This window comes from Coregonus lavaretus (assembly GCF_964263955.1).
Source record: "Coregonus lavaretus genome assembly, chromosome: 14".
NCBI classification, from domain to species: Eukaryota; Metazoa; Chordata; class Actinopteri; order Salmoniformes; family Salmonidae; genus Coregonus; species Coregonus lavaretus.
Window position 1 is genome coordinate 18077925 of NC_140001.1, and position 104329 is coordinate 18182253.

Sequence of the window (104329 nt, forward strand, 5' to 3'; positions counted from 1 at the left end):
AACATTGTGCCACCTTATATTTTAATTAAAATGTGCAATAAAACATCACTTGTGGTGGTTCTAATGGTGGCAGCAAAGAAAAGTCTATAATAAACGAGTTGTTCAGTTACACGTTAATTCAAAACACAACCCCGGGAAACATTTTATATTTCATGAGGTTTGGCCATTATATCTCTGTATTCCTCAGAATTTATCAGAATTAATTCCTTATCAGAATTCATATGATAGTTGAGATGGTGGTCGCTGTTCCAATCGAAATACATTACAACTCCCCATCCCAAACCTGGCCCTCATTTTAAAGTTTTTGGAAGTTTCACTTCATTTCACAATAAGGTACAGAAATGAAGTGAAACTTCCAGAAGCTTTAAAATGAGGGCTAGGTTGTCAGGATGGGTAGTGTACTGTATAAGTACACATTAATTATAAGTAAGTACCCATCAAGATACACTTAATTATAACTAGCTAAATCCCATGTAACACCTACTAATTACATTGTACTTAGGCAAACATTATACGTACTATGCTTGAAATAGTGTGTTTTTCCTCATAATGGAATGACCAAGGTAACCCAGATGGTACACTTTATTTTGGTGGCAAGTGCTGGCAATAACGTTGAGTGGAGATATATTTTCAACAGTGCACATTCATGGGTAAGTAATTAGAGCCTATTAAGCATAATCTCTCGGACACCCAGCGCATCCACGAGGGGTCACAACCTTTGTGACAGTTGTTACTGAATCTGATGCAGCTGAGAAGAAACAAAACACTAAGTTTGTGAATTTAGTGGAAACCTGCCCATTTGTAACAAGCATGGTAAAAAGCATGAATATTTACACCTTTGTAATTACAGAACACAATTACTACCGTTACATGTTGTTATTACACTGTAACTATTGGTTGTTACTGTTAACTACAATACGTGCTACAGTGTAATTACACATGTAATTACATTGTAATAAGAACCCCTTAAAATGAAGTGTTACCTAAAGTACATAAAGTACTCTCCCATGGACGAGCATTCATGTGAGCTCAGTATAAAACAAACACTCACGTTTCTAGTCATGTGAGCGCAATAGAACACACACTACATGTTCCCATTCTAGAACAGTCATGTGAGCCAGATAAAGCACAACTACTCTCCAATCAGATACAGATAGATATCAAAAATCACATGCACATAATGCAGTTACCTACAAGCTTGTGTCAGATAACCAAGAAGAGCCCTTTTGTGGCAGGCCCGGCAGTCATTGTAAATAAGAATTTGTTATTAATGGACCTGCCTGGTAAAATAAAAATAAAAGCAATACCACTACTGATATTTTATACTCTCTTGAGAAGAGTTGGGAGAGGACAGAGACTTGTATTGCACAGACCCCCACTGCACAAACAGACAGACAGACAGACCTCTTTCCAAATATTCCAAATAAATTCCCACTCTTTTCTGACATGGCCTTTTCCCTGCGTAAAGCTGATCTTTTGGAATCTGATCTTTTGAGTTCATGTTTATACCACATCCATATGTGGATCTCAATCCTGATACAATTCTGATGCTCCATATGCAATCTCAGTCTGGACCCTCAGATGAGATTATTTTGCTCTGAAGTGCCGTTACCAAGACGACTACCCTAAAATGTTAAGGAACACTGACAGGAAATTAGCATTGCATCTGTGTGCTACTTCAGAGAGAATGCGCAAATCTGATGTGGACAGTCAGAAAAAAATATTGGATATGGAGAAAAAAATCTGAATTGGGTTCTTAGTGTGGCTGTGTAAATACAGTAATAAAGACCCATACAAAAATGTATCTGGTTTCTTGAACTACTAAGGTCGGTCCCGGAAAGGTGACGTTTCTGAAAACTAGATCGCCTAAAGGAAATACTGTATAATATGCTATTTACACACCATCATAAATGGTTATGATGTTCAGGAAATTGTGTAGGCTATAGCCGGAAAAAGTAATTTCTGTAGCATCATTCTAAAATTTGTGTTGATTATCTCACCAACCACTCATGGTGTCTGAAATATCATCATGCATAACATCTTTCAGAAAGATAATCTTTAAAAAAAATCTATGATTATCCTATATTAGCCTGGGATATCAACAGTCATAACTCCACAGTATTCTTGTAACAGATATCCAAAAACATACATTCTTTAAATGTAACAGATGTTGTGTACAAGCTTTGCATACACACTATAGTAAAAATATGCGTTCACGCTGACCTTGTGGTTCTTGAATATTCCTAGAATGGAATGCAATATTTCCTGGGGATGAGAATACAGAGTGCTGCACTGCAGACCCGTCTTCAAATGCTCCTTACTTAATTGCCACGGTAGGTTGACCCTAGCTTGCTCTACTGTGCATGTGAGGGAGTGATTGTCGACACCTGGGTACCCATGGGTTCGTCATAGAAGAAGTCTCCCGCACATACAAAACAATCACCTTTGCACCTTTTATTGTATTGATGTTTCAATTAAGTTTATACTGTTCAAAGTCTTGCTCCTCCTATCCTACATATGAGATCTAACTTAGTTCACATAGAAACCTATAAGCAATTCACAAGTCTACTTTCCATAAAAGCCTTCAAGACCCACAGGAGTTCCACATAAACCTACTTTGCATGAAACTGTTAGAAACACATTGTCTCCATGACCCCTCTGCCTTCTAGAAGGACAGTCTGGCCCTCTGCTTCATGTGCTACTCCTGCACTCAGTTCATCTGTACAGCTATCAGGAGCCAGAGGCCACAGAGGGAGAGAATAATCTTTGTATTTTGTTGTGCATCTGGATCGGTAGCATGCCTAACATGATGCAATTCCAATCTATAAGAAATTATTGACTATGTTATTGCTGTCAGACTATAATGTGGAGCAAGTCATGCATTTGCAGTCTCAAGACAAGTCTAGGCATCAGCAATTAAGGGTGAACAAACAACTGACGTTCGACCTGAGGAGGGAACATGGACAGAGAATACAATTCTCAAATAAATCAACCTGTCTCCTTACTGAGAATGCAGAATGAAGACATAGGTTCATGATAAACAGGAATGCCGGTGGGCATGGAGGCGGCCATCTTGCCAAAATCGGCTATTTCATACATCAACATTCCCTCCTAGAAGAATCCTTTTGATAAAATACACATGAGCTTCTGAACAAAAAAATGTATTTTCTCGGAAACGTACTGTTACTGGTAACTGGTATCCTTTCTGTATGTAATACTGTAATGTAGTGCACAGCCTCATTATCAGATAATTTGACGTTCAAATAATTGCAGTTTTCAATAACTGCTACAAAATGGAAACTGTCTGTTGCAGTTTCTAAGAGGAAAAATACAGTATTTTAAGTACTTTTATGTTTCTAAATACTTGTTTTGATTCACTATTGTCTACCCTGAAAGAACAAAGACAATGTAACAGTTTTGCATCAATGTTGAAATATCTTTTTGCACAAGTCGTGTTGTGCTGATATTGTCTTTTTTTTTTTGCATTTGGAAGATATTTGGTAGGCTAAAGATTCACAGGCGCCAAACATGGCACCAAAACTATAAGACTGGAGTTGCTTCTTTTTTCCTCAAATCCATTCTGATGTCCATCTATACTACCGCACACCTTCTCCTCCACGCACGTTGTGATCCACACAGCAACAGAAACAGACAGCCCCGCTTGGGAGAACACTCCAGAAAAAGACTGGAGAAAACCCCACCCACTACCGTCTGCAAACCACCCCTCTGAAAGGAAGGGCACAGACATGGGCACCTCTCTGGCCTGGCCCAAGGGGTCTCCATGTACTACTACTGTAGCAAGACACCTTGTGACAGGCAATGTAGTAATACACTGCGCTCATCAGGAGCTAAAGCCAAGGCCTTAGCTTACTGTAGCTAACCAACCAGACAGTGTCTGTAAGAGACTGTTACACCTAGCAGGCCTGGGCTGGGCGCTGGCTGGGTGGAGCCGGACCCTTCTTCCCCTCGGTGCAGCAGCCCAGTTCCAGACAGGGGGTGAAGAGCGACTTGAACAGGCGGCCCAGGCCCTTCCGGAACATGCTGTTGGAGAGACTATAGATGAGGCAGTTGCAGAAGCTGTTGCTGATGGCTAGCCATGTGGTGAGGAAGGAGGCCACCAGGTGGCGATAGAGGCCGGCGCTCTCCAGCAGGAAGTAGACGATGTAGGGCATCCAGAGCACGTAGAACACGCTGGTGATGCGGAACAGCACCATGGCATAGCGTTTATCCAGGCACCCTTCACCATGCTCGCCCCTCTCGTTCTCCTGGGGGCCGAAGCGTGCGAGGCGTTGGGTGATCTTGCGGGTGTGCTGACGGCAGATGCGGAAGATACTCCCATAGGTGAAACACACAGTGAGGGCGGCTGGCGCATACAGCAGAGCCACAATGAATGAGCTGAAGCCCGGATCGGTCTGCCACGAGGTCGCACACCAGCGGAATATATCTCCGTGGTAGCCGGGCTTCCCCCAGCCAAAGAAGGAGGGCAGGAAGATGAGGGCGGAGTAGAGCCAGATGAGGCCGATACAGACACGCAGGCGGCATGTTGTGACCAGCGTAGCGTAGGAGAACGGCCGTGTGATGGCGATGTAGCGGTCAACACTAATACACGCCAGAGACGCCATGGACACACTCTTCAGCACAGACACCAGGTAGCCAAACACCTTACAGGTGAGCTCCTCGTCCAGCCCCTTGAGGTAGTGGAGCAGGGACAGGGAGGGCACCAGGCAGCTCATCCCCACCAGGAGGTCTGCATAGGCCATGGTCTGGATGAAGTGGCTGGTGGTGTGGTGGTGGAGCAGTGGAGCACAGTGGAACACAATGATCACCACCAGGTTGCCGCTGATGATGAGGATGGTGAGGAAGAGAATGACGGACACCTCCAGCATGCAGGTGTTGAGGTTGTAGGAGTAGCCCAGGCCCAACAGGCAGAAAGGAGAGCTGCTTTGGTTCATATCAGAGGAGGAAGAGTTCATGTTGGAGCTGTAGGAAACAGACCGGTCAGTTCAGTTCTGCTCTCATCTCTCATTACGGTCAGTTTCTCTCTCTTTAACCAGACGGTCAGTTTCTCTCTCTTTAACCAGATGGTCAGTTTCTCTCTCTTTAATCAGATGGTCAGTTTCTCTCTCTTTAACCAGATGGTCAGTTTCTCTCCTCTTTAACAAGACGGTCAGTTTCTCTCTCTTTAACCAGATGGTCAGTTTCTCTCTCTTTAACCAGATGGTCAGTTTCTCTCTCTTTATATTATATATTAACCAGATGGTCAGTTTCTCTCTCTTTAATCAGACGGTCAATTTCTCTCTCTTTAAACAGACAGTCAGTTTCTCTCTCTTTAACCAGACGATCAGTTTCTCTCTCTTTAACCAGATGGTCAGTTTTTCTCTCTTTAACCAGATGGTCAGTTTCTCTCTCTTTATATTATATATTAACCAGATGGTCAGTTTCTCTCTCTTTAATCAGACGGTCAATTTCTCTCTCTTTAAACAGACAGTCAGTTTCTCTCTCTTTAACCAGACGATCAGTTTCTCTCTCTTTAACCAGACAGTCAGTTCATCAATCCGTGCTCCTCTCCCTCGCACTTTAGTTTCCCCCTGGAGGTAAGCTGCTACTCGATGGTTGTTTCTTCCTCTGCTTCTTGTCTCTTCTTTCACTTTTCTGCGTGCAATGCAGTCTTACAGTAGCAAACGTTGTCCTCTGTTGCGCCCTGAGAACAGCAGAGAATGTTGCTGTGTATGAGTGTGTGTCTCTGGGTGTGTGTGTGTACGTGCTTGAGTCGTGTGCCAGTACCAGCCAGCCTTCTGGTGGGCTAACCTAGCATGCTAACCTAGCACATGCAGGCTCTGGTGTGTACAATACAGAGGGGCTGCAGTAGAGTCTGTCCACCCACTAGTATCGGTTCCACCTCTATTCCTCTCTCCTTACCACTGAGCTGCAGAGGTGAGCGAAGCTGAGCCTGCATACAAACACAATCTCTGGATGTCAACTTCTGTGCATGCCCTGTGCAGTACCAGCAGGTGGAGTTCAAGGAGTCCCGGAGGCCATCTAAAAGTCTAGATCTATAACTCCTCGGCGAAAATACAACCAGTGTAAAGAGAGATTTAATGGACAAAAACAGTCGTCAGCAGCCAGAAACACATTCCAACCAAAACAGTGTCGTAAACGTCTACAAGTAGCAGCAGAAAAGCCTAGCAGGAGAGACGCAAATAAATAGATATCCAGAATACCACAGCATCCACAGAGAGTAGGAGGATAGGAGGAGGATAGTAGAGCATCCAGCGGTGCTAGGAGCTCTAGTCTCTGATTCCAAACCTCTTTTGAGCCAGTGAGTGTTTAGAGTGAAAGAATAGGGAGGAAACGATAGTCCTTTACTGCTCCACTCTGCTGTGGCACTGATGCAGCGATGGTACTGCCCTCTCCTCCCCCTTACTCTCTCTCTCTTTCTCTCTCGCTCTCTCTCCCTGTTTCCTTTGCTATGCCTGCAGCAGCAACAGCCTGAGAGGAAGGGCTCCTCCCTCTCTGCAAGCTCAGCCAGTGAGTATAGCTGGGTAGAGCTCTCTCTCCACACAGACGGAGCACACTCACCTACGTATTCACACTTACAAATTGATACACAATTATGCATTCATGTACACACATGCATGGACACACACACACACACACACACACACACACACACACACACACACACACACAAACTCACACACAAACCCACACTCACACACACACACACACATACACACATCACACACACACACAGGTTCAAGAAAGAGGAGCCATGGAACCATCCTTTTTGATCATGCATAACAGAACTCACCGTGGGAATTCATCAAGATACTTGGTGAAGAGGAAGGTTTTCAGATGGATTTCTGCGGGGGTGGGACGGCCAAGAGTCCTGAGGGTTGAGGTGTAGGGTTTGAGCCTGAAGGTAGGGAGGGGCAGTTCCCCTTGCATCTTCATAGGCAAGGTGCAAGGAGCTTTGACTGGGAGCCAGTGGAGAGCGCAGAGGAGCGGGGTGACATGGGAGAACTTGGGAAGGTTGAACACAGGGCGGGCTGCAGCGTTCTGGATGAGTTGCAGGGGTTTGATGGCACAAGCAGGGAGCCCAGCCAGCAGAGAGTTGAAGTAGTCTACGTGGGAGATGACAAGTGCCTGGATTAGAACCTGTGATGCTTCCTGAGTGAGGAAGGGTCGTACTCTACGGATGTTTGCAGAGAACGACAGGGTGTTGTCCAGGGTCACGCCGAGATTCTTTGCACTCTGGGAGGGGGACACCGTAGAGTTGTGAACTGTGATGGAGAGGTCTTGGAGTAGGCAGGCCTTCCCTGGGAGGAAGAGCAGCTCCTTTTTGTCGAGGTTGAGCTTGAGGTGGTGGGCCGTCATCCAAGCTGAGATGTCTGCCAGGCACGCAGAGATGCGTGTCACCACCTGGGTGTCAGAAGGGGTGAAGGGGAAAAATAGTTGAAAGTAGTTGTCATCCGCATAGCAATGATAGGAGAGACCATGTGAGGATATGACAAAGCCAAGTGACTTGGTGTATAGAGAGAATAGGAGAGGGCCAAGAACCGAGCCCTGGGGGACACCAGTAGTGAGAACACGTGATGCAGACACATATCCTCTCCACATCACCTGGTAGGAGCGACCTGCCAGGTAGAATGCATTCCAAGAGACGCCCAGCCCAGTCTGCAGTGTGTGAGAGTTTGTGGAGAAGAACAGAGCAGGCATTGAGAGGTGGTTTGTTATTCTTCACCATATGGAGGGGGTGTCAGTCATTGATTGTGTTTACCTCTGGGTCAAGGGTCAATTCATACACATCTGCCGCCATTATGGGGCCAAAGTCGGCCCGGACCCGCTGAACAAGCGCTGAGTTGTTCCGTAGAGTAGGTAAACATCAACCCACATGTCTCGCCCCAATATTACCACAGGAACCAGTAAACCAGTAAACAGTAAACACTGTTCTCTGGGAGAGGGTGGTGATTGAGGGTGGGGTGGGGCTGTGACTCATTTCCTGTCGTTTCTTCAGTTATTATCTGCTTCACAGAAAGGTCAAGCTGCAGTGTGTGTGTGATGGTTATACAGCTATATTGAGAGAGTAAATAGTACCAGTAGTATAAGTAATTGCTTATACAGTGGTACTGGAAATATGATATAGCCAGTATTGCTGTAAGAAGATTTATAGATAGAGACAGTGACGGAGATATATCAGAGTACAGAACATATAGCCATACCTTCACTCAAAACCACACACACACGCGTACACACACACGCTGTGCATCACTGCAGTGTATCCATTTCCCTGTTATAACTAACTCCTACTCGTAAAGACAGTCTTGAGTTAGACACAGGCACTTGCTCGATTACTAAAGGCCTGACTGGTGCCACAGACAGGATGAGTCCACTGTCTGGTTTGGCATCATCCTCAAGGGACTGACCACCAACAACCTGATGGACAGTGGAGAATGAGCCTATCTTGATTGTGTTGTCATCTGCCTCTGTGATCTTGTTGTTGTCAGTTGATCTTGTTGTTGTTTGCACATGTTGATTGTCTTTTAACTGAAGAGCTGAAGATGCAAGACAAATTCCTGAATAAGGCCAATAAAGTGAACTGAGTCTGTCGATCATTATTTCATGACTCAATAAATCAGGCGTGATGACATTCACCCCTCACAACAACACGACAGCAGAAAACTGTGATAAAAAACTGCAATTTTATCTCATGAACATTATCCATACCAGCATGAGCCGGTGGGGATGCATCATCACCTAAAGGTCATAGGTCAGATGTACTACCTAAGTGCTGAGTCTAGAGAGAGATTGTGGCATTTTACTGTTCCTCTCCATGGCAACCAACCAGTCCTGACCAACCATGTTGTTCCTTGAAAATGGCCATGATCAACACAGTTAAGCCAGTCAGTTATAGGTGCTGAAGTGTACGTTACTCTCTATGGCCCACTCTTCTATAAACTGTACACGTCTGTGTACTGTACTCTACCTTGCCCAGGTATACTGCGTGGTGTAGTAGTCTACATTGTAAAATAGGCTTCACCATCAGACACACATCCAGGTCTCTTTATAGGCTACGAGTACACTGTATTGTAATACTTTCCTGTAGCTAGATTCAGACCTGATACATCTGCCAGACCTGCCTATCTGTTGTCAGTCAGTCTGAGTCCATACACTGTTTATCTAGTGACACTTAAGAGCACGTAACTGTGACTACACATTCATTAATGGACGATGGGCTTAGTCAGTCCAACAAACTCGCTAAAGCGCAAATAAAGCATTTATAATTGTATTCTATTATATCATTTATTTATGTAAGTCTTAAAAATACATACTGTATAGCCAAGGAGTGACGGGATACATTTGTACACTGACATACAGCAGAAAGGGACTTTCATACTGCAGTTGTAACATTGTAACTAAACAATCACTTCTATTGAGATCACTTCTTTGACTTGTTCTACTGCGCTGATGGGCACATCAAACAGAGGCAGGATGCAAACATACACTATATATACAAATGTTTGTGGATACCACTTCAAATTAGCGGATTCGGCTATTTCAGCCACACCCGTTGCTGACAGGTGTATAAAATCGAGCACACAGCCATGCAATCTCCATAGACAAACATTGGCAGTAGAATGGCTTTACTGAAAAGCTCAGTGACTTTCAACGTGGCACTGTCATAGGATGCCACCTTTCCAACAAGTCAGTTCGTCCAATTTCTGCCCTGCTAGAGCTGCACTGGTCAAATGTAAGTGCTGTTATTGTGAAGTGGAAACGTCTAGGAGCAACAACGGCTCAGCCATGAAGTGGTAGGTCACACAAGCTCACAGAACCGGACCACCGAGTGCTGAAGCGTTTATCACGTAAAGATCGTCTGTCCTCAGTTGCAACACTCACTACCGAGTTCCAAACTGCCTCTGGAAGCAACGTCAGCACAATAACTGTTCGTCGGGAGCTTCATGAAATGTGTTCCCATGGCTGAGCAGCCACACACAAGCCTAAGATCATTATGCGCAATGCCAAGCGGCGGCTGGAGTGGTGTAAAGCTCGACGCCATTGGACTCTGGAGCAGTGGAAACGCATTCCCTGGAGTGATGAATCACACTTCACCATCTGGCAGTCCGACGGACAAATCTGGGTTTGGCGGATGCTAGGGGAACGCTACCTGCCCGAATGCATAGTGCCAACTGTAAAGTTTGGTGGAGGAGGAATAATGGTCTGGCGCTGTTTTTCACAGTTCGGGCTAGGCCCCTTCTTTCCATTGAAGGGAAATCTTAACGCTACAGCATACAATGACATTCTAGACGATTCTGTGCTTCCAACTTTGTGGCAACAGTTTGGGGAAGGCCCTTTATTGTTTCAGAATGACAATGCCCCGTGCACAAAGCGAAGTCCATACAGAAATGGTTTGTAGAGATCGGTGTAGAAGAACTTGATTGGCCTGCACAGAGCCCTGACCTCAACCCTATCGAAAACCTTTGGGATGAATTGGATCGCCGACTGTGAGCCAGGCCTAATTGCCCAACATCAGTGCCCAACCTCACTAATGCTCTTCAAATCAAAACAAAACAAATGTTATTTGTCACATGCGCCGAATACAACAGGTGTAGACCTTACCGTGAAATGCTTACTTACAAGCCCTTAACAAACAATGCAGTTTTAAGAAAAATAACAGTTAAGAAAAATACTAAAGTAAAAAATGAAAGAGCAACAATAAAATAACAATAATGAGTCTATATACAGGGGGTACCGGTACTGAGTCAATGTGTGGGGATACAGGTTAGTTGAGGTAATTGAGGTAATATGTACATGTAGGCAGTGGTAAAGTGACTATGCATAGATAATAGATAATAAACAGCGAGTAGCAGCAGTGTAAAAAAAGGGGGGGTCAATGAAAATAAGTCCAGGTAGCCATTTGATTAGCTGTTCAGCAGTCTTATGGCTTGGGGGTAGAAGCTGTTAAGAAGCCTTTTGGACCTAGACTTGGCGCTCCGGTACCGCTTGCCGTGCGGTAGCAGAGAGAACAGTCTATGACTAGGGGGGCTGGAGTCTTTGGCAATTTGTAGGGCCTTCCACCTGGTATAGGGGTCCTGGATGGCAGGAAGCTTGGCCCCAGTGATGTACTGGGCCGTATGTACTACCCTGTGTAGCGCCTTGCGGTCGGAGGCCGAGCAGTTGCCATACCAGGCAGTGATGCAACCAGTCAGGATGCTCTCAATGGTGCAGCTGTAGAACCTTTTGAGGATTTGAGGACCCATGTCAAATCTTTTCAGTCTCCTGAGGGAGAATAGGCGAGGCAGTGCCCTCTTCACGACTGTCTTGGTGTGTTTGGACCATGATAGTATGTTGGTGATGCAGACACCAAGGAACTTGAAGCTCTCAACCAGCTCCACTACAGCCCCGTCAATGAGAATGGGGGCGTGCTCGGCCCTCCTTTTCCTGTAGTCCACGATCATCTCCTTTGTCTTGATCACGTTGAGGGAGAGGTTGTTGACCTGGCACCACACTTCCAGGTCTCTGACCTCCCCCCTATAGGCTGTCTCATCGTTGTCGGTGATCAGGCCTACCACTGTTGTGTCGTCTGCAAACTTAATGATGGTGTTGGAGTCGTGCTTGGCCACGCAGTCATGGGTGAACTGGGAGTACAGGAGGGGACTAAGCACGCACCCATGAGGGGCCCCCGTGTTGAGGATCAGCGTGGCAGATGTGGTGTTTCCCACCCTTACCACCTGGGGGCGGCCCGTCAGGAAGTCCAGGATCCAGTTGCAGAGGGAGGTGTTTAGTCCCAGGGATCTTAGCTTAGTGATGAGCTTTGAGGGCACTATGGTGTTGAACGCTGAGCTGTAGTCAATGAACAGCATTCTCACGTAGGTGTTCCTTTTGTCCAGGTGGGAAAGGGCAGTGTTGAGTGCAATAGAGATTGCGTCATCTGTGGATCTGTTGGGGCGGTATGCAAATTGGAGTGGGTCTAGGGTTTCTGGGATGATGATGTTGATGATGTTGATGTGAGCCATGACCAGCCTTTCAAAGCACTTCATGGCTACAGACGTGAGTGCTACAGGTCGGTAGTCATTTAGGCAGGTTACCTTGGTGTTCTTGGGCACAGGGACTATGGTGGTCTGCTTGAAACAAGTAGGTATTACAGACTCGGCCAGGGACAGGTTGAAAATGTCAGTGATGACACTTGCCAGTTGCTCAGCGCATGCTCGGAGTACATGTCCTGGTAATCTGAATGTTGACCTGTTTAAAGGTCTTACTCACATCGGCTACGGCGAGCGTGATTACATAGTCGTCCGGAACAGCTGGTGCTCTCATGCATGCTTCAGTGTTGCTTGCCTCGAAGCGCGCATAGAAGTAATTTATCTCGTCTGGTAGGCTCGTGTCACTGGGCAGCTCGCGGCTGGGCTTCCCTTTGTAGTCTGTAATAGTTTGTAAGCCGACGAGCGTCGTAGCCGGTGTAGTAGGATTCAATCTTAGTCCTGTATTTACGCTTTGCCTGTTTGATGGTTCGTCTGAGGGCATAGCGGGATTTCTTATAAGCGTCCGGGTTAGAGTTCCACTCCTTGAAAGCGGCAGCTCTACCATTTAGATCAGTGCGGCTGTTGCCTGTAATCCATGGCTTCTGGTTGGGTTATGTACGTACAGTACTGTGGGGACAACGTCATCGATGCTCTTATTGATGAATCCGGTGACTGATGTGGTATACTCCTCAATGCCATCGGATGAGTCCCGGAACATATTCTAGTCTGTGCTAGCAAAACAGTCCTGTAGGTTAGCATCTGCATCATCTGACCATTTCCGTATTGAGTGAGTCACTGGTACTTCCTGCTTTAGTTTTTGCTTGTAAGCAGGAATCAGGAGGATAGAATTATGGTCAGATTGGCCAAATGGAGGGCGAGGGAGAGCTTTGTATGCGTCTCTGTGTGTGGAGTAAAGGTGGTCTAGAGTTTTTTCCCCCTCTTGTTGCACATGTAACATGCTGGTAGAATTGAGGTAAAACGGATTTCAGTTTCCCTGCATTAAAGTCCCCGGCCACTAGGAGCACCACCTGTGAATGAGCATTTTCTTGTTTGTTTATAGCTTTATACAGCTCGTTGAGTGCGGTCTTAGTGCCAGCATCAGTTTGTGGTGGTAAATAGACAGCTACGAAAAATATAGATGAAAACTCTCTTGGTAAATAATGTGGTCTACAGCTTATCATGAGATACTCTACCTCAGGTGAGCAAAACCTTGAGACTTCCTTATCATTTGATTTCCCGCACCAGCTGTTATTGACAAATAGACACAGACCGCCACCCCTTGTCTTACCGGAGGCAGCTGTTCTGTCTTGCCGATGCATGGAAAAACCAGCCAACTGTATATTATCCATGTCGTCGTTAAGCCACAACTCAGTGAAACATAAGATATTACAGTTTTTAATGTCCCGTTGGTATGATAGTCTTGAACGGAGTTCATCCAGTTTATTCTTCAATGATTGCACATTGGCCAATAGGACGGATAGTAAAGGTTACCCACTCGCTGACAAATTATCACAAGGCACCCCGACCTGGGTCCCCTGTATCGGCGTCTTCTCTTCATGCGAATGATGTGTGTGTGTGTGGCTGAATGGAAGCAAGTCCCCGCAGCGATGTTCAAACATCTAGTGGAAAGCCTTCCCAAAAGAGTGGAGGCTGTTATAGTAGCAAAGGGGGAACCAACTCCATATTAATGCCCATGATTTTGGAATGAGATGTTCGACGAGCAGGTGTCCACATACATTTGGTAATGTAGTGTATGTGCACATACATACTGTACACACATGCACGCACACACACACACACACACACAGACACACACACACACACACACACACACACACACAGTGGCTGGAAACCCCTGGCAGTAAGCTGCACTAATTGCCACAGCTGGCAGACATGGGTTATTTTTAGAATCCTTTTAATTAAATTCTAGAGCATTTTTTATTATTCTCAAGGTTCTGATTAAGAACAATGAGTGAGAGTAATAAGACTGGGAAATGGAAGTGGGATTTTAGCAGCGCTGGGTGTGTGGATTTACCTATCCCTCCCAGCCTCTGTACCCTCGGCTTTGCCTGAGGACAGATAAGAGATTAGTAGAAATATCTAATTTCCCCATTAATGGATTTTAATTAGCAGAATGTATGTGTGTGAACAGGAGAAAGACAAAGAAAGATGGAACAAATGAAAATAAATAGAGCGAGAAAGAGACAGTGAGGGATTGTGTGTGTATAGAAGAATATATCCCAAGGCTGGTAGGCTACTGTGAAGTTCAAATACAGTAACAGCAAGCTAAGTAAGGATAATTGCACAAATTCAACATCCTTTTAAAGATGGGAACTGCATTTGGGGAAACAGCGCCACAGTTTGTCCCAGCGCTGTTCTTATTGTCTTTGTTTTGTTGATGAAACCGAGGAGAGGAGCGATCTAGTTAGTTGCATAGTAAAAAAAATTGCTGTACATATTCTGCTGTTCTATCGCGCTTGCAATGATGTCCGGGGGAAATAAAAGAGTGTTTGTTGTTTGCAGTAACTTCCTTGTTGTTGTAATATCCTAAACGGATATGGTATTTTCACCAATTAAGGATTCTAGTTTTAAAGTGAAGAGCATTGGACTTATCACAGGATTTTGAGAGTCAACATGACTGACAGTGTCACGGTTTCGGCCGAGGCTGCCTCTTGTAGTGTCGGTCATTCGTAGGTGTTACCGTCAATCAAGGAGTCTGCTTAAGCTGTATCGTGTTCAAAGGCCTTTTATTAATACCACGAGTTACAGCATAAGTACGGACCCGCGGAGATCCGGAGAAACAGTCCCCAAATAAATCTTCCTGTGTTCTAACTCTCCGTCGTTGCTCCCCCCTTTATATAGCCTTCCAAGAGTTGAATGGCTCCCTCTACTGTTCAATCCCCGTATTTTACAACCCACTTCCTGTCTGTCATATGTGACGTCACGCTAAAACCTTCCCTCTTGATAGCAACAATCAACCTTCTTTCAGTTCCATTTAAACAACATTTAACACCATCATATTGTCAATACACTACACTCTCTTCCTTGCTCGGGCAGGCTTCGGCGTTCGTCGTCTCCGGAATACTAGCTGCCACCGTTGTATGTTTCTATGTTCGTTTGTTCTGGTCTGGTATTGTACACCTGTTATCGTTTAGTGTCATTAGTGTCCTATAAGTTCTCGTTGTGTTTGTCAGGTGTTGTGTGTGATTGTTTTCCTGTCTGTTGATGTTCGACTGTTTGGGACAGACGCTAGTTTACCGTCGCACTGTTGTTCGTGCGTAGTCGGGTTTTTGTATTTTACGCACTGTTGCGTATTGTGTACCTCCGGGTTAGTTTACCCGTGTATTTTTGTGCTTTGCCAGTAAAGTCAAGTTTGACTGAGCTCCTGTGTCCTGCACTTGATTCCACCACACCGTCGCATCAGAACCCTTGACAGAATCACACACCATTTCGAATGGAATCAGCAGGAGCCGCAGCAGCACAGGAGATGTTGGAAGACAGGGTCCGGGAGCAGAATGACCAGATCCTGCGGATGGGGTCCGCCCTGCAGGAGGTGATCACCACCCTCCAACGCTGGGAGACCCGAGGGACACCCCCAACGCCATCTTCCCTGCCCTCACCATTGGCAAGTCAGCCCATTCCCGCTCCGGAACCCCGAGGAGTTCGACTCTCGCTCCCGAGAGCCTACGATGGGACCGCTGCCGGGTGTCAGGGCTTCCTTCTCCAGGTGGAGCTTTACCTGGCCATCGTACACCCGGCGCCCTCGGGACTCGAGAGCGTGTCCGCCCTGATCTCCTGCCTTTCCGGCAAGGCGTTAGAATGGGCCAACGCCGAGTGGAGGAGAATAGACGCTACCACCATCACATATGCTGAGTTCTCCCGCCGCTTCAGGGCGGTGTTTGACCATCCCCCGGAGGGGAAAGCGGCGGGGGAGCGTCTGTTCTGCCTCCGGCAGGGGAAGAGGAGTGCCCAGGAGTTCGCTTTGGAATTCCGTACTCTAGCGGCGGATGCAGGGTGGAATGAGCGGGCCCTCATCGATCACTACCGCTGTAGTCTACGTGAGGACGTCCGTAGGGAGCTGGCCTGTCGGGACACCAGCCTCTCGTTCGACCAGTTAGTCGACATGTCCATCAGGCTGGATACCCTGCTAGCTACCCGCGGACATCTCGAGGGGGGTCCGTCCATTTCACCCTCCAGCGCCTCCGAGCCGTGCCCCATGGAGCTCGGGGGCGCTGGCGCTAGAGAGAGGAGGGGTCGGAGTACGAGGGGGTCCATCTCCTGCACCAACTGTGGTCGGGGAGGACACACCGCGGCTAGGTGCTGGGGATGGCCTCCTAGGGGAGAAGACGACAGGCCCCGCACTGGGGAGTCCTTCCAGGTGAGTAGGCGCCCCACTCACCCAGAGCTCTCTGTTGCACACTTCTGTATACCTGTGCGTTTTCCACAGGTAGCACCTCATTCCCAGCATAAGGCGCTGGTAGATTCAGGCGCGGCTGGGAATTTTGTTGATAATAAGTTTTGTTTAGCCTTAGGGATTCCCCTTCTCCCTGTTGACGTCCCCTTCCCCGTTCATGCCCTAGATAGCCGTCCGTTGGGTGCGGGCTTGATCAGGGAGGTCACGGCGCCACTTAGGATGTGTGCGCAGGGGGGTCATCAGGAGATGATCCAGCTATTTCTGATCGACTCGCCTGCGTATCCGGTGGTGCTGGGCATGCCCTGGTTGAGTACCCATAACCCGTCTATTTCGTGGCAGGAGAGGGCTCTGATGGAGTGGTCTGCCCAGTGTGTGGGTCGATGTTTAGGCGTTTCCGTAGGGGCTACCTCGGTGGAGAGTCCAAACCAGGTGCCCGCATTGCACGTTCCCCCTGAGTATGGGGATTTGGCTATTGTGTTCAGTAAGTCGTGGGCGACGCAGTTGCCTCCCCATAGGCAGGGAGATTGTGCGATAGACCTCCAGGCAGGAGCTGCGCTCCCACGGAGCCATGTGTATCCTCTGTCTCAGGAGGAGAAGAGAGCTATGGAGACTTACATAGACGAATCTCTGAGACAAGGATACATACGGCCCTCCACTTCCCCTGCGTCCTCGAGTTTCTTTTTTGTGAAGAAAAAGGATGGTGGATTACGCCCGTGCATTGATTACCGTGGTCTCAATCAGATCACGGTGAAGTACAGTTATCCACTCCCGCTGATTGCGACCATGACGGAGTCATTGCACGGGGCGCGTTTCTTCACTAAATTAGATCTCAGGAGCGCGTACAACTTGGTGCGCATTAGGGGGGGCGATGAATGGAAGACAGCCTTTAGTACCACCTCGGGCCATTACGAGTATCTTGTCATGCCATACGGGTTGATGAACGCTCCTTCAGTTTTCCAATCATTCGTGGATGAGATCTTCAGGGACATGCAGGGGCAGGGGGTGGTCGTGTACATAGATGACATTCTCGTGTACTCGTCTACCCGAGTCGAGCATGTGGACCTGGTGCGCCGAGTGTTGCGGAGGCTGTTGGAGCACGACCTGTATGTCAAGGCAGAGAAGTGTCTGTTTTTCCAGGAGTCGGTCTCCTTTTTGGGTTATCAGTTGTCTGCGTCAGGGGTGAAGATGGAGGTAGACCGGGTGTCAGCCGTGCGTAATTGGCAAACGCCAACCACTGTGAAGGAGGTGCAGCAGTTTTTGGGGTTTGCGAATTACTACCGGAGGTTTATCCGGGGTTTTGGACAGGTGGCAGCTCCCATAACGTCTCTTTTGAAGGGGGGTCCGGTGCGTCTGCAGTGGTCAGCCGAGGCGGACAGGGCGTTTGGGAGGCTGAAGGACCTGTTTACCTCGGCTCCGGTGCTGGCGCATCCGGATCCCTCTTTACCATTTCAGGTAGAGGTGGACGCGTCAGAGGCCGGTATAGGAGCCGTGCTTTCGCAACGGTCCGGCACGCCACCTAAACTCCGCCCCTGTGCTTTTTATTCCAAGAAGCTCAGTCCGGCGGAGCGAAATTATGACGTAGGGGACAGGGAGCTGTTAGCCGTGGTACAGGCCCTAAAGGTGTGGAGGCACTGGCTTGAGGGGGCTCAACACCCTTTCCTCATTTTGACGGACCACCGTAACCTGGAGTACATCCGGGCAGCGAGGAGACTGAACCCTCGCCAGGCGCGGTGGAATATGTTTTTGACCCGGTTCACATTTAAAATCACGTACATCCCTGGGTCACAGAACGGTAAGGCAGACGCACTGTCTCGGCGGTATGACACGGAGGAGAGGTCCGTGGAGCCCACTCCCATACTGCCGGAGTCTTGTCTGGTGGCACCGGTAGTGTGGGAGGTCGATGCTGAACTCGAGCGGGCGTTACGCACCGACCCTAGTCCACCTCAATGCCCGGAGGGTCGGAGGTACGTCCTGCTCGAGGTTCGGGATCGATTGATCTATTGGGCTCACACGTCACCCTCCTCTGGACACCCTGGTATCGGCCGGACAGTGCACTGCCTTAGTACTAAGTACTGGTGGCCCACGTTGGCGAGGGATGTGAGGGTTTATGTTTCCTCCTGCTCGGTGTGCGCCCAGTGTAAGGCGCCTAGACATCTGCCTAGGGGTAAGTTACTACACCTGCCCGTTCCACAACGACCATGGTCTCACCTCTCGGTGGATTTCATCACGGACCTTCCTCCTTCACAGGGGAATACCACTATACTGGTCGTTGTGGACCGGTTTTCTAAGGCCTGTCGTTTGCTCCCTATGCCGGGCCTTCCTACTGCCCTGCAGATCGCCGAAGCGCTATTCACCCATGTGTTCCGGCACTACGGGGTACCCGAGGATATTGTGTCTGATCGAGGTCCCCAATTTACCTCCAGAGTCTGGAGAGCTTTTATGGAGCGGTTGGGGGTCTCGGTGAGCCTCACCTCGGGTTACCACCCGGAGAGTAATGGGCAGGTGGAACGTGTGAACCAGGATGTGGGTAGGTTTCTTAGAACATACTGCCAGGACCGGCCGGAGGAGTGGGCAAGGTACGTTCCCTGGGCCGAAATGGCCCAGAATTCCCTACGCCATTCCTCCACTAACCTAACCCCTTTCCAATGTGTGTTAGGTTACCAGCCGGTTCTGGCACCTTGGCAGCAGAGCCAGATCGAAGCTCCTGCGGTGGATGAGTGGGTGCGGCGCTCGGAGGAGACATGGAACGCTGCACACGTCCACCTGCAGCGGGCCCTCCGTCGTCAAAAGGCGAGCGCCGATCTCCACCGCAGTGAGGGACCGGTGTACGCACCTGGTGATCGAGTCTGGCTCTCTACCAGAAACCTGCCCCTCCGCCTGCCCTGTCGGAAACTGGGTCGGCGGTTTGTAGGGCCATTTAAAGTCCTGAGAAGATTGAACGAGGTGTGTTACAGATTACAACTACCTGTTGAGTATAAAAGTATTAACCCCTCGTTCCATGTGTCTCTTCTCAGGCCGGTGGTAGCTGGCCCACTCCAAGAAAATGAGATCAGGGAGACTCCTCCGCCCCCATTGGACATCGAGGGGGAACCGGCGTACTCCGTGCGGTCCATCTTGGATTCGAGACGTCGGATGGGGGGTCTCCAATATCTAGTGGAGTGGGAGGGGTACGGCCCGGAGGAACGGTGCTGGGTGCCCGTCTCTCCTGACGGAATTCCATCGTGGTCACCCGACGCACCCTGCGCCGCGTCCTCCTGGTCGTCCCCGAGGCCGGAGTCGGCGCACGTCTGGAGCCGCGCGTCAAGGGGGGGGTACTGTCACGGTTTCGGCCGAGGCTGCCTCTCTTCCTTGCTCGGGCAGGCTTCGGCGTTCGTCGTCTCCGGAATACTAGCTGCCACCGTTGTATGTTTCTATGTTCGTTTGTTCTGGTCTGGTATTGTACACCTGTTATCGTTTAGTGTCATTAGTGTCCTACAAGTTCTCGTTGTGTTTGTCAGGTGTTGTGTGTGATTGTTTTCCTGTCTGTTGATGTTCGACTGTTTGGGACAGACGCTAGTTTACCGTCGCACTGTTGTTCGTGCGTAGTCTGGTTTTTGTATTTTACGCACTGTTGCGTATTGTGTACCTCCGGGTTAGTTTACCCGTGTATTTTTGTGCTTTGCCAGTAAAGTCAAGTTTGACTGAGCTCCTGTGTCCTGCACTTGATTCCACCACACCGTCGCATCAGAACCCTTGACAGACAGTGCTATTTCAGCTTCTCCCCAGTGCAATCAGTTAGACTTCACTCCACTTCACTGGATTTCAGTACTGTTCAATCACTCAAAGTAAATGTCTACACTGATTTCATAGATGTGTTAATATGATCCCTCTCACACCAGGCCGCTTGATATGTTTAAAACAGTAATCTTGGTCTTAACACCAGAGGAAAGCAGCAGCAATTTGGACAAAGTTGACACACATACATACACTTTAGTCAGAAATCAATGTCACATATCAGCAATTTCTCATGTAGCCTATGATTAATTCATAGTTTGGATGAAGAACGGTAACTCTGTATCTTATTAAATCATTATGTTTTTTAGCCAGAGAGACAGGAACGAGGACATGTCATCTTGTTTTACCTTCTGGTAGCTGTCCTTTGTTGATGTGGACACATCACAGCTGCTCCTCAGGACCTTGATTAGGAAGGTTTGTTACAGTAGCGTTGGAGCAAAAGCCTGCACATCCAGTAGCACTCCAGGACAAGGGAGGACTGGGACAGAAATTCGGCCATGGCATTTTATCCACACCAGCCCACATCACTACACGCGCCACTAACTCACGCCCCACACACACACCCCATCCCCAAACATACACCCTACACCCTGACTCTATTTAGACACAGGCAACAGTGCTGACACATAACATTTACATACATCTTTAGGTACACTAACTAATATCATAGGTTAATTGGTGTTCGCTAACTCTAAATAATAATTCATTTTTGCCATGGAAAAAATATCGCAATAATGGTATCATCCTGGCCCTACTGCTGGTAGCAGTTAATATTCATCCAACAGTAAATGTAATGTCCTAAAAAAAAACGTTGCAGTTGTAGGGTACTACCCATGAGAACTATAGGCCTATACCCTCGCAATGGTCGGTGTGCATTTTGCGCCGCTCCATATCTCAAAGCCATATCAACTATCTTGGTTGTAAAATAGTTGCTATTGAGAGTTGAGAAATAACTATACAGTAACTACAGCAGGCCCCAGTTAAACAAGCACAGGAGCAGGGCACACACTTTCATTACAGGAACCATGAGGATAATGCACTTTACTGTTTGACCAAATCATGGTTTTAGCTGCCCAACATTTTTTACATTTTGAGTGAGGTGACAATGTAGGATGTGCCCTTTCTACGTTTATAGGCACCTTTTCTGTTTTTTACTATCCATGATCTTGGCTGTCTAACTGATTACAGAGTCGGAGCAGGTCTCTTTATTGATGCCACATTTGACTTTGAATGTGAGTTTGCATGACCTCAGCTCAGCCTATCAGAAAATCGGCCCATTTTGGTAGGGGGCCGGCCATTGCCCACTGATTAGCCAAAGGCTCATTATAGATTAGTAATTGCGCAATAATCGGTAAAACAAATCTTAACAGGCTCATGGGCTGCCGGCCATGTCACCTTTTTCATTGATGTTTATAAAAAATAAAAAATGTTGTGTGTGTCAATTTCGACCAGCCCACCCAACAAAACAATGGTTCCCACGGGGGGCCAGTATGAAAAAAATAAAATATGTATGCACTCTGGATAAGAGCGTCTGCTAAATGACTAAAATGTAAAATGTCCAGACCATCTGTCATTTGCCAGAATTGCCAGATGGCCAATCTGCCCCTGCTCTAGGACATATCTACTGAAGTGGATACTACTGTGGATACACACTACCGTTCAAAAGTTTGGGGTCACTTATAAATGTCCTTGTTTTCCATGAAAATATACATGAAATGAGTTTGAATAGGAAATATAGCAACATGCATAGGAAATGTAGTCATTGACAAGGTTAGAAATAATGATTTTTAATATAAATAATAATTGTGTCCTTCAAACTTTGCTTTCGTCAAAGAATCCTCCATTTGCAGCAATTACAGCCTTGCAGACCTTTGGCATTCTAGTTGTCAATTTGTTGAGGTAATCTGAAGAGATTTTACCCCATGCTTCCTGAAGCGCCTCCCACAAATTGGATTGGCTTGATGGGCACTTCTTACGTACCATACGGTCAAGCTGCTCCCACAACAGCTCAATAGGGTTGAGATCCGGTGACTGTGCTGGCCACTCCATTGTAGACAGAATACCAGCTGACTGCTTCTTCCCTAAATAGTTATTGCATAGTTTGGAGCTGTGCTTTGGTTCATTGTCCTGTTGTAGGAGGAAATTGCCTTCCTTCTTCAAGATCCATTTTACCCTGTACAAATCTCCCACTTTACCACCACCAAAGCACCCCCAGACCATCACATTGCCTCCACCATGCTTGACAGATGGCATCAAGCACTGCTCCAGCATCTTTTCATTTGGTCTGCGTCTCACAAATGTTCTTCTTTGTGATCCGAACACCTCAAACTTTGATTCGTCTGTCCATAACACTATTTTGCCCATCTTAATCTTTTCTTTTTATTGGCCAGTCTGAGATATGGCTTTTTCTTTGTAACTCTGCCTAGAAGGTCAGCATCCCGGAGTCGCCTCTTCCCTGTTGACGTTGAGACTGGTGTTTTGCGGGTACTATTTAATGAAGCTGCCAGTTGAGGACCTGTGAGGTGTCTGTTTCTCAAACTAGACACTCTAATGTATTTGTCCTCTTGCTTAGTTGTGCACCGGGGCCTCCCACTCCTCTTTCTATTCTGGTTAGAGCCAGTTTGCGCTGTTCTGTGAAGGGAGTAGTACACAGGGTTGTACGAGATCTTCAGTTTCTTGGCAATTTCTCGCATGGAATAGCCTTAATTTCTCAGAACAAGAATAGACTGACGAGTTTCAGAAGAAAGTTATTTGTTTCTGGCCATTTTGATCCTGTAATCGAACCCACAATTGCTGATGCTCCAGATACTCAACTAGTCTCAAGAAGGCCAGTTTTATTGCTTCTTTAATCAGCACAACCGTTTTCAGCCGTGCTAACATAATTGCAAAATAGTTTTCTAATGATCAATTAGCCTTTTAAAATGATAAACCGGGATTAGCAAACACAACGTGCCATTGGAACACAGGACTGGAACACAGGTTGCTGATAATGGGCCTCTGTACGCCTATGTAGATATTCCATTAAAATGTGGACGTTTCCAGCTACAATAGCCATTTACAACATTAACAATGTCTACACTGTATTTCTGATCAATTTGATGTTATTTTAATGGACCAAAAAGGTGCTTTTCTTACTAAAACAAGGACATTTCTAAGTGACTCCAAACTTTTGAACGGTAGTGTATACTGTACTATAGTATTATGCACTCCACTTTACAATATAATGCCCCCAGTACCTATGATTTACATAATTATGTATACGTTATCTGACAGAAAACACCCGGACCGGAGTCAGACACGGATAGGACCAGTTCTAAAAACATATTTATTTCTCAGTATAATTGAATTAATGTTCTTGACATCCAGCCCCTTAAGACAGACATATTCTGTGAGACAAACAGCCACTTAAAACATCTTAAAATGTCCAGCGGAGAACAAAAGGAGCTCTGACAGTTTCCACTGGGTGACTAATGACAGAAAATATTTGATGTTCTGTGCTAAAACAACACATTTGGAACTATTTTTAGACAAGACTTGTTTAACAAAGGGCTCCATATTTCTACCCAAACTTCCCATTTGTAAAAACAATGACCACGGTCTGGAGACCATGGAAAAGACAAGTCCCAGAGTGGTAATAAATGTCCAATATTCTATCTGAGGTGCACATGGCTACCTAGAAAATATCTTTCACCATCAGTCGTGGCAGACTTGGCTGGTTGATAACGCTCTGTATCACTTGTTTTGTGGATTCAGTTGGATAATAACAGCAAATTAGGGCAAGTGGACATAGACAGTTCTCTGGGCATTGTGTCTGCAGGCTCCAAAACAGATCATCAACAAAACACACTTCTTTGGCATTGTATGTTTTTGTCGTAGAGTGCATTAAATTGACAATTATCACCTTTAGGCTAAGAGCTCCTGCCCACAATTAGCTAAACATTTGAGAAATTCCTTCATGTGAACACAGAGCATTTTTTGCCAAATTAACTTATCAAATTAATTGTGTTTCAGTTTACATAATTAAGCAAAATCGAAGATTAAAGCTATGTTGCTCTTGTAGCTGCTGCTTAATGGATTCACACACAGACACAGAGCTGGTTTAATTGGGGGCCACATATACAAAATAACTGTATGTCAGGCCAAGCAATATCTGTACCAATAGAACATAGACAGTGACAACAGACAGTGACATATACCACAGAACAAATGTAACGTAGACGCAGGGAGTCAGGAAGCAGGTGCAGTTAGTGAGTTTAATGATAACGAACATGGAACAATAAAAAACAAGAGAAGCGTCTGACATGGAAACACAAACAATACTATCTGATGACTGACAAAACAGACTGCTAGATAAATGGTAAGTAATGAAGGTAGTAATGAAGTCCAGGTGTGACTGATGATAGGGTGCAGGTGTGCGTAATGATGGTTACCAGGTGTGCATAAAGATGGGTTGCCAGGACTGGTGGTTAGTAGACTGGTGACGTCGAGAGCCGGAGCAGGAGTAGACGTAACAGTACCCGCCCCGACGCGTGGCTCCAGCCGCAGGACGACACTGGCAAGGGGGACGGTCCTGAGTGCGAGGAGCGGGCCAGTCCGGACGACAAAGGTGGAAATCTCTGATGATGTTGGGATCTAGAATGTTGTCCACCGGAACCCAACACCGCTCCTCTGGACCATACCCCTCCCAGTCCACCAGGTATTGGAGCCGATCCCCACGACGTCGGGAGTCCAGGAGGGATCTCACGGCATAGGTGGGGCTCCCCTCGATGTCCAAGGGAGGCGGAGCGGTGTCGTGGGGGACGGCATCAGCCAGGGGACCAGGAACCACCTGAGGAGGGAAACATGAGGAGTGTCACAATGAATTCTGGGCGTATTCAGCCCAGGGAAGGAATCGGGCCCACACCCCCTGCCGGTCCTGGCAGTGGCTCCTCAGGAATCTCCCCAGCTCCTGGTTCATCCTCTCCACCTGCCCGTTGAGGCCGGTACCTGGAAGTGAGGCTGACCATGACCCCAAGCTTCTCCTTCCATACACCTGATGTGAATTGGGGGCCACGATCGGACATGATATCCTCCGGAAGGCCATAGTGCCGGGAGACCTGCTCGAACAGTGCCTCAGCAACATGGATAGCGGTAGGGAGACCAGAGAGAGGGATGAAACGGCATGATTTAGAGAATCTGTCCACTATCACAAAAATTGTGGTAAAACCATCAGAAGAGGGGAGATCAGTGACTAAATCAATGGACAGATGAGACCAGGAACGCTGAGGCACGAAAGGTGGAGTTTCCCTGCTGGAGCATTCCGGGGGATATGGATTGGGCACATACAGAACAGGAGTTGACATAACGAGTGACGTCCTGCGCCAAGGTGGGCCACCAGTACTTTCCAGAGATGGACTGAATGGTGCGGGTGATACCTGGATATCCAGCAACGACAGCTGTGTGCGTCCAGGTCAACAGCCAATCCCTTAACCCAGTGGGAATGTAGGTGCGCTCAGGAGGACAGGTAGCAGGTTCCCTCTCCAGGGCCTGGCGAATGTCCACATCTATGTCCCAGAGCACGGGGGCTACGAATTCAGAGGGCGGAATTATGGGTGCACTCAAGACAGGAACCTCTCCCGAATCGTCGAGACGGGACAGGGCATCGGCTTTGATGTTTTTTTTTTACCTGGGCGATATGTCAGCATGAAATCGAATCTGGTGAAGAAAAGGGCCCACCTGGCTTGGCGCGGGTTCAGTCGCCTCGCTGTTCATATGTACTCCAGGTTCCGATGGTCAGTGAGGATGAGAAATGGGTCCTGGGCGCCCTCCAGCCAGTGTCTCCAATAATGCCAACTTCACCACCAGGAGCTCCCAATCGCCAACATCATAGTTCCTCTCTGCAGGAGACAGCTTTTTAGAGTAATATGCACATGGGTAAAATTTCAGTGGATTACCTTGACGTTCGGACAGGACAGCTCCCACACCTACTTCTGAAGCGTCCACCTCCACCACGAAGGGCAGCGTAGGATCTGGATGTTTGTGTCACACCCTGATCTGTTTCACCTGTCTTCGTGATTGTCTCCACCCCCCTCCAGGTGTTGCCCATCTTCCCCATTATCCACAGTGTATTTATACTTGTGTTCTCTGTTTGGCTGTTGCCAGTTAGTTTTGTTCATCAAGCCTACCAGCGTTTTTCCCTTTGCTCCTGTCTTTTCTAAAGTTCCTATTTTCTAGTTTTCCCGGTTTTGACCATTCTGCCTGCCCTGACCCTGAGCCTGCCTGCCGTCTTGTACCTTGCCCACCACACTGGATTATTGACCTCTGCCTGCCCTGACCCTGAGACTGCTTGCCGTTCTGTACCTTTTGGACTCTGATCTGGATTACTGACCTCTGCCTGCCCTTGATCTGTCGTTTTGCCTGCCCCCTGTTCTAGTAATAAACTTTCGTTACTTCGACAATGTCTGCATCTGGGTCTTCCCTAAAACGTGATAGTTTGAGCAATGGGGCAGAGGTGAAACGTCCCTTCAGTAGGCCGGAAGGCTTTGTCAGCTGCAGGATTCCACCCCAACTTCCGGGACCAACCTTGAGGAGAGAAGTGAGAGGAGAGGCGATTGAGCTAAAGTTCTTAATGAATCCCCCCAAAAATTGTAACCCCTTTATGGTGGTTGGGACTGGCCATGACCTGACAGCTTACACCTTCTTCTCATCCATCATGACTCCTTGGGGGCCGATCTGGTAACCCAAAAAGGAGACATCCTCCTGATGGAATTGGCACTTCTCCGCTTTGATGTACAGGTGGTTGGCCAGGAGGCGTTCCAGGACTACTCGGACGTGAGCGATGTGATCCTCCAAGGTAGCCGAGTAGACCAGGATGTCATCTATATACACGACCACCTGGCGTCCAAGCATGTCCCGGAACACCTCGTTGATGAATGCCTGGAACACTGACGGAGCATTGGCTAATCCAAAAGGCATCACCAAGTACTTCCATTCATTCCCCTCCCGGATGCGGATCAAACTGATGGCACTCCGCAGGTCCAACTTGGTAAAAAACTGGGCCTTGCGGTGTTGTTCGATCGCAGCCGGCACCAACGGGAGAGGGTAGCGGTACTTCGTGGTGATGGAATTCAGATTTCTGTAATCAATGCATGGGCGCAACGCCTCCATCCTTCTTGGCCACGAAGAAGAAGCCTGCCGACGCAGGGGAGGTGGACGTGTGAATGAAACCTGCTGGAGCGACTCCTGGATGTACTCCTCCATAGCCTTGGGTTCAGCCACCGACAGAGGGTAGATGCGGAGGCGCAGAACCTGCAAGCAGGTCAATGGCACAGTCCCAGGGGCGATGAGGAGGGAGAGAGGTGGTGCGGGTCTTGGAAAAAACCTCCCGAAGATCCTGGTATACCTCTGGGATGTTGAGCTGAAGGGCAACCACAGGACTCTCAATTCACGTGGAACCACAGGGAAAGGAAAAGCAGGTCTTCCGGCATTCGGGTGCTCAGTCGGTGATTTTCATCCTCGGCCATGAGATGGTGGGGTTATGACGTTGAAGCCATGGGAGGTCGAGGATGATCTTGTGTACGGGTGCACTGATGACGAGGAAGGGAAGGCTTTCTTGATGTATGGATTCCACAGTGAGGGTGAGTGGTGCTGTGATGTGTGTGATTGTCCCGGATCCTAGTGGTTGACTATCCAGCGCTTGAACCGGACAAGGAAAGGAGAGTGGGTATGAGGTGATGTTAAGGGAGGGGGCGAGGGCCTGGTCAATAAAATTTCCAACGGCACCGGAGTCCACTAGAGCTGTAAAAACAAAACATGAAGGACAGCAAGTCAGTGAAATCGATCCTAGGAAAGGTTTGGCGGAAAGTGATGATGGAACACTCACGAATAGGGTGCGGAGCACCGGCTCATTCCATCCGCTGGATGCTGCCACTGTCCGAAAGGTGAGCCCGTACTCCGCCACAGTCTGGCCATCCTGTCGTAGTTGGAGTAGGCGCTCACCCCCCTCTCTGCCCTCCGGTGGATGGTCGAACAGAGCCATGAACCCTTCATAGGAACCCAGCTCCCCTCTTTCCCAGATGTCCGTGGCCCACTGCAATGCCCGTCCGGTCAGCAGAGAAATAACAATGGCAACCTTGGAGCACTCGATGGTGGGGGCTCCCATCTGTTGAGCAAAATAGAGGGAGCACTGGAGTAGGAAGCCACGGCATTTCGATGGAGTCCCATCATATTTGTCCGGAAGGGACAATCGGGCATCGCTGACCAAAACGGACTGCTGGATGGGCTGGGGTATTGGCTCGCTGGGTCGACTTGTGATAGAGAATTCTCCGCTCTGTGGAGATGAAGCCCCTTGAGTTATGTCGACTCGTTGAAGAACGCGGAGGACCTCATCCAAAGCTGTTCCCAAATTAGCCAGCTGGTCGTGGTGTTGACGAAGTAGGTGTCCCTGTTCGCCGACCATCTGGGAGATGTCTTGATTAACTGTTGCTTCCATTTGTTGAGGTAGTATTCTGTAACGTAGACGCAGGGAGTCAGGAAGCAGGTGCAGTTAGTGAGTTTAATGATAACGAACATGGAACGATACAAAACAAGAGAAGCGTCTGACATGGAAACACAAACAATCCTACCTGATGACTGACAAAACAGAGTGCTAGATAAATGGTAAGTAATGAAGGTAGTATTGAAGTCCAGGTGTGACTGATGCCATAATATGGACTTAGTCTTTTACCAAATAGGGCTATCTTCTGTATACCACCCCTACCTTGTCACAACACAACTGATTGGCTCAAACGCATTAAGAAGGAAAGAAATACCACAAATTAACTTTTAAGAAGGCACACCTGTTAATTGAAATGCATTCCAGGTGACTACCTCATGAAGCTGGTTGAGAGAATGCCAAGAGTGTGCAAAGCTGTCATCAAGGCAAAGGGTGGCTGCTTTGAAGAATCTCAAATATAAAATATATTATGATTTCTTTACCACTTTTTTGGTTACTACATGATTCCATATGTGTTATTTCATAGTTTTGATGTCTTCATTATTATTCTACAATGTAGAAAATAGTAAAAATAAAGAAAAACGAGTAGGTGTGTCCAAACCTTTGACTGGTACTGTATGTAACTAAAACAATAGATCAGTGTGACAGTGAATACATCTATTCGTAAGGCATGGTATGAAGTACAATAGGATATTGATATCTAAATGGAGCAGATAAAAATAATAGTGTAAACATGATGAGTCCATTAATTTACTACATTATAATAACCCTGATGCTGTGGCATGAGGTACGGTCATCAACGTAAATCATCTTACAATCTTGAAATACAGTACTGTAACATCAGTGATACAACCACAACAATGGCCATCTACATGTAGTGTTCTCAGAGGATACAAAAGACAGCACATCATGTTGTGAGATTACATGGTATACAATGGCTCCATCTGCTGTAGGAAGCATAGTAATGCTTTTGGGGTTACAGGCTGACTACAGTAACTTGATTGGTTCCATTGTGCAGAAAAAAATGTGTACTAGTATTTACATGGTGGTTACATTGACAGGTACAGTGTAATTACAGTGTAGATACACATTGTTGCATAGTACTTACAACTATACATGTTTGGACTTTGTAGGCTATCAATTAGATTTGCAAATACATTTTCAATTGACAGTTGGCCCCAAACTGGCTGTACTAAGTACTAATGTGTACACACACTGTAATTATCCTGTACCTAACAATCTAATAACATTGCAAATATATCAGCTTTTAGTGTCGCTTAAAGTAATGTGGGACTCATTGTTTTCCTGTTGGGTGTCTGCTCCTCTGATATGGCACAGTAGAAACACAACATCCTCATCCTTCTCACCCACATGTCACGTACTCATACAAGATACAACATTTATTGTCTACCCATTTCCAAAACAGGCTTAATCGACAATAATAACATATTATCTTTTACAGACACACTATCATCACTTTGGTCCTACTGTGGGCTACCTTAGCCAAAACAATCCTCCTGAGGACAAATCATTTCAGTAAATATTTTTGGCACTCATTTCACTTAAGAACACTTGTTGTGACTTAACAGAAATGTCAGCATGACACATTTTTAAAGCTGGCTACTTTCATCTGATAAAAAATCTAACAGATTCACATTCTGTTGTCTATTCATAAATAAAATAAGCATTTGCATGTTTACAAAAATGACACCACACACAATCAGGGCAGCTTTTTAAATATCATGTTAACTCATTCACTAAATTAATATTGTTATGAAATATGAACACATGTACTGTATACAGTAACTTTTATTCTAATATTCAGTGTTGTACCTTCAAGTACCGTACGATACGGTTTACAATTAAGCTAACATTACTACGCAGCTATTAATTTATGACTCAGCAGAAATTAAACGTGATACAGCACTAAAGAGAGTCATCCATAACAACAGGCTTATTGTCCATGCTATTGTCCATGCTACAGTCCTGCAGATGCCCATACTCAAAATCCAGAACCCCGTCATGTAGTAGGCTCCGCTCGTTGGCGTTGTCAAAGCTGTTCTTGCCGTGGATTTGTTTGAGATGTTTGCGGAGCACGGGCTTGTGTGCGAACACCATGTCGCAGTAGTTACAGCGATGGGGCTTGTCTCCGCTGTGTAAGTTCTGGTGGTCCAGGAGAGAGCATTTCTGAGTGAAGGTCTTGCCACATATGTTGCATTGAAAGGGCTTGATGCCAGCGTGGACCCGCATGTGCCGGTGCAGGTTACCCTTCTGGGTGAACGTCTTTCCACACAGCAGGCACATGAACAGCTTGTGCATCTTGAGGTGGTTGGCATAGTTCTCTAGCTGGCGGAACACGCGGGCACACTTTGGGCATTGGTGGTACCACTGAAGTGATTTGTCTGAGTTTCGTAGGTGGCCCCCCAGATTAGGTCTCCCAATGGCTGAGGTGGGTAGTGGAGGGGGGCTGAGCGGGTATCCTGGCATTTGTGGTATGGTCATCTCGCCAGCCCGGGTGTCCACGGTGGAGTTGATGAGGGAGTGCTGGGGCTCAGGGGAGTGTAACGACGATGGGGGGCTGGTGTGGAAGCACCCTGCAATGGAGGCAGAGGAGCGTTCAGACATCTCCGACACCCGCTCACAAACGGCCTCCACCTTTACGATGGTGATGGGGCTCTCCTCGCCCTCACCCCTGTCTCGCCTCTGCCTCTGGGGAGGGGTCATCGGCTGAATTATCACATCATCATCTTCATCATCCTCCTCCTCACGATGTATTAACTGAGCTTGGGGCAGCTCCTGTATTTTCTGGGTGGGAGAGGCTCTGAGAGTCCCTCCATCTCCTTCCTCCTCCTGAGGCTGCTGTTTCACTTGGCAGTGTCGTGGCTGGATGAACTTCTTGAGGGCCTGGGTACACTGCTCCACCACGTGGCCCATCTGGAGGAAGCTGGCCACAGTTAGGTAGTTGACCAGCTCCAGCTCAGGCAGCTCCAGGGTGCCCGTGTAGCAGGAGAGCAGCAGCCGCTGGCCCACCTCCGCCTCCTGGGTCATGGAGATCTGGACCTCCCTCGTGGACGAGTCCTGCAGGAAGAACTGGTCCCGGAGGAAGGGAGAACCAGCAGCCAACACCACCTTATGACCGGGGACCTAATAATAATATTTATAAAAAATGTAATAAAATGTATAGCACAATTCATACAGAGACTGCAACTCATGGTGATGTACGTAATAAAATAATAATCAAAATAGATACAAAATATATTAAAACTTGGTAAACAGTAAAAGCAGCAGAGAATGCTTATAATAAGTGTACAAACACAGGTGATTGATAGATGCGTACCTCCAGGTCATTGATGCGCACGGTGACGTCACAGAAGCGGGTCTGGCAGCGAAGCAGGTTCATCTTCTGCAGCATAGAGTCTCCGAAGGTTCCGAAGCGGAACTGGAGGATCACCTGGTTCTGCTGCTGGGCCATGGACATGGCAGCTGCCTGCAGGCCTGGTGGGAGAGAGAAAACACAGTGGCAATTAATTTGATAACAGGTATATGGAATATTATGTGGTTAAAATGCATTTTAAGACTTTTATAAGAATATGATCCCTTTATGAGGTATTATATTATCAGAATGATCCTGATTTAATAACAGCCAGTTTGAGGCAGTTGAAAATGTCCTAGAGAGACATAATATGTCATTATAAAGGCTTATAAGACATTATAAAGGCTCATACAATATGATAAGGGTCAAGCATGATGAGAAGAGAGTGCAACATTAATTTATGTTTCTGAGCAATGACTAGCAGTGTCATGAGAAGAAGTGTACCATACTCATACAGAAGTCCCATACTCATACAGAAGTCAAAATTAGAAAATCATGACATAACATAATATATTCGTTCTTACTATAAAATAAATATTTTAACAATAATAATGCCATTATTATAAGAGATCAATAGGAAAACTCCAACATATCAAAACATATCAAGACGTAAAACAATCCCAAAATCACCCATCTCAATTGGTAATATAGTAGGATTATTATTCTTAGGCCTATTATTACGCTGCTGTGCAGAGGAGACGTGGTTGACAGCAAAAAAACGCGGTGCCTATTCGTCAGATACAAACTGATGTTTGATAAACATTCAGAAAAAAAGACGTCACTCCCTTTGGATCAATCAGAAACATAGCTAGGCGTCATTCATTGTTTTAGTGAAACGATCAAGCAAAAGCATATTATGTCTACTCGGCGTTCTTTCTCTTCATCACGGGAATCTAGATACGACTCTAAAACAGTGGCCATATTTTACCAGTGTCCCGAATGAAAAGACAACAGCATTACTACATTTTCAGCGCTAGAGAAAACATTCACCTATCGTCTATTGTCAATAGGAAAATCCCGCCTCGAAAACTGTCTCGGTAAAATCACTTTACATTAATCTACTTTTTAATCTAGAATAGTCTTGAAAAATACTTCAATTTGCCTTCAGTGCGGAAGTACTAGTAAAGAGGTTCGTCACTGGATACAACAGCCATAAAGTCATAAACCCCGCCTATTTCTACCATTTATTTTCCTAAACTCAGATTTTAAACCTAACCCTAACCTTAACCACACTGCTAACCTTATGCCTAACCCTAACCTTAAATTACGAACAAAAAGCACATTAATTTTTTTCATGAACTCTTAACGATAATAGCCTAATTTTACTTTGTGGCTGTGGTAACTAGTGGAAAGCAGTAAGGAGGGGCACCGCCACAGAGTTTTTAAACCCAGAGACACAACATCGCGAGACTTCCGGGAACGCTTGCGAAGCAGACTCTGCAGAACGGGATTTAAGAAGGCAATGGGCAAATTCGAGCCTTTCAAAGTGTGTTGCATCATGGGGTAAATCATTGTCCGACTTGGGCCTGAACGTCAACTACATGAACTTTACAAAATCACGTGATCAAAGGTCATGAAGTTTTGACTGCTGTCTACTGCAAGTTTCTGCAGTTGATTTACCGACTTCATCCTGCAGCCATCGCCTGTATTGTGGGAGGATCTATTGTCAGCCACTCATTAGGGTGATTTTGTTTGACCCACGCGAATGTGACCTGACTGAAACAGCAACCAATTTTGCCGCAATTCATGTACAATGGAGGAATACAAATGAATGTGATATTTGAGGCTCTCGCTCACGGTTTGATTCTAGAATGTGTTCGCTTTACCACTCAAACGTGCACAATGACAGAAGTGAACAATTCAAACTAAGTTGTTAATTTTCTCGATTTCTAATAGTACAACCTAGATTCAAACCAATTATTTTATGTAGCTGAATATGTCATTATTACAAAGTCGTGAGTGACAAACTGACACGTTTTCATTTTCATGAAAAACAACTTTATATCGAAGGAGCAACCCAGTCTCTCATTAATTATGTACTATATGTACAAATTAGCACAATGTTCTTATGTACAGTCGTGGTCAAAAGTTTTGAGAATGACACAAGTATTGGTCTTCACAAAGTTCGCTGCTTCAGTGTTATGAGATATTTTTGTCAGATGTTACTATGGTACACTGAAGTATAATTACAAGCATTCCATAAGTGTCAAAGGTTTTATTGACAATTACATTCAGTTTATGCAAAGAGTCAATATTTGCAGTGTTGACCCTTCTTTTTCAAGACCTCTAAAATCCGCCCTGGCGTGCTGTCAATTAACTTCTGGGCTACATCCTGACTGATGGCAGCCCATTCTTGCATAATCAATGCTTGGAGTTTGTCAGAATTTGTGGGTTTTTGTTTGTCCACCCGCCTCTTGAGGATCGACCACAAGTTCTCAATGGGATTAAGGTCTGGGGAGTTTCCTGGCCATGGACCCAAAATGTCAATGTTTTGTTCCCCAAGCCACTTAGTTATCACTTTTGCCTTATGGCAAGGTGCTCCATCATGCTGGAAAAGGCATTGGTCGTCACCAAACTGTTCTTGGATGGTTGGAAGAAGTTGCTCTCGGAGGATGTGTTGGTACCATTCTTTATTCATTGCTGTGTTCTTAGGCAAAATTGTGAGTGAGCCCACTCCCTTGGCTGAGAAGCAACCCATTTTACATTTTAGTCATTTAGCAGACACTCTTATCCAGAGCGACTTACAGGAGCAATTAGGGTTAAGTGCCTTGCTCAAGGGCACATCGACAGATTTTTCACCTAGTCGGCTCGGGGATTAGAACCAGCGACCTTTCGGTTACTGGCACAACGCTCTTAACCACTAAGCTACCTGCCGCCCGCACATGAATGGTCTCAGGATGCTTTACTGTTGGCATGACAGAGGACTGATGGTAGCGCTCACCTTGTCTTCTCCGGACAAGGTGTTTTCCGGATGCCCCAAACAATCGGAAAGGGGATTCATCAGAGAAAATGACTTTACCCTAGTCCTCAGCAGTCCAATCCCTGTACCTTTTTCAGAATATCAGTCTGTCCCTGATGTTTTTCCTGGAGAGAAGTGGCTTCTTTGCTGCCATTCTTGACACCAGGCCATCCTCCAAAAGTCTTCGCCTCACTGTGCGTGCAGATGCACTCACACCTGCCTGCTGCCATTCTTGAGCAAGCTCTGCACTGGTGGTGCCCCGATCCCGCAGCTGAATCAACTTTAGGAGACGGTCCTGGCGCTTGCTGGACTTTCTTGGGCACCCTGACACCTTCTTCACAACAATTGAACCTCTCTCCTTGAAGTTCTTGATGATCCGATAAATGGTTGATTTAGGTGCAATCTTACTAGTGTTAGAAATTGCGTAATTCAAATCTGGTATTGGAATAAGAATCAAGAGATCTTCAATCCAAGCTTAATTTATTATATGCAAAATGTATGTATGATAAGTATGAAGGTTCGTATACGGGCTCACTGAAAAACCACGCAGGGCCGACAGAGAACTAGAATTATTGTTTACAGATTCTTTCTCAAATACTCTGACAGAAAGCCTCCACCTCTTCTGTTGGCCAACCAGAGCAAAGGACTGAGTGTGGTCCAGACTCCATTCAGCCAATCCGTTGGCGCAGGGGTTGGTCCCAACTCCTCGGCATTCCATTTGTTGCCAGGCATAGTTGCTATGATAATAACCTGCGGAGTCAGCACCTAAAAGACACCATTCCACTGTACTCCATGTTCAAGGACAGTTTCACAGACTACAAAGAGAGAGTGTTCGCATCTGCAAGAAACACAAGTCTTATCTGTCCTACCCCCAACGTTCCCCACATGAATAACAGCCTGTTATGTGAAACAATCCATATCAGTACAGTGCTCCTCATTAATGCATTCCTTCCAAGCTATTCATCACATACAGATCCAATTATGAGAAAAATAAAACCCAACAATTCCCCCTTTTGACACCCTCTAGGGTGTCACTCATTAAAATACAATACAAACAAAAAATAAACACTTTTATTACTAGACAATTTGATAATAAAAGTCCTTCAGTCCTTCCATCTACACCCAACTTGCAAACGGTTGGCCACAAGTCACCCAGGCACGTCAAACCTTCACATAAGGAAAGACAAACATTCTCAATGGTTAACTTGATTAATAAAGCATAAAACACAGGATTAATAGAACACAAAACATAAGATTATTAAAACATATAACACCAACAGGGAAGTACATTTTGGCCCCCTTTAGACACCCTCTAGAGTGTCACTCCACCAAGCCTGGTAGGTCATATCCTTCATTCCTTAGGTCGGAGTCCGGGATTGGGCCGTATCTCACCATCTGTTTGGAAACCACCTTCTCCATCTCCTTTTCTCACCAACCCTCAGACACAGGAAATAAGACAACATCCACAAAGAACAAGTATACCCATAGAAGCTATAACTTCACCCAGAATAGTCACAACAATAGTTTTCCATTTTACCAAATATGTTATCAAACCAACCGTTTATGGAGCTATCAATACCAGAGTTCTCAACCAGTTCGTTCGCCAGCGTGGTGATGGTCACTCAAGCGCTTTGGTCACGGACCCGTCCGGTGCTGTGTTGTTGGAGATGAAAGTACAGCACATATATCCAAACAGAACACAAACCCTGTCCCGCTCAGCCAAAAGCATATCTAAAGCTATTCTATTCTGCCATGTCATTAAGCTAGTTGCCGCTGTCTGCTCAGCTAATCCCTTTATTGCATCACGAGTGTGGTTTATAAATCTTTTGCTGGTTATATTAAATATAATTTATCCAATCTACATTTTTATTAATTGTTGACCACCAGAAAATACTTGATTCAAACCCAGCTACAATCTGATTGTGGATCCCATCAATATATATCCTTTCATCAAAGGATCCCGGGAGGAGGTCCTACTTTCTACGTGACAACTCACCAGTCTCTGACACGTTTGATTGTTTGCGTATGTAGGTGAGTTCACAATCAGTTATCACCACACAACCATCAGATGTCAGCACGGGCCTGGTTTTGGGTCCTAAAATCCTCTGGCTGCAACAAAGAGGAGAGATTAGTCATGGTCTCTTTTAGTTGTGACATTCTCTGTGTGGGAGCAGGAGCTAAGATGCCCTACCCTGTATCCTATCTTATTAGTCCTAGAAAAACAATAAGAATCCCCTGTGACTTCAAACTGAGGCAACCCAGGTCGGGATGACTTTGTTATCGGGGGAAACAGATAGTGCAAGTTACCATAAGACTCTTTCACCACATTCCCAGGTGGCTTGCATGGAGGATAAACCTGACAGAGAGTCAAAGCCTGTCAAGGGGAACGGAGTAGTTGTTAACCTTGGTTTGGCTGTCCTACAGGCATAACAGTCCTCTTTAGACCGTATACTGAATCCATTCCAACCACAGGTTAAAATCTATTTACTCCATCTCCATCTGTACTACTTCCTTCAGGTCTATAGTTTGCACTGTCTCACTACCTCCCTCAGAGAGGTTTACTCTATAGGGTGCCCCAGTTGAAGAAGATATCTCACTTGTCAGGTCTGTAATCTGTTTTAGCATAATTCAGACTTTCAGACAGTACCTACCCTCATATGGGTCGCACTGCCATTTCTGATAATTCCCTACTTTCACAATACTCCACCTGTCCCTAAACGGTGTATGGAGATTGGTGATGTCCTTCCCTAAAGTCCCTAGTATTTCCCTTTTCCTACGTCTAGCTGTCTCCTATGCCTTTTCAACTTGTGTTAGGTTAACTACCACTTCTGGCTGAAACAGGAGGGTCCGTGTGTGTTAGGAATATGGCCCCCACAATCAGACAGCTACCTACCGTCGGGAGACCTGTGAATCCCCACCCTCGCCCTGAGAACATGTCAGACGCCAGAGGCCAACCCATTGCTTCACCTTCTATCGAACTCACACAGGGATGATCAGACAGGGTAAGGGAATCTTCGTTAAGGAGCCAACCCCCGAACCCTAGTGGTGATCGGATCTTTCTCCTAACTCTGTGTTTGTTCGTCAGGTGTAGCTGGGTTTACCTTTTTGCAGTGAGTGACATGCACCCAGATGGATCTCTCAGCTATTCTGCTGGCAAAGGCAGTACTTGGTAGGGCCCTTCCCGCCAGGCCTGCTTCAGTCTCCTGGTTAGATAGAGTGGGTCACCTTCTCCTTTAGTTCACCTGTGGGGCACAAAACCTCTGACATACAGGTGTGGTTAATAAACTATCATACATGTTTTTTTTTTTTTTAAGTATTTTGTCCTCTCCTTCGTATATATTTAATATATATTTTTTTTAAAGTATTTTGTCCTCTCCTTCGTATATATTTAATATTTTAATCCAACCACCCCCCTTTTTGACACATGATTTGGCCATGTGTCAATATTACCACCTATCTAAACAATCACTTTAGTTAATATTGGTAATTCATTATCCAATTGCCATTCCTCCACTCTCTCTTCTGTTATTTTATGGTCCAAATCAAATATACTATTACCAAACTATAATCTTCTTCACAATTTGCACAGTATTACAAATTACCCTCAACTTAGTAAAATAAACTATCTTAAAGTCCTCCTCTCATGCCTTTAGAATTTACTAGTGTGGATGATTAAAATAACACCAGAAGGTTAAAACAGAGTTCAGAGGCAACTGAAATCATTTAACGAACTGTTTAATCCCATAGTATACTAAACATTACCATTATTCTAAATATTTCATAAATGTTAGTTATCCCAAGTGTTCATTAAGTCCTCATGACATTCATTCTCATAAGAAATCATATATACCCCAAACAGCCAAAAAACTCCATAAAATTCACTGTGTGCTCCTCTAAGACCTATCACCCTTGACCTGCTGAAACCCCCCCAAAATTGAAACAACAAGGCTTTATAAACATCATACTAGGTGTGTTGTTTTTTGTTTGAAAAACCCAATTTGAAAAACTACCACAAATAGCCAGGCCTTAATTTGGTAGCTCACTTTTATGACCTAAATACTGCCTAACTCCACTACTGCTCCCCTAGCCCTTGGCAACATTCCAACGAGATGAGCTAATCTCTTTCTCCTGGTTATCCCCAGTCTTAACCCATCAATAATTGTTTGTATCAATCTAATTCCTCATTTCCCGCTAAACCATTTCAGTTCGCTATTCAATTTATTTAACTGTTCTCTCTGATTATGCCCTAATTAACAAAACAACTACTTGCTATCGTTGATTAGCATACATTTAATGATGTTTCTACCATCTGAACTGTACTGTCTCTCACCCTCCCCTTGCTCCTTCGGGGAGAGCGCATGGTAACCTTATAACATATTTTCATAGACTTTTCTAGAATACTTCTATTTAAGCTATCTAATTCAACCTTTCACATTTCTCAATCCACATAGTAATCTAGGTATATAGCCCCACTGCGAAAGCTTTGTCTACTGTCCCTACCTGTGTTCGAACCAGGGACATCGCCAGTCACTCCACACCATCTACGATTCTCTCAAAGTAAATACTTTCACGTTGCACATCCAGCCACGTCATCACCCCCGTCTAGCCAGCCCTTCCGTCTCAAACACCCTAGTAGCCAAAATAAAACACACTCTCTAACAGCGTTCTGCATTTACCTCTATCATCGGGTTTAAGAACTAACGTAACAACATTAACTATTCTCTATTGCTGTAGTAACGTCTTGTTTGGTTCAGTTTATTTATTACGGAGTGTCCATAATACTATAATAATACATAATCGAATTCCCCTCATGCATACAGATTTCACCTTATGCCATTGAAATGCCAAATAAACCATAATAGTTCAATGGAGCCCCCTATTGGCTCTCCCCTACCTATACATTACTTCTATAACCACCAGTTATGGTCCGATTACAAATTAAACCTTATCACATGATCAAACAACGCCACAACCTTAAACTCATATGGGGCGGCAGGCAGCTTAGTGATCAATAGCGCCGCGCCAACAACCAAGAGGTCGCTGGTTCCAATCCCCGAGCCGACCAGGCGAAAAATCTGCCGATGTGCCCTCGAGCAAGGCACTCAACCCCAATCGCTCCTGCAAGTCGCTCTGGACAAGAGCGTCTGCCAAATCACCAAAAATGCAAATGTAAATATTCTCTACTTTCTCACCCATCTCATCCCTCGTCAGAAACCCACAGGCACCTCTCAAATAATCACCCCGTGGTGTTCCCAGCCAACTCCCAGTCTTTCCTCGCTCCAAAAGCCACAGTTTCGCTCTCTCCAGCCCCTCCCCTCGCAACTTTCTCTCCCTCTCCTCTGGGAGCAGGCTCTTTCGAGGAGCTGTGTTAGTGTTTCCAATATTCTGTGGTTATTTAAAGTATTTTAGTCTATTTATTTAAATCAAATAATTCCCACATAATTAGTTAAAGTTGGTGCATGTTTATATTGAAACGATAAACCAAATTATTTCAGTCTAATTGTTTAACCAGTATTTTGCAGGGTCAAACATCAAACGTTAAATCAAATAATAAACCAAAAAGCCTCAACCCAAGCACCTAAAACCAGTATTATGCTATGTCAAACATCAAACATTAAATCAAATAATAAACCGAATTGCTTCAACACAACTATTCAAAACCAGTATTATGCTATGTCAAACATCAATAACAGGTTATACGGTTTTAAGCAACCACAAACCCAACAGTTATCCCCAAATTTATACAGTTTGGACAGGCACAGACGTCTTTGATTCCCAATTAGTTTTCTATCAAGGTATACAGGTTTATCATTCACACTCTCATGCATACGTCACCCCTGTCTTAAAGAATTTTAAGTGTCTCCTTTGAACCTAGTCATATCTAGTCTGAACTGATATGTGCCATAGCGTCGCACTGCCTATTTATTTAAAGTACCTCCTATGGGTGTCTTTTGTTAACGTTTGCACAATTTAAACTTTATTTCCTAATTGTAATTCTCATTATTTACTGTTTTAAAATATTGTTTGTATTCTCAGCCAAAATGGTACACAGTTATTACACAGTTAAACGTAGTATACAGTTATCACACTCACTCACAACACACAGTCATAATCCTATCACAGTCATAAATGACACACTTACACTCGACACACAATCGTAATTCTTTGTCACACAACTAAAGTTTCTTAGGACACACAGATAACAAAGGTATACAATGGGGCACACAGCTTCCTCTACTATGGGGCACACAGCCACCTCTACTATGGGGCACACAGCCACCTCTACTATGGGGCACACAGCCTCCTCTACTATGGGGCACACAGCCACCTCTACTATGGGGCACACAGCCTCCTCTACTATGGGGCACACAGCCACCTCTACTATGGGGCACACAGCCACCTCTACTATGGGGCACACAGCCACCTCTACTATGGGGCACACAGCCACCTCTACTATGGGGCACACAGCCACCTCTACTATGGGGCACACAGCCACCTCTACTATGGGGCACACAGCCACCTCTACTATGGGGCACACAGCCACCTCTACTATTCCATGGGTTTAACCATCACAATTATCAAACATTTGCATAGTACATTATGAAATCGAAGTAGTATACTGTAATTGTTATTTATAGTAGAATAGGGTTCACTTACATCAAACAGGTGTTTCACAAAATTAATTTGGATAAAGCCAATGTGCAAAACTTCAGTTATATTACAATTGTCACACCCTGGCTCTGGGACTCATTATGTTGAGCCAGGGTGTGTTCATTCTATGTGTGTATTTCTATGTTGGTAATTCTGTTGTGTTTATTTCTATGTTTGCCTGAGTGACTCCCAATCAGAGGCAACGAGTGTCAGCTGTTGGCTGGTTGTCTCTGATTGGGAGCCATATTTAAACTGTCTGTTTTCCCTTTGTGTTTGTGGGTTTTTGTTCCGTGTTCGGTCATTGATACCGTTGGACGTCACGAGTCGTTTCTTGTTTTGTATTGTGTTTAAACTTTAACTAATTAAAGTATGTTTGTTCATCACGCTGCGCCTTGGTCTGTTCCATATGACGATCGTGACAGAAAAACCCACCATGCAACGACCAAGCAGCGTGTCCAGGGGCAGCTCTTGGGCTGGACATGGGAGGAAGCGCCGGGAGAAGAGACGGTGGAGGCGCGCCGTAGAGAGGAGCAACGGCGTGATCAGGGTCGTCGTCGGGCGGTCGAGAGGCAACCCCAGAAATTTTTTAGGGGGGGGCACACGGCATGGACGACGGGGCTGACGGAGGCAAAAAAGGGGCGGATTCTGGAGGCCACCAGGTTACGGATACACCGCCCTGTACGTCCTGTGCGGATGCCTCACACAGAGTGTGTGAGGGTAGGCATTCAGCCAGGACGGGTTGTGGCCGCTCTTCACTCCAGGGCTCCTATCCGTCTCCACAGCCCGGTTCGGCCTGTCCCTGCTCCGCGCACCAAGCCTACGGTGTGCGTCGCCAGCCCAGTCCGGCCAGTCCCTGCTCCACGCACCAAGCCTACGGTGTGCGTCGCCAGCCCGGTCCGGCCTGTCCCTGCTCCACGCACCAAGCCTACGGTGTGCGTCGCCAGCCCAGTCCGGCCAGTCCCTGCTCCACGCACCAAGCCTACGGTGTGCGTCGCCAGCCCAGTCCGGCCTGTCCCTGCTCCATGCACCAAGTCTACGGTGCGCGTCGCCAGCCCGGCCCGGCCTGTTCCTGCCACTCGCACCAAGTATACGGTGCGCGTCGCCAGCCCGGCCCGGCCTGTTCCTGCCACTCGCACCAAGTCTACGGTGCGCGTCGCCAGCCCGGCCCGGCCTGTTCCTGCCACTCGCACCAAGTATACGGTGCGCGTCGCCAGCCCGGCCCGGCCTGTTCCTGCCACTCGCACCAAGTATACGGTGCGCGTCGCCAGCCCGGCCCGGCCTGTTCCTGCCACTCGCACCAAGTCTACGGTGCGCGTCGCCAGCCCGGCCCGGCCTGTTCCTGCCACTCGCACCAAGCCAGGGGTGCGAGTCGTCAGCCTGGTAAGGCCCGTCCCTCCTCCACGCACCAAGCCAGGGGTGCGAGTCGTCAGCCTGGTAAGGCCCGTCCCTCCTCCACGCACCAAGCCAGGGGTGCGCGTCGTCAGCCTGGTAATGCCCGTTCCTCCTCCACGCACCAAGCCAGGGGTGCGCATCGTCAGTCCAGCACAACCCGTGCCTGGGTCACCGGTGCCTGGTAAGGTACCGGTCAACTGCTCCACTATGGAGCTGAAGCTAACCGCTCCTGCTAAGTCCAGTTCGGCTCCAGCCGGCGGGGCCAGACTGGACCAGGGGCGCTATGGGGGGTGTATTGGAGGGTGGTGGTCAAGGCCGGAGCCAGAACCGCCGCCGAGGAGGTATGCCCGCCCAGCCCTCCCCTGTTTTGTTTAGTTGAGGCGCGGTCGCAGTCCGCGCCTTTAGGGGGGGGTACTGTCACACCCTGGCTCTGGGACGCATTATGTTGAGCCAGGGTGTGTTCATTCTATGTGTGTATTTCTATGTTGGTAATTCTGTTGTGTTTATTTCTATGTTTGCCTGAGTGACTCCCAATCAGAGGCAACGAGTGTCAGCTGTTGGCTGGTTGTCTCTGATTGGGAGCCATATTTAAACTGTCTGTTTTCCCTTTGTGTTTGTGGGTTTTTGTTCCGTGTTCGGTCATTGATACCGTTGGACGTCACGAGTCGTTTCTTGTTTTGTATTGTGTTTAAACTTTAACTAATTAAAGTATGTTTGTTCATCACGCTGCGCCTTGGTCTGTTCCATATGACGATCGTGACAACAATAGGTGTTTTGCTTACCTTTATAGAAGCCTGGCAATTTGTGAAACACAGTTCGATGACAGTGATGTCCAATAGGCTGGGTGAATTCCAGCGAAGTGAAGTTCCGCTACCAGATCACAGTCGGAGGTCACCAATTGTTAGAAATTGCGTAATTCAAATCTGGTATTGGAATAAGAATCAAGAGATCTTCAATCCAAGCTTAATTTATTATATGCAAAATGTATGTATGATAAGTATGAAGGTTCGTATACGGGCTCACTGAAAAACCACGCAGGGCCGACAGAGAACTAGAATTATTGTTTACAGATTCTTTCTCAAATACTCTGACAGAAAGCCTCCACCTCTTCTGTTGGCCAACCAGAGCAAAGGACTGAGTGTGGTCCAGACTCCATTCAGCCAATCCGTTGGCGCAGGGGTTGGTCCCAACTCCTCGGCATTCCATTTGTTGCCAGGCATAGTTGCTATGATAATAACCTGCGGAGTCAGCACCTAAAAGACACCATTCCACTGTACTCCATGTTCAAGGACAGTTTCACAGACTACAAAGAGAGAGTGTTCGCATCTGCAAGAAACACAAGTCTTATCTGTCCTACCCCCAACGTTCCCCACATGAATAACAGCCTGTTATGTGAAACAATCCATATCAGTACAGTGCTCCTCATTAATGCATTCCCTCCAAGCTATTCATCACATACAGATCCAATTATGAGACAAATAAAACCCAACACTAGCAGCAATATCCTTGCCTGTGAAGCCCTTTTTGTGCAAAGCAATGATGATGGCACATGTTTCCTTGCAGGTAACCATGGTTAACAGAGGAAGAACAAAGATTTCAAGTACCACCCTCCTTTTCAAGCTTCCAGTCTGTTATTCTAACTCAATCAGCATGACAGAGTGATCTCCAGCCTTGTCCTCGTCAACACTCTCACCCGTGTTAACGAGAGAATCACTGACATGATGTCAGCTGGTCCTTTTGTGGCAGGGCTGAAATGCAGTGGGAATGTCTTTTGGGGATTAAGTTCATTTTCATGGCAAAGAGGGACTTTGCAATTAATTGCAATTCATCTGATCACTCTTCATGACATTCTGGAGTATACGCAAATTGCCATCATCAAAACTGAGGCAGCAGACTTTGTGAAAATTAGTATTTGTGTCATTCTCAAAACTTTTGACCACGACTGTACAGTACTAATAGCACAAACTCATGGCGCATCAAACTCCATCAATGGCACGCCCCTTCTGAATTCCTTAACTCGATGCTCTCAGAGTTACTGGTATTTCCTGACTGCACAACCATTAAAATGATCAGAGAGAAAAAATGAGAAAATCCTTTGAGTCATAGTAGTTGCTCAGTGAAATATTGTTGACAGTATATTGAGATGTTATTCACAGTACACTCAGAAAAAAAGAGTGCTTTGGGGGATCATTTGTGCCTGTAGGGGAACCCTAAAAAAAAAAATTCCAGATCGAACCATTTAGGATCAGATACAACTCTTTCTTTCTGAGAGTGTAGATTATTAATTGTCCCACAGCTCACTGTCTTTATTAACGATCAGGTAAAACACAAAATTACTGTTGTAGCCTAAGTTTGTGCGCTGTGACAGCATCAGTGGTAGCATCAGTGGACTAGACAGAAGGCTTACTGTCCAAGTCTACAGGGGCAACAGAGATGTGACCCGGCAATAGTGCAATCAATAACACTATATTACTTTGGTAAAACTGCCCTACAAAGGCAAAACGCAGTAACTACGAATTTGGTAAAACATCTTTGATCTGTTGTAATGGTTTCCTGACACAAGAACAAACCAGTTGATCAGAATATATCATGGATTATCAGAAATTGCATTTGTAGGGCAGAAGTGGGAGCCTAATAATCATATTTTACTATCAATACTGCATATAGCAACTATACAATAAAATATAGGCCTACAACATTTTACAATCATGGAGGAACCCAGTCTAAATAGGCTACCCCTCAAGTACGGTCATAGAAATAAATAAGAAAACTATTGCATTAGGTAAAACGGACCTCCTAAATCTTTCTGTTGAGCACTTTGGCATTACAAGCCAGTTGTTAAAAGTACTCCTAAGGTCATTGGAAGTACTATACAGATATCCTGTTTCTGTCTGGTTCTCTGCTCTGTCATGACCTCCAGAGAGTCTGGAGTCAGGCCAATAACTAACTCCAATAACTGAATCAGACTAGCTTCCTGCCATCCAGGACCTACAGTGCCTTGCAAAAGTATTCATCCCCCTTGGCGTTTTTCCTATTTTGTTGCATTACAACCTGTAACTTAAATTGATTTTTATTTGGATTTCATGTAATGTACATACACAAAATAGTCCAAATTGGTGAAGTGAAATGAAAAAAATAACTTGTTTAAAAAAAGTATACAAAATAAATAACGGAAAAGTGGTGCGTGCATATGTATTCACCCCCTTTGCTATGTAGCCCCTAAATAAGATCTGGTGCAACCAATTACCTTCAGAAGTCACATAATTAGTTAAATAAAGTCCACCTGTGTGCAATCTAAGTGTCACATGATATCAGTATATATACACCTGTTCTGAAAGGCCCCAAAGCAAGCGGCACCATGAAGACCAAGGAGCTCTCCAAACAGGTCAGGGACAAAGTTGTGGAGAAGTACAGATCAGGGTTGGGTTATAAAAAAATATCCGGACCTTTGAACATCCCACGGAGCACCATTAAATCCATTATTTAAAAATGGAAAGAATATGGCACCACAACAAACCTGCCAAGAGAGGGCCGCCCACAAAAACTTACGGACCAGGCAAGGAGGGCATTAATCAGGGAGGCAACAAAGAGACCAAACATAACTCTGAAGGAGCTGCAAAGCTCCACAGCGGAGATTGGAGTATCTGTCCATAGGACTTTAAGCCGTACACTCCACAGAGCTGGGCTTTACGGAAGAGTGGCCAGAAAAAAGCCATTGCTTAAAGAAAAAAATAAGCAAACACATTTGGCATGTGGGAGACTCCCCAAACATATGGAAGAAGGTACTCTGGTCAGACGAGACTAAAATTGAGCTTTTTGGCCATCAAGGAAAACGCTATGTCTGCCGCAAACCCAACACCTCTCATCACCCCGAGAACACCATCCCCACAGCATGATGCTGCCACCACCATGCTTCACTGTGGGGATGGTGTTCTCGGGGTGATGAGAGGTGTTGAGTTTGTGCAGGGACTGGGAAACTGGTCAGAATTGAAGGAGTGATGGATGGCGCTAAATACAGGGAAATTCTTGAGGGAAACCTGTTTCAGTCTTCCAGAGATTTGAGACTGGGACAGAGGTTCACCTTCCAGCAGGACAATGACCCTAAGCATACTGCTAAAGCAACACTCGAGTGGTTTAAGGGGAAACATTTATATGTCTTGGAATGGCCTAGTCAAAGCCCAGACCTCAATCCACTTGGTGGTATGATTTATAGATTGCTATAGATTGCTGTACACCAGCAGAACCCACCCAACTTGAAGGAGCTGGAGCAGTTTTGCCTTGAAGAATGGGCAAAAATCCCAGTGGCTAGATGTGCCAAGCTTATAGAGACATACCCCAAGAGACTTGCAGCTGTAATTGCTGCAAAAGGTGACTCTACAAAGTATTGACTTTGGGGGGGGTGAATAGTTATGCATGCTCAAGTTCTCTTTTTTTTGGTCTTATTTCTTGTTTGTTTCACCCCAAAAAATATTTTGCATCTTCAAAGTGGTAGGCATGTTGTGTAAATCAAATGAAAAAAAAAATATATATATATTCAATTTTAATTCCAGGTTGTAAGGCAACAAAATAGGAAAAATGCCAAGTTGGGTGAATACTTTCGCAAGCCACTGTAAGTAAGCATTTCACGGTAAGGTCTACACCTGTGTGCATTTGGTGCATGTGACAAATAAAATGTGATTTGATGTCATACATGTAGCCTGTCAATATGCAATGGGACCAGGGAGGACAACACTTTTATTGTTGTAATCTACCCAATTAATATTTGTTTATCTATATTGTTACACGTGTAGGCCTAATATTAAAGTTAGTCTGCAATCAAGGTTAGGCCTAGTAGAATGTATTTATTAACCTTTATTTAAACAGGGAGTCACATTGAGATTGTGATATTTTACAAAAGTGCCCTGAATAAGTTTACAAATAAAACCCAGTACATAAATAAAACTCAACAGCCTTACATATACATTACAAATAAAACACACTATAATAAAACACATAATACACATTAAAAATATTTAAGAAAAGCAATTGCATTCTGTAACATAAAGTCTCCAATCAATAATTTAAGGCACCAGAATATCTAATTGCAAGGAACTCTGTGTATTGTTCCACACATAAGGGCCCAAAAAACTAAAAGCAGATTTCTCCAATTCTCTGGCGACGAAAGATATCTCCAGAGTTAAATTAAGATATTAAGATTTAGTTCAGTAACATGAACAATTCTCAGGTCAATAACTGCTAAAATATGTCTAGGGCATACATTCATTAACTGGCAATAAAAGTCATACTGAATCGGTATGTTCCTGGTCAATGTTGAAGTGTTGTTATAGTTTGTACCGCTGACACGATTGCCTCTACACAAAACATTTCTATGTGTTTAACCCTGCTGAACAGGTCCCGTATTTTTGGCAACAGCTTTGTTTGCTAGTAAAGCTCGCAATTGCTTGTATAATTATTACAATTAGAGGAAATTAATTGTACATTTTACAGGTTATGATCATAACAATAACTAAGTCTCTGACATATAAAGATGGAGAATGGTAAACATGCACTTCGAACAGACATCTCTATGTTGTCTTTGTGCTTTGGGTCACTGCTGTGTTCTTCCGGTACGGTTACGTCACGTGACGTTGATACTCCTTTGTAGGAAGGGTATCATGTGAACCTGTCAGATTTATATTCTAACTTTTTTTGGGATAATATTCATAAATTATTGTAGCTGCATCAGTCTTTAATTTGAATCACGTTTACGTTTGCTTATGCAACATCAGTTTTTTATGAAATCATGTATGCAGAAATAATGAAAATTTTTCTTCCCTAAACCGGATAAATTGTGAACTACAAATATGCCAACATTTTGTTGTTTATTTTTCTAACACTAACCCTAATCGGATTCTTATCAATATATTCGTCAATATCATTATAATATGTCTGTAAATTGATATGTACCTTCATTAAAACCTACATAACGATGTGCTACATTAGCACATGCCAACTCAATGTTTAAATTGGTGCACTTTTTTAAATGTGTTTTTCCGTCCTTAATATTTAAGTTTGAAATGTGAGAGCCTCATGATTTAATGAGGGTCCATTAGTTAACCTTCATGTCAACTGTAAGTCGCTCTGGATAAGAGCGTCTGCTAAATGACTAAAATGTAAAATGTAATGTAAATAATGTTAGGATATGTTCATCTGTTCTTCACTTAAAAATCATTTAAGTTTGGAGGAATTTCACCTTTGGGGGGCGCTACTGAGCACCCCATGGCCACCAGGGGTATGGGATTGCACAAATATGTCTGATTCATCCCAAATATATTTTGTGCCAAGCCACAAGTCTGAGCTACAAAGAAATAACATTTTGGATTCCATGACCAGACATGGCTTGTTAAAATAGAAGGTTTTCTAGAGGTGTATAGAGCTTCATAGCAGAAAACAAGTGTATGTATGTAAATGTTTATAAAAACGGTTTTATATTGATATTGGAGCCTTGAGAACCTCGAAAATATACTATTTAAACATTCTACACCCTTTATATGGCCATTCAACCCCTATACCCATTATTCGCATAATGGCCATAACCACACCTCTATTGCCATGGTTTTCAGCACAGCATATTTCTGATAAGCAAGACAATTATGCACTGAATTCTCACTGCCTATCCAAATAGAGCAGCTGTGCCATGATTTGTCTTTCACCTTCAGAAAATACATCCCTCTGTTAATAGCATCCCTCTGTTAACCCAAGCAGATAAACGCACCTGTCGCAAACCATGCCGCATGTCAATATGATGCAGTGGTAGCCTACAGAAAGAATGGATGTAAGGTGGTAGGCTATATATACAGCATATAAGCTATGATGATATACACGTAGGCCAAATGTATTTTAATCTACAGCTACATCTAGCATATTATAGGCCTATAATAAACTCCTCTATGAAGATGTGCTTATTATCGCATATAGCCCTATTTTGCGTAGCCTATTTGAAGGTCAGTCGGAAATATAATAAGTTATAGCCTAATAAGTTGTTCCCTGTTACAAAAGGTAACAGGAGCCCTGCATGGCCTAAATAGTGTAACACTGTATCAGCGCTTTGAAAACGCCCTAATTCTTCATGACACGCAGGTCCACTGATGTTGGAATTTGCCTACATATTTAATCTAAATATTTGCTTTTCATAATGCAATGTTCCCATCACTTTTGATGATTGTTTTCTCATTACTCACAAGAAAATCACTAGGCCTACTAAAGTTGTTCAGCCCAATCCACTGCTCATAAACTGTATCAATCAGCATTGTGCCAGGTGCCCATTTTAGTAGGCTATAGCTTGTGAACAGTATACTGTAAAATGCTATATTTTTTTATATGATGAATATATCAATTGACATCAATGAATTTAGGTAAAACAACTATCAAATCATATGCTGCCGTAAATAGGCATACATTATTGTCCTTCAGCCAGTAAGCTTCAATAGGACACATGTAAAGAGACCCTATGTCCTACCATTTTAAATTATGGTGTAGGGTACAATGCACTGCTGAAATATATGGGTTGGGCAACAGTACATTCCATAGTACATATCAGATTTTCACTGATACACCGTTAACTGATTTTAAGTCAAACATAAGAACGAGTGATAGACTACTGTTAGATTTGGCAAGTGACATTTTAGAAAGGTGATGTTGTACTTACAATGTTCCTGGTGTTGTCTTGGTCTTGTGTCGGTTCACTCAATCTTCTCTTCAGGAGGCAGAGAAGGCCATTCCTCCCTCCCTCTGACAACTCCACTGCATTGCCTAAAAGTAATATGTAAAGCAGCAAATGATTTACAATTCCACTACACAAAATAGTATGGAGGGTATTTGTAAAGACAAAAAGTTCCGTCCAAAAATTGCATAAACCTGAACTTACTCTATTCTTGCAGCTGTAGGGACAGTGCCTCCAGAGTTCCCGCTGCCCTTTGTAGGCTCCCCCAGTGCCTCTTCATCTCCTGCCCCAGGATCCTCTCTTCCTCCTGCAGTCTGTTCACCAACCTCAGTCTGTCGAATATTGCCTTTTTGATGGCAAGATGGCTGTTGCCTGTGAGATGTAAACTCACAGAGGTATATAACAGAACAACAGTAATGATTGCAGCCTACGCTGAAGGTAAAAATTCAATCACAATACATACAGTACCTTCTGCAATCATATACTTACTGGTGCCAAGTCTCTCCCATGGCCACACACAGTTGTCAGTATTGAGCAGCTCATTCACTGTGGGGAGCCTAAACTCTGCCTGCTGCTCGTGAAGTTGAACAATGTCAGTTGTCAAGGCTGCCTTGTCCTCAACAATTTTTCTCAGAATCTGATGCCTCCTCTTGTTGCCGTCTGAATAAAAAGGGGTGATTAGACGGACTGTAGATTCAGGAATATTACATGACTATAAGTTATAGAGCTACTATAGAGGCACAAATAAAGAGAGTGCAAAGCAATCAACTCATTTCTAAAGTATTTGTTGTCATGCAGTTATAACATTATACAAGCCATGCAGAGTTGTGGCTCACAAGGTTGTCTGCTGTTTATGGTCACGTCATTTCTCAGTTTAATTAAATATTTTACATTAGATCAATTAATAAGATAGGTCATGCCTACACTTGATCATGAACATAGTCTGATGTGTATGACTAATGCATTTTATTTCACAAATCAGTTCTACTGCTTGATTAATAATGTGTTGTTGTAATAATATTGTTGTTGGGCCTTACGTGTCAAACGATATATGTAGTGTTTCCTCTGTTTCACACTGAGGTAAAGCACCACAATCTTCTTCTGGAGATGCCCTGTCTGCCCTGTCTGACTATCCTGAAGTGTGGCTGTCAAACATAAGGTAAGTTACAAACATTACTCCACTGAAATCAATGCAATTATGCAGTTGAGAGACAGAGAAACATTAACTTTTCAACCTGTTGGATTCTGGCTTGAAATACACTTATTCCTGTCATCATATTAGAACGTATTGATTACTTTACATGTATAAGAAATGTATATGTTATGTGTCAATTAAGGGTGAATAGGAACTTTGTGCTTGGAAAGTTACTGAGTGAGACAAGGGGAAGTGCAGAAAGTTCATATTCTGTTCAAACATGTTTTTCCTGAATATTAATATTTCCAAGGAAGGAAGCAAAGGGTAGAAATCTAGTTTCAGTTCCTGATAAGGCAGGTCAGTTGCTGAGGAACTAGGACAATGGATGTGGAACTCAACTTGAGATAAGTCAACAGTTGAAGAGAGAAGACACTGGTGGGAGGGGGGCCATAGGGGCCCACCCCGAAGACCATCTGACTACAGTCCTATCCCATACACACACACTTCCACGCCCATGAGGGTCCTAGACTTAGGCAGGCCATGACAATACCAGTGAGAGGAACATACTATGTTTCTGCCTAACAGAGAAGGATTGTTTATCTTCCGCCTAGTCGGAAGGTATAAATATATGCTTATGGGTTGAATAAAGTTGGTTTGAGCTTTTTCTGGTTGTCCGTTTGAGTTTTTGCTCTATTTGTTCAGAACCTAACATACTGTACCTTCAGGCCACTGCTGCACCTCAGCAACCCACTCCTGAAGCACAGCGTCGTTGATGTCCAGCTCTGCCTGCTTTTCTTCAAGGAGGCTGGTCTCCTCCTTCAGTCTTTTGATATTCTGAAAAAAATACAATTCAATTAAGGAATAACATAGGTGAAGGTCCTAAGTTTTCAAGTGAATCACACTAAAATATTTGACTTTAATGTATACAGTCATCTTGATGTTTTCCTACAGTAAAAATAATAAAAAGCTGAGCCAGGATTGCAGACTGAATACCAGACATGTAGAAATAGATAAACAAGAATGAGAAAGCAGATACAAGCAGATACAGGCAACAACAAAAAAAAGTTAAGAAAGCCCCCCCCAAAAAAAAAAATATCTTCACATATCTCTTTGCCAACATGCGATCCATGTTGGAAAACTTCCTCTTATTCCAGCCCATTGCCAGTAGTGTGATAATGTCTGTCGGTATTGTTGAAAAACATCTTCAGTCAGCTATTCTAATAAATTATAACTGTGTGCCTAACCAATCAACATAAAGACTGCAATTACAGTCATGGGTAAGATAAAAAATCAACAACAATAAAATCATCAACATAGCATAACATAATATTGTCATAGCATCATCAGTTAAGCCCAAAAAGTAAATGTCCTTCACTGTCAGCTTCTCCCTTCAGCAGTAACATGTGTCCAAGACAATGTCCTGCTTTGGGGAAATTAATTTGGTTTCCATTCGTCAATGTTTCTGTTTTTTCCGTGGTGGGGTAGCCCCACTCCCAGCCCCCAACATGGAGGACCATGGACTGCTTTGTCTGCCTCCTACCCTTCGACCTGGCCGGCTTGGTTGCTTGGGAGGAGATGCGCGAGAGTCTGGCAAGAGGGATGGAGGCCATGATCACGGGGGAGAGACAAGCCCCAACATTTTTTAGAGGGTGGCTCACGCCGTGGACGACGAGGCAGCAGGAGGCCGCGATAGAGCGGTTCAGCCGTTTAGCAGAGGAGGCCGCCAGATTAAGGGGGTCTTTGGTTCAGAGGGAACAGAAGGAAAGTGTAGAGGCACGGCGAGAGGAGCTGGTTAGGCAGCAGAAGGAGCGGGGGTTAATGAAGGAACCCAGTCCCGCTCCTCGCACCAATCAAGTGGTGCGTGTCGCCAGTCCGGTCCGGCCCATTCCTGATTCCCGCACTAAGCCAGTGGTGGGTGTTCCCAGTATGGTTCGGCCCGTTCCTGCTCCTCGCATCAAGCAAGTGGTGCGCATCGCCAGCCCGGTCCGGCCTGTTCCTGCCCCGTGCACCAAGCCAGTGGTGCGCGTCGCCAGCCCGGCCCGGAGGTGGAGAGTAAGTGGTGGTCACACCCGGAGCCGGATCCGCCTCCGAGGCGGAATGCCCACCCGGCCCCTACCCTGTTAGGTTTATGTGGCGCGGTCGGAGTCCGCACCTTTGGGGGGGGGGGGTACTGTCACGCTCTGACTCTAGGGACTTGTATTTGTTGAGTCAGGGTGTGTATTTTCTGTGTTGGGTTTGTCTATGTTAGTTTCTAGATCGTTTAGATCTATGTTGGCCAGGGTGATTCCCAATCAGAGGCAGCTGTAGCTCGTTGTCTCTGATTGGGGACCATACTTAGGTAGCCTGTTGGCACTAGTGGGGTGTGGGATCTTTTTCCGTGTTGAGGTATGTTATTTGTCTACCTTGGACTTCACGTTTCGTTTGTTGTTTTGTCGTGTGTTTAGCCGTAAATAAATATGAATGCATATCACGCTGCGCCTTGGTCCTTCTCGTCCGTAAACGATCGTGACATCTTCAGCATTAGTTATGTTATCATAATACACTTACCAGCCTTGGACATGTACTTTGTCGTGACAGCAGCCCTGGATATAAAACTGTTCACCTGCTCGACTATAATATAATGCCATAATGAACAAATAATTTTTTCAAAATAATGTATTCATTCTATTATTTTAAAAAGCATTACAATATCCTTTCTGCAAAACACAAAAACAGTCATGAAGGAAAACAATTACCTCACGAGACCATTCATGTGCCTTCGCATGCATAATGGAGAGGAGAGGATGCCTTTTTAGAAGCTCCTCCAACTCTGGGCACGCCTGCACAACTTTATGCAAATATGGCCAGTATTTGGATGCAACATCGCAGCAGAAAAAGCCCACATGCCAGCAGAAGACAGCTCCTTCTGCAAGTACATTGCATAGGCATATCTCTCGCCTCTGTACATGTTGAGGGCCTTGAGGAGAACGCCGTGTCGGCAAACTGCTATCTCAAGACCCTCCTCATCTACTTTGGCAGATGATTTTCCTAACGGGTCTTTTGCCGCTGTCCAGTCTAACGTGCCACACACTCCTTTGCCTGGCGTCTACAACATGAAAATCACAGTGAAGTGCCGAGATTAACTTAAAAGAAACAAGTTCTAAACTGGGTGACATTAAAGCTTTGTTATAGAAACTGAGAATAATTACATGATTGGTCTTTTTATGGACATGTTTGACGAAGGATGACATAGTCTTTCGCCAAGAAGACACTGTCGCAGAAGCCCTTCTCAACACTAAACAGAGAGTCAGACTGCAAGATTACATCACAAAATTGACCACGACCACGACCACAGCCTCTTGGGGGATGGGGGGGTGGCTGCATCGCCGTCTGGGGCTGGCGAGCACCTGTGTTAGGCTGGTGGTAGGACCAAGGGCTCCTACTCTGTGATGCCTGTTTTCTGGGATGTGGGTTCCACAACGGTGTAGCCTGACTCAGCTGTTTTCTACGTTTGATGGCCCGCTCAGCCGCGGGCCGAAGAGCAGTCCGGGGACCACTGGGAGCTTTCTCAGAGTCCGTCTGAAGTCATCGGGCATTGGGGCTTGGGCGAGCCAGACCTGGCGACGAGTCACATCAGTCTGCCTAGCTCTCGGGTCATGAACGCAAACGCTTGAAGAGATGCGTCATTCATTCAAGTTGCAGAGGTCCAGGTCTGTGTGCTCCAGCTGGAGCATCCTGTTCTGTGCTAGCATGAGCACTGAGAGGGAGTTTCCAATGCGGGTCATGAGGGCTGCTGTGTTGTAGGCCCGTGAAAGTAGCTCATCTGTGGCCCTGCACTGAGGTCTGGGGCAGCGGGCGTCATCCTTCAGTGCTTCATTTGGGGAGAGCATTAGCTCTGCTATGCATTCATCCACCTTAGGCATGTTGTTTCGCGTCGCGCTTGGCAGATAGCATACTACTGTCCTTGCCATGGTGGATGAATGCAAATTAACTAATATAATAGTAACCGGAGACTGTATACAACAGCTACCACAATACACAGTTAGGGTAGAGAGCTACAATAATCTGGTGGGAGCTGTACAGCTGTCACGACTTCCGCCGAGGCTGCCTCCCCTCCTTGTTCGGGCAGGTTTCGGCGTTCGTCGTCACCGGCTTACTAGCTACTGCCGATCACATTCTCATCACTCCACTTGTCATGTCTTGTCTTGTCAATCACACACACCTGGTGCTCATTCCCCTAATTAGTATGTGTATAAGTGTTCCCTCTGTTCCCCTTGTCTTTGTGAGTGATTGTTTCATTGTGAGAGCGAGTAGCTCGGTTGAGCTACTCTTCCATTTGTTATTGCCAAGGTGGAATATTTCCCTTGTGATAGTTTTGTTTTGACGCTTGGTGCGTTTTATTTATGTAAACGGAATAAACTCTGGACTTCGGTGTTTTACCTCCTGCGCCTGACTCCTTCATTCACACCTCATCACAACAGCACCTACAAAATAATTTCGGGTGAGCCTAGCTATGACCACAGGGCTGGAGCAGGAGAGATATCATGTTTAAACATAGGCTCATTTATGGGAAACACGCACGAATGGCCGTCGTTTGGTAATTCAAGCTGACAACACACAGTGGCAGCTAGGTGGAGTTGGTAAACTAGCTGACGACACACAGTGGTGTCTTTGTTTATCTATGCCTTACTTACCTCTGCCTTTCCTAAACTCCAAGGAGAGAAGGTATGCAGAGAGCTGAAGGAGGAGCTGAAGCTGAGATGCAGCAACCTGGTAAGCCACAGCTGGTACCATGGACACATCCTCTGGGAGACTCTGCTCTGGTCAGACAAACGCACGTAATACACACACATACTGTCCTTTGGCCTTGTTATACAAATATAATAACTATTTGTAATCTGATCCAGGAGTTTTACCAGCTCTTGGCACCTATCAGAGAGACCTCTTTTTCTCTCTCTCTCTCTCCTCTCTCTCTCTCTCTCTCTCTCTCTCTCTCTCTCTCTCTCTCTTTCTACCAGGCAACTCAAGTGAGTTTTTGTGCTGTAGTACAACATACAGTAATATCATATTTGGAGAACAATACTTCATGTGAGGGTGACATAAAAAAATGGAATGCAAAGATATATTGCCAAAAGTAACCAACTGTATTGTTTCAAATACCCACATAAATTATTGTGGCCTTCTTATTGATGTTGTAGAAAGGAAGGTTTTAGGAAGAATACTATATAATTATTTTATGTATCATTAAGGCAAATGTAGGGAGAGGTCAAAGGTAAAATATAATAAACATGACTGTGTTTTAAATGAATGTATGTGCTTTTTCACAAAAGCTTCTTTAAGCTTTTTTAAGAAGGGGCCAATAGAATGATAGAATGAGAGGCTTCATATAGAAAAAAGCATTCATGACCTTTTGGAGTGGACATTGTGTGACAGCTGGACGTTGGAAAAGAAGGGTGGTGCAGAACTAAAATAAGTTAGGAATTTGCCATAAGGGGGTAACTGAATATGCCATGGAAGTATGTTTGTGCATTTGTGTGTGTGTGTATAAAAGGGAGCTCTAAGCCAAAGAGAGACAGCCATTTCATGGAACTGCTCGGCTTTCGTTATTAGATAATAAAAGTCTAATTTTTGGATTCACAGGCTCCAGTTTCTTGAGAGATATGTTTGAGTTGACTACTTTCGAGTCATATATTTCTACGACAATACCAGCAAATAATCATTTGACTATTTTATTAATGATCATTTGATAATGTATTAATATTCATTAATACATCATATCATTCATGTTTCACTTTCCTTCTACAAAACACCTTACGCCACAAAAACCTTACAGCTAAAGTGCTAACCAGCATTATGAGCAACACAATGGCCAGTAGCGTGGCTATGACGTCAACAGAGTGGTAGGTGAACCAGGACATCTTATAGGACTCTGTCCTCAGATGTGCCGCTCCTTTGTTCCTCATGACAAACTCGATCCAGAACATGGCGCGGTCCAGTGGTGTCATAGGCTGGTCCCTGTGCAGCCTGGATAGCCTCTGCATGTTCTCCCTGTAGGTCGGCTCATAGAGAACAGCCTTCACTGCCTCCAGGAAGATGTCTTTGTTTACGGTGGCGATGTCCAGTATCTTAGCCACTCCCTTAACCCTCATCCTGTTGAGGTTATCTTGCTGGTCAAAGACCAACGGGAGGCCGACAATAGGGACACCGTGGTAGATGGCCTCCTGGACTCCATTGGTTCCGCCGTGGGCAACGAAGGCTCGGGTCTTGGGGTGTCCAAGGAGGTCGTTCTGGGGGAGCCAGTCCACTAGTAAGGTGTTGTTGCCCACGGAGGCGGGTCTCTTCCCAGTGTGCCTCCAGACGACCCTCTGAGGCAGTTGGGCGAAAGCAGCTGCGATGTCCTCAGCGATGTCCTCAGGAAGTTGTCCCACCAAGGTCCCCAGGGACATCATGATGACCCCATGGTCCCCAGACTTCTGGACAAAGTCCTCCATGTCCTGGGGAAGCGGCTTGGAGGGCTTGCACTGGAAGCCACCCATGTAGACCACGTTTGGCATGGTGGGACGCGGAAACTCAAAGGTAAAGTCATTCCTCATGAGCCAGATGTCTGCTGCCTGGAACAATGACATGTAGTGAACGTCAGGGCCGAAGTAACGATGGACGAATGGAACGTAGTTAGGGTCTATGACGTATGCAATTTGAAACCTTGTAAAAAGATAAAACAGAACATTTATGACTCTCTCTTGAAAAGTCATTTTGTCTGTCAACAGTGCTCCTGACAATGGGACATATGAGAGAGGCGAGGGGGCGATGGCAAAGTGACCCTCACCCTGGACTGTCCATCGGACATTGAAGACAAGAGGAAGACCAATGCGGTGAGCCAGAAACACTCCCCCACCATTGGCAGGATCTGTCAAAACCAGGTCATAGTTTGCGTCGCGGAACGATTGCATTAGTTCGGCATCTTCAAATATCATAGTCATCATTTCAACCAAATCCTTGTTTAACTCATAGAACTGCTTCACCACCTCAAGCTCCAGACTCATACGAGACCAGAAACCTCCACCCTCTCTTTGGATCTGCAATAGTCTGGTCACAAACAAACTAAAGAACTTCTCATCTAATCCACCACCAGATACTGGGATGGTAATACACGAGTAGTAAGGGGATTTCTCCTTGATGTACCAGTTGGTGGTTGGACGAATCACTGTGATGCTATGGCCTCTGGAGTGCAGCTCTTCGATGAGGACTTTCATATTGACCCAGTGGCTTCCATCCAATGGGAAGACCAGCACGTTCCCCCCATAGACAGTGGTCAGAGAGAAGAGCAGAACAGCAACCGTGACCAGGGCTGGTTGATGCATCTCTTATGTGACTCCTTTGATAAAAGATATAAAGGAAGAATAGTTAGTTACAGAGAAACTCCATCTCTTATTTCCTAATAAATAGGTTTTTAGTTACATTTACATTTTAGTCATTTAGCAGACGCTCTTATCCAGAATGACTTACAATTAGTGCATTCATCTTAAGATAGCTGGGTGAGACAACCACATATCACAATTGTAGAAAGTACATTTTCAGTCAATAAAGTAGTTGTCAGCAACATTCTAGTGCTAGTGCTAGTAGGAAAATACTAATTCTCTGTGTAGATCAATAATTTACTGTGTTATTCATATGTTACTTCAGAAAGTATTCACACCCCTTGACTTTTTTCAAATTGTGCTGAAATGAATTAAATTGAGATTTTATGTCACTGGCCTACACACAATACCCCATAATGTCAAAGTGGAATTATGTTTTTAGACATTTTTACAAATTCATTACAAATGAAAAGCTGAAATGTCTTAAGTCAATAAGTATTCAACCCCTTTGTTATGGCAAGCCTAAATAAGTTCAGGGGTAAAAATGTGCATAACAAATTACATAATAAGTTGCATAGACTCACTCTGTGTGCAATAATAGTATTTAACATAATTTTCTTATAACGACCTCATCTCTGTACCCCACACATGCAATTATCAGCATGGTCCCATAGTCGAGCAGTGAATTTCAAACACAGATTCAACCACAAAGACCAGGGAGGTTTTCCAATGCCTCGCAAAGAAGGGCACCTAATGGCAGATGGGTAAAAATAATAAAAAGCAGACACTGAATATATCCCTTTAAGCATGGTGAAGTTACTAATTACACTTTGGATGGTGTATCAATAAACCCAGTCACTACAAAGATACAGGTGTCCTTCCTAACTCAGTTGCCGGAGAGGAAGGAAACCACACAGGGACTTCACCATGAGGCCAATGAAGACTTTAAAACAGTTTAATGGCTGTGATAGGAGAAAACTGAGGATGGATCAACAACATTGTAGTTAGAGTTTTTATTTTTAGGATAAAAAGAAACGGAATAGAGCTAAGCACTGGCAAAATCCTAGAGGAAAATCTGGTTCAGTCTGCTTTCCAACAGACATTGGGAGACAAATTCACCTTTCAGCAGGACAATAACCTAAAATCTACACTGGAGTTGCTTACCAAGACGACATTGAATGTTCCTTAGTGACCTACTTACAGTTTTGACTTAAATCAGCTTGAAAATATATAGCAAGACTTGAAAATGGCTCTCTAGCAATGATCAACAACCAACTTGACAGAGCTGGAAGAATTGTAAAAAGAATAATATGCAAATATTGTACAATCCAGGTGTGCAAAGCTCTTAGAGACTTACCCAGAAAGACTCACAGCTGTAATCGCTGCCAAAGGTGATTCAAACATGTATTGACTTAGGGGTGTGAATACTTTTGTAAATAGCATATTTCTTTATTTCATTTTAATTAAATGTGCAAAAATTTCAAAAAACATGTTTTCACTTTGTCATTATGGGGTATTGTGTGAAGGTGGATGAGATAAAACATTTTTTTAATCCATTTTGAATTCTGGCTGTAACATAACAAAATGTTGAATAAGTAAAGGGGTATGAATACTTTCTGAAGGCACTGTATATACATATGAAGTGGGTAAAACAGTGTGTAAACATTATTAAAGTGACCTGCGGAGCTCTGCGGTTGCGGACGGTGCAATTTGCTTTACCAGGCGGTGATACAGTCCAACAGGATGCTCTCCTGTTTGTGACAGTCTTAGGGGCCAAGCTGAATTTCTTCAGCCTCCTGAGGTTGAAGAGGCGCTGTTGTGCCTTCTTCACCACACTGTCTGTATGAATGGACCATTTCAGGTTGTCAGTGATGTACACGCCGAGGAATTTGAAGCTTTTCACCCTCTCTACTGCTGTCTCCTGAAGTCCACGATCAGCTCCTTCATTTTGTTGTCATTGAGGGAGGTGTTATTTTTCTGGCACCATTCCACCAGGGCCTTAACCTCTTCCCTGTAGGCTGTCTCGTCATTACAATAAATGCGGCCTCAGCATATGCGGTTTCCAGTTCGCACAAAGTCCAGTGTAGCTCTTTGAGAGCCGTTGCAGTGTCGGCTTGAGGGGCAATATACACGGCCGTGACGATGACCGAATAAATTATCTCAGGAGGTAATGCGGTCGGCATTTGATGGTGAGGTATTCCAGATCGGGAGAAGAAATGGACTTGAGTTCCTCTACGTTACCACAATCACACCATGAGTAGTGAATCATGAAACATACACCTCCACCTTCTTTCTTCACATATTACAGTCTTAGTAAGTAAATGTTTCCTCAATAAAGTAGCTATCAGCAAAGTCAGAACTAGCAAGGGGGAAAAAGTCAGTGCGAGTGTTAGTTAACGAAAGGCAATTTCTTACAAAATAATTTACACAATAAAAACCTTTACACTTACAAGTAAATAAATAGTCAATGTACAATTGAAAATGTAGAGGCACTGTGTAATGCTATTAAGTCTTCCAATGCTGTCACAATTCTATCAGTCATTGTCAAATGGACTCAAGCCTTCAGGCACGTTACTTCTAAAGTTGTGCAAGTTCTCTCTATGTCTGGATCAGGCTCGCTTGTTATGTAACGCCATTGTTTCCACTGGCAAAGCCCAGAGGGACAACGGAATATATATCGGATGGGAGCTACTCCGACAACGTCTCTTTAAAAACTCTTATTTTGTTTACATACCTTACAAAAAGCTTTAATAGACCTCACTGAAAATATTCAATCAAAGACGTTCATCTAATTTGAATGGTGATGCTGAGTTTTATATGGATTTGCAGAACTACAAATGTTTGTGGAGGATGCTTCTTGAGATATTACACATTTATGTTGTATAAAGGCTATTGAATCAAGTCAAGTTCATAGTTCTTCTATATAAGTTTATAGGTATTCTATAATTCTCTGTAAACATTGATTGATATGAGTTCAAATGTGTTAATTTGAGAATGTTGTAGGTCTGATGATGCCATGTTTTCAACACCAGGTACTGAGATCAGAAACTGTTTCAACAACAGGTTTAAATATTTCGATATTCCACTACTTTAAACTAGATTTTCTTCACATAAACACTTACCAAAAAAAAAAGCCCAGTCAGCAAGTAGCTTCAATTCCAAAGTGATGTTTGGCCAACACCCCGTAAACAGCAGTTCTTCACCTTACAAACAGTGAAAGTAGTCCTATGGCTGTGGCTTTGAGTTGGAGTAACCTGACCTATGCAGCGACAACTAATCTGTGCTCTCTTGTTCAAAGTTCACAAGTTCTGACATGCAGTGTAATAACACCCCTGTAATTGCGTAAGGCTTTTATGTGTTGGCTTCCTGTTCTGTATTAGGAAATGGTCATTAGTTCAACATGAACATCATTATGGAGCAAGGTTGTTATAGTAAACTAAAACGGAAACTAAAACGAAAACTAATCATGAAAAAACTGTTTAGTAAACTGAAATAAAATAATTAATAAACCTGTTTGAAAAACTACAATTGGAGTGGGTCCAGCAAAATTAAGGCAGTTATACATTTTAAAAACATTACAATACATTCATAACAGATTTCACAACATATTAAGTGTGTGCCCTCAAGCCCCTACTCTACTACCACGTATCTATAACGTGTGTGTGTAGTGCGTATGTTATCGTGTGTTTGTATGCATGTTTCTATGTTTGTGTTGCTTCACAGTCCCCGCTGTTCCATAAGGTGTATTTGTATTTGTTTTTTAAATAAAAAAATTCTGCTTGCATGAGTTACTTGATGTGGAATAGAGTTCCATGTAGTCATGGCTCTATGTAGTACTGTGCGCCTCCCATAGTCTGTTCTGGACTTGGGGACTGTGAAGAGACCTCTGGTGGCATGTCTTGTGTGGTATGCATGGGTATCCGAGCTGTGTGCCAGTAGTTCAAACAGACAGCTCGGTGCATTCAACATGTCAATACCTCTCACAAATACAAGTAGTGATGAAGTCAATCTCTCCTCCACTTTGAGCCAGGAGAGATTGACATGCATATTATTAATGTTAGCTCTCTGTGTACATCCAAGGGCCAGCCGTGCTGCCCTGTTCTGAGCCAATTGCAATTTTCCTAAGTCCCTATTTGTGGCACCTGACCACACGACTGAACAGTAGTCTAGGTGCGACAAAATTAGGGCCTGTAGGACCTGCCTTGTTGATAGTGCTGTTAAGAATGCAGAGCAGTGCTTTATTATAGACAGACTTCTCCCCATCCTAGCTACTGTTGTATCAATATGTTTTGACCATGACGGTTTACAATCCAGGGTTACTCCAAGCAGTTTAGTCTCCTCGACTTGCTCAGTTTCCACATTATTCATTACAAGATTTAGTTGAGGTTTAGGGTTTAGTGAATGATTTGTCCCAAATACAATGCTTTTCGTTTTTGAAATATGTAGGACTAACTTATTCCTTGCCACCCATTCTGAAACTAACTGCAGCTCTTTGTTAAGTGTTGCTGTCATTTCAGTCGCTGTGGTAGCTGACGTGTATAGTGTTGAGTCATCCACATATATAGACACACTGGCTTTACTCAAAGCCAGTGGCATGTCTTTAGTAAAGATGTAAAAAAGTAATGGGCCTAGACAGCTGCCCTGGGGAATTCCTGATTCTACCTGGATTTTGTTGAAGAGGCTTCCATTAAAGAACACCCTCTGTGTTCTGTTAGACAGGCAACTCTGTATTCACTATATAGCAGGGGGTGTAAAGCCATAACACATACGTTTTTCCAGCAACAGACAATGATCGATAATATCAATAGCCGCATTGAAGTCTAACAAAACAGCCCCCACAATATTCTTAGCATATATTTCTCTCAGCCAATCATTTACATTTTTACATTTTAGTCATTTAGCAGATGCTCTTATCCAGAGCGACTTACAGTTAGAGAGTGCATACATTATTTTTTTTTTTTTTTCATACTGGCCCCCCGTGGGAATCGAACCCACAACCCTGGCGTTGCAAACGCCATGCTCTACCAACTGAGCTACATCCCTGCCGGCCATTCCCTCCCCTACCCTGGACGACACTCTGCCAATTGTGCGCCGCCCCATGGGTCAATCATCAGTCATTTGTGTAAGTGCTGTGCTTGTTGAATGTCCTTCCCTATAAGTGTGCTGAAAGTCTGTTGTCAACTTGTTTACAGATGTGAGTGCTATGGGACGATAGCCATTTAGGCAGGTTACCTTGAAGTTCTTGGGAACAGGGACAATGGTGGTCATCTTGAAATATGTTGTGATTACATACTGGGACAAGGAGAGATTGCCAGCTGGTCTGCGCATGCTCTAAGAACGTATCCTGGTATTCCATCTGGCTCGGCAGCCTTGCGAGTGTTAACCTGTTTAAAAGTCTTACTCACCTCGGCCACGGAGAGCAAGATCACACAGTCATCATACCTTTAAACTGATGGAGTCACGATTGTACTTTTCCTTATCTATCAAAAGGTCTCGGAGATGTCTATGAAAGATTAAAAGATGCAGTAGGCTGGCTCCACATGTTTCAGTCATTCATTGCTATTCTCCAAAGTACTCTATGCAGCCTACTGCATATTATGTTTGATATCCATGTCATTTGAATACAGTCAGAGGTTATACTATAAGTATTATGGGCCACAATTAGTGGATAATACGTTCCGTTTTCATAACACCTAAGCAATGTTTTCACAGTGTCTTTATATAAATTACTGCCCTCTGTGCACACACTTCTTATTCTGAAAAGTGTGGAAGCATATACCTGTGAAGGGGACTCTACATGGTAGTAGTAGTAGTAAATGCTATGAGGTTTTTACAGTGATCATTCTTAGATTTTATTTGACCATGGGAAGAATAGCTACAGTACTGCATCGAAACGGGTTTGGTTGAACTGAGCCTTGAATATTACAGATCAGACTTGGCCACAGGGGGGCAGTCCTCTCATAGAAAAGAATACAGGCTACTGAAAAACATTCACCAGAGGTATTCTGCATAATGATGGTTCCATGAGGACACACCACCTGCACTATTCTCACACCACATCGACAGATGCAACTGCAAAAGTGGGTATCAATTTACACCTCCAATAGGGTTGTTTTGCAAGCTACTTTCAGATTTTACAGGGAGTTTCCAGGAATGTATTGCAGATTTGGCAGACAGTGATGTGGTTTATACTGCACATCAGTGACATAATATGAAAGCACAGAATTAACTGAGTTTTGGTGCCAGTCACTGTTCCTCTTATTCCTTTTTAGGAAGAAAAATATGTTATTATTTGAACTGCACCTGTTTGCTTATGTATTTGTAAGTCATTATCTGTGTCTTTGTGTGTGCTTGGGAATTACCGGGATAATTTAAATTGGCAGTTAGGGGAACTAAAGACAAAGGTTAGGATAATATACGTAGCAGGTCAGGTGAAACGGGTTAGATTTAGAATAAGGGGAAGGGTTAGCTAAAATGCTACAGTTGTCCCTGACGCGACTCAAACATGCAACCTTTGGATTGCTAGACGGTTGCGGATTATGCCTACCCATCCTTCCCGACCAACCTCCCTACTTTTGCTTCTGTCTAAAGTAGTAGGTATCATATGTCTTGGAGGTGCTCAGAAATACGTAAAGTATGTTTCGTAGGCCAGGCTGACCTATGCCTGCATGCTGGTGTGTGTGACCTCATAAATGAATGCCTTGAGTAACCACAGCCCCTCCGTGACATTGTCTCATCTTCCATTCAGTTGTTCTTCAAAAGTATGACTGTGAGACAAAGCCATTCATCATATTTTGTTTAGCATAAACGTTAAAAGGAATAGCTCTCCCCAACTCACATTAACAGTTCCTGTTGGAAAAATGTACTTTCATGTTGAACATGGATGTGACCCACATAGGTGTATTTTTGGTGCTGCTATTCCCCTGATAGTTTCTCTCTATTCTGCTGCACTAAACCCTCCTGGTTCATATTACCACTGACACTATGTCATAGTCTTTGTATTGTGAAAATGTATGTCAGCGGCCCACTGTGTCATTTAACAGTATACAGTATATTGTCAATAGACTATACTCTTCACAGTCATCAAATGACTATCATAAAATCAGCCTCTATACTGTAAAATGATGGTGGATTATCAATAGAGATTTGCATACTTAGGGTAGATTGATACATGTCGTATGTGTGAAGTGAGCGGAGGAGGCATCATGTTATATACAGTGCTTCAGTGACATCAGTACCTCAGCTGCTTAGCGAATACGTACAGTAGCTGATCACTATAACCCATTTTTTCATATAAGCACTACATTAATACCTCACTCAGATATGCAATTAAACTTGCCATGGTTTCTATGGCATCACAGGGTCCGATACCTGCAGCTGGTTGGGTGCACACACACACACACACACACACACACACAGATGTCACTGGGGAACTTCACACACTAGTGAGGGACTCAGTGATTAGAGACTGAACTCAAGGTCAGGGCAGTGAAAAGGGTAGAAAAAAAGGGTGCTTTGAAAAAGGAGCATTGTGCACTTTACAGATATTGAGTTACACAGGCTCATTATAAAGTGGTAGAAGATAAAAGTTTGTCCCTTATCTACAACTGATCATCCATGTTTAAAAGAATAAGAGAGAACTTAAATAGACGATGGAAAGATCAGACCAGATTTTCAAGCTTATTTAATGGGTTGGCCACTTTGAGGCAGGTGACAGTAGCCATAGATGGTATTATAACTGACATGACACCTGATCTTAACTCTATGCGTACCACAATAACACAGAAAGACAGGAGAATACAATACTTTTCATGACATCAACGCTGTTGTACTGCCTGCCTAGGCTGTCAAGGGCGTCACTGTTGTCATTGCAAACTAATGTGTGTTTTAGTTTGAGAAACGTGATTTAGAGATCTCACTCTATCTCTCTCGCTCTCTCGCTCACACACACACACACACACACACACACACACACACACACACACACACACACACACACACACACACACACACACACACTTGACATCTGAGACTGCTGCATTTGGGTCTCTCTCGTTGAAGCTGAGTTTTATACCTCTCCTCAGTTTCTGCCCCCCTATTATTTTCAGTTCCTGATTCTTCTTCCACAGATTTTCCATGTAGCCTTGTTTCACCACTATGACAGCATATACAGTGCATTCAGAAAGTATTCAGACTCCTTGACTTTTTCCATATTTTGTTACGTTACAACCTTATTCTAAAATTGATTAAATAAAAAATGTTCCTCGTCAATCTACAGACAATACCCCATAATTACAAAGCGAAAACAGGTTTTTAGACATTTTTGCTAAATTATTGCAAATGAAAAACAGAAATACCTTCTCTACATAAGTATTCAGACCCTTTGCTATGAGTATCGAAATTGATTACCAGGTGCATCCTGTTTCCATTGATCATCCTTGAGATGTTTCTACAACGTGATTGGAGTCCACCTGTGGTAAATTCAGTTGATTGGACATGATTTGGAAAGGCACACGCCTGTCTATATAAGGTCCCACAGTTGACAGTGCATGTCAGAGCAAAAACCAAGCTATGAGGTTGAAGGAATTATCTGTAGAGCTCCGAGACAGGATTGTGTCGAGGCACAGATCTGGGGAAGGGTACCAAAACATTTCTGCAGCATTGAAGGTCCCCAAGAACACAGTGTCCTCCATCGTTCTTAAATGGAAGAAGTTTGGAACCACCAAGATTCTTCCTAGAGCTGGCACCCCCGGCCAAACTGAGCAATTGGGGGTGAAGGGCCTTTGTCAGGGAGGTGACCAAGAACCCAATGGTCACTGACAGAGCTCCAGAGTTGGGAGAACTTCTTCCATTTAAGAATGATGGAGGCCACTGTGTTCTTAGGGTCCTTCAATGCTGCAGACACAATCCTGTCTCGAGGCTCTACGGACAATGCCTTTGACCTCATGGCTTGGTTTTTGCTCTGACATGCACTGTCAACTGTGGGACCTTATATAGACAGGCGTGTGCCTTTCCAAATCATGTCCAATCAACTGAATTTACCACAGGTGGACTCCAATCAAGTTATAGAAACATCTAAAGGATGATCAATGGAAACAGGATGCATCTCAGCTCAATTTCGAGTCTCATAGAAAAGGGTCTGAATACTGTAAATAAGGTATTTCTGTTTTTGTTTTTTTATAATTTAGCAACATTTTCTAAAAACTTGTTTTTGCTTTGTCATTATGCGATATTGTGTGTAGACTGCTAATCTATTTTAGAATAAGGCTGTAACGAAACAAAATGTTGAAAAAGTCAAGGGATCTGAATACTTTCCGAAGGCACTGTATATATATATATATATATATATATATATATATATACAGTGGGGAAAAAAAGTATTTAGTCAGCCACCAATTGTGCAAGTTCTCCCACTTAAAAAGATGAGAGAGGCCTGTAATTTTCATCATAGGTACACGTCAACTATGACAGACAAAATGAGGAAAAAAAATCCAGAAAATCACATTGTAGGATTTTTAATGAATTTATTTGCAAATGATGGTGGAAAATAAGTATTTGGTCAATAACAAAAGTTTCTCAATACTTTGTTATATACCCTTTGTTGGCAATGACACAGGTCAAACGTTTTCTGTAAGTCTTCACAAGGTTTTCACACACTGTTGCTGGTATTTTGGCCCATTCCTCCATGCAGATCTCCTCTAGAGCAGTGATGTTTTGGGGCTGTCGCTGGGCAACACGGACTTTCAACTCCCTCCAAAGATTTTCTATGGGGTTGAGATCTGGAGACTGGCTAGGCCACTCCAGGACCTTGAAATGCTTCTTACGAAGCCACTCCTTCGTTGCCCGGGCGGTGTGTTTGGGATCATTGTCATGCTGAAAGACCCAGCCACGTTTCATCTTCAATGCCCTTGCTGATGGAAGGAGGTTTTCACTCAAAATCTCACGATACATGGCCCCATTCATTCTTTCCTTTACACGGATCAGTCGTCCTGGTCCCTTTGCAGAAAAACAGCCCCAAAGCATGATGTTTCCACCCCCATGCTTCACAGTAGGTATGGTGTTCTTTGGATGCAACTCAGCATTCTTTGTCCTCCAAACACGACGAGTTGAGTTTTTACCAAAAAGTTCTATTTTGGTTTCATCTGACCATATGACATTCTCCCAATCCTCTTCTGGATCATCCAAATGCACTCTAGCAAACTTCAGATGGGCCTGGACATGTACTGGCTTAAGCAGGGGGACACGTCTGGCACTGCAGGATTTGAGTCCCTGGCGGCATAGTGTGTTACTGATGGTAGGCTTTGTTAATTTGGTCCCAGCTCTCTGCAGGTCATTCACTAGGTCCCCCCGTGTGGTTTTGGGATTTTTGCTCACCGTTCTTGTGATCATTTTGACCCCACGGGGTGAGATCTTGCGTGGAGCCCCAGATCGAGGGAGATTATCAGTGGTCTTGTATGTCTTCCATTTCCTAATAATTGCTCCCACAGTTGATTTCTTCAAACCAAGCTGCTTACCTATTGCAGATTCAGTCTTCCCAGCCTGGTACAGGTCTACAATTTTGTTTCTGGTGTCCTTTGACAGCTCTTTGGTCTTGGCCATAGTGGAGTTTGGAGTGTGACTGTTTGAGGTTGTGGACAGGTGTATTTTATACTGATAACAAGTTCAAACAGGTGCCATTAATACAGGTAACGAGTGGAGGACAGAGGAGCCTCTTAAAGAAGAAGTTACAGGTCTGTGAGAGCCAGAAATCTTGCTTGTTTGTAGGTGACCAAATACTTATTTTCCACCATAATTTGCAAATAAATTCATGAAAAATCGTACAATGTGATTTTCTGGAGAAAAAAAATCTCAATTTGTCTGTCATAGTTGACGTGAACCTATGATGAAAATTACAGGCCTCTCTCGTCTTTTTAAGTGGGAGAACTTGCACAATTGGTGGCTGACTAAATACTTATTTCCCCCACTGTATATACTATTTTATACAATTCCATATGGTAACATGGGATTCTGTTATTTTGGGAGGGGGGGGTTCTACTTTGTAACTACTGCTAAGAGAGAGTTCCTTTTCATTACAATACAATCATTGTTTTAGGCACTTTATCTGCAGGTACAATATAGGGATAATTACATTTTGGTGAATGTACAGTATAGTTACAAAGTTACTACATGCCATAAACTTAATGTAAAGTACAATGTTGAAGGGATCTCTCATGCCCTCCGGCTCACATAATAACATACACACTTCTAGTCCACACTTAGCCTACTGTTTACTATTTCCCAAATAAACCCCCAAATGATATATTCTCAATTTTGATTATACATTGACCCCACACATTTTCCACATTTTAGTCTACAGTTACTGCATGTCCAGAGATTGGTGGTCAGACATCTCCTTAGTCATGGACATCTCCTTAGTCGACTCAGTCTGTCCTTGTTAGTAGATAAAAAGTAATCTTTCACAAATAAGTGTTTCCAACCAGAATGTGGAGGGCCAAGGCTCTGTGTATGTGATGATGATGAAGATAATGAAGATATAAACGAATGAAGCTGATTAGCTCATTTCTTGCTCTCCTTGATCTGCTCCACCTCGCTGGATTCATCCACTACCCTGCCGTTGATCATGGTCTGGGTGACCACCTTGACGATCTTCCTGGTCCTCACCTCGGGCTCCTCTGTAACACAGAACAGATCCACAGTTTCAGTTTCCACTAATCAGCACTAGTACACTGTAATAGCTGGTGTGTGGCACAAAATGGCTGCCATGATTTTAAAGGCTGGGATAGAGTTTAGACAATAAATTATCTGACAATGTACTTACTTTTAGGAGGAGGCATTTCCTTGATCCTGAAAGTCAAATCAATAAAACACAGTTTACTTATACTGAACAAAAATAGAAATGCAACATGTAACAATTTCAAAGAATTTACTGATTTACAGTTCATATAATGAAATAATTCAATTGATATAAATTCATTAGGCCCTAATCTATGATTTTCACATGACTGGGAATACAGATATGCATCTGTTGGCCACAGATACCTTTAAAAAAAGGTAGGGGCGTGACCACCATTTGCCTGCAGGCCATTTGCAGACCATTTGCATGCAAGAACTGGGACATTTTCAGCTTCCAGGAATTGTGTACAGATCCTTGTGACATTATCATGCTGAAACATGAGGTGATGTAAACTAATCCTTCTCCCCCCCCCCAAAAAAAAAGTGGTTGTCCCACTGGCTATTATTTACATTTTACATTTACATTTTAGTCATTTAGCAGACGCTCTTATCCAGAGCGACTTACAGTTAGTGAATACATGACTGTAAGTCGCTTTGGATAAAAGCGTCTGCTAAATGGCATATTATTAAATTATTATTACATATTTTTTTATACTGGCCCCCCGTGGGAATCGAACCCACAACCCTGGCGTTGCAAACGCCATGCTCTATCAACTGAGCTACATCCCTGCCAGCCATTCCCTCCCCTACCCTGGACGACGCTGGGCCAATTGTGCACCGCCCATGAGTCTCCCGGTCGCAGCCGGCTGCGACAGAGCCTGGATTCAAACCAGGATCTAGTGGCACAGTTAGCACTGCGATGCAGTGCCTTAGACCACTGCGCCACTCAGGAGTATAGTTGAATGCACCAATTTGTAAGTCGCTCTGGATAAGAGTGTCTGCTAAATGATGTAAATGTAAATGTGATGGCGGCGGATGAATGGCATGACAATGGGCCTCAGGATCTCGTCACGGTATCTCTGTGCATTCAAATTGCCATCGATAAAATGCAATTGTGTTCGTTGTCCGTAGCTTATGCCTGCCCATACCATAACTCCACCGCCACCATGGGGCACTCTGTTCACAACGTTGACATCAGCAAACTGCTCGCCCACATGACGCCTTACACGTGGTCTGCGGTTGTGAGGCCAGTTGGACGTACTGCCACATTTTCTACAACGATGTTGGAGGCGGCTTATGGTAGTGAAATTAACATTCCATTTTCTGGCAACAGCTCTGGTGGACATTCCTGCAGTCAGCATGCCAATTGCACGCCAATTGCATGCTCCCTCAAAACTTGATACATCTGTGACATTGTGTTGTGTGACAAAACATTTTAAAGTGGCCTTTTATTGTCCCCAGCACAAGGTGCACCTGTGTACGCCCCCATTCTCATCGACGGGGCTGTAGTGGAACAGGTTGAGAGCTTCAAGTTCCTTGGTGTCCACATCACCAACGAACTATCATGGTCCAAACACACCAAGACAGTCGTGAAGAGGGCACGACAAAGCCTATTCCCCCTCAGGAGACTGAAAAGATTTGGCATGGGTCCTCAGATCCTCAAAAAATTCTACAGCTGCACCATCGAGAGCATCCTGACTGGTTGCATCACCGCCTGATATGGCAACTGCTTGGCCTCCGACCGCAAGGCACTACAGAGGGTAGTGCGTACGGCCCAGTACATCACTGGGGCCAAGCTTCCTGCCATCCAGGACCTCCATACCAGGCGGTGTCAGAGGAAGGCCCTCAAAATTGTCAAAGACTCCAGCCACCCTAGTCATAGACTGTTCTCTCTGCTACCGCACGGCAAGCGGTACCGGAGTGCCAAGTCTAGGTCCAAAAGACTTCTCAACAGCTTCTACCCCCAAGCCATAAGACTCCTGAACAGCTAATCATGGCTACCTGGACTATTTGCACTGCCCCCCCACCCCATCCTTTTTACGCTGCTGCTACTCTGTTAATTATTTATGCATAGTCACTTTAACTCTACCCACATGTACATATTACCTCAACTACCTCAACTAGCCGGTGCCCCCGCACATTGACTCTGCAACGGTACCCCCCTGTATATATAGCCTCCCTACTGTTATTTTATTTTACTTCTGCTCTTTTTTTTCTCAACACTTTTTTTGTTGTTGTTTTATTTTTACTTTTTTTGTTAAAAATAAATGCACTGTTGGTTAAGGGCTGTAAGTAAGCATTTCACTGTAATGTCTGCACCTTTTGTATTCGGCGCATGTGACCAATACAATTTGATTTGATTTGATTTGATTTGTAATGATCATGCTGTTTAATCAGCTTTTTGATATGCCTCACCTGTCAGGTGGATGGATTATCTTGGCAAAGGAAAAATGCTCACTAACAGGGATGTAAACAAATTTGTGCACAGAATTTGAGACAAATAAGCTTTTTGTGCATATGGAACATTTCTGGGATCCTTTATTTCAGCTCATGAAACATGGAACCTTTACATGCTGCATTTATTTTTGTTCAGTGTACATATGAAGGAATTAAGCCAAGTCACACATACAGTGGTAGCATTGTCACCAGGCTCTTGTCTCATTTACAGTCTTGTCTGAATTAGACGTCAGTTCACCAAGGCTCAGGCTTATTTAAGCAATAAGGCCTGAAGGGCTTTTCTTATGCACGTCGCAACGCGGAGTGCCTGGACACAGCCCTTAGCCGTGGTATATTGGCCATATGTCACAAACCACCGAGGTGCCTTTTTGCTATTATAAACTGCTTACCAATAATTAGAGCAGTAAAAATAAGTGTTTTGTCATACCCGTGGTATACGGTCTGATATACCACGGCTGTCAGCCAATCATTATTAAGGGTTCGAACCACCCAGTTTATAATCCCAAATAACTCATACCAAAAAGCATAATCCTACCCCAGTATCTTACTGTATTTATGTTAAAGTCTGAGGGAATGTCAGTAAGGGAAGGTTAGGCAATGTCAATCTTCATACTAATTATGAAGTCTGTGTAAATCTGAGCTTAAAAAATGAATACAATTATTTAAAATAAATAAAGGGACTCACACTTCCTCTCCCTCCAGCAGTCTCCTGTAGGTGGCGATCTCCAGCTCCAGGTTCTGTTTGATGCGGAGCAGCTGTTCATAATCTGTCTTGTTGCGCTGCATGTCCAGACGCAGCTGGGACAGCTCCTCCTCCAGCTGAGACAGCGTGGCTTGCAGACTGTCCATCTCCAGAGCATACTTATGGCCAGTCTCTCTCAGGTTCCCCTCCAACACACCCACCTGCATGGGCACAGACAGGACAGGCCAGGGCAGCTAAATTAGCCTACTGTGTTTAGCTAGACGTTGGGATCGTCGCTAAGCTAAGATGCTAATGTTATACTCAGACATGCTAGAAATGTAATAGTGTCTTACCACTACACCGCTCATCATTGTAATGCTTATGTTATACAAAAACATGGCTGCCAAATTGTTGTAGCTTGCTACACACTAGCTCATCGCTTTTCAAGCTAGCGCACTAATATTATACACAGCAGTCATGCTATACGCTCCAGAGTAGAACTACACAGAGTCTATCTATGGCTCTCGACTTTAACACCTGGCTCATCAATTTACCATCTGTCAAACCTCACCAATTGACCAGTGAGACCAGGGAGTGTTATCATCACTCATCATTCTTCAGCTTATAGATACAGTATGTTGTTTATCAGGTTGAACAAACACACATTATCTGTTTTCTAAAGCAGCGCCTACTCTATGTAGATCTGGAGCTACTGCAGGAAGTAGCCCTCACATGTCACTGACAGTGCCACAGACATGACCTTGACTTGTCTGGCTCTGTCTGGGTCCTGACACATTGATGAATCGTCCTCCATTCACCTCCATTCTCTCAGGAGAGCAGAGGATATTCACTGTGTGCACTGTAGCACTGTTGCTTTGTAATGGCAAAGCAGATGCAGGTGTGAAGCAACACACTAAGAGAGGATGACTCAATCTATTTGAGGAGTGTTTTCATGTGTCTCCCACAGGGTTCATTTTACAATGATGCCCAGGGATTCTGTATCCTCAAAATCCAGAATGAATTGACCCCAACCCTGCTTCTCATCAGGCAGAAAGCATTGGTAGAGGCCGAGGAAATTGTATGGGACAGATAAGGGTGTGTCTGGACAGAAAGGGGGTGTGTCTGGACAGAAAGGGGCTGTGTCTATACAACTGAAGAGGGTGTGTCTGGACTGAAAGGGGCGTGTGTCAACAGAAGGGGGCATTTGGACAGCTGAAGGACAGCTGCAGTACCTGTTTGTGCAGACTGTCCAGTTCCCCCTCCAGGGCCTGTAGGAAGCGGCGTCTCTCGCTGAGCTCGCTCTGAGCACAGCGTAGCACCTCACCGCTCTCCTTTACCTCCGACTGCACTGACTCCAGCTGCAAAACACACACACGTACACACACACACACACACACACACACACACACATACACGTACACACATACGCAGACACAAGCGCACACACACATACAGTGGGGGAAAAAAGTATTTAGTCAGCCACCAATTGTGCAAGTTCTCCCACTTAAAAAGATGAGAGGCCTGTAATTTTCATCATAGGTACACGTCAACTATGACAGACAAAATGAGATTTTTTTTTCCAGAAAATCACATTGTAGGATTTTTAATGAATTTATTTGCAAATGATGGTGGAAAATAAGTATTTGGTCAATAACAAAAGTTTCTCAATACTTTGTTATATACCCTTTGTTGGCAATGACACAGGTCAAACGTTTTCTGTAAGTCTTCACAAGGTTTTCACACACTGTTGCTGGTATTTTGGCCCATTCCTCCATGCAGATCTCCTCTAGAGCAGTGATGTTTTGGGGCTGTCGCTGGGCAACATGGACTTTCAACTCCCTCCAAAGATTTTCTATGGGGTTGAGATCTGGAGACTGGCTAGGCCACTCCAGGACCTTGAAATGCTTCTTATGAAGCCACTCCTTCGTTGCCCGTGCGGTGTGTTTGGGATCATTGTCATGCTGAAAGACCCAGCCACGTTTCATCTTCAATGCCCTTGCTGATGGAAGGAGGTTTTCACTCAAAATCTCACGATACATGGCCCCTGTCACGGTTTCGGCCGAGGCTGCTCCTTCTCCTTGTTCGGGCAGGCTTCGGCGGTCGTCGTCTCCGGAGTACTAGCTGCCACCGTTCTATGTTTCGATGTTTGTTTGGTTTTGTCTGTTTACTTTATCCTATCCCAGGTATTCCTTAAAGAGGTGGGGTTTCAAATGTCTCCGGAAGGTGGTGAGTGACTCCGCTGTCCTGGCGTCGTGAGGGAGCTTGTTCCACCATTGGGGTGCCAGAGCAGCGAACAGTTTTGACTGGGCTGAGCGGGAACTATGCTTCTGCAGAGGTAGGGGAGCCAGCAGGCCAGAGGTGGATGAACGCAGTGCCCTCGTTTGGGTGTAGGGACTGATCAGAGCCTGAAGGTACGGAGGAGCCGTTCCCCTCACAGCTCCGTAGGCAAGCACCATGGTCTTGTAGCAGATGCGAGCTTCAACTGGAAGCCAGTGGAGTGTGCGGAGGAGCGGGGTGACGTGAGAGAACTTGGGAAGGTTGAACACCAGACGGGCTGCGGCATTCTGGATGAGTTGTAGGGGTTTAATGGCACAGGCAGGGAGGCCAGCCAACAGCGAGTTGCAGTAATCCAGACGGGAGATGACAAGTGCCTGGATTAGGACCTGTGCCGCTTCCTGTGTAAGGCAGGGTCGTACTCTCCGAATGTTGTAGAGCATGAACCTACAGGATCGGGTCACCGCCTTGATGTTAGCGGAGAACGACAGGGTGTTGTCCAGGGTCACGCCAAGGCTCTTCGCACTCTGGGAGGAGGACACAACGGAGTTGTCCTTCCCCGGGAGGAAGAGCAGCTCCGTCTTGCCGAGGTTCAGCTTGAGGTGGTGATCCGTCATCCATACTGATATGTCTGCCAGACATGCAGAGATGCGATTCGCCACCTGGTTATCAGAAGGGGGAAAGGAGAAGCTGGTATCGGGAAGGAGAAGCTGGTCAGAAGCTGGTATCGGGGCCGTTCTCTCGCAACGGTCCGGCACACCACCTAAACTCCGCCCCTGTGCTTTTTACTCGAAAAAGCTCAGTCCGGCGGAGCGAAATTATGACGTAGGGGACAGGGAGCTGTTAGCCGTGGTACAGGCCCTAAAGGTGTGGAGGCATTGGCTTGAGGGGGCTCAACACCCTTTTCTCATTTTGACTGACCACCGTAACCTGGAATACATTCGGGCAGCTAGGAGACTAAATCCTCGCCAGGCTCGGTGGACTATGTTTCTAGCCCGGTTCGTGTTTAAGATCACTTACATCCCTGGGTCCCAGAACGGAAAGGCAGACGCCCTGTCTCGGCGGTATGACACAGAGGAGAGGTCCGTTGAGCCCACTCCCATACTACCGAAGTCTTGTCTGGTGGCACCGGTGGTGTGGGAGGTCGATACGGAGATCGAGCGGGCGTTACGCACCGACCCTAGCCCTCCACAGTGTCCGGTGGGTCGGACGTACGTTCCGCTCGAGGTTCGGGATCGACTCATTTATTGGGCTCACACGTCACCCTCCTCTGGGCATCCAGGTATTGGCCGGACAGTGCACTGCCTTAGCACAAAGTACTGGTGGCCAACGTTAGCCAGGGATGTGAGGGTTTATGTCTCCTCCTGCTCGGTGTGTGCCCAGTGTAAGGCGCCCAGACACTTGCCCAGGGGTAAGTTACAACTCCTGCCCGTTCCACAACGACCCTGGTCTCACCTCTCGGTGGATTTTGTTACAGACCTTCCCCCCTCACAGGGGAATACCACATGCTGGGTCTTCCTACTGCCCTACAGACCGCTGAGGCACTATTCACCCACGTCTTCCGGCATTACGGGGTACCCGAGGATATAGTGTCTGATCGAGGCCCCCAGTTTACCTCCAGAGTCTGGAGAGCGTTCATGGAGCGTTTGGGGGTTTCGGTGAGCCTTACCTTGGGTTACCACCCGGAGAGCAATGGGCAGGTCGAACGTGTAAACCAGGATGTGGGTAGGTTTCTGAGGTCGTATTGCCAGGGCCGGCCGGAGGAGTGGGCGAGGTATGTTCCCTGGGCCGAGATGGCACAGAACTCTCTCCGCCACTCCTCCACTAAACTAACTCCTTTCCAGTGTGTGTTAGGGTACCAGCCTGCTCTGGCACCTTGGCATCAGAGCCAGATCGAGGCCCCTGCGGTGGATGAGTGGGTGCGGCGCTCGGAGGAGACGTGGAACGCTGCACACGTCCATCTGCAGCGGGCCATCCGTCGACATAAAACGAGCGCCGATCTCCACCGCAGTGAGGGGCCGGTGTACACACCGGGAGATCGAGTCTGGCTCTCGACCAGAAACCTGCCCCTCCGCCTGCCCTGCCGGAAGCTAGGTCGGCGGTTTGTGGGGCCTTTTAAAGTCCTGAGGAGATTGAACGAGGTGTGTTACAGGTTACAACTGCCAATTGATTACAAGAATATTAACCCCTCGTTCCATGTGTCTCTCCTCAGGCCGGTGGTAGCTGGTCCACTACAGGACTATGAGATAGAAGAGACTCCTCCGCCCCCGCTGGACATCGAGGGGACTCCGGCGTACACTGTTCGGTCCATCCTGGATTCGAGACGCCGGATGGGGGGTCTCCAATATCTCGTGGAGTGGGAGGGGTACGGCCCGGAGGAGCGGTGCTGGGTGCCGAGGAGGGACATCCTAGACCCGTCTCTTCTGACCGAGTTCCATCGTGGTCATCCCACGCGCCCTGCTCCGCGTCTTCCTGGTCGTCCTCGAGGCCGGGGTCGGCGCACGGCTTGAGCCGCGCGTCAAGGGGGGGGTACTGTCACGGTTTCGGCCGAGGCTGCTCCTTCTCCTTGTTCGGGCAGGCTTCGGCGGTCGTCGTCTCCGGAGTACTAGCTGCCACCGTTCTATGTTTCGATGTTTGTTTGGTTTTGTCTGTTTTGTTACACCTGTTCCTTGTTAGTGTTAATTATGCGTCCTATAAGTTCTCTTGGGTTTTGTCATGTGTTGTGTGTAATTGTTCGTTGTCATTTTGGGATGCTAGTTCGTTTATCTCTCTGTATTGTTTTTGTAGAGAGTTCCGCACAGTGTGTGCCTTTTGTTTGTACTATACCGGTGTGCGTAAAGTTCGCTTGCCTGCCAGGTTGTATTTAGCCGTGTTTGGCTTGTTCTTTTTGTCTTCACTAAAGACGTTAGTACGAAGCCTCTGTGTGTCCTGCGCTTGATTCCACACCACATCTACACTCAACCTTGACAGCCCCATTCATTCTTTCCTTTACACGGATCAGTCGTCCTGGTCCCTTTGCAGAAAAACAGCCCCAAAGCATGATGTTTCCACCCCCATGCTTCACAGTAGGTATGGTGTTCTTTGGATGCAACTCAGCATTCTTTGTCCTCCAAACACGACGAGTTGAGTTTTTACCAAAAAGTTCTATTTTGGTTTCATCTGACATTCTCCCAATCCTCTTCTGGATCATCCAAATGCACTCTAGCAAACTTCAGACGGGCCTGGACATGTACTGGCTTAAGCAGGGGGACACATCTGGCACTGCAGGATTTGAGTCCCTGGCGGCGTAGTGTGTTACTGATGGTAGGCTTTGTTACTTTGGTCCCAGCTCTCTGCAGGTCATTCACTAGGTCCCCCCGTGTGGTTCTGGGATTTTTGCTCACCGTTCTTGTGATCATTTTGACCCCACGGGGTGAGATCTTGCGTGGAGCCCCAGATCGAGGGAGATTATCAGTGGTCTTGTATGTCTTCCATTTCCTAATAATTGCTCCCACAGTTGATTTCTTCAAACCAAGCTGCTTACCTATTGCAGATTCAGTCTTCCCAGCCTGGTACAGGTCTACAATTTTGTTTCTGGTGTCCTTTGACAGCTCTTTGGTCTTGGCCATAGTGGAGTTTGGAGTGTGACTGTTTGAGGTTGTGGACAGGTGTCTTTTATACTGATAACAAGTTCAAACAGGTGCCATTAATACAGGTAACGAGTGGAGGACAGAGGAGCCTCTTAAAGAAGAAGTTACAGGTCTGTGAGAGCCAGAAATCTTGCTTGTTTGTAGGTGACCAAATACATATTTTCCACCATAATTTGCAAATAAATTCATTAAAAATCCTACAATGTGATTTTCTGGATTTTTTTTTCTAAATTTGTCTGTCATAGTTGACGTCTACCTATGATGAAAATTACAGGCCTCTCTCATCTTTTTAAGTGGGAGAACTTGCACAATTGGTTCCTGACTAAATACTTTTTTTCCCCACTGTATGTCTCAACAGTGACTTCCTACTGAGCTCATCTGAGATCTTCATCATTACCATGTCAGATGTCTCACTGACCTTCTTAAGGTACCAGGTCTCTGAGTCCTCCTTGTTCTTACGTGCGATGCCCTCATACTGGCTCCTCAGCTCAGCCATTATGGCCCCAAGGTCTGGGCCCTGGGCTGCATCCACCTCCACATTCACCTGCTCGTTGGCCATACGGGCCTTCATGGAGCCCATCTCCTACAGGGACAGAGACCATAGTTGGGGTCAACTCCATTTCAATTCAGTCACCTCAGGAAGTAAACTGGAATTAGAATTGGAATAGAATTGACCCCAACCCTGATGGAGAGAGACAAACACATTCAGTGGGCCTGGAAATGGAAAACTGTAATGGCTGATACTGATAGGTCCTAATCAATGTCTACACACTAACTCCCAGATGTCAGCTGGCAGTTGACGTCAGTGTGTTGTTGCTGGTTCTATGGGGAGGCAGCCAGGTGAGCTGTCTTAAAAAGATACTACTGTCTGTTAATAGGACAAATATAAGCACCCAACAAATTATTTATAATTATTATTAATTATTCAGAGGTAATATTGTGTGTGGGAGATATTATTTCTACTAGGGAGCCTGTGTAGTTGGCCACATCCTGGCTGTCTAAACACACACACTCCCTGTGGCTAGTGGAGCTTGCGTAATGATGTGTGTGTGTGTGTGTGTGTACAGTAGTCTGTATGATCATGGTATCAACAGACTCAAAGACTACACATAGTACAGGGTGTGGTCATTCTACACATTATTATATTTCAGTGACATTCAACATGCATGGGAACAAAACTGTACTCGCGTACCAAATGGGAATACTTTATAAATTTGAACACAATTACCCATGTACCAAGAAGCACCATTTGTCTCAAATAATAAACATTTTTCTAAGTAAAACAAGATGCCTTAAGGATATCATATGAATCCTCATGTTTTTTTGAGGATGTAATTCATATTTAAGAGTATGTGCACTGGGACAATCCGGAATAAAACTCAGTTTCCTGGAACAACCCTCCACAGAACCAAAAACTGTTTGACAACGCGTGAAGTGATTAGGTTGATGTGTAATTACTCATCAGTAATAGCTAGGCCGGTTTTGACCTTTGACCCATGCAGCGGAGCTCTCACCTCATCGTGATTCTTCTTGAGGAAGTAGAGCTCCTCCTTCAGGCTGTCCAGGTCTCCTCTCAGGGTGGCTATGATCTGGTCATGGTCTGACTTGGCCCTCCTGAGAGCCAGACAGTCCCTCTCTACAGACTGGCACAGTGTGGCCTCAGCCTCCCATCTACACAGATGGATGGTAACAGAGGCATAGCACACAGACATGGACACACACAGGTACACACGCCGGTATGCACACACATGCACGCAGGTAAACACACACACACACACGTAACCATACCTCGGTCAGCAGATACATCTACACATACTGTGAGCTCTGCTGCATTCCAACATGTCATCAGTACATTGTGAATACATAGGGACCTTGACACAGACTGAACTCTGGCGCCTCTTGATTTGTGCTTCACCTTGCCAACCGCAGATACCTCTGAAATGGATGATGTCTCCTTGACCCTATCTATCTATCATGGCCAGTACTAACTGATGACCTCCTTTCAGTCTGTGAGTACCGTGGGAGCAGGCTCTTATTTCTCAGCCTGACAGAGAGGTCATTTATCCAAAGTGCAACGTAGTCTAGCGCTCCCATGTGAATCTCACAGCCCGACAGGTAAAAGAAAAGCCCCTCTGTGTTGGCACCATAGAGGTCTTATTAAATTACGAGAGGGGCTATGTCATAAACCTAAAAGTTTCCCGGAATGGGGTGAAAACACTGGCAAACCATGGTTGACCAACTCCCTGACCAAAATGTCTGACCTTTATCCCATCATAAGAAGGTTCATGTCCATTCTAGTATTCTAATTCCTAATTCTATGGTTGGCACTCACTTAACCCTGAAGTCATCGGCGGCCAGCTTGGCGTTATCAATCTCCAGCATGATGCGAGCATTCTCCAGGATCTTCTTTCTCACCTGAGAAGTAGCAGGAAGGAAGGAACACATTTACTTTAAAGTTAGACACTAAAGCACATAGATACATATCTGTAAGTGTCCCATCGCAGGACAGCAGTCGGATCTGATGTACTAGTGAAAGAACAAAGTTGAGGAGCACGGCAGGGCACATACAGGAGACGTTTGTGGAATAGGCCTACACAAATGTAAACAATAAGGGTACCCAGGTATTGTAACCTATAGTGGTACACAATTACTGACTGGCTGATTACATATCATATTTATCATTACGGCCAGGTGGGCACTGACCTCCTGTCCAATGGCGTGAGCCTGGGCTATCATGCCCTCGATATCATGACCTTTAGGTGTCCGCTCCAGCATCAGTTGTTTGATCTTGAGCTCCAGCTCAGCGTTGGATCGCTCCAGGGAGCGCACCTTGTCCAGGTAGTTGGACAGCCGGTCGTTCAGGCCCTGCATGGTCTCCTTGTCGCTGGCGCCCACACCCATGCCATTCAGGGAAGAGAGGGTGCCCAGGACATTGAGCCCATTGCCCATGGAGAGGGAGCGGGAGAGGGACAGGGTGCTGGCAGAGGACAGGGAGGAGACAGGGGCCTTGGAACGGCTCCTGCCACCACTACCACTGCTGTCTCTCAGAGACATGCTGGAGAAGGATGGCTGGCGGGCTGAGTAGCTGCGCATGGAGAAGGTGGAGGACATGGTGCGTTTCTGCTGCGCTGGGGCAGAGAAGTGGAGAGAGTAGAGTGTTGTCAGTTGTCACTAACTGGCCAAGCTGCAAAGGCAAAAGTTATTCAATTTATCTCCTAAAAATCTGATTAAAAAACTAACCATAACCTTAACCACACTACTAACCAGAGTAGAGGAGGACTAAAACACACTGTTTGAACTATTATGTAGTCTGTAATCATATAGCAGCTGGACTACACACCCACTGTAAATGCAGTGGTGAAAAAAGTACCCAATTGTCATACTTGAGTAAAAGTAAAGATACCTTAATAGAAAATGTCACCCAGTAAAATACTACTTGAGTAAAAGTCTAAAAGTTTTTGGTTTTAAATATACTTAAGTATCAAAAGTAAATGTAATTGCTCAATTATACTTAAGTATCAAAAGTAAAAGTAAAAGTATAAATCATTTCAAATTCCTTATATTAAGCAAAGCAGACGGCACCATTTTCTTGTTTTTAACATTTATGGATAGTCAGGGGCACACTCCAACATAATTTACAAATTATGCATTTGTGCTCCGCCAAATCAGAGGCAGTAAGGATGACCACATGTTCTCTTGATAAGTGTGTGAATTGGACCATTTTATGTCCTGCTAAGCATTCAAAATATAATGAGTAATTTTGGGTGTCAGGGAAAATGTATGGAGTAAAAAGTACATTATTTTCTTTAGGAATGTAGTGAAGTAAAAGTAAAAGTTGTCAAAAATATAAATAGTAAAGTAAAGTACAGATACCCCAAGAAACTACTTAAGTAGTACTTTAAAGTATTTTTACTTAAGTACTTTACACCACTGTGTAAATGCAGTGTTGTATCATTATAGAAACATAAAGCACACAGAGCTCAGACCTAAACTCATAATATTCGGATCTGATTGTGTACATTAAACAATAGCCTTTGCTCATGTCAGTGTTCATGGTGTACAATAAACTCTCAGTCAATATTGCTTTAGTGAACAATACAGTATGTTTGAAATCATCCAAAATCATCCAATTATCCAATATCCATGAAGCTTAATTAAGTCTCCATCTCTTTGCACAAGACAAATTAGTTTTGCATCTAGATGTCACTGCTTCAGACCTACACTGTGTTTTAACAAAGAAAATGCAAAGAAAAACTTGCTTACCAAACACTAGAAAGCCTGTTAACTTTCAATTTCAGGTCACATAACAGTAATCAATTCAACATACATAATCATTATCTATTTACAAACTTTTGGAAAATAAAGAAGAACTTCAAAGAAAAAAGTACTTACATGTGTATGTGTGCTGAAGTTGGTCCTGAAAGTGTGATGGGATCTGACCCTGATGGTACAGGTGACTGTTTTGGCTATATGAGAATCCTCAGGTGAGCTGGGCTGTGTCACTGAAGGGGGCGAGGGACTTGCTCAGAATATCTGTGGATTGGGCGGAGCCATCATGGATGTATCCAATCAAAAGGATCCACTAGTAGAGTGCAATGTGACACCCTAGAGTTGGTACAAAATATAAAGTCTTGTCATGATAGAGAACTTATCTCATCATTAAATATTGTAAAATCCCTTATCTCTTAGTTCTCAGCTCCTTCACCAATTGACAAAAATGGAGGCTAACAAAAAATCCCATAATCGCAATGATACAAATATATAATACAATAGATGTATATTAATTAGACAAAGATTATACAAAAAAATCAATACTAGCACATCAGTGATATACTAATTATGCTAGGGCAAACTGAGGAGTCACACAGACAGTTTCTACAGTGTGGTGTTCACACCGGATCAGCAGCACTGCCTGTCATGCTTCCAACCTCAGTACAGTAACAGCATCCTCTTTAAAGGCACTGTCCTGTCTGACCTGATTAGATACAATGGAGAGTTTAGCTAGGCCAGCACACACGCATGCACACATGCACACGCACACACATACACACTCTCTCACACTCACACTGGACAGGGATCCCATTTAGCTGCAGCACAATACAGGGTAACTGGATACAACTGTTCCATCTGAGGATGGGCTGAGGGCCGAGGGGCTGGGGAGAGCAGGGAGGAAGGGAGGAAGGGAGGAAGCTGGGACAATGGAGGGAGAATGAGAAGGGGAAGAAAGGAAAAACCCCTGAGAAATGCTACCCATGGCCTAAAAACACAGCCATACCTTTGCATTGCAAGTGTAGGTTTCAGTAATGTCTATCTGTGCCTTCGTGCAGTCCTCATCGTTGATATCTAAACACTGTCAGATTGAACAACATTACATTTGCATTTTAGTCATTTAGCAGACGCTCTTATCCAGAGCGACTTACAGTTAGTGAATACATTATTATTTTATTTTTTTAATATATATATATTTTTTTTATACTGCCCCCCCCCCCGTGGGAATCAAACCCACAACCCTGGCGTTGCAAACATCAACATTAAACAATGAAAGAGAGGTTCTTTTTGAGTCAAACTGGGGAAGAATCAGTTTTAAATGGTTCCATGGGGGAAACATCATCACCTCCATCAGATACTAAAATTGACCTCATTCATATTGACATACAAGGACCCTGACCACATGAGGAAATCCAAAGTCATTAGCAATAAATAAAGAACTTGTTGGGATAATTAAGATTTTAAGGTTACTGGTATAATTCTTACAGCTGTAGTCTGGAAGATCATAAATAGTACATCCCTAAACACTGTGTGGAGAGTGGAGACATACCTGTTGACATCCCCAATATGAAATGTTGATAGGAGCTGCCTTTGGCACTCAGTGCCTCTCAGTGGTAAGAAGGAGCTATTGCATTTATGGGCAACTACATTCCTTTTCTGAAATATCAAAACAGACTTAAATTGATATTCACTGAGTATGTCAAACACTAGGAAAACCTTCTTAATATTGAGTTCCCCCCCCCCCCGGCACCTACTACCATACCCCGTTCAAAGGCACAAATATTTTGTCTTGTCCATTCACCCTCTGAATGGCACGCATACACAATCCATGTTTCAATTGTCTCAAGGCTTAAAAATCCTTCTTTATTAACCTGTCTCCTCCCCTTCATCGACACTGATTGAAGTGGATTTAACAAGTGACATCAATAAGGGATCATAGCTTTCACCTGGATTCTTAACAGGCTTCTTAACAGCTTCTACCCCCAAGCCATAAGACTCCTGAACAGCTAATCATGGCTACCTGGACTATTTGCATTGCCCCCCCACCCCACCCCACCCCCCTCTTTTACGCTGCTGCTAATCTGTTTATTATTTATGCATAGTCACTTTAACTCTACCCACATGTACATATTACCTCAATTACCTCGACCAATCGGTGCCCAAATTGACTCTGTACCGGTACCCCCTGTATATAGCCTCCCTACTGTTATTTTATTTTACTGCTGCTCTTTAATTATTTGTTATTTGTTATTTTTTACTTATCCATTTTTTACTTTATTTTCTTTAAAACTGCATTGTTGGTTAAGGGCTTGTAAGTAAGCATTTCACTGTAAGGTCTACACCTGTTGTATTCAGCGCATGTGGCAAATACAATTTGATATGATTTGATTCACCTGGTCAGTCTGTCATGGAAAGAGTAGGTGTTCTTAATGTTTTGTATACTCAGTGTAGATGCATTTTAATTCAGCAATTTAGTGCAATATAGAAATCAAGTAATTTGTAGGCCTAAACATATGTAATTAAACTGGGTTAAGAATATAGACACTGATTTCTCATTCTCTGTCTAAGAGGGCAGGGGTGTATTCAGTAAGCTTAAAGGCTGATTGGAAACAGTCTATACCCTAGTCTTCCAGGGTAGTGAGTGTAGCCAATCATTAATCAAACTGAAGTACTGCTGTACAGTTTTAACAGTTGTTGTCATCCTGATAAATAAACACATTTTTGACTCACGCTGACGTTTCACATTTATTTTTGCAAAGTGGGAGGTTGGCTTTGAGCGTTGTCAAAGTGAATCATTTGTGTTAGCTATTTCCTCAGTTTTCCTCAGTGGTAGGCTACTCCTCATGTTAAATGCACATCTGTGTGGTTCTTAGTGTAGGCCTAGTTGTACTGTGTGCTACTGTAAGAATCTGAGCTCATTATACTACGGTATTCATGTTCTAGCATTCAGAAACTACTTTGTGTACTGTCTCGATTTTTGAAGATCTTCACATTTCTCCTTCCCATATTTAACAAAAATACACATGTACTGTAAATGACTGTAATGCTGTTCATAAACGGCATGCTCTTGGCCTCAAAGTGAGGTGTTTCTCACTTTGAGGCCAAAACAGCTGATGAATAACCCTGCATTCCAGAAATACTTTAAATATGAGGTTAAAGTACAACTATAGTGTTCCAACAAAAAATATTGCATGACTCTTATTCTTGATATCCGATGTGAATACTCTGAAAAGAGTTGAGGCATTCCTAGAACACTATGCTTTTAGAGCTTGCCTTTTTTTCTAACTTACAGTATGTCATCATCATTATCTATGTTAGATAGTCTAAGTCCTTGTGACCATTATGAACGTTTTTGTCATAGGCTATTCTCTGTACATCATTGTGATACATTGTATGGATGAGCGTTTCTCTGAACAGAAAAAAAGGTGCACGTACAAAAAAACAGTCAGAAAATGAAAATGAAACTTCAAAAATAAACTTTACTTTAGGAAAAGAAAGAGGAAAAATAGGAGGTAGAGGAACTAACACCCACCCACACAGACTTTTGTTGTCTGCAGCGAGAGTTGGTAAGTGCTGCTGATCAGTATGATGGTGAGTAGCATGAACAGTGATGTGATGATGTGAATATGCAGCAGAGACGAGAGGTACTGTAGATGTAATTGCTCATCAGTGGAGCTACGCTGTAATCCCGGAAGAGGAATCCTGCAATCAGAGGCCTATTCATTAGCATGGGGCCCCATTTCATCTGTAAGCACTTAAACCTGCCAATCACAGGGCAGACGCATGACATTATGACAAAATGAGACAGTTCTAACTACCAGAGATGCTTGTGCATGGAGAAACATGGCTCTAAATCCTCTATTCTGTCTGCTTCATGCTTTCAATGGGTATTGGATGCTGTGTTAGAGATTTTGATTTGACTAAAAAAATCTAATTTGCATTTATATCTCATTTAGTTTGACTGTAGCCCAGAATATGCCTGACTGATAATCATCAGGCAGTTCTTTGTACAACACAAAATAAAAAGGTCCTTTCACAGATTAGATCTAGAAAGGCACAAGAAAGGCACAAGAAAGGCAAATCAGATACATATAGCTGATAGCACTGGTTATTGGTGGTGTCTTGCAATACCAGTCACCTCAAGGAATTCAGAATTGTTTTCTATTTCACAATTGGTTTGATTGTAAAGGAATAATCCAAAAAGTGACTTTGAGTATACTGTAGAGACCGTTCATAATGACTTGTTTTAATAAAAAATATACGTTATTACATTGTAATTACAAATGTAATTAGAGTAATTAGAATGAATGTAAACTTCATGTTAAATTCAAAGCTGTTGTACCTGACTGTTGTTCTTTTCCATCTCTCTCTGTAATCGGCCATATCTTGAGATTCCGTTTCCTCCTCCTTGTTCTTGTTTCGATGTGTCAGGTAGGGTCCTCTCCGTTGCTCCACTCATGTTGGGTGGGTTTCACATCTCTGCCTGATCCACACCTGGCTCAGTCAAAGCATACCCATCTCTAATGAAATCTTCAATGGTCAAATCACAGCACAAGGGAAGCCACTGTTGCTGCTTGTATCTACAGCATATACCCCTCTTTTTACTGTAGCTCTGGTTTCTGTGTCACTGGGTCAAGGATCATGTAGTCATGTATCTAACATTCTCTGTCTCCTAGCCTTGGCTTCCAGGCCTCGCTAAGGTGAAAGCCTGGTAGAGACTATCTGTCTCCTAATGCAGCAAGGACATGTTCTGGGTAGAAGTTGCCCATAAGCACAGATCTCGGATCGGCTTACCCTCTCAATCCTTACCTTAACCATTAGAAGGGAAAATGAAAAATGGACCTTAAATCAGTGTCAACGCGCAACACAACTACTACTCCCAAGAGCACCATTGGTCTATGGCTTGGGATGATGTGGTTATTGGATGTATGCCCCCTTGTGGTGAACAGTGGTCCCGCTGAGCATGGATGAGGTTATAGGTTGACGTTGCCCCTAGACACTCCTCTAAGGTCAGCATTGCATTCTCCCCTCCCTAATGGTTGAGGTTCGATTAAGGTTACGCTGATCCCAGACCTGTGCCTGCGGGGAACGGTGATAATAGAGGGCTGGTGAGGCTGGCGGTATCTTCATTTCAAATGGTTCTATTTGGCCTTTACCAACACACCTACATTTTTTGAATCCTTGAGATTCTCAAACAACAGACTAGCTTACAGTAAATCCTCTTCTTTGTCAAACATACTTTTCTGGTGTTGTCATGCATCAAATTCAAAACACATTTCCCTCTATTGAATGTCAACAACAAGATTCTTTGATTTCAAGTGAATTCCCTCTGACAGAGAAAGGTTCTGACTGGGATGCCAGATATGTGAGCTCCAAACAGATGTCTGTTGGTGCTATTTTAGCATGGTAAAACACCAACGAATGTCACAAGCTAGGAACGATTGTGGTTTCCATTTGTTCCACAGTATGTGGCATACGTGCGTGTATGCTGTCTGCCGGAGTATTGTTCTTCTCTCACTTTCACTGCTTATGACAAGACCTGTTTAATTTAATGTACTGTTTTCACAATAATTTTTATTATGTGAGCTGAAAACACTGTATGCAATATGAGTATGAATAAGTTTGTTCATTGAATTACTGCTATGTATAATCAGTGTTTCACTTTAGTTTTACAAGGCAAAGAATGACAGGCGGTATAACATGTTGAAGTGTTGTACTGTTTTTATGCAAGGTACATTGAGCTGGATTTGTCTCTCATTTTATCAAATTCAAAGATCCTGGAAAACGGACCGTCAACCTACTTGAAGAGAGCATGCAAATGAAGGTGGGAATTAATTCAGGCTTAGTTCGTATTAAAAACAGATAACTGACTGGGGTCCCTAACAAAGGAAACGGTCAGGACTATATTTTCCTCAGAGTTCATTATTCTGTTCCTTGCCACAACAGCAGCTTGAGTGCTGCCAATCAATACAACAACTTCAGATTATCACAGTAAAAAGGCTTTATGGAATGAAATGGAGTGCTAGATCAATACTATCCAAAGAGTTAAACACTTTTAAATGGTCTTGCCATCGGATTGATTGTTGCAGCCATTACACACATAGGGAGTGAATTGGGGACCCTCAAACTGTATCTTGATCATTACATACCTATGAATATTGCTGTTAAATACAGGTTATAAAGGGTACTTGGCCTTTACTGGGTGACCTAATGGATTTGCTATTGTTGAATGAGGGGGGAGTGTGTGTGTGTGTATTCAAGTTTATTTGTCATATGCACAGGATGCACATGGTGTACACAGTCCAATCAAATGCTTACTAGCAGGTTCCTTCTTTACAATGCGAAAACAATAAGAAATAATACAAAATAAAAATTAAGCTAATGTAATTAAATAGAATAAAAATGTAGCATAAGTATAAATACAGGAAGGAACTCAACAATTTACTGTACATTATTTATATTTGGAGAGCAAAGTGTTTAAATTGTGCAGTATTTAGCAATAAATAAAAGTGTGTGTGTGTGTGTATGTGTGTGTGTGCGTGCGTATGTGTGTGCGTTAGTAAAATAATTAGTTAAACTGTGTGTATTTTATCTTCTGCACAGCATGTTCTCTATTACACACGATTATAGGACTTGAATCCTTCATGTCTCCTGTTGTGTCCATGTAAAACCAAATGTTCTATTTCTCAACAGATTTTTTTTCCAATAGTCTTTCAGGCACATTTTATTAAATCAGTAAAATATGTACAATTTACAATAAATGATTTATTTCATTTGAAAACATTTTTAAAAGTGCTTCTTGGTGAAGTATATTTTTTAATAAATAAAGGGGCACATAAGCTTTCCATTTTACAACCAAAACAAGTTAATAACAACACTCAACACTCTCTCTCAACACACAAGATCAGAAGAGTATTCATCGTCACCTTACACATAAATAATAGCCCATGCATGGGAGGGTTTTATACAGGAAAACAAGCAGACAGAGTGACAGAAAAAATGTCATATTTAAAACGATGGGAATTGAAACATTAAATACCTTTAGTACTACCAGTTGATGAATAAGATGATGAAAAATCATAATCCACAATGAATGAAAGGAGATTTCCTGTTAGATTAGTCTTCCTGTTCCTAATCCTGGTCCTGGAGTTTCAGTGTATTCCCTGTCAATGGATGGGTGGTCTAATCTGGTCCTGATGATTACCATATTTATATTGGACTGGGATGTTTTTCCACAGATGATCTAAAGTCTAGCTGCCATTATAAAACTGTCCGTCCATTTGACAATGTGATATCTCCAACTCTGCAGACCATGGAGGCGGAAGAAACCGCAGCAGTCCTCATGTATAGTCAAATGGGAGAGGCAAATGTTGAAATGTTCTCAATGTTGCGGGATGAAAAGTTCTGTGAGAGATAAGGCTTGTGGGGGAGGTGGTGGTCTCAGGGGTGTTAGTTAGCGGCTGATGGGTAACTGTGGTAAGGCCATGCCTGGGTGGGTGAGGTGGTTAGGGGCAGACAGCATCGAGAAGGGATGACCTGTGCACAGAAAGCAACAGAAAGAGAAAAAATATATTAAACTCAATTAGACTAAATACATCCCACAACAACTATAGGTGATGTGATGTGAATTTAAATACACTGTAGTCAGAATCCTGTCGTCGATAATCTCCATTGGTAGAATAAAAAAAAAATAAAGAATTATGTCAGAGCCAAAGTCACGTAAATGTACATGCATGTGTTGTCCATCGATATGGAAAAAACTACTCACTGTCAATGTATCCATGCAGAGCCAGTAGGTGTGGTCTTTCAGGACTGCTGAAGGGGGAGTAGAGGTCGTCTGACAGTGAGGGGGGCATTCTGGAGTGGGGATGGGGGGCGCCCTGGAGGTGACCGTTGTGCTGGGGTGGAGGGTGCTTTTTATGTCTTGCTCTGCAGTTTTGAAACCAAACCTATATGAAAATGGAACGTTACTAAAGATCGTTGAATGATGTATGCAACAAGTGATTTGGTATAGATGAATGATTTTATGATATCATATTATCTTATTACATCATACTTTTTTTCCGAAATGTGTAACAACTTTACACCCACTAGTTCGATATTGTCATACATACTTGTATGACCCGTCTGCTCAGTCCTGTCATGTCTGACAGCTTCTGTAGAGTCTGGGCATCAGGGTTGTTGTCTTGGTTAAACTGAGACTGCATCACCTGGGAACACATACCTAGCAAACTCAGTCATGAAGCTTCATATTCAGCTGAATATTCACTGAATATAGCGAATTCAGTCAGCCAATCACATTCATCTGAATGATGTAGAAAGCAATACTAAAACTAACATTCATCCTGTCTTTTTTGTTCTGTCACACACAAATACTGTGCATACTTTCACAGACACACTCACACACGTAAACACACACAGACGGTACCTGTAGTTGCTCAGCGCTGAAGGAAGTACGTGCTCTCTTGGCTGGTTTGGGTTGGCCATCCTGATCAGAGGGGAAGGCTCCCTCCAAAGTGAGACCCGTCCCTAAGTCACAGGAACAGTGTGGAAAAAAACACCACACAGTGTTATATTGTTTGCAAGTACTGGATAGCAACGCATACATTCCTAAGAGTAAGAAATGTATGACCCCAATTATGTCTGAATTCTCCCCCAATACCGTTTACTCCTAACTGTTAAATCCCATACATGGCTAATTACTTGATTAAATTCTGAGGCTGCATGCATCCCACACAAAATGTATTAGAAATCAGCACCCTTCCCTTAAATCATATTTGGGTTCCCTACTCCCTGACATTGTCTGAGACACAAGTCTGACCACGTACCGTTTTCAGCCGCTCTCTGGAGGTTCTCCACCATGGTGTCGTAGTGGGCTCGACATAGCACCCTGCCCTCCACCAGACCAAACTCCTCCCCCGTGGACAGCTGCCTCTTACAGGAGTAGCAGGCGAAGCAGGCCAGGTGGTACACACTGCCCCGCGCCCGCCGCACCCAGTCACTGGCATACACCTGGCGCCTGCACTGGCCACACTTGGTGCCAAACCTACTGTGGTGAGACAGAGAAGAGCAGGGGGCATTGTTAGTAGTCTTTCACTGCTAATGAAAATAAACTTGTAGTCAACTGAAATGTTGTGCAGGCCAGGAATAGAAATAAGTTATTTTATTGTAAAAGATTACAGACAGCATTGCTTACAGTTTTCCAAACTAATTTCACTTTAGTAAAAATTATTTAACCTTCTGTTAATTAAAACAATAACCAGCACCATATGATAATATAATTATAATTATAGAATAATGATAATAATATAACAATAGCGTTTACTTGACATGCTTCAAATATAGAGTGAGTGAGAAAAATAGCCCTTGATAAATTACATAATGTTTTAGCATTGGCCCCGGTCAGAGGAGGGAATGATACATTGATAAATGAAGAACAACGAAAACGAATAACCTAAATTTAGTGATCTCAAAGTTGTAAGAATCATGATTGAGAGTAAAAATGTTGATGATATCCACCACATTATCACTAAAGACAATAATTAAAATATATACAGTATGAAAATGTATGCACTCACTAACTGTAAGTCGCTCTGGATAAGAGCCTCTGCTAAAAAGACTAAAATGTAAATGTAAAATAAATAAGAGAAAAATAACTTGACCTTTTTTTATCGGTCGTAGAAGTGTGCATAAATATGATATGTTATAAATGGGCTATGTTTTTATTCAAATAGCCTCGTTAACATGTCTGCATTCGTTGCTTAAAAAAAACAAAAACATAATGCGTGTAGTTGTATTTATGTGATTTAGAAGTTACAACGAAAAGAACAGTCCAATCCTGTTTACTTGCCCGAAGATATAATGAAGCACTCGCCTTGCAACAATGTATTTTTAGTAATAAGTATAATAACGGAAGAGAATAGAAATAGGATAGGTTCAATATGACGTGATAAGTAATCAATTGTTTATGAACATTCACCCTCGCGCCAAACATAGAACATACATTCTAAGGAAAACATATAGCAAAACTTACCCTACCTGAAATAATCCAATTTGCAAAATATTTCTTTGTTTTTGATGTAGCAGCTATTGTGCTGACGTAATGATACTCTGCATACTGAACATTCCAGACATCCCACGTGCCAATTCAAATTGTTCACCTGCAATGATAAAAAAAACACTCATGATGATAATGATGATAATAATAATAACAATAATAACAACAACAACAATAATATAATAATAATAATAGTAATAATAATAGTAATAATAATAGTAATAATAATAGTAATAGTAATAATAATAATAATAATAATAATAATAATAATAATAATAATAATAATAATAATAATAACAAGAATAACAAGAATAACAATAATAATGTTTTTTTCGGCGTACTTATTCTATAAAGTAGAAGTAATGTGAAAGATTATGCAAATATGCATGCAATATGTGAGGAAGAAATAGGTTTGAAATTCAATTTTAAATGATGCTTGATTTGAGCGGTGTAACAAAAGGCTTTATAATGCTCACTTTCAGTAGGTATCTGTCTTGGATCTCTGTGCCGCAGCTGGCACACTGGTTTTTCCCGGTGGACGGAACCGGCGTCGGGGAGGCCAGGGTCGGATGCAAGCACATAGACGGTGTTACCAGAGGACTGGGCAGGAGAGGAGCCTCTTCTTTTACATCCGCATAAGACTCCCCGTCCGAGTGAGACTGAGGTTTGGGATAGATTTTTCTTGTCATAATCTTATATCGCCCGGGATGCAAGGTATGCTACAAGGCCTCTCGACTTGTATGAATTACAGGAAACATGACACAGTGCATGACAAACCCTCACAGGATACAAGAAAACAAGCATTGTATGCAGTAGCCTAAATGCAACAAACATTTCCAATGAAATGGGCTTACTACAACATCCTGCTACTGAAAACAAAACTTAAAAGGCATGTCACAAAAGTAAACTATGAACATGGGGTTTGGAAATGAAAAAAAGGTAGTCCAAGTTCGGCCAAGTCTCCGATTATCAGTTTACACTATGTCGAAGTTTCTATTTTGATTAGATAACATAATGAATGTCTTAAGTCGGAATAACTCACCATTATCAAGCTATTCTGTTTGTGGAGAAACAGCCGTGCAGATGAAACCTGGAGCTGTGCCTGAAGTCTGCTCTGTGCCCTGTTCTGCTCTGCGCATTACGCATCCCTACCAGCCCATACTGCAAGCTATATCCAGTCCAAAACAATGAATAACACTTTCTACTGCATTTAAATGCTGGCAACAAAAGCTACATTTGCTGAAGCAATTATAATTAGGATTTATCGTTTTCCTTTAAGCACAACCCGTAAACTACCTCCCTAATCGCATATAGTTCCCATGCAATCGAAAGCACTGAAAAGATGGACTACCTGCAATTAGTGATGGCTTCAAATGCTCGGGATAAGAGGCAGCCAGTGTCAATTTCAACTGTCAATCAGAGAAGGCATCGCGCCACCAGAATAATTGTATATTTTAATTTTAATAGCCGTAATCGAAAATCGAATTTCTCTACACAAGACTAGGATGTGAAGAGCCTCAATTGAACATCGCACTATTCATAGTAGACAATGTAGCCTACATAAGTTGCAGCTGATCTTGAAACATAAAGGAGCGTGATTGTCTCAGCTTCGCTTATGATAGGCCACTTGAGCCTCTCTTGGTGATTAAAACGGTATTCAAAGAGTGCCAAAATCTGGGTTTGGGTGGAATTCAGAATCTATTTTGTCCTTCATTTAAACAAAATTAGGCTAGCACAATTGTGAAATATGTTTATAATTATCATTAAACATAGGCTGGAGCGTGGAAAACAAAAAGGCAATCAGCTGGGCTATTCAAAGACCAGCGCAGCCAAGCAATTAGCCTAAGTCTTCACTTGCAGTGAGTCGATAGCCTATACTGCAAATACTCAAATGATTAGATGTCATGTCATACCTGCTTAACGAAAACATTGTCCAACAATACTTTATTCTCCTCCGGGAGTGGAGATGGAACTTCATTGTTCCAGTACATGCAGGGGACCGGTTAACACTGTAGTCTAAGTGAGAGGCAGGCGGTATCCAAGTAGTGTCCCGGGATGGGTTTAGTAGAGAATTATGATTTTACACATGAAAATTAAAATTGAAACAGCAAAAAAGCGTTTACCCTGACACGGACATACATAAAATTAGGTTGAATTGTCCATGACAGTTAGCTTTACTGCCACTCCCTGTTGGTGTTTATTTCCAAGATACAGTCCTTTGCGCTATATGTTGTTGAAGCTGCAGCCAGCAGCAAATTAGTCCAAATCGAGTGAGCGGTGGCCTGCGATGTATCGGCATGCGCTGAGTTGGGAAGGATATCCCGCGCGCTCAGGAAATTCAACGACCCGTGTCCATTCAAGAAAGCTCTTGAGGGGATGACGGACAATCACTGGTTCTTCAGGCACTCGCCCTTTCCACCTCTTCAAAATGGAAGTTACTCCCGACTGCCTTGAGAGGAATAGGATTGGGGTGGGGCATAAATAACAGAATTCAGATGTTTTTTAAATTGTTGTTGCGTGCAGCAGATTATGAAAATAGGCCTATCTATAATCTCGTTTGCCAGTGGTATACAAGGATGCTTCAAAGTGCTACAGTAAATGTGAGACCATGCATAAATATGATACTTACAATTAAATACATAGGCCTACCATTATGTAAAATAGAACACTTTTGGTTTAGAAAAAAGTAGAACGCTAAACATTCACATTTTCTGCAGTGCTTGTGATGTTTTGAGGTTTGAATCAGCTGAATGGATACATTCTTGATCATCCTCGAGATACTGAAACCTTTAAAGCAGCGGTAGGCAACCCTGTTCCTGGAGTGCCGCAGGTACAATGTGTACGATGTTACTGACAATCCCATTGTGTTACTGACAAGCCCATCCCACTGGGCACAAACTGATTGAATCAATGTTGTTTCCACATCATTTCAATGAAATTACATTGAACCAACGTGGAATAGACATTGAATTGGCGTCTGTGCCCAATGGGATGTCTGTGCCATTACAGAGCTGCATGGGAGGCTTACCGGTGTCTGGGAAGTGACACTCCCATGAATTAAAACCCCATGGGGAAACAGGCCTACCCCTGTTTTATAGTAACAGCAGATGAAATATAAATAATAGGCCTATCAAACTAAACATTTAGGTCTACTTATTTGTTCATTTACTGCTTTCTTAAATTCAACAAATCTCAATATTAGTGGACATTTCAGAAGTGTGTGTGTGTTTTGATGGGAGGCATCCTTTAATGTAACTGTTCCATCAGAGGATGTCTCTTTATAAAACCATGCCACACCTCTTTCTCTTGTAGAGAGAACACACTGCAAACAGCATTCAACGTCTTTGTGAGGACATTGAGTGTTCCTTGGATGTTACACATTGGGATTGTCTCAGGAACTTCCATTGATACATTTTAGACCTACTTTAATTGTTCTGACACCAAAACAAATGTGATTAAGTATGAACTTGAGGAGCCACATTGTCCTGCTTGTTACATTAATGTCTTCCGCCTGTTTCCCCATGGGGTTTTAATTCAGGGGAGTGTCACTTCCCAGACACCGGTAAGCCTCCCATGCAGCTCTGTAATGGCACAGACATCCCATTGGGCACAGACGTCAATTCAATGTCTATTCCACGTTGGTTCAATGTAATTTCATTGAAATGATGTGGAAACAACATTGATTCAATCAGTTTGTGCCCAGTGGGATGGGCTTGTCAGTAACACAATGGGATTGTCAGTAACATCGTGGTCTTGTCAGTAACAGGCTTTTGCACTCTCCTTCAGTCCTTCTATATTATGAGGTAAAATAACCATACAATGTACTGTAGTCTGGGAACCAGCCTCTGCAACATTCCACTCCTCGTACTCCATGTTATTTGGCACATTACCCGGAGTACAAGGACTAAGGAGTGCAAGACTGGCACTCAGACTACTGTCACCTATGATCCTACTGTAATACAGTAAAAAATAATGGATGACTATTTTCTCTGTTTAATAGTCATTCTGTTCGACATTAATTTCTTTGGATTTGCTTCTTCAGCTTCTGCTCTAAGGACTGTAGACCACCACACCGCGACTAAGCATGTCCCGAAACACCTCGTTCACAAAGGACTGGAAGACTGATGGAGCATTCATCAAACTGTACGGCATCACCAGGTATTCGTAATGCCCCGTGGTTGTGCTGAATGCTGTCTTCCACTCGTCCCCCTCTCGGACACGCACCAGGTTGTACGCACTCCGGAGATCTAATTTTGTGAAGAAGCACGCCCCATGTATTGACTCGATCACAGATGGAATGAGGGGTAGAGGATTACTATAATGAATAGTCCCTTTGATCAGTGCTCGGTAATCAATGCAAGGGTGTAGACCTCAGTCTTTCTTCTTCACAAAAAAGAAACTTGAGGAGGCGGGTGAAGTGGAGGGACGTATAAACCCCTGGCCCAGGGACTCGGAGACGTATGTCTCCATCGCCTCCGTTTCAGCCTGCGACAGGGGATATACATGACTCCTGGGAGGCACAGCGTCTACCCGGAGGTTTATCGCGCAATCCCCTGCCCGATGAGGTGGTAATTTGGTCGCCTGCGTTTTGGAAAATGTGTGTGCCAAATCGAGGTATTCGGGGGGAATGCACACGGTGGAGGTAGTGTCTGGACTTTCCACCGTGATTGCACCAATGGAAACAGCCAGATACCGACCCTGACACTCTCGCGACCACCCAGCGAGAACCCTCTGCGGCCATGAAAAGGTGGGGTTGTGTAGTGCTAACCAGGGAAGACCTAACATAAGGAAATCAGGAGACTCAATAATAAAAAAAGTGACTTGCTCTCTATGGGTCTCTTGTGTAACCATCGTGACTGGTGCTGCAACCTCCCTAACGAACCCTGACCCTAATGGCCGACTGTCAAGTGCTTGGATGGGCAGTGGAATGGATAGGGGAACCAATGTAATACCTAGACTATGGGCTAACGACCTGTCCATAAAGTTCCCAGCTGCGCCTGAATCGACCAGCGCCTTACACTGGGGAACTACCGGGTAATCAGGGAAGTGGATGTGTAGGGTACAGTGCGCAGCAGAGGGCTCTGAACGAGTGTGGGTGTTCGGGGTGGAACGGGCAGGCCCCTTCCAGGACGTCCTCTAGAAGCCAGCAGATTGTCCAACCGGATGACCATGTCCATCGGTTGATTGAAGGACAACGTGGTGTCCCGGCAGGCTAGCTCCTTTCGGACGTCCTCTCGCAGGTGGCACCAGAAGTGGTCGATAAGGGCCCGCTCGTTCCACCCGGACCCAGCCGCTAGAGTCCTGAACTCCAGAGTCCTGCAAGGTCCTCGTCCCCTGCCTCAAATGGACCAGCATCTCGCCCTCCTCTCTCCCTTCGGGGTGATCGAAGACGGCCCGGAAGAGGTGAGCAAACTCCCCGTAGTTGTCCAACGCGGCTCCTCCTTCACTCCAGACCATGTTGGCCCACTCCAGGGCTTTGCCCGAGAGGCAGGAGACGAGGGCGGACACCTTCTGTCCAGCTGCAGGAGGAAACCCTGGCAGCGGGCCGCTGTCCCGTCGTACTCCCTCGGTCGGGAAAGGTGAATCCCTCTGGGTGCTGGGGTGTGGGTAGCTGGATCCGGTAGCCCAGCTGGTCCCGAAGGATCGGGTCCTCTCCCCTCCAGGCGTTGGACGACCTGGAGAACCAGATCCATCGTTTTGCCCAAGCTGGCTAGTGTATTCGAATGCTCCCGGACCCGGTCCACGACTCCAGACATATTCCCGGTTCCTGCTGACGCCATGTATTCAGGTGTGTGATTCTGTAGCGAGTGATGATGGACGGAGTCAGACGCAGGAGAGGAAATCACGTAATAAATTGTTTAATCAATAAACAGAGGTACACATCAATGCGTAATACACACCAGTGCGGACAAACGGCAAACTGGGGAAAATAAGGCACACGGGTGAATAACCCAGCGATACACAATAGAAACGAGCTCCACCGAGCAATAATCTTGTGAACGTGAAAAACATGTTCTAGTCCAGGGTAGGCAACCCTGTTCCTGGAGTACCGCAGGCTTTCCCCATGATGATGTCAATTACAGATATCCTGCACGCACACACATGTGTGTGCCCTTACAAAAAAGTCCTACTGAAATCCTGCAGGAAGGTGGTCCTTCCTCAAATAAATCCTGCAGGAAGGTAGTCCTTCCTAAAATAAATCCTGCAGGAAGGTAGTCATTCCTCAAATAAATCCTGCAGGAATGTAGTCCTTCCTCAAATAAATCCTGCAGGATTTTGTCCTGAAGGACTACCTGTAGGAATTGTCCTACAGCAAAATGGCCCCAAAATCCAGTGGGATATCCTGTAGGTAAGATTCCTGCAGGTAATGCCACAAGATTTTCAGGGCCATTTTCCTGTACGCCAACCTGCAGGATCCCTTCCTCATCCTTCACAGAGAATTTACTGTAGGATAATCCACATTCCTTCTGGACAGAACGCACAAGGTATCAGATTGCATGGCAATTCTTTTATTCAATGCAGCAACAGTGGATGTGTTTGATTGTCCATTTCACCAGCACTGCATAAAATATGATTCCTAGGAAAAATAAATATGAGATTTTGAATAAATATGGTAAAAGCATATTTTGTAACAAGAGTGAGAGTAATGGTGACATCACATGAACAATTTATGTGTATTGGTGTGAAGGAGGGAAAGAGATGTCTCCAATGGTAAACTTGGTGATAGCTTGTTTTAATATGGCTGGTACACCAACAACATCTGTGAGTATGCGTGTGTGTTAGGCTCCATTTTAAAGGGATAAATGAGAGGCTGAAACTGTGTGTGATATTACCTTAGCCTGCATGGCTGTTCAGTGCTGCCTTCTGTGGTAGTCAGTGTCACTGTTATTTATATGCTCGGTTTTAACTGGGGAGGAGCGAGATGAGTGGTGCAGAGTTCAGAATATAACTACAGAACATCTGTGTGTGTGTTACATCTAACAAAGCGACAAAATAGAGCAAATTATATACCTCAGTAGTAAAGGAAACCTATTCAGATAATCAAAATCAGTTTCAAAACACTTAAAAATTATAGCCTAACTTGTGACAAAAGTACTAGAGACATACAGTAGCAAGAGGGATATCAGACCTCATTTGTCACTTTCCATGGAAACAAAAGTTTAAAACAGTTTTTTTCATCAAAGCTAGCTAGCAGCCAGTGGTAGAGAACATACTAGCTAAGCAAGTATCTTACTCATTAAAATTATTCTGCAAACACGACACATAAAATAATAACTATGCTACCCCTAACATGCTCATATACATAAATATGTGTTGTAGTTTTAGTATGTTTCTCTGAAATAGTAATATTAGCAGTACTTGATCCAAAGATTTGTGCTTGAACTAGCTGAACTGCCTGGCAGCCATTTCCCCAACTGCCAATTGTCAACCGTTACTATGGTGACCAATATGTCACATGACCATTCCTCTTTTGGTTGTAAATTGTTAAAAACAGTGGTGGAAAAAGTACCCAATTGTCATACTTCAGTAAAAGTAAATGACTCAAGTAAAAGTGAAAGTCACCCAGTAAAATACTACTTGAGTAGTCTAAAAGTATTTTGTTTTAAATATACTTAAGTATCAAAAGTAAAAAGTATGAAGATTAAATTTTTTATATATATATATATATATATATATATATATATATATACAGTATATATTTTTACGGATAGCCAAGGGCACACTCCAAAACTCAGACATTTACAAACGAAGCATTTGTGTTTAGTGAGTCCGCCAGATCAGAGGCAGTAGGGATGACCAGGGATGTGTGTGAATTGGACCATATTCTGTCCTGCTAAGCATTCAAAATGTAATGAGTACTTTTGGGTGTCAGGGAAAATGTATGGAGTAAAAAGTAGATTATTTTCTTTAGGAATGTAGTGAAGTAAAAGTAGTCAAAAATATAAATAGTAATGTTAAGTACAGATACCCCAAAAAACTACTTAAGTAGTACTTTAAAGTATTTTTACTTACGTACTTTAAAGCATTGGTTAAAATGTTTTTTTTTTAATACAAAAACTAGCTAGCTATATACAAAATGATGTGCATTCACCTCCACACACACTTTATCTCCTCCTTCAGCAGTTTGACTATCCGATAAGGCCCTAGAAATATGACAATTCTGCAGGATTCGTACTGGAATTGGGTCCTGCAGGAATTGCCATATTCTGCAGGAATATCAAAATCCTGCAGGATTCCTGCAGGATACTTGGTCCTGTAGGATTCTATCCTGCAGGATTCGTGCTGTAATGTACTTGGTCCTGCAGGAATTGCCAGGTCCTGCAGGAATTGCCATATCCTGCAGGAATATCAAAATCCTGAAGGTTTCGGTCCTGCAGGATTCCTGCAGGAATTGTCATGGTCCTGCAGGATTTTTCAAATTTCGGCAGGACAAGTCATACTTGTCCATCCTTTTGTCCAGCCTACAGGATTCCTGCAGGACACCTGCAGAATTCCTTCACAAAGGGTAAAATTCCTGCTCTCCAAATGTAAATATTGTACTGTAAATTGTTGAGTTCCTTCCTGTATTTATACTTATGTAAAATGTGTATTCTACTTAATTGCATCTTTATTTTTACTTTGTATTATTTCTTATTGTTGTCGCATTGTCGAGAGAGAAACTGCAAGTAAGCATTTGATTGGACTGTGTACACCATGTGCATCCTGTGCATGTGACAAATAAACTTGAATACACACACACACACACACAGCCTAAAGCAAAGTGACAGAATGACAGATGCTCTGCTTGGCATGTTCGCTGAAAGAAAGTGTGTGGGGAAGGAGGCAGTGAAGCCCAAACCCAACACTGGGACCTTATCTTGTCTCTGTAGCACCTCTGCCACTGTGGGCTTGTTTCACCATATGACACACTGATAAAAATGATGGCTGAACGAACGGGTGTTGGCAGTTGGATTATATTTATATTTCCATTGGTCAGTTACTTTACATTGATTGAATTAAATATATTTCAGCCGGACCCTTTTTGGGGACTTTTCTGGGGTAAGCACCGCAGATCATATAGCCTTCAGCTTTTTCTATAATTTTGGTTTAGTGCGAGGACTCCTGACCTCATTATTTTACTGAAAATCAGGCTACATGAAAATGATATCTTATAAATGATGAGTGGACACTTGCATAGCTTATCATAACATATTGAGTTGAGAACTGGTACAGATGTGGGCCATTGAAAAATCCCCATGAGGAGTTTACTGTAACACTGGGCTGGAGCTACTCTAGGAATAAAATTAGGGTCCTGCATGCGGCAGATTAAGGTACTGCATGCGGCAAACCTTTCAACAAACAAAGGAAATAACATTACCCCAACTCTCTCTCTGAAGCATTGTTGTACTGTAAGTGGACAAAAATACTCTACAGTCATTACACAAACACAAGTTTATTTGAAGTACAGACCAGGAGAAATTGTGGGTTTTTCAGCACTTGGGCTCCATATGACAGCAATTTAAGGGCATTGTGTATCTTGGCCCAAGCTGGGAGCCCATGATGGATGACAGCAGAGAAAATCACCCGCCGCTGGCTCCAACACAGACATGCAAATTGCTTTCAGCTGATTGTGTATTACAGTATGCCTCTGTGTTTACTACTAGGAGGCAGCAGATAGGTTGGAGCGGAGCAGAGAGGAGAGTTAATGCTTTTTCTCTACAGGATGAAAATATACAGGCTGTTCGAGGTCTGTAAACATGGTAATAGATTTTCCACTCATTTCAGGGGTCCTGTGCAGGTGTATGGTCATTGTGCAGGCATCCAGGTGACTGATTGTCTGACTGACTGACTGACTGTGTCAAACGCTGTGGTGACCCATTTATTGTATTGTAGAAATACAGCCCTAGATAAGCATAACAGCCCCAGTCTTTGACCAGCCACAGTCCCAGCCCCAGCCCTAGTCCCAGCCCCATCTTTGTATGGAGTGGGGCTGGCGTCAGCTACTTACACAATCAGGTAACTAGCTCCAGGTGGAATTTTTTTTCATTCTGACTACTTGCACTCACCTACAGTGA

General features: G+C 44.2%; 7 protein-coding genes across 11 annotated transcripts; all 7 read right to left on the reverse strand.

Moving 5' to 3' along the window:
- Nucleotides 1-3914: 3914 nt before the first annotated feature.
- On the reverse strand, nucleotides 3915-4973 carry LOC311141503 (putative G-protein coupled receptor 21; the record flags this gene model as incomplete). The annotated part of the gene is made up of 1 exon (XM_084176849.1): nucleotides 3915-4973. One exon carries the CDS (start codon nucleotides 4971-4973, stop codon nucleotides 3915-3917), a length of 1059 nt encoding a protein of 352 aa, XP_084032975.1.
- Nucleotides 4974-24622: 19649 nt separating this feature from the next.
- On the reverse strand, nucleotides 24623-26010 carry LOC311141320 (uncharacterized protein). The gene is made up of 2 exons (XM_084176616.1): nucleotides 25927-26010; nucleotides 24623-25039 (listed from the first exon to the last, which is right to left on the reverse strand). The coding sequence occupies exons 1-2, from the start codon at nucleotides 25960-25962 to the stop codon at nucleotides 24638-24640; spliced, it is 438 nt and encodes a 145-aa protein (XP_084032742.1). The 5' UTR covers nucleotides 25963-26010; the 3' UTR covers nucleotides 24623-24637.
- Nucleotides 26011-29421: 3411 nt separating this feature from the next.
- Nucleotides 29422-33217, reverse strand: LOC311141686 (zinc finger and BTB domain-containing protein 26-like). 4 transcript variants are annotated; one of them, XM_084177097.1, is made up of 3 exons: nucleotides 33048-33217; nucleotides 32022-32179; nucleotides 29422-31828 (listed from the first exon to the last, which is right to left on the reverse strand). In XM_084177097.1, exons 2-3 carry the CDS (start codon nucleotides 32160-32162, stop codon nucleotides 30611-30613), a joined length of 1359 nt encoding a protein of 452 aa, XP_084033223.1. In that variant the 5' UTR covers nucleotides 32163-32179; nucleotides 33048-33217; the 3' UTR covers nucleotides 29422-30610. The 4 variants fall into 4 exon arrangements, with proteins under 4 accessions (XP_084033223.1, XP_084033222.1, XP_084033224.1 ...); XM_084177096.1 differs by having other exon boundaries at nucleotides 32739-33205; XM_084177098.1 differs by having other exon boundaries at nucleotides 32986-33178.
- Nucleotides 33218-35479: 2262 nt separating this feature from the next.
- On the reverse strand, nucleotides 35480-56683 carry LOC311141687 (uncharacterized protein). The gene is made up of 8 exons (XM_084177099.1): nucleotides 56570-56683; nucleotides 52616-52730; nucleotides 51799-51906; nucleotides 51251-51421; nucleotides 50966-51133; nucleotides 50747-50850; nucleotides 38118-38276; nucleotides 35480-37125 (listed from the first exon to the last, which is right to left on the reverse strand). Exons 1-5 carry the CDS (start codon nucleotides 56675-56677, stop codon nucleotides 50967-50969), a joined length of 669 nt encoding a protein of 222 aa, XP_084033225.1. The 5' UTR covers nucleotides 56678-56683; the 3' UTR covers nucleotides 35480-37125; nucleotides 38118-38276; nucleotides 50747-50850; nucleotide 50966.
- A 907-nt stretch (nucleotides 56684-57590) lies between these two features.
- Nucleotides 57591-62543, reverse strand: LOC311141685 (UDP-glucuronosyltransferase 2A2-like). 2 transcript variants are annotated; one of them, XM_084177094.1, is made up of 3 exons: nucleotides 62356-62543; nucleotides 60912-61592; nucleotides 57591-59250 (listed from the first exon to the last, which is right to left on the reverse strand). In XM_084177094.1, the coding sequence occupies exon 3, from the start codon at nucleotides 59234-59236 to the stop codon at nucleotides 57653-57655; it is 1584 nt and encodes a 527-aa protein (XP_084033220.1). In that variant the 5' UTR covers nucleotides 59237-59250; nucleotides 60912-61592; nucleotides 62356-62543; the 3' UTR covers nucleotides 57591-57652. The 2 variants fall into 2 exon arrangements, with proteins under 2 accessions (XP_084033220.1, XP_084033219.1); XM_084177093.1 differs by lacking the exon at nucleotides 60912-61592 and having other exon boundaries at nucleotides 62356-62533.
- Nucleotides 62544-70789: 8246 nt separating this feature from the next.
- On the reverse strand, nucleotides 70790-83059 carry LOC311141669 (keratin, type I cytoskeletal 18-like; the record flags this gene model as incomplete). The annotated part of the gene is made up of 8 exons (XM_084177075.1): nucleotides 70790-70905; nucleotides 71052-71077; nucleotides 74049-74266; nucleotides 75278-75403; nucleotides 80367-80531; nucleotides 81463-81619; nucleotides 82281-82363; nucleotides 82652-83059. 8 exons carry the CDS (start codon nucleotides 83057-83059, stop codon nucleotides 70790-70792), a joined length of 1299 nt encoding a protein of 432 aa, XP_084033201.1.
- An 8611-nt stretch (nucleotides 83060-91670) lies between these two features.
- On the reverse strand, nucleotides 91671-96265 carry LOC311140901 (LIM/homeobox protein Lhx6-like; the record flags this gene model as incomplete). The annotated part of the gene is made up of 8 exons (XM_084176174.1): nucleotides 91671-91753; nucleotides 91986-92166; nucleotides 92332-92427; nucleotides 92646-92746; nucleotides 93046-93266; nucleotides 94256-94377; nucleotides 94751-94933; nucleotides 96188-96265. The coding sequence occupies 8 exons, from the start codon at nucleotides 96263-96265 to the stop codon at nucleotides 91671-91673; spliced, it is 1065 nt and encodes a 354-aa protein (XP_084032300.1).
- Nucleotides 96266-104329: the final 8064 nt, after the last annotated feature.

Coding starts and splice junctions, on each gene's coding strand:
- LOC311141320 (XM_084176616.1), bottom strand. CDS start 25,962: ATGAACAGCGAGGCGACTGAACCCGCGCCAAGCCAG. Junction 25,040..25,926: donor CTGAACCCGCGCCAAGCCAG/GTGGGCCCTTTT, acceptor TTCCCTCCTCAG/GTGGTTCCTGGTCCCCTGGC.
- LOC311141686 (XM_084177097.1), bottom strand. CDS start 32,162: ATGTCCATGGCCCAGCAGCAGAACCAGGTGATCCTCCAGTTCCGCTTC. Junction 31,829..32,021: donor TGCGCATCAATGACCTGGAG/GTACGCATCTAT, acceptor TATTATTATTAG/GTCCCCGGTCATAAGGTGGT.
- LOC311141687 (XM_084177099.1), bottom strand. CDS start 56,677: ATGTGTCCATGGTACCAGCTGTGGCTTACCAGGTTGCTGCATCTCAGC. Junction 51,422..51,798: donor CTACATATATCGTTTGACAC/GTAAGGCCCAAC, acceptor CTTTTTATTCAG/ACGGCAACAAGAGGAGGCAT. Junction 51,134..51,250: donor ATGGGAGAGACTTGGCACCA/GTAAGTATATGA, acceptor TACATCTCACAG/GCAACAGCCATCTTGCCATC.
- LOC311141685 (XM_084177094.1), bottom strand. CDS start 59,236: ATGCATCAACCAGCCCTGGTCACGGTTGCTGTTCTGCTCTTCTCTCTG.